The 144179-nt window shown below is 44.0% G+C and overlaps 1 pseudogene; it reads left to right on the top strand.

Annotated features, from left to right (window-relative positions):
- Positions 1-38539: 38539 nt before the first annotated feature.
- Positions 38540-105390, top strand: LOC136142286 (elongation factor 1-alpha 1 pseudogene; annotated as a pseudogene).
- Positions 105391-144179: the final 38789 nt, after the last annotated feature.

Below are 144179 nucleotides of genomic sequence, written 5' to 3'. Positions count from 1 at the left end.
GATAAAATATTGCCAAAGATTTTTTTTTTTTAATTGTGCAGTCACAAGCTGTTTGGGGGAGGTTCACCCTAGTAACTCTCGCGGGTCAGCAGGGAGTTTGCGGGTGGCGGACTTGTGGAGAGGGAAGGAGGGAAGGAGTTTAATAACAAAAAGGGAAGGAATTCTCCTGGAATTCCCAGGAATGGTCGTTGAGGGACATGTAAGGGTCTGTTCCACCACATGGTGGGGGGGGAAGGTGAATTGTCAACAAACATTTAATAAAGAAGCAGCTGCCACTTCTGAACGATTAATCAATACTGGTAAGCTGACATCCTAAGCACTGCTGAACTGAAGCTTTTCTTTCCCTCCCGCATTTACAAATAAAGTGCTCACTATTTGACTAAAGCCTGTCGACTTGACCGGAGAATATCAGAGTCCTATTTAAATGACATTTGCAGAGAATGAGATTTTCTCCTGGCCACTGCTCCTTATCGCTAATAATAACATCAGATTAGTGGATTTAGGCCAGCAGAAGAGCAGTGCCTTTTCTGATCCCTTCTTAAAGTAGCCCTTTCCATCTGGCTCATCAAGCCACCCTCCCACCGCCCCCGCCCCGCCTCCACTTAAACAAGTGGAGCCAATGAGCAATTGCTAAACGGCACTTCATTGATACCAGGCGGGCTATCTACCTAAAGACCCACTGTGCTTCTCAATTCCGCACAAGACTTTTTCTCAGGTCTGCTCAGTTAGCCTAGAAAGATCAAAACACCTGAGATGATTACAGGTGCAAAGGTTCCTCTAGATAATCTCCACCAAACGTTGATGAGTAGCAGGAATTAAAACCAAAAACTTAACTAATTCCAACGGATAGAGCTTCGCAAATGACCTTCATTCGGCTAAGTTTCGTCTGGCGTCATTTCAACTCATCAGATACTACGATGTTTCTCATTTTAGAGAAGGCTGAAGTTCTGACGGTTGATTGCTTTGGGGGAGAAAAACCCATGGCCAAACGCACACTTGCACACTTAGATGACTATAGGGGAAGCTGCCTTTATTATTATTTTTACACGAATCAGGCCACTTTGAAGAACGCACGCAATTTAAAATTGAAAATGCCAGGTCTCCCAAGAACAAACCGAAGTATTTCTAAAGCTCTATCAAAAATAACTACATTTCATTTCCTTTTTCAACTTTTGGCACTTTAAAAGCCCTCTTCCAATTCGCACCTATGCTACTTAAGTTAATAACTGACATTTCCTTTTCGTAATGCATATGTAAGTCTGAGGACCCCTGTGAGCCTGAGATAAGCCTGGAAACCAGGAGACTCAGTAGGAAGCCAATGTTTCAAGATCATACTGATCGCCGATCTTCTTCTTGTGCCTATTTTGTTTTTCAATAACGTCTTGTTCATTCTTAACCCTGACCAAAGAGTATTTCTACGTGGTAGAGAACCCCATGCCAAGCAGAGCCACATAGGGCCAAATGGTTTGACTTCATGAAGCCACACGGCCTGAATTAAATGTTAGCAAGGTTAAAGTGAGACGGTTCTTTTCAAAACAGCACTAACCGACACTTAAAGGGAAAACCCTGGGTCTAGTGTCCAACTGTTTTACCTACGTATTTTTCGATGCATTACACCGTTAACAAAGTTACACTAAAAACAGAACGTAAGCAACCTGAAGGATGCTTTTACAGAAGAGACGCACTCAACTGGCCACTTCTGCATGTCGCATGTCATAAAGTCAGTAATGTACCCTGCATATGACAAATGTATCTTCGTTTGACAGGGTCACAGTAAGTACACGGCTACATTTCCCTCAGGACGCCCACAGATGCTAAAGCAGGCGGCATCCTCATTTTGAAACAAGCCTGGGCCGATTTGGATGAACATCTTCGAGAAGCAACAACTATGTAAGTCCTGTGTTATTTTCCTAGAGTTAAAATGAAAACACACACACTTTTAAGACAGCCCTAATGATTTTAGTCAAGAGGGGGGAGGGATGTGAAATGAAATAAATCTGATCGTTTTAGGTACAACTCAGATAAATACAGTGATTTTTAATAATAAAAAGGGAAGTTTAGTTGGTCAAAATAAAGTTTATTACAAGGTTTATAAAAAGTTTACTATGAAGTTCATATCTTTACAGTCAACAAGAATGAAATTCTCCTGGACATTAAACGCAAACACCACACCGCCAGGCACCCCGTTAGCTGTTAGCCTCTCCTCTTTGTTGTTTAGAAGCTGCTGGTAAGAGTAGTTGGGGTTTTGTTTGTTTATTTTGCTTTTCTTTTGTGTGACCACTGCTCTAACCCCACTATGGTTCCTAAAGGAAGAAATAACTAGGCCTGGTGGTTGGGGAAACTAATGCCAAGGGAGCAGGACCTTCTACGCTACCAGTTGGCACTGGCACAGGAAGGATATTGGTCATTTTGCTTTGTGTGGGTTTGATTTTTTTCCATTCCTTTTTCCTTTGGAAGAACAGGAGAGGAACCATGTCCTAGAAAGAGCCAGAATATTCTCCCCTGCTTGAAGGGCCGTGTGTTGCCATTGTCACGGCCGGAGCTGGCTGTACAGCGCAGCAGAAGCTTCAGAGCTGGAAGCGACCTGAGAGATCACGGCTGAAGCCTAGCAGATGCATTTTTTTCCTCTTTCTTAGACTATATAAGTTACCCTACTATTCTTTTCTGATTTCGTTCCAAAAGAGTTTAGTACCTTCAACGCAAGAACTTTCCAAATTGGATGAAAAATTAATGATTAGACATCTGAGCGTCTGAAGATTACATTTCATACACCCAAACCACCAAATGTACGCACTCTCCAAGGCGCAAACAATAAACTGAAAGTAGCCCCCAACAGCCACAGAGGATGTGAAACAGTACGATGGATTATTTCACCTTCTAAAGCACGCATCAGTGTTGTCACTATTAATAGATGAAACCTTCATACTGTAGTGAACCATTTCCTATGATCAAAGTCGTTTTTCCTTAATTTATTTCTGCATAAAACGGAAAGTGTTTCCAATTAGCAACAAGGCACCGGCAGGGTGTATGGTTATCCGGAGGTAATCACAGACCTGTGGCAGCAGAGGTACTCAACTACACCTTTCGCTTTGTGACTCCTCAGGGGGGCGATTATCTCCTGATAAGCATACCCCCCCCACCCCATTGTGCCTTATTGCTTAATTAGCTACTGCATGAAATGGAGTTCTATTTGCACCAACTTTATGTCTACTATAATTGCCCTGAGTTGAAGTTCCAAGATGAAAAAAGTGGCTCAAATAGCTACATATATTTTGTTTGATTAATCGTGAAAAAATCACTAAGGGATTAAAGTGAAACCATTCCACAACTGCTGACCATATCCAGCAATTTGAAATTATTTTATGATCCTGATCAATGTAATTAATGAGGATGGCTGTTAATTAGTTACACTAGCAGGTGGGCCATGAAAATTGTATTCACTTAATAATACCAGAGAACAACCTGAGATCAAGGGTTCCTGTGTGGGTTTTACCTGGTGCACAGACAGAAAGTCCCTGGTCAGCTCCGTGCTCATTGAGATGACCGCGCCACCTTCTTTGCCCGCCTCTGCTTCCCCATCCCCTTCTAGGGCCTTTCCTAGGGCGACACACCAAAACAGCAGGGCTGGAGATTTTAAATGCTATTAAGCATTTTTTCAGCTTAAAAGTTCTCTATGTTGCAAGGCCCTGCCAGCAGAGGTCCCTGGTAAACTCCAACGAGGCACTCCCCATTTCAAACAAACCGGAGCTTCTCCCTAGAAAATATGGCCTCTCAGACACCCTCATCCTTATCTGCCCCATCTGATGTCGCTAACCAATCCTTTCTCTAGAGGCCAGCTTCAGTAACCGCTTGGTCGCCGCCTGGGGACAGGCAGGAAATGCTGACACAGCATTGTCACAGAGTCGTTCGTTACTAATGCTGAGAGTTTATCAGGGAGTGTTTACGGTCACAAGATATATCACGATCCCTGAGGAGCAATATAGAAGGAAATGAAAAAAGTAACAAATATCTCCAATGTTCTCCCGGTTAAACTACAGAGTCCCGCAATGATGTAAATGTCTACAAATATTGTTAGTGTAATTTGCCTGTGCGCTGAGCTCTTGGATTTCATTAAACCCTGCTAACTGGCGGTTAGGATCTGCCCCACTGTTCAGCAGGTCACTGTTTGGCCAAATCGAGAGAGCAGAAATGCTGACGAGCCACGCTCATGCGAAAGTCGGGGCAAATCCCGACTCCTAGACAGGAGGTGGGAGCATGGCTGTCCCACTTCATGCTCTTTTCAGAGACAACCTCTCAAGTGCCCATTGTATTTGGGTTGGTTCCATTGGATTTGCAAGCAATTAAAGGAGAGACCTGGTTAGATGAAGGGCTCTCTGTGCAGCTTTCCTGGCCCCTCGGCTACGCAGTCAAACCAAACCAAGTGCTCCTCGGATGCACTGTCGCCCATCTCCTTGGTGTTAGATGGCGTCTCCTTCAGAATTAACGTTTGAGGAAAGCTTTGCTTCTCTGCTGGTGGTCTCTCTGTCTCTCTGTTTCTCTGTCTCTCTGTCTCTCTCTCTCTGTCCCTTCCTCCCTTCCTGGCCATTACCTGCTTAGTAGGAGTTTCTGTTATTACTTGGTTAATTCTCTATCTCAGGGTATTTTCCACTGTTGTGTTTGCAAAAGGGAGCAGCGGATGCTTGGGATTTTATCAAATTTCTGAACGCACATGAAGACACAGAGTTAAGTCCCTCCAAAAGATTTAAGACGCACTGCAGTCTCCGGCTCTGCACTTCACCTCCGTCTCATCCCCCTTCTCAAGAGGCAACTGCTTGCAACTTTTCTTTAAGGTCATTCCTTGCGCACTTGCCCCCTTTCTCTAAATAACACAATTGTATTGCTATTTGTTGATTTTCCAGTTTCCGGTACTTTCTCCTTGACTTCCCTCTACGGAAGTGGAGCATTTAGCCTTTCTTCCTTTCCCCTACCACACACTGAAGTCCTTCCCATCCCTCCGTCTTTCCAACGTATTTGTAGTAAAAGTTCAGTTACCTGAACATTTATTTTTACATTCTTATATGTGCTCTTCTCCACTAAGCCTGTTTTATCCTCCCCATCCCCAAGAATAAACCTCCCGGGCTTCCCTGGCGGCGCAGTGGTTGAGAGCCTGCCTGCCGATGCAGGGGACACGGGTTCGCGCCCCGGTCCGGGAGGATCCCACATGCCGCGGAGCAGCTGGGCCCGTGAGCCATGGCCGCTGAGCCTGCGCGTCCGGAGCCTGTGCTCCGTAACGGGAGAGGCCACAACAGTGAGAGGCCTGCGTACCGCAAAAAAACAAAACAAAAAACTCCCATTTTCTGCAGGGGTCGGGGAATGGAAGGATGGAAGAGCAAGGGAGGGGAATTAGGGATTTAAGGTCTTCTGACGCTGCTTTCAACCAACCCTCTATATCTGAGACCCTATTCACTCCCACTTGCAGGGCTTTGGAGGGTTCTGTGATGTGAATCGATTCTCAACTTTCCCCACTGCCGGCTTAGGACTTGGATTCCTCGATCTGCTAAATCAGTTACTATTCGTCCAATGTTTTCAAACTTCCCAAATTTTGTTATTTCCTCTCCCATTTTCCCAGTCCTTTGGGGTTTATCCCTTTTAAAAGTCCCTTCATTGTAGTTTTAGTGTGGTTTTGAGAGAGGAGTGAAATTAGATGCGTGTGACCAATGCACCATTGAAAAAAGTCAAAGCAGTTAATTCACATATGACAATCACGAGCCTCTCCCGCTCCCTCCCTCCCTCTCTCTCTCTTAAACATCAATTCCGTGCCTGATGTTACACAGTTAGCTCTGTACACTGATAAAGGAGGTCCTGAAGAGGCTGTCCCACATGCACTTCTGAATTGATTCCAGACCTTATTTAAGCCTGCCCGGCTCAGGAATTTGAAGCGAGGCGCAGAGTCCATGCACGGTGAGCGCATCCAGCTCACGCTCACGCGTGCGTGTCCGCAGCTCCTCAGCTGAGGCTGACGTCTCATCAGCTGAAATCCCCAGCCTGGTCTTCTTCCTACTACGACCACCGCTAACAAACCACTTCACGTGCACATCCACGTACAGTTTACAGAGTACCGAAACACATATTGACTCATTTAATTCTTACCCCTGCAAAGAAACTGTCATGATGGTGAGATCGTCCTTACTTTCTAGAACGATGCTTAAGAGCTTCGACTCTGGACTCAGCGTCACCTGGGTTAGAGTCTGGCTTCCACACTCACTATTTGTATGACCCTGGACAAATTAGCCAAACTCTCTGAGGGTCTGGGAGAGATTAAAGAAGATCACACTTGTGATGCAGTCATCACGTGGCTGTTTACATCGGGAGCCCTTGATCAACAGTAGCTATGACCCTGATTCCCATTCTACGAATGAAGACCCTGAGATCCAGAGAGGTGAGATGATTTATTCAAGCTCACAGTGCCAATGAGGGACAGAGACGAGGCCAAGAACTCCCATCTTTGACTCAGAACTCACACTTCTTCTACCACACATGTGGTTCTCATCGCTGGCTGCATACTCAAATCTCCCGGGGAGGTGGGATGACATCCCCGTGCCAAGGCACCACCCACAGAGGTTCGGACTTAAGTGCTCCGGATGGATTCTGGACACAGGCATGTTTCCCAAGCTCCCTAGGCGAGCTGATGCTAAGTCCAGGCTGCAAACCTATGCTCCTTACCAAACTCCCTCTTTAGTCCCCCGGTTGGCCTTGAAGCGTGTATTTCATCTGCCATCAGACCCTTATTCACACCTGTGTTCTAGACCCCCGGTCAGTACACAGACATGCAATCCTGATACACTATTTAGAAAAAGTGTTCAACAAACCTAAAAGTGGCTGCCCCCGCCCACTGTTTGACCACCGCAGGAACTCGCTGGTTTAGACAATTCATAGCCGGTCAGAAATGACTAGAAATGAGCACGTCAAGTTCCAGCTACAGTCTGGCCAAGTTTTCCTGACTACACGGGGAGGTCGTTCTGTGTGGTCAGCCTGGGCCCCCCTACAGGGTCTGCAGAATGGTCTATTGCAAAGACTGTTAGGGCAACCCGAGGGTCTGAACTAAATTATCTAAAACAGGCTTCTGGTCTTCCAAGCCAGAAAGGACACCAAGGGAGGCTTTGTGGGGGGCAAAGGGGAAAATGCCACGTGGGCACTTTGGGGGAATATGAAGCCAGAGGAGGGAAAGCAACAGGCCACCTCCACAGCATAGCGGTCAGGGACAGGGGTAAGCCGGGGTCTCCTAAGAAAGCCCAGGGCCCGTCGCATGCAGTCAGGCTGGCCAGGAGCAGGTCCAGGATCACAGAACCTCACAGATCATTTTTATCTTCAGCAACAAAGGAAAGCTGTCATCACACATTCGGGGAAACTTCGTGAAGGTCCAGCTGGAATCTGATATGTTCTATAAACAAATGTTCCCCTTCCTTTTTAAAAAGTGCATTTAGGGAAAAAAAAAATAGATTGCCTATTAACGGGCCTTGGGCTTAACAAGCTTTCTTCCCATGGTCCCGAGAACAATGACCTTGTCCAGCACATGAAATCAAAATGAAAGGACCAAAGAATCTTCCATAATCAACCAACGTTAAGCTGCAGGGCCCTCACCTAGTTTCTCCGGCCTCGCGTGATTCTCACCTGCCCGTCTTGGAACAAAATCTGCCGTTCACAGAACTGCAAGCCCTAGGCAGCGTCTACTGGCCTCTTCAGATAAAAGACAATTGGCGTCGTCAGGCTCCTGAACACATTTTCATAATCAGCCCGATCATGGGTGCACGGCAGCTGCTCGATTGATGGTGTTAGACAGGGAATAAAGAGAGATGCCAGGAGTGCCCTCAGATCTGACATAACGAGGCAAACATCACTCATTTGGCTAAAAGGCTCATAAAGCCTCCATCAGCTGTGACACAGGCGTCTGTCTTAGGCAAAGCTAATGAGGAAATGTGGCGGGAAGCATTTTCCTTAGACAGGAACAAGTTGTGAGTGAGCCGCATTTTTAACGGGAAAGAAAAAAAAAAAAGAGTCCCGTTGAAAACGGTGCGTCGTCTTTTGCTCTGATCAGAAATGATAGGTCTGTGTTTTGAAACAATTGTCTGAATGGAAAGATGTTTGTTCAAAACTGTTCCACTTCATTGGCCAAATGCTCAAGAGCACGTAAAATTAGTACTTGAAAGTGGGCACGTCTGGGGAAGGCCACGTGACGCAGAACGTAATTCTGGCTCTCTCGGAAAAGGAAACTTCTTCGCTAATGATGCAATAAATCCAGTCCATGCCTCGAAGGAGCTGATCATGGCTGGAAGCCATTAAATAAGGGATTTAGATCATAATATACAAGCCATAAGAATAACCAGTATATGCATGACACTTTTTGGTATTTAAAGCACTTGTAACTGTATTTCGTCTGCTCCTTAGTGACAAAAGCAGGGTAGAAGTGACTCTCAAGCTCTGCCTATGAAGCTGGACATCAGCTAACTATGATGACCTATGTCCCCCCTACTCCCGGCGGCACACTTTTGGACAAGGATTGTTCACGTTTCAATGAACGTACAAGTTCATTTACACGGATATGTCTGTAACACCCACGCGGCAGCAAGAGTAATTCAAAGAGAAACAAAAGCAACCATCTCCTGCATCTGAGGGAATTGGAAACAGGAGTTTCCTCGCTGAGGTGCCACGCACAAGGACTCTCAGAAGGTGAAATCACAAGAGTAGACGTATGGCTTCCGGGGTGATGCTGTAGTCATCCTGCACACACGACCCTTCCCCTCTATCAAATCATAATGAAAAGGACCCATTTTACTGGGCCTTGGGGGTAGGAAACATTTCCTAAAGAAAAGCAACAAAATACATGTGAAAATTCCTCACTTTGGATACTAGTAGCCTTGGGGCTCCATTCTGCCTCGCCCTCACGGCCCTCTGATGCTTCTAGAAGGGTACATGAGTATTTCTTTGGAGTCACTAGGATGCTGTTGAGAGCGATCCCACACTCTGTGCCAGCCTGGGACCTTACGTGAGGCAATGTTAGGGTTTGCGCCCACTTCCTAGCAGAGAGTCTGGGGAGGAGACGAGGCATTCATGGAGGATCACCAACGTCTCCAGGGCTCCAGAGATAAAAGACAGAAAGAAAAGAGGGAGGGGGAAGAGAGAGAAGAGGGGGAGAGAGACAGAGAGAGTGAAACAGAGAGAGAGAGAGGGAGAATATGAGAGGAACAGAGAGAATATGAGAAAGAGAGAGAGAGAAAATGAGAGAGAGAGAGAGAGAGAGGGAAAGGGGTGGGGAGAGAAGGAGAACATGAGCCGGGGGGGGGGGGGGGGGGGGGGGGGGGGGCGCCGCCTAAAAGCGCACAGAGAGCTTGGCCACACAGAGCGCGCCTTGCAGCATCAGAAGCCAGGCCTGGGCAGGTGTCCTCTCACCAGGACGGGAGAGGCTTAGGGAGACACAGAGACAGAAAAACAGCAGTGTCTTGTCTAGGCCCCCTGAGCAATCTGATCTTTAGACAAAAGGGAAGGGCTAATTACATATTGATGGATTTGCTTCTTTCTTTTTTTCCCCGAATAGCCAATGGCTGTCTTTGCTCCTCAGACAGACAGCAAATCCAAGAACAGCTCTGTGTTCACACCGCCAGCTCTGCTCTCTGTGGAAGGTAGTATATTTTAATGTCTACCCAACTGTGTGTTTTGTGCTAACGATTAGCAGATGCCTTTACTAAGGGAGAACTACACTTGTGTTCTGGAACCGTCTTGACGTGGAGAGCTGCTCTGTGACCGGCCTCAGCGCCTAATCCACTGAACAATGGGGCTCTGGTTTTGCTGAAAGGTAAATGCTGTAGCGTTTTACTGTTTTACCTACTTCCATTTCTAGGTGGGTTTCCTCCATAATGTGGCCTTTTGAGGTTACAATAAAATAATTTAAGCATCTGCCTTACAGCTGCACTATCTATATTGGTATATTTTTTCACAGCTGACTTTCTATGATGTATCTGGGGTAACAAGATTGCTATTTAGTATAATACGTTAGGCTGGTGGAAGAGAGCCTAGTCTGTAAGGAGCTGGTGAAATTTTCCTGAGAGAGAAACGCATACCCTAGAGCCACTGGGTGACATACTAAACGTCGAACAATTCCAGGGCTTCTGCAAACCTACCTGTTAGCGGCTGTATGGATTACACAGCTGTCCCTAGACCCCGGATGCAGTGGCGTCTACACGGAACGCAGTACAAACCGTATTTCAAGTCTCATAACATGCCAACATGCAAATAAATAAATTCTCCTTTCCAAATGTCGCCAGCTGGGTGGTTTCCAGGCAGGCACTGCAGTATTTTCCTGAAAGGGCAGAAGAAGCAGTCACCCTCCTCTGAATCCGAGCTCCCTGGCTTCTCGCAGCACCCCTGCAAGTTCAGGATTCATATTCGGAACGCTGCGTGGAGTAGCCCTTTGGGGATGGGTATTAATGAAGAAATGTGCTCATGCCAGAGCCCACTCTTTCTCCGAGACCGAAGGGTACAGTCTGTTCGAAGTGGCTTTTCAATTTCTCATAATTAACCCTGCCAGAATTAACATCGGTGGCATCAGTGACAGCAAATTGAAAAGGCCACATCAGCACAGTGCAACGCCTCTCACTGCCTCTGTGTTTCCCCCTTCTGTTGAAAGAGGAAAGTTCTCGAAGCCTGCCACGCAGCTTGTCCTGTCACTGCACTGAGACCTGCCGGGCTAGGTAGGACCGGGGCACTTTTCCAACTCCCCTGCTGCGAATTCCAACCTGGTTCAGCTCTTAACTGGCCACGTGCCATGTACATCCATGGATGGTCGGGGTTCCCTCTCTTTTAGTCAATGACATACAGCGGCCCGTCTGATCTCCGTGGCAGGTGTGGAGAGCCGAACTCCGAGTGCATCGTTGCATTACTACAAGTCCTAGAGCTGACTCTCCATTGAAAGACAGACCAGGGGCTCTGGGACTCACTTCAGTCTAGCCTCGCGCCAGCTGTCTCGAACATTCCGGGGCAGATTATTAGAAAAAAAAGAAGACAGGGGCGTGCAGGTGACCAAACAAACACAACATTGCCCTGGTAAGCTAGACTCACGGTGAAAGGAAAGCTTACTCATCCGTTCACACTCAGGTTTTGATTTTTTCTTTAATGTGGACAGGAAATGATTGGTCTGGGGGAAGAAAGTTCACGTGATAATTTCTGAAACTTGAATCACTGAACAACTGCACGGCCTCACTGTGTTCTTTATTGGAATCCAGAAGTCGTAGGTCAGTCTCTCCTCTGGCCTACAGAATGTTCCTCCTGGTTTGATCTCTTGGTGCAAAGTGGCAAACTCAAAAGTCCGAAGGGGTAACAAAGGGGAGGCCTGATGAGGGGACAGCTGTGGGACTCGCGATGCCTGTTGCACACCCACGCCTCTGCCAGGGTCGTGACCGAAACCTTTAAAGTGTCAGCATTTACCAGCACTCCATCGTTTCAAAGAGTGACTGTGGCCGACTCCCGTAACTTCATTACACATGTCTACATTTGACACATATGAACCAATATTGCCACTTCTGTATTAACACTGACATTTCATGAACTTGGAAACCCACTCTATGTATATGCCCACGCGAGTACACGCGCTGCCTAAGAGCCCGTGCTAGAGAGAGTAACAGAGCAGGCTATTTTCCTGCTGCTAGAAGTCCACTGACGACATCCAAAGAACCAGTCCCAGGACTACTGAAGCCACCACAGCTTACACGCACTGCTGCTCCCTGAAGAGGACCTCGGCGGACTGCCTTTGGGGGAAAGCAGAAACCCACGAAAAATCGACGTAATCAACAAGCCTGCCTGGGATGCCTACTACCCGCCAAGTGCATGCAGGGTAATCGGGAGACTGTGGGACGTGAATACAGAGACTTGGACTAACACCTAAGAAAACACTGAGTGGATCTTTAAGCGTGCATGAAAAACAAATATATCTCTAAACCAATACATCTGCTTCTGCAGTAGGAGCGCAGAGAACTCTGGATTCTATCCGTCCCATCTGCAAAGGTGTTCTGGGTGAGCCAGGTGATTGCAGTCGAGTTCAGGCACTTTCCACCACACAGCCTCTTTCCCTCAGCAAAGAGCCAGAGGTAACTTGAGAGTGATGTTTCCTTCTAAGGACTCAACTCAAACTTTCACGACAGGCCTTTTTCAAGATCTAGCGCTGTAATGCTCCAGCAGTTATGCACTGGCGTGCTCTTTCTAGGAGTTATTAGCCCCCTTAAAGCCATACTTTTGTAATCACCTTTCTTGTTTCAATTATGAAATTTATTCTATATCTCATGCTGCTTATTACAAAAATTCGGAAGCTACTCACGGGCACTTTGCTCAATAAAATATTCATACACTAAAATGCATGCTTTTTCGTCATGAGTAATATGTTTAGAAGTAATTTCCCATTGGTCATCCACTCTTGGAGGGGTCGGTCTTTCTGGCTTTGAAAACACTGTTAGGATCGAGCTAAAACTAATAGCTCCTGCCTCTACCTACCTACCCCTTAAAATATGCAAAATGCTGGCTGCTAACGTTACAAGTGTTTTTGTTTAATACAGAAGTGATCTCTCCCTCTAGATTGTCTTAGTCAGTGAATCGCTAACAGAGTGACAGATGAATGTGTGAGCTCCAGTCTAGAAGACAGGCAGTAAGGGTCTCCAGCCGGAGTTGTGAGAGCAGAGGGCACTGCCACCTCATTTACTGCTGGGTCCCCAGCACCCAGAATAGCATCTGCCTCCTAGAAGGTGCCCAGTACACAAACGTTTGTTGGAAGAAACTCAGGAAGCAGGGAAGGAGAAGGGAGGGAGGGAGCAGAGGAAGAGGAAAGGCTGAACTTGATGTGTGACCTTGGGCAAGTCATTGACCCTCTAAGCCTCACCCCTCATTGGGTCAAATGAAGAGGGTGAACCAGATAATTTCTAATCCTGCCAGCTCTAAATGTCTATGATTCTGAGATTTAAACTGTCCACTGATGTCAATGGCAGTACTGATAATAAAACAGTCCTTTGCTCACCAGTGAAATATGTAAAAGTATGCAGAAGAGCACCCCTTATTAGTCCAGTTTCTGTCCCATTCTCCAAACACTGGAGAATCCTTCGTTTGAAATATTTAAACTGCACTGGGAAGATGAACTGGGCATATATTTGCTTCATCTGTAGACTGACAGAGCGCAGATTCATAAGTGTTTCCATAGGTTTACTAAAACACTTATCACCGCTCTAGTTCAACAGTTTGAGGACCATCCTCTTGAAATAATGTATACTTATAAGAAGAAAGAAAGCTAATGTCACCTAAAATGAACGCATGTGGAATATTAATCTCTTGAAATTCTAAAAGCTTAAAAAGTATTTCCGTCATGGTGTCGGCTGAGATTATCTTCTGCTAATTAAAGCACTGCCACCACTAATTCCCCCACTTCCAAAATGAACGTCTCCCGGAAGTGAGGTAATTCAAGTTTCTCCAAGTCTCCCAAAACCCCTATAATTCAAGGCTAGTTAACACTGTGTGCTTGCTGATCTAGCACTTATATTACAACATGCATATTTTCTCAAGTTTGAAAAATATTCTAAGGTCATACACTTCATCTGAATGCACGCCTACCAAAACTAAGTTCTTGGTGTGCTCACAGTTGTAACTGTATCCCAGCGAGATACTTTCTCCGTTATGCACCACTATACATGCTAAAGGAGGTGACCATGTGACTAATGAATGTCATTATTCATTCATCTGCTTTGCCCTGGAGCCACTGACCAATTGATATCTTTACCTCCCTCTCATTTTCTCTCTCTCTCTCTCTCTCTCTCTCTCTTTCTCTCCCTGTCTCCCCTTCTCTCTCCTTCTCTCTTTTCATGTAATAGCAGAGGCTGGTCGAGCAATTATTTAACTCAAGGCAGTTCATATAAATAACCCCCCTCACACCTATACATTAATTAAAAGCCACCAACAGCTCTCCGTTACCTACGGAATAAGTTCAAACTCCTTGATCTGACACCTAGGATCCTCCACAGAGAAGCTGTGTGACCTTGTGCAAATCACTTAACGTCTCTGTGGCTCAATTTGCCCTCATTTGTGAAGTGGGAAAACTAGTGATACTTACCTCACAGCGTTGGTGAGAGGAGTAAGTAGATTGATACATGTAAACCACATAGAACAGTGCCCAGCACACAGTCCCATATAAATACTGCGCTGCTCCCTCCACAGTGGAGTCTCGACATATATCTCGGGCTCTACTCCCCACTGCTCCCGTCTTGAACATTCTGGTTCATTCACTTTTCTTAAGGTATACCCTGCGCTTTCCTACCTTTGTGCTTTTGCACAATAAGTAGCAAATATTATGGAGAGCAGAGCATATTATGTGCCAGGCACTGTGCTACACGTGGCATGGATTACCTCGTTTAAGCTTCACAAGATCTCTATGTGAAAGACACCATTATCCTTCCCGTTTACAGATGAAGGTAACTGACACCTGGAAGGGTAACTGACTTGACCATAACAGCAGCGCTAATACATAGCAGAACCAATGGTGAAATTCACGCAGTCTGGCTCCAGCGCTCTCTCCTCAAAACCACTGGGATGTACTGCCTCTGTCCCTACCCACTCTCTGTCCCACCTCCTGCAACGGCTTCCCCTGCCCCTCACCTACCCGTGTGCTCTCCAAAAACACCTCAAATCTCATCCTTTGGACATCCCCCTCCCAGGCCAGTCCTCGGAGCTCTTCAGCTCTGAACTCTCAGAGCAGTCGCCACTGCCTTGGAAGCTGGGACAATCCATTTGTCGTATAATTATCTAACATCCTGGAACAGCGCCTCTATTTTCTTGAATTCTGAGAGGTCTGACTTGCTTTTTGTTCATGTTTGGCTTCTTTCTCCAATTAGATCTGATGCTCTTTAAGTTCAGGGTCTGCATCTCATGTTTCTTTTATGTCCTAAAGAGCACTTGGCACAAAGTAGAAACTCAGTAAAAAAAAAAAAAAAAGTGATGATTTGATTTAACCCCAGGGACACATAACTAGGTCAAGCTGACCTTGGCGCCTCACTTTTGCAGCTGGTAAGCAGACATAATAAAATTCAGGTTTTCAATCCCTTCCTTGATTATTCAATTATTACATCAGCCATTTTCCTAGTTTTCTCTCTTGGATTCTATTGTTTCCTCTGTATTATCCTGTCATCATTTTAAACAGTGTCTCAGATACTGGCATTTGAGAATAAGTTTCAAAATAAAAAAACAAACTGACTTATTTAGGCAAAGAAGCAATAAATTCTTTTACTAGGGCTTTGTTTAATTAAAATAAGCTTTAAACTGAGGACGAGCTCTATGAGCTGATGTGGAGTAAGATCCAGGATTATATTTTTAAGTGAAAAAGTTCTGACACTTGGAACCATGTTAATGTTTCACAATGATTTCAAAAGAAGAAAAATAAATTCAAAAACTCCAGAAGAAACAAATGAACTGCATTTCAAATAAATAACATAACTGCACTGGGCAAGGGGTGGCGGGGGCGGGGGGGAAGGCAATTTTTGAATACAGTCTTTCAAGAATATACCTTTAGGCTGAAGACAAAAAGAAATCTAAGCAAATACTGTATGTTACTTAGTAGGCTTCTTTTCATAGCGCCATGGATTAGCAATTCTGGAACTGCTCTCTGTGTATTCTAGAACTGAGCACATAAGTTAATGTACGGTAAGTAATGGGATCAAGGTTTCCTTAAATCAGAAAAGGGAGTTATAAATATGGAAAGGGAAAAGGATACAATGAACTGTGTGGTGTCAGATGGGAATTAGAGGAATGAGTGCAAACTCATGGTTTTTAACGTGTGTGTGCCTGTGCGTCGTGTATAATATATACATATATATTGAAGTCTATATGAATATGTATTGAAGTCTATACGAGCGATAGCTAAATATAGAAATACATGATAGACGCATGAATATATGCATGTATGTACGTAGTATATATCTGTACACATGTATGTTTTAGCTCTATCTCCTAAGAGGGCTTAGAATCAATTGCATCCCAGCAGCAACATGCACAGGGAATGCCCAGGTCTTGTTTTTTAAATGTCATTTTCCACTAAAAGTCTTCTTTGGAAAATAGCTGATTCCTGGGCTGGAACAGAGAAAGTACAAGATGAACCAGGGTATTTTATGCATAAAGTAAAGACAGACTTAAAGAATGATGGGGGCATGTCAAAAGGACACAGGAACCACCTTAGTGGGGCTCTCACGGGTCAAACAGGGAAAATTCGAGCATCAAAACACGTAATAATAAAGGATTACAATCCATTGAGAAACGTGAGAATCCACACTGAAAAACAGGAGAAAAAAAAAAAAAGGAAGGGAGGGAGGGAGGGTGGGAGGGAAGGAGGGAGGGAGGGAGGAAAGGGAAGAGAAGAAAATTTGTCTTCACTGTAGAAAGCCAACAGAAATATCAAAGGAATTATGGAATTTTAAAAATCACCATTTGGCATCTACCGTAATGACTGATTCCACGGAATCATCAATGAATCATCAACAAATGCTAAGTCTGTGGATCTTAATATATTCACAAGGTTGTGCAAACATCACCACCAATTGCGGCACATGTCTTATTACTCCAAGGAAAACCCTGTACCCATTAAGCAGTTGCCCCCCATTCCCCTCCCTCAGCTCCTGACAACCACAAATGTAATTTCTCTCTCGCTGGACTTGTGCATTCTGGACATTTCATATAAATGGAATCATACAATATGCTGTTGTTTATGACTGGCTCCTCTCACTTAGCATGACGTTTTCAAGGTTCATCCATGTTGTAGCATGTATTAGAATTCCATTTCTTTTTAAGGCTAAATCATATTCCATTTTATAGATAGAGCATATTTTGTTTATCCATTCATGAATTGATGGACATTTAGCTTGTTTCCACTTTTTGGCTATTATGAGTGATGCTTGTGTACAACTGTTTGTGTGGACGTATGTTTTCAATTCTCTTGGATATATTCCTAGGAGTACAATTTCTGGATCATATGGTAATTCTGCATTTAACTTTTTGAGGAACCACCAAACTTTTTCCCACAGCGGCTACAGCACTTTATATTCTCGCAAGCAATGTATGAGGATTCCAGTTTCTCTACTTCCTCATCAACACTTGTAATTGGATGTCTTTTGGGTTATAGTCATCCCAGTGGGTGTAAAGTGGGATCTCACTGTGGTTTTGATTTGCATTTCCCTGATGACTGATGATGTTGAGCACCTTTTCATGTATTTATTGGCCATTTATATATCTTCTTTGATGAAATGTCTATTCGCATGCTCTGCCCTTTTTTTTTTTTTTTTTTTTTTTTTTGCGGTACGCAGGCCTCTCACTGCTGTGGCCTCTCCCGTTGTGGAGCACAGGCTCCGGACGCGCAGGCCCAGCGGCCATGGCTCATGGGCCCAGCCGCTCCGCGGCACGTGGGATCTTCCCGGACCGGGGCACGAACCCGCGTCCCCTGCATCGGCAGGCGGACTCTCAACCACTGCGCCACCAGGGAAGCCCCGCTCTGCTCATTTTTCAATTGGGTAGTGGGTGAAGCTTTGATGAGGAGCAAGATAATTCACATAGACTGAAAGTATCTCCCCACAAGCTACTTATTAATTACAAAGGGGAAAGTACTCACTTTACAGGGCAGGCACCACCTTAACCTGGTGCTCAAAGTTAACATCACCAGTAATGGGACAGATCAACAGTATGTGTCTCCTGATACGATGCACTGAGAAGAAGAAAACCTCACTTCTCTGATACAACTGCCAATAGGACATAATCTGAATCTAATCACAGGAAAACAGACAAACCCAACATGAAGGCCACCCTGAAAACTAACCAACCTGTAATCTTCAAAAATATGAAGGTCATGAAATAACAAAGACAGACTAAGAAATGTTTCCAGATTAAAGAAGACTAAAGACTGCATGCAACACAGGATCCTGAAATATCTATTACTATAAAAGGACATTATTGGGAAAATTGATAAAACCTGACTATCTCTAGATGACAGAATATAGTATTATACCAACGTTAACCTCCTGACTGTAACGGCCTGTGCTTATGTAAGAGAATATGGCTTTCTTTTCAGGAAATATACATTCAACTATTTAGGGGTGAAGAGTACCATGTCTATAACTCACTCCCAATTCAGAAAAAAAAAGTGCATAGATAGAGAGACGACAGAGACAAAGACAGAGAGGGAAGGGGAAAGCAAATGTGGTAAAATGATAACATTGGGGGAAGCTGGGTGACAGGTACATGGGAATTCTTTGCACAATTCCTGCAACTCTTCTGTATGTCTGAAAGCATATAAAAATAAAAAGTTAAAAGAAAAAAATGAACTTTAATAGTAGTGTAAAGTTGCTCTTTGTTACTTACGTTAAGAATTAAAATTGTTTAATTTTAGCCCACTGATCTTAGTTGTTCTTCTTTTTAAAAAAAAAATATAGCCGTTAAAAGCTTATTCCTTCAACAAAGCGACTAACTTCAAATAATTTCCTTAAAAAAATTGTGTTGGCCTTTCCACAACTCGGTGAAAGCATGATTTTAAAGAACAAGAAAATTACATTTTCATTTTACTTGAACAATTTTTACCTTAAAAGAAATATCCAATGACCTGGATTTTTTTCTTTGGGGATTCTTTCACAAAAAGTGGATGGGCGTGTTCCAAGGATAAGCGCCCCCAGAAACTGAGACTCCTAGGAGCCGAGTTCAGTGTGATAAACACAGGCCTCACTGACTCGTAACCAGTAGCAGCCATCTGGCAATTAGGAGGCACTGGGAACAAAGACACTGGGTATAAATGGGCAAGTTCACCCCGGCCAACCTGGCCCTTTTTGGAGAAGTAACGTAAGTGTTGGTTCCATAGCAGTACCTTGGCTATAAGCAGCAAAGCATGTCTGACTCAGATTGCAGTCTCTGAGCAAACAACTACTTGGCAGGCGAGGAGATAGCAGTGGCCCAGCTTAGCACTGGAAAATTTTAAAAGCCACATGTTATCCCTAAAATACATGCTAGAGATGAAGGGCCCAAAGGAAAGTAGCTTAATGTAACTGCAAAAGAAACGCTGCCCATCTTCTCCTTGTCGCTCCCAGCGGACTAGAACCCCACGCCGAATCCTGTCCCTCCTGCTTGTCGTTCATAGCATCTCACAATATTTACTCGAAAGAAATATTCATATCTTATCATGGTTATTCGACTACCTTGCAGACTGAATGCAATAAAGCCCAGCTGGTAGTTTCACGACAAGCTTTCCAGGCACGGTCACAAAACATAAAACTATCTTTAACTTGGTTTCCACGCGCTGCATGCCGTGATTGCTCTTTAGTTTTATTTAGTCCAGTTTTCATGTAGGTCTCTGTGCATCGAAAGATTCCTGCTATACTATTAGAGTTAATAAAACAAACATGAAACAGCGTTTACATTGGGGGCATAAATGACTAACGGTATCATTTAAATAGATCACTACAGACAACTCTCTTTTTACGGTGGCAAATGACAACAATCACTTTCTTTTTCCAAACACGTGTGGCTGTGATATACATGTTGTTGATAAAAGCCTGTTATTCCTTGAACTAAATTGTGCTTGGCCTTGCACTGAACTCAGGGGAAACTGTGCACGTGCACCTCAGGTAAAATTTAGCTCCACACAGATTTGTGTACGACTCCAATGTTATTTACAGACAAAATACATTGGAGACAATCTGGTAACAAATACGGAGGCTATATCCAGCCATTTCAGCCATCAATAACAGACAAACTTGGGTTTTCACTTCAGCATATGGAGACTGACAGTGGTGCTTAATTGTCACAACAAAAACATTTTTATTTCAAATTACTCTTTGTGTCTGCAGCTGCATTCCTGATCAGAGACACATTTTCCATAAGTTTCCAAGGGCCCTGGTGTCTGATGCTTCAAAACAGCTCAGCTACCGCTCTGGCAAGGCATGGCTCCAGCCTAGAAACAAAGTCTGCAGCTCCGAAAGCGCTCAAGCACAGCTTCTGGGAAAAGGTGTCCTTTCGGGGGAGCCACTGGAGCCCCTCTCCAGGGGAGATCTTTTCATTTGTAATTAATTAAGGTGACAGTGGCCATTTTTGTGGGAGAGAGGTACCTTTCTAAAACGCTTGCCTAAGAGGTCAGATTCTAATAACACTTATGTCACCAGATACCTTTTATTCCCTTCAATGAACATGCATACTAAAGTGAGAAATTTCAAAATCGCTCCATTTTGAGCAGAGGCTGACACACCATTGTGAAGCAATTATACCCCAATAAAGATGTTAAAAAAATTTTTTTTAAAAATCGCTCCATTTTAAAAAACAGTATGTTTCACAGTCTGTATTCAAATATCTTTGTCTTACAGAGTGCTGCCTAGGTGACGAATATGGTGTCCCACGATGTGGTTTTCTTTTCCCCAAACAGACACATCTAGAGGTCGCAAAAATTATCCAAGGTCATAAAACAAAGCAGCTTGACAATCTTTACAGCATTCGAAATGGAACCAACAGTGCTAGAATATTTGTGGGGCACCTCCTCTGTGCTGGGCACTGCCCAAAGGGCCAGGGATAGAAAAGGAAAGAAGATAAGATCCTCGTCCTTAAGAACCTTGCAGTTTCAGGGTGGTGAGGGCAAGCATGAAAGCGGATGTGCGGAACACACCTACCGGTGCTGGGCACGGTCTGCTCAAGGGCATCTGGTTCTGTCTGGGAGGGGTGGGTACCACGAAAGGGAATAGATGACCCTCAAATGTCACCTGCCCAGATCAGTAGGAAGAAGCTAGAAAAAGTGATGGGGGAGAGGGAGGATGCTGGGAAGCCACTGTAAATGACAGCTGGGTCTTTAAGAAACAACGGAGGGGAAGGACAGCCCAGGGGGATGGAAAGAGATGGCCTTAGGGATACGGCAGAGGTATATGGGAATGTCAACAAGCCCTTGCAAGCAGGTAAACTTCGTAAACACAACTGCAAATTTCCAAATTCGAAAACCATGAACAAAATGAGACAAGAAAGGGCACTTGGAATTAGAGGTATTTAGAATTTTCTGACTGGATCAGTTCACAGAAAAGAATTAAAGGCCAAGAGCTACAGTAAGTGCAACACATGACTAAGTAAAAACAGTAAGATAAGGCACCGACCGAGGGACCAGAGAAAGGACTGGGGGCTTTTGCTGTAGCCTCCGCACAGCGTTTGTCTGATAATTCCAAAAAGAATCGCAGAGGAGCTGCAACTTATCAACAGATGGATGGAAGCTGGGCCAGCAATGCAGTCGGAATCCTAATTAAAGCCCAGGCACAGCCTGAGAGGTGCAAAGTAGGTGGGACCTAATACAAGTGAAACACTGTGGCATTGCTGTCGGGACATTTGGAGGAAAGACAATATGGCTGGGCGTATTCACCCGAGAGAAAGGATCACCGGAAGACAAGAGGAGAATCAGGGACTCCGAAGAGGACCCCACTCAGGGGTACTTGGCATGAGGGAGCACAGAACCAAATAGTCCACACGTGTGGGCTTCCATGCGATGGCACATTTCTGGGAGAAAGTCCATTTTAAATAGCAAGCAGAAAACTAGAAGTAGCAACAAAAATAGGTCTTTGCTTTCCTTAATCCTTTTTAATCTCCTAGTCTTGGTTAATGGTCTTGCTAATCACTTCCTTCATCAGTCGAGGAAAGCAGAGGCTTGGGAGTCTTAAGACACTGAAGCTGTTTGTGGAATAAACCTGAGGGTTTACACTCTATAAATAACTTCCATTTATTCTTATTCTTTACACGTACACTATTACTGAAAACTGGATGATAGCTTTTTGCTCTTGCCTGGTTGACTTCTTACACACACACACACACACACACACACACACACACACACACACAATTCAAGGTAATGACGATATTGATTCTGAAGAGACACTTTTTGAGACAAATAAAAGAGCCGTACAACTGATCTGACAGAACAGGTCTAGAAACTTCATGGGAAAACTGTAGTCTTTTTAGTGAATAGCAATTGTCTAATACTTGAAAATCCTACATCCTAATATCACCAGAGGTTTGGGGCAGCGTTAGAAAGTATGTGACACCTTAGAGATAATCAACACAGTGAGTGGTCTATGCTATTTTATTGTAAATTAAGTTCTACATTTTCTCTTTAATAAAAAAGTAATAACCTGTGATCATGAACAGAACTACAGAAAGTATGAAAACAGAAGCTTGCATGTGAAAACATCTCAACTAAACAGAGGATCCAAATATAGAGGGAAGGAAACCGATTAAGCAATTCAAACACAAAGATATAAAAATAATGTATTATGAAGCATGGATTAGTTTCACACGCTTCAAAACAAATACATAAACAGACCCATATTCATTTCATTGTGCTGGGGGAATTGGAGAAAATGCTTTTGTCTTTGGGGGTTAGCCACCTCTTTTGGTTAAATGTTATACTCAAAATGTGCCTAATTCTTATAATCCAAATATGTGACACTGCTTGGGTTTCCATGACTACTGCTCTGAAAACCATATTAATTATTCAAGAGGTCCATGCCATTCTCCCTGCATGCCCTAAGGAATGCTGGGAACCGCAACATGCCATTAGAAAGGGAATAGCTGTTAAACAGACTGCATGACCAAATCTAAATAGGAAAGTTATTCCCTTGAAGTCCTGACATCGTCCTGATAGCATTTAAGCAGTATTATTTAAACTCCTTGGAACAAAAATGAAATGAGCAAACGAAAGAGTTTTGCTCCACATTTAATATCTCAACAATCTCTGTAAGACCTGAAAATTGTAGCCCCTGCTCATTCCTCTCACAGGGTCTTATTTTCAACTAAGTTGGTTGCCTTGCATAGAACAGTGCTAATTCCTATGAAACTTTCCCCCCAAAGGCTGCCATTTCGACACTGCAGGACTCAGAGGAAATCAGATAATCAAGTTAATAAGACAAATTGTGACTAGGCATCTGGGTGCCATATCCGCCGATGCCTGAATACCACAATAACCATAATTTGTGCAGCCTGTGATCTTGCCTTCATTATAAATAACATTATCAAAGCAGAGGCAGGGAGGTCTGAGTGTATTCAAGCAACACGCACACCGCTACTGATTTCCTGTCAAAGCTAACTCACAGTGCCAATCCTGTAGCAGGGCAATGAGGGGTGTTATCAGCCCAATGACTCAAAGATGGGGGGCGGGGGGGCGAGGCTAGCAGCCATCTCTACAAGCTCTTGAGCTCCTTCAGGGGTCACAGATGCTCAGACACAACCTTTGCATTTATTTTCACTTGCATTTATTATAGCATCGTTGTATATTCCATTACATTATAGCACTGTGTAATGCTTATATGACATTGTATTATCATATATCATTTTATATTACTGTATATTATATTATTCTTTGTCTTCATTAGCAAAAGAGACTGATTTTCAAAGAGATGGCTATTGCAACGGGACACAAGACGAAGTTCCCAAGTTCAAGTTCCAAGGTCTACGATTTGGAGAGATATATATAATTATTCAGCTTCATTAATACTGAATTCTTTTCTATCATGCACATACAGGGAGGAAAAAAGAAGTGCAAATTTTCCAGAAGCAAAGAACATGAGAGAAATCAGGGTGATTTGAATACACTGAATTCTGTACTGCATAATCTTGCAATCAAATTTCAAAATAATGTGATAAAAAATTATACCCTGTGGAAATGTAATCACCTGTCACCAGTGATAAAGAAATAAAATCAAATGATATGTAACAATTATCTAAAACATAATGAACAGTCTATTTGCTAATTAAAGGGAAAACATATCATGTATTGTAATTACCATTCAATATTTAGTAATATAATTTCTCTACAGTTAACTTATGAGCCTTTTTGTGAATTAAATGCTGATGGAAAGGAGTGAAAACTGATAAATGCTTACCCCACAAATAAACAGCCTTTATTATTAATTATTCTTTCCATCAACCAATTACCACTCCAATTGTCAGAAAGCTAATTACAGAAGGAAAGCCAACTTGCAAAATCTACTTAGTGAGATTTTAATTCAATTCAACTACTATCTTTTGAACCTGTTAGGCAAAATACTCAGTGCTGTTCAAGACAAAAGAAGTATGGCTCTCATTTACCGAGGGTCCTCGTGTCCTTCTCGTGTCCCAGGCACGGTGTTCAGCTACCAGGCACACACACACACACACACACACACACACACACACACCAGTCCACGAGCGCTGTGAATGTATGCATTAATCGGCACAGTATCCCAGCAGAGGCAGGTAATGGTACTATCCATAAGGACTTCCGAGACCCTGTTTCATCATCTCTAAGGTGGAAATAATAATGGGTACTTCTTAGCTTTTTGCTGAGGCTTAAATAACAAGGTAAATAAAAAGCATGGTCCAGTACCAGTAAATCATAGTTATTATTAGATATTAACAGGAGAGTAAAGGCTAAGGCCAAAGCCACCTAGCACTGAACTGTTCGGTCAACTTCACGAAGCGCCACCAATTCAGCCCACTATCCCCTGCCCAAGACGCAACGTCCTCGGTCACATCCCCTTCCATGAACAGTTTGACCCAAACAAGAATAAACAAGTTGCCCGGCTACAGAACGAATCCCTGCGCTCCTATTATTAAGAGCGATTTCCAGGTCACTGACTAGGATCAAAGCGACCAAACCCAGAGCTGTGGTCCTGGCTCCGTCTGTTATGCCGCTGCCTAACTTTGGCTTTGTCAACACCGACACTTCTAGGGCTATTCAGTCAGCTCCATTCACAAAGCCCTAACACTCCCCTTTGTCACCAGGGTGGGAGGGCCGGAAGTAATCTACATATCAGAAAATCAGGTTCATGTATGGTGAGAATTAAAGATATACTGTGGAGAACGAACAAGCGGTTTCAGATCACTGAATATTTTCATGAGCCATCAGGACACTATAGACATAGGTTACCCATTTTCAGGACTCAGACAACGATAAAAATCCAGTTGTTGCTAAATCCTTACTGAACACAATTTATCCTTTCTTTGGGTGATTCAGGTCATCATAAATCCCGATGCTGCTGTGGGAAATATAGATTGGGCTAAATCTCCTCTATCCTTCTGATATAACCTCTATATTTACTCTCTTAAAAGACTGTTGGCTTATCCTTTGTCTCCTCCTTATCAAGGCAGAGTACGCGATGCCAAGAGGGAAAAATCCAGCTCTAAGCTTTTCAGTTTGGATTCTATGAAATGAAAATTTGCCAAATATTTTTAGTTTCAATTGTCAGATCAGAACGTGACAGCTAATACTGATTTTCTTGTTGAATTATGACTTTTATTTCCCCTCAAATACACAAAATATTCCAACGTTTGGCACCTTTTAGTTTCACTTTCCAGAGGATAAAATTGCAAATCTCGACATTATTGAATCTGAACTTGTTTCCAGGACTGCAAAAAACACTAACAGTCCCCATGTTTGGAAATATGAGAGATGGAAAGCTTCCTCCCCACATGCTTTTTTTTTTTTTAATGTAACTCATAATAACCCTGATGTTTAATTCAAACAGATTCTAATTTCCAGGTCGTTCTTGGGGACAAAAATTTTGCCTTTATCACCATTTTAAAGAGCACAAGGCTGCTATCGGCTTGCATTTCAGACACATGCATGAGAAGCTATAGGCTAGCCCAGAATTTCAAGTTCCTTTCCATTCCACAGTCTTTTCCCCCAGGCTCTTAACTCACTGCACTCACTGCAAGCCTCCTTTATCTCGCTTGCTCCCCCTCTAGTGGAGGTGCTGGGGATCAGGGTCCCAGAGGCCTGTAGGAGGCTAAATGGCTGATCATCCAACTGGAGAGCCAGCAAACCACTGAGTGTTGACTGCCACTACTCACTGGCACAACACTGAACCCCTTCTGTGTATCTTTCTTCCGGAAGCTCTGTGACTCTTACCTAACTAGACTGATCAATGTGTTCCATTGTGATTTCCCTAACAAATTTTTCAGTCTGTCTGCTATTTATTATCACTGTGCAACAGCAATTCTAAATGCCAGTGATAAAATACTCCTCCCTGGAAAAAAAAATTGCGTTGGGCTAAGTCGTAAACAATGGATCTAGCTACTGTTTCGATGAAACACCAATGAATGGTAAAGCTAGCGAGTGAAACTTTTCTTGGTAACAGCTTTACTGAGATATAGTTCATAAAAATACAACTCACCATTTTAAAGTATGGACCTCAGTGGTTCTTGTATAGTCACAGAGATGTGCAATCAACACCACTATCTAGTTCTAGAACATTCCACTACCGCCCCCCAAAAGAAATCCTGTACCTATTAGCAGTCACTCTCCACTCTGCCCTTCCCCCAACTCCTGGTAACCACTCTACGGATTTGCCTATTCTGGTTATTTTATATAAAGGAAACTATAATCTATGACCCTTTGGGTCTGTCTTCTCTAGCATAACGTTTTCAAGGTTCATCCACGGTGCAGTATGTATCAATACTTCATTCACTTTTGTGGCTGGATAATATCCCATTGTATGGATAAAACAATATTTTGTATAGCCTTTCATCCGTTGATGGACATCTGGGTTGTTCCCAGTTTGAGGCCATTGTGAATAATGCTGCTGTGAACGTTTGCATGCAAAGTTCTGCGTGCACGTGTGTTATCAATTCTCTTTGATATATACCTAGGAGTGGAATTGCTGGGTCATATGGTAACTCCATGTTTAACTTCCGGAGGAACTGCCTAACTGTCCCACAGTAGCTGCACCATTTACACTCCTATCAGCAATGGACGTGGACTCCAATATCTCCGCATCCTCAGCAACACTTTTTAGTGTCTATCTTTTACAGTACAGCCATCCTAGAGTGTGTGAAGTGGTATCTCGTTGTGCCTTTGATTTGCATTTCCCTGATGGCTAAGGATGTTGAACATCTTTCCATGTGTTTACCGGTCCTTTGTGTATCTTTTTTTGGAAAACACGTCTATTCAGAGGTTTTGCTCATTTTTACTTGGGTCTTTTTTCTTTTGATTATTGAGTTGTATCTGTTCTTTATATATTCTGGATACTAGTACCTTATCAGATACGTGATTTGCAAATATTCTCTCCCACCCTGCAAGATCTTTTCACTTTCTTGATGATGTTGTTTGAAGCTCCCTATCAATTTTTTAATTAAAATAATCGCTAATGCCTCAGGCTGAATAATATTTTTTCATAGTTTCTAAAAGTGCTTCCTATATGTAGATGGACCTAGAGATATTACTCCTACTACCACTGACCCTCTGACCCTGTGCTGATCCTTAGCTAGACTGGACCGTAAATACTTTATCAGGTGTCCATCTGTCCTTAGGACAATGGACCTCGTCAAACTTCCCAGAGAGCTTTTTAGTAGCTTTAAAACGATCATGCTGCATTGTGAATGCCTGCTTTTGAGCAAGTAAACTCAGTGCTTTTTAAAAAAAAATTGGTATTATTTGGCCAGGAGGATTTGGGTTAGCAGCTTTTCCCACGGGAATGCAGTATAGCTGTAAGACTTTTAGAAATCCTCTCTTTAATCAATACTACCTTTTACTTTACACTCCAAGACAGCTCTGCCATCTGGTTTCCCATTTAAATTAAATTTGTCCAAAAGTTTAAATTTTCTTGATATCATTCAGATCTAGTTAAGCTTAGACGTAACTGCAGTGGGGGGCAGGGTAGAGGGCAATCCAGGCTGAATCCGTGACAAATCTGAGTTCTAGCATATTCGGAGCGCAATGCTGCAGTAGCTACTCAGGCACGGTAATCATGACCATCTTTAAAGATCCACAGAAGCAAGGCCTCAGGTCAAGTGGCCTAACGGTAGGGCCTAGGCAACAATGAAGCAGCCCACAGGTTTGGAGTTGCTTTTATGATCTAAGGCTTCATCTGGACCACAAGTATCAGAGGCACAGCTGCAAATGAACTTTTGGGATGAAAGCTTATTATGGGCTGAATTGTGTCTCCCCCGCCCCTGAAAAAAAAAAAAAAAAAAAAAGATATGTCCAACTCCTAACTTCCAGTACCTCAGAATCTGACCATATCTGGAAACAGGATCTTTACAGAGGTGATCAAGTTAAGATGAGTTCATTAGGGTGGACCCTAATCCAATATGACCGGTGTCCTTAAAGAAATGGGAATTTGAACACAGAGACAGGCATGCACAGGGGGAAATCCATGTGAAGACACAGGAAGAAGGTGGTTATGTGAAAGACAGAGGATTGCCGTGATGCATCTACAAGCCAAGGAACGTGTGAGGCTACCAGAAGCTCCTACCCTCGAGCCTTCAGAGGAAGTGTGGCCATCCCAACACCTTGATTTCAAACTTCTAGCCTCCAGAACCAGGAGACAAAACATTTCTGTTGTTCTAAGCCACAAATACAGTTTGTGGTGTTTTGTCACGGCAGCCTTAGGAAACGAATACACAACTCTAGGCACCGTGCAGAAGGAGAACTTTTGGTATCTCAGGTGGAAGGGTTGTCACGTCCTACAGTGGCCAGCCAAGTCCCCTCGGCATCAGCGGAGTCAGCAGTAACATCTTTGAAATGGAAATGCGCATTTCTACTTTACTAAATGTTACGAAACCTCAAGTCTCATTCTGGCTGCGTGTATGGTGCGTAATAAAGGGAGAGTAATGGTTGTCTGGGTCAAATTGATGAGCTCGCGAACTAAATAAGTCAAGAAATCAGCGAAGAAATCATAACCACCTCCTCACCCTAACTCATTCTTCATAACTAATGAGGATGTCTTACTGGGTGATATGAAATTTCATCATAGCTTACTGACCATGTAGATATTGTGATGCTGTGTAACTAGTGGGGTTCAAAACAGGCTAAATGATGGTGATAATGAGCGTCTGGAGATTATAAATCGCCACAAATGTATGCTAGGCACTTCAGGTTGGTAGAAATTGTAAACAGTCTGCATCCTGATCCAATCAAACTTAAGTCAAATACCATCAATCAAGTCGGTATTGGTATAAATTAATGAGGCCAGTTAAATAGAGGCAAGGATTCTTTCCATTTTACCTACACTTATCCCTTTTTCATACACTGCCTGTGGGCTGATATTACACACGACGGTGTGGGAGAAAAAAAAATCACTGAAACAGATTTATTGAGACTTGTTTGGTAAGCATTACATGTTTAACTTTATTTCGTGATACTGTCATTTATTCATTAGACAAACATTTATTGAGCCCTTATTATGTGTGCTAGGCAACCAAGACCCATGCATGAATAAGAAGAGCTTCTGAACACTGGTGGCAGCCCCACACAGGTCAAACACACACACAGGTCTCCAGAAAAGCTTTGGGTCTGTCATAGCAAATCTAAGGATTTTAAATCTTAAATTCATAAAAGGACTCGAGAGATTTTGCACCCTCACTTTACTCCCAGGGGAAAAGAAGCTAAAGTAAAATGTGTCTAGAAAATACAGGGTATTTCTCATTCCATGTATATCTCCCATTTAGGAAAGTTCGTTTACTTTTCTGCCAAAGTATATTTTAGCAAAACCTGAGTTCTCATTTAACAGCAGAAAGATGATGGCTGAAAGCTTGGTAAGAAAGAAATGCTCAGTACTAATCTGGTTACTTTTGGGGAAGGGGGAAAGGAACATGACACATATTGTGTACCTCCTCTGTGCAGAGTTTTCTAGAATTCTCTTAAACCTTACAGAACCCTACGAGGGAGACACCCTTCTCCTCCCCCTCGTCATCATCACCATCACCATCACCATCATTTGTATCATTACCATTTCATAGGTGAGGAAACTGAAGTTCAGAGAGGGGAAGTGACTGACCTGAGGTCACACAGCCCGTAAGAGGCCACTTCATACCCTTCCACATTGCCAAATGCTGCTTCCAAAGTACAGCTTCAAGGAAGTTATCCAGCTTTCAACACCTGCTCACTGAACGTAGTCCTGTACATTTGTCCCAGTATTTTATTAGTGACCATCTATTATGTGTATGACCTATACACTCCTAAATACGTTCCTTTTATTTCGTAATCCACTCCCCCCTATGTCTTGTGTTTTCCAGTGATATATTTTAGATCTGAGGAAGTTTATATTTCAAAATGATTCATTCTGTTCTGCCAACTGCAAGGCAAGACTGCAATAAATGTTCTCTTGTTGATCAAGGGTGTGTATTTGTGAGCAGAAAGAAATACTATCTGAATTCACATCATGTTTTGGACCACCACCAACTAATACATTGACATGCCAATACACTGGATTGTTTACATACAAAGTAAACGTCAAACAAAAGGAAAATCCTTTTGTCAGTTACTAGATATTCCTCTTAGCTTCTGGGACATGTCAGATTGAAGCAAAATGCGCCTGCTTCATTCTGTCATTACATTTGAGCTAAACTTCATTTAAAAGACTGGAGAAATCATTTTAAAGCTGTAGTATTGATTAGGCTTTAGAAAAGTATTTGCCTTGGAATTCGATTTAAGTCTTCCTCAACATTCACTTGTCAAGAAGGTAACAGCTTTACAAATGAAACCAAAAAGGAGGCATTTCATCCTAATTTCATTTGAAAAAAAAAAGGTTTTATAGAAGCAGACAAATTGCAAGGGCAACAAATTATCCTACCACCCACAGCTCAAATACCTGCTTTGGCCAGTTTACCAGTAATCTGGTCAGGACACGACCAGGACATTTACTGCTCGATGGCAAGGAGCACACTGAAAGGCGTGTTGACAGCTGATATTAGAGCTTTCCTTATGTTTACCTTTTTCTTCCTCTTTCAACAAGAGATTCCTGTTCAGAGCCTTTCTGGCTCTATGATGCTCAGCGACTGTGGACCGCAGCCCTACTCAGCCCATGGGGAAGCCGGGATTTCCAGCAAGATGTCCCCCACTGCCAGTGAGATCAAAGGGACACAGACAGAGGCTCCCCCGCTGACAGTGGGTCTTTAACTAGCCCTCCAGTGTGTGCTGGGGACTGCTGAGCCGGCCTTACTACCATGTACACATGAAAGAACACCTCACTCCTCATAGCTACTGGTTTCTATAGAAACAAGAAAGAATCTGTTCTTTTGCTAAAATTTTCCCCTAAAGCTTTTTCTAGCACTGTATAAAACATTTATTTTTTGCTATCACAGTCCTCCATTTATAGCATCATTTAACCGATCAAAGAACAATGGGCTGAGTGAGGATGAGCGTGTGCTCCGTGTTCAGAAACCAAATCTGAACGCGCATTAAGCAGCCGTGGTCAGTTCTTCTCTCCTGGGTCACATTAGGACTCAGCTATTTTAGAGTAACTACTTGAAACAATGGTGAATCGGAGAGTGAAAAGGGGTCAACAAGGTATTTACTCCACCATGCGCTGACTTTTCCAACTCAGAATACTTCAGCAGTTACAGTATTTAAATGAACTCTGTCTCATCCGTGTCACCATAAATTATCCTTGAAAACTCCAGGGCTCCTGACCACAGGAACGTGAGTCACGGCCTTGACGCCTGTGTGGCTTTGCTTCGAGATAACGGCTGGGTTTCCCTGCTTCGTTATCATGTGCCCTTCTCCAGGGACCACATTTGCTCAGGAGTTGCTAAGGCTAGTAAATATTGTATCTGTCCTCTTGTAATCACCAAGCAAACAGATTTGCCCTCCGTCACAGAAAACCCCCAGAGCTGTTAGGTCATGAAAGAGGTATTGAACTAGGGCTGTGCTTAAAAACTAAGAATGGGAATCTCTGTGGCATAAATCAAGACTAAATCCGCTACACGGTTGCATGTGCCTAGTCTTCTGTCAGATTCCATTCATTTATTCCTGCCTCAATAGATATTGAGCGTCAACTATTTGCTAGTCACGGAGTTTCAAGCACTGCAGGTAAGGCGCAGCACTGAGCAGCAGACACCGTCCCTGTCCACCCAGAGTTCACAGTCTAGCATGGGAGACAGGCATTAAACAAATAATCACACAATGAACCACGATTGTAAGAAGTCCTATGAAGCAGAAATACCAAGTGCACCTTGCTTATAAAACGACTACAAAGTAGGGTTCCATTTCAGGTGAAATTTACTCAAAATTTGTGCGTGTTTTGCAAAATCGTGGAACTGTCAGCGATCTTGAGAGGTGAATGGCTTCAGGTGAAATTAACTTGAAACCTGTGCATGTTTTGCAAAATCACAGGACTGTCAGACATCTTAAGAGGTAAATGGCTCAGCTCTTCAGAACAAATAGATGGTTTTCTCAATCTGGAGATTCTTAAGAATGAAGCCTCACAGACATCCTTGGTGGCTCATCTGCTGTTTGAACATATTATAACTCTGGGAGTTCCTTCTTAGCTACCAAGATATCTAAAGGACCACACCATGAAGCAATTCATCCATAAGGTGGTCTTCAGCTGGGGAGGCGGGGACGGGGGGATGCAACTGCACTGAAATGCCGTATTTCATGCTCTGAATCCAATACAGGCTGAGCACCAGAGTCTGAGGACTAACTCTCTACTCCTAAAGCACATGTACAGTAAAATAAACCCTTGGTATTCATGATGACCCAGTTTTGCCATTCACACAACCATTACCATTTTCACACTCCTCATTCTTTTTTCTTTTATTCTGTATCTGAACTTCTGGGACAAAGTTGGTCTCTGGTTAAAAAAGAGACACTTACACATGTACATTGATAAAGAACATGAGCTTTAAAGTCACACACATTGGGTCTGAACCCTAACTGGACCACCTATTAGTGTATAAACTTGGGCAAATCATATAACATTTTTAAGTCTTGGTTTTTTTCTCTGTGAAATGGGGATGGTAGTAACTCACGAGGTTGTTGCAACACACCTGAAAATGCACTTTTAACTGACATGTACTTTCTTACATACTTTATAAATATGTATGTGTGTATACCTTCCTACCTTATTGCTACTGTGAAAAGAAATAAAGGAAACCTCATTTAAAATGGAGTCAGAAAGCTCTGAAGGGGGAGCTCTCACGCACTACCACTCTGCCACTGGCACACCTCAGTAGGACAAAGTGTACCCTGCATCCCCCAAGAGGAAGGAGCTTACTTTACACACCCGAGCAGGAGGAAGAAAGACTTTCTCTTCGCCTAGCAACAGCCCAGCCAATGAGAAACCACCACACTCAGCCAGTGAGCCGCCACCACCACCCTGAACTCCCGCTCTACTCCAAAGAACTTTCATTTAAAACAGCCCCTCCCAACTTCCTCCTTTCCTCTATAAAAGGACGGTCCTCTTTGTTCTCCAGGCTTGCCTATGGCTTGACACAGTTTGCTTGTCCTGATTGCAATTCCTCTGCTGTGCTCAAGTAAACTAATTTTGCTGGTAAAAATAACTAGCTTTTTTATTTTTTTAATAGGATTTGTTTTTTTAAATAAATTTATTTATTTATTTTATTTATTTGGCTGTGTTGGGTCTTCATTGCTGTGCGTGGGCATTCTCTAGTTGCGGCGAGCGGGGTTGGGGGGGGCTACTCTTCGTTGCGGTGCGTGAGCTTCTCATTGCGGTGGCTTGTCTTGTTGCAGAGCACGGGCTCTAGGCACGCGGGCTTCAGCAGTCGTGGCTCACGGGCTCTAGAGCGCAGGCTCAGTAGTTATGATGCACGGGCCTAGTCGCTCCGCGGCATGTGGGATCTTCCCAGACCAGGGCTCGAACCCGTGTCCCCTGCATTGACAGGCAGATTCTTAACCACTGTGCCACCAGGGAAGTCCTGCTATTTTATTTTTAAGGTTGACATTTCATGGTGTCAGAAGTGGGATCCGAAGGTGCCAACACCACTCCCCAACAACAAACTAATGACTCCCAGACCTGTGTGAGGTACGCACTTGAGCCGCTTGCACTCTCTCCTGTGAGTTATCTTTTTCTTTTGAGTTCAGTAAGCCTTCCCTTGGATCCAAACTCCCTTCCTTTGGTCAAGCTCTCTGACTTTATTTGGGAACTGTTTTTGTTTTTATGAAGGCATTGCCCTTTCTGGTGAGTATTCTTCTGTTTTCTAAACTTCTGAGTTTTGAGCAGTTGGATCCAACTTGGCTAAATTATCTCGGGAGTGTCCCACTTTCGGGACCCCAGCCGGTTTTCTGTTTAAAAACTATGGTCCCTCCTTATGTACATTTTAACTAAATGGATCAATGTGACCAAAAACAATTTAGAACTCCAGTGGCATTTATGGGGAACTTTTGACCTCCCTAAACTTGTTTTTCTCAGAACTAAATTAGAAGATCATGGCTCTAAAATTAAACAGACTGAATGGGATGCCTATTTTAATTGGCTCCTGGAGGCTTCCAAATTCATTCAAGACTCTAAAATCGCCTCTTTACAAAATACCATTTCTAAATTAACTGAGGCAAATAAACAATTGGAAAAAACCAAAAAGCTTCTGAGGTCTCTTTTTTCCCTCTCCCATCCTCTATGTCTCCAGGTACACTGCAGCCATCTTGTGCCAAGGTCCCACCTGGTGTCAGCTTCCTCTTTCCCTTCTGCACTGCCCCCATCTCCTCCTTTTAATCCTTTTGCTGAACTTCCCTTTTTCTCTGAACTTCTCCCCACTTTCTCCTCCCCTGAACCTATTAAAACCTGCCTCTTTAAATCAGGCCCTCTGAGGATCCAAATGCTAAACCCCTAATTTCTTATGTTCCCTGGACTAAAGCTGAACTACAAGCTATAGTCAGATTTTCCCAAAGTAACGGAGGACCCCCACAAACTTGCTGAGGAATTTAATATGGACATTCAAGCTTATCAGCCTGGTTTCTCTGACTTATATCAGCTAGTTCACATGCTTGTCAGCGAAGGTCAAGCCAAACACTGGATAAAAACTGCTAACTGGGAAAATCCAGAAGAGTCCCTAGAAGTACAACCAGGAGACCAACCCTATGTTTATTATATGATCAAACTCAGGGAATCGCCAGGCAACTCCAGTTGGCAACTTCTAGGGCTTTCCCAAAACCTAGTGATTGGAATAAGATTCAGACTTGCACTCAGAAACACAAATGAACCTCTGCACAATTATTACAGTCAACTCCAAACTATTTTTAAGGACAATTCTGGCCTCTCGATGTTGAATCCATTCAGGCAGCCTTTAACTCTATGTTCATCAACGGGCTGAACCAGGATCTTTCTCTTCTAGTTCAAAGAGGATGGAATGGGGAACTACATCCATCCAAATTTAGTTAATTTAGCAAACCGGCTCACCTGCACCCTGTACGATTCAACTAAAAGGAAGACAACTAAAATCCTCAATTTTAAACTCCAACAAATGGAGGTCTCTAAAGAAACAAAAACAAACCCTCCCGGTCTCTGCCATTATTGGAAAAAGCCGGGACGTTGGAAAGAAGACTGTTACAAGCTTAACGCCCCAGACACCTTCAGCCCTCTAACCAGCCTTTCCAATGCCCTCCTAACCCCCAATGATGGGGCTCTGAGGAACTACAGGGGCTCTTCCAAATCCTCCTTCTTAATCGGCTTGAAAAAAACCACTCTCCAGATTGGGAATGAATCTCTCTATGACCTTATTGACACCAGAGCCTCACTCTCAGTGCTCAACCCCACTGTTATTAAACAGCCCCTACCTCAGAATACTAAGAGGGTTCAAATGGTGGGGATCCCAAATAAAGCTCTTCAGGTTCCTGTTTCTAAACCTATCCCCTTTGATTTAGGCCCTCTAAGAGATACCCACCCTTTGCTCCTTAGTTCCTCCATCCCTATTCATTTACCGGGCTGAGATTTCTTAGAAAAATATCATGCTGGAATTTCTTTCTCCCAAAAAGGGAGAATAATTCTAGAATTTGATAGCAGCAACCAAAATAGCCACCTACCGAGCGAATCAAATGACCCTTCAACATCTTTTATTTGCTCCATCTCTGATGGCACTGGAGCTAATTCTAAGGAAACTAATCATTTGTCCCTATAAGATCAGCTGCCACCCTCCTTATGGGCAAAATCCTCAACTTATATTGGCAGAATCCTCCTATTAAGATGCAAATAGATCCCTCAAAGCCTCTCCCTGGAATTAACCAACACCCCATAAATAAAGAGGCCCTCCAGGGCACTAAGCCAATAATAGATGATTATAAGACCCAGGGTCTCATTATCTGGTGCACTACTCCCTGCAACATCCCTATTTTACCTGAAAAGAAACCCAATGACCAAGGATGGAGATTTGTCCAAGACCACCAAGCCATAAACTATACTGTCATCCCTTGTCACCCTATTGTTCCCAATTCCCATACTTTTTTAGCTTCATGCCCACCAAAAGCAAATTTCTCACTGCGAGTGATTTACGTAGCACCTTCTTTAGCATCCCTACAGATAATGCTAATCAATACCTATTTGCCTTTATTTGGGAAGGACAACAATATACCTGGACAGTAATGACCCAAGATTTTACCAAAAGTCCTTCTTACATCTCACAAATCTTAAAAGCTGATTTAGATGATATAAAATGTTCTGGAGGCTCTACTTTATTACAGTATGTAGATGGCTTGCTTCTCTGCTCCCCTTCCCAGGTCTTTTTTCAGGAAGACGGCACCCACCTATAGAAGCTTTTAGCCTCAAAGGGACATACAGTTTCTAAGGAGAAACGGCTGTTTGTTCAAACCCAAGTTCATTATTTTGGGCACCTGATCGTGGAAAAAGGGCTGGGCACCTAGACCCAGATAAGCTTCATAGCATCCTGAACTTCCCAAAGCCCAAAACCAAAGTCAATTATGAGGTTTTCTTGGGTCGGCTAGTGATTGTTAGAGCTGGATTCTGAACTTTTCTCTCATGGCCCAGCCTCTATATGCCTTACTAAAGAACAGCAAACCTGACCCTTACTACTTGGGAATACCTGGATGACCCGGCTTTTAATACCTTAAAGGAGAGCTTGATAAATCCTCCCGCCCTTGGACGTCCTAATTATCAACTTCCCCTTCTCCTCTTTACATTGGAGAAGGAGACAAGTACTCTCGGAGTAGTCACCCAAAAACATGGGGATCACCATCGCCCCATAAGGTACTACAGTCAGCAGATAGATACTATGGTATGAGGATAGCCCTCCTTACCTCAGAGCCACTCTCCTTTTACTTAAGGCCACCAAAGAGATAGTCATGGGATCCCCTCTCACCAATTTTGTACCCCATGCAGTAGAGCCCTCCTGGATTCTCATCTCACACAACACACTTCAGCCAGTCATCTCACTTCCTATGAAATCCTCATGGCAATCACGCCTCATATAACTCTTTCTCACGGTGATAACCTTAACCCTGCCGCCTTCTTCCCTTCTCTGGGGACAACACTCCCCATGACTGACTCTGAAAGATCACCTTTTGCCTCTTCACGATGATTTACAGGAAACTCCTGTCACCAATGCTGAGTTTTCATGGCTTACCAATGGTTCTTGAAGAAATAAAATGTTAAATATTGTGCTGGATATGCAGTTGCAACTCCTTTTAAAGTCATCAAGGTGGCACCTTTGCCTCTGGCCACCTTGGCCCAACAGGCTGAATTACATGATCTTACTTGGGCCTGCATTTCAGCAAAGGGCAAAACTGCAGACAACAGATCTGCCTTTGGAGTAGCTCATGACTTAATGCTATGGAAACAGCAAGGTCTCTCTATTTCTAACGGGACTCAAATTTAAAATGGCTCTTATGTCCAGGATTTATCAGATGCCACACTCTTGCCAGCAACTTTAGCTATTATTAAGGTCCCTGGGCATTCCAAACTTGACTCCCTGGAAGCTAAAGGAAACCACATTGCTGACATTTCCACCAAGAATGTTGCCCTCAAACGAACGAAAAATCAAACCTCTGTCATGTCCAAAGGGATGTTGCCCCAAATAATAACCTAGAGAAATTGGTTGGAGAAGCCCAAGTATTGGCTCCAGAAAAGGAAACACAAGATTGGAAATCTAGTAACTGTTCATTTGATAAAAAGGGAGAACTCTGGTTTGGGCCAAATAACAATCCAGCCTAGCCAGGGACTCTAAAATTCCCATTACTGACTACTGTATATGCATTAAACCATTGGTCTGCAGATAAAATGATAATGTTTATGAATCAGTACTGGTGAGGAGATACCAATAAGGCCACGAAAAGCGCCTACTCTGCTTGCCACACCTGCCCAAAATATAATTCAGGAAAACCTGTTTGCAGTGCTCTGGAACACTTTAAATTGCCCAATGGACCACTGGAGGTTTGGGAGATGGATTTTATTCAATTTGCCCCATCTCATGGATATAAATATGTTTTAGTCATGGTCTGTATGTTTTCCCACTGGGTCTAAGCCTTTCTGTGTAGACAACCTACTGCCTCTTCTGTGGCTAAAATTATTTTAGGAAAAATTATCCTTACCCTCAGGAACCCCTCTTGAGCTCCACAGCAACCAGGGAACCCAATTTACTGGTCAAATACTACAGCAGGTCTGTGTTGTTTGGCCAGTCCTAACGCATCTTCACTGTGCTTCCCACCCTCAATCCTCAGGGCTGGTCCAATGCACTAACAGCAATATTAAGACTCAATTTGCACTTTTTCGCAACGGGTTTGCCCCCAGGACACAGGTGTCGTGAAAACCACCGCTAAACCTAAGCAAAAATGGGAAAGGAGAAGACCCACATCAACACCGCTGTCATCGGACACGTAGATTCGGGGAAGGCTACCACTACTGGCCATCTGATCTACAAATGTGGTGGGATCGACAAGAGAACCACTGAAAAGTTCAAGGAGGAGGCTGCCGAGATGGGCAAGGGCTCCTTCAAGTATGCCTGGGTCCTGAACAAACTGAAAGCTGAACGCGAGCATGGCATCACCATTGATATCTCCCTCTGGAAGTCTGAGACCAGCAAGTACTATGTGACCATCACTGATGCCCCAGGACACAGAGACTTCATCAAAAACATGATTACAGGCACATCCCAGGCTGACTGGGCTGTCCTGATTGTTGCTGCTGGTGCTGGTGGATTTGAAGCAGGTATTTGAATGGGCAGACCCGTGAGCAGGCCCTCCTGGCCTACACTCTGGGTGTGAAACAACTAATTGTTGGAGTCAACAAAATGGATTCCACTGAGCCACCCTACAGCCGGAAGAGACACGAGGAAACTGTTAAGGAAGTCAGCACCTACATTAAGAAAATTGGCTACAACCCGACACAGTAGCACTTGTGCCAGTTTCTGGCTGGAATGGTGAAAACGTGCTGGAGCCAAGTGCTAACATGCCGTGGTTCAAGGGATGGAGAGTCACCCGAAAAGATGGCAATGCCACTGGAACCAACCACACTGTTTGAAGCTCTGGATTGCATCCTGCCACCAATTCGCCCAACTGACAAGCCCTTGCGTTTGCCCCTCCAGGACGTCTACAAAATTGGTGGTATTGGCGCTGTCCCTGTGGGTCGAGGGGAGACTGGTGTTCTCAAACCCGGCATGGTGGTCACCTTTGCTCCAGTCAACGTGACAACTGAAGTCTGCTGAAATGCACCATGAAGCTTTGAGTGAAGCCCTTCCTGGGGACAATGTGGGCTTCAAGGTCAAGAACGTGTCTGTCAAAGATGTTCGTCGTGGCAATGTGGCTGGTGACAGCAAAAATGACCCACCGATGGAAGCAGCTGGCTTCACAGCTCAGGTGATTATCTTGAACCATCCAGGCCAAAGCAGTGCTGGCTACGCACCTGTGCTGGATTGTCACACAGCTCACATTGCCTGCAAGTTCGCTGAGCTGAAGGAGAAGATTGATCGTCGTTCTGGGAAAAAGCTGGAAGATGGCCCCAAATTCTTGAAATCTGGTGATGCTGCCATCATTGATACGGTTCCTGGCAAACCCATGTGTGCTGAGAGCCTCTCTGACTATCTTCCTCTGGGCCGCTTTGCTGCTCGTGACATGAGACGGACGGTTGCTCTGGGTGTCATCAAAGCAGTGGACAAGAAGGCAGCTGGAGGTGGCAAGGTCACCAAGTCCGCCCAGAAAGCTCAGAAGGCTAAATGGATGTTATCCCCAATACCTGCAACCCCAGTCTTAATCATTGGTGGAAGAACGGTCTCAACTGGCCATTTAAGTTTAATAGCAAAAGACTGGTTAATGATGACAATGCATCGTAAAACCTTCAGAAGGAAAGGAGAATGTTTTGTGGACCATTTGTTTTGTGTGTGGCAGTTTTAAGTTATTAGTTTTTAAAATCAATACTTTTTTTTTTTTTTTTTTTTTTTTTTTTTTGCGGTACGCGGGCCTCTCACTGTTGTGGCCTCTCCCGTTGCAGAGCACAGGCTCCGGACGCGCAGGCTCACTGGCCGTGGCTCACGGGCCCAGCCGCTCCACGGCGTGTGGGATCCTCCCGGACCGGGGCACGAACCCGTGTCCCCTGCATCGGCAGGCGGACTCTCAACCACTGCACCACCAGGGAAGCCCTAAAATCAATATTTTTAATGGAAGCGACTTGACCAAAAATCGGTCACAGAATTTGAGACCCATGAAAAAAGTTTAATGAAAAAAAAAAAGACTCAATTTGCAAAATTTGTAGAAACCCTTCCATTTGTAGTATCCTGGCCAAAGGCACTGCCATTAGTCCTTCTAAATCTCATGTCTAAACCCTTTTAGAAGTGATAAACTCTCACTCTGAGATAATCACAGGATGCCCAGTACACCTGGCACCTGCTTCTTTTGATCCACAACTGATAAAAGGAGGTCATCCTTCAAAATTATAAAGGCTTAATTGCTTCTGTTGAAAATAACCACGCTCTAGCAGAGCAATCTTTTCTCAGTGTCTCCCATCTTCTCTGGACACGAAGACTTTAAACATCATTCCTTACCACCTGGAGGTTTCACCTATTGGACAAGACACCTCCAGAAAGAGTCCCTTCAAGCTCATTGGAAAGGCCCCTATCAGGTACCATTAACCAACCCTTGTGTTGCCAAACTCCAAGGAATAGACTCTTGGATTCATGTGTCACATCTCTGAAGGAGACAGCTTTCCCAACATAACCAGACCAGGCCTGTATACCTTTTCTCACTGTTGCTTCTCACCCTATATTCTCCTTCTCTTTATTGGAAAGACAATACTCCTATCTGCATTTCCCAATCTCCTGAGAAAGCAGGAAACCTTTCCGACTGTTGGATCCGTCACCAGAAACTCTGATCTGTTCATGGTGTTGGAGATCCCTTGGTTTTACCTGTAACCAATTTCTCTTTAGTCCCAAATGCCACTGTCAGCTATACGCATAAGCCTACTGGTGTTAACTATCTGGTTAGGCTATTACAGCCAGGTGTTCCCATACCTTGTTTCAAACGTTCTCCAACCATAACCGTACTAATTCAGCTGGGCACCTCAACCTTGGCACTCTTTTTCTTATTTAAATACGATCCATTACCCTGCACCCAAGGGAAATGCAAACAAGCTAACTCCTCTTTTCAAGGCTTTTAGAAAAGACTTCTCTAGGCTGGGATGGTACCTTACAGAATGTCATCCCAATTCCTCTGACCCCGGGCTTGGAAATGTCAATCGGGAAATTCCAGCCAACAAAGCTGCCAATAACCATACGTTAGCTGGAATCCTCTGCGCTACACCTGGCTTTATTTTTGCCTGTGGTGCCTGGCATTTCTCACGGGCATATGAATGTTTAGATAGCTGGTGAACTGGAGATCAATGCTTATGGGATATTTAACTGTCCCAGTCACCATTCATAACAAATCAGAAGCCTCTCATTGGTCCTCCGCATTAAAGCTCCATGGCCACTTTAAATGGGAACTTCTAGGAGGCGCACGTGACTCCAGGTTTGCCCCATAGGTGAAAGCCCTTCTCCCATGGGTCCAAGTAAATGCCAGCGAATGCCGGATCGGAAATCTCTCCCTAACATTAGGTTAGCTAGCCAACCCCACAGCCAAGGCAGTAGCAGCCCCCAAATGATCACTTGACTCGTTGGCTAAAGTAGTTTTGGACAACTGTACAGCCCTTTGATTATCTACTTGCTGAACAGGAGGTGTCTGTGTAATAGCAAATACCACCTGTTGCTCATGGATAAATGCTTCTGGTAAGGTAGACATTCAACCACACAAGATCAGGGAACAAGCACACTGGTTACAAAAAAATGTCACCTAACTCTCCACGGTCCTTTGATTTGTTCAGTTGGCTACCTTCAGGCCTAGGTAAATGGTGTAGAACAATCATACAGCTTGGATTTGTCACGTTAATTTTCGTTCTGTTTTGCATAATTATTTTTTAACTTTATACCTATTGCCTGTCAAATCTCTGCAGAAGTGATGCACCAGAGAGAGTGATATTACCTCAGTGCTTCAAAATGACCTCCAACACTTAGGACTCTGATAAGAGATAGACGTTAAGTGAGAGGTGCCTGAGAGTTCTCCCTCCTACCCTTTCTTGTTACTCAAATGTAGCCTCAGTGGTTTCCATTCTGTGTACTTTCTGTCAGACGTGGGACATGACAACCAGAAAAGGTCCTTCCTGGAACCAAGGGGTAAACCCACCAAAACCTGACCGATCCGCAATGCTTTACAGGAAAGATCTTGATCAAAAGGGGAAACGTAAACATAAATAAAGGAAACCTCATTCTGGGATCGACATGTACACACTCCTATATTTAAAATGCATAACCAACAAGGGCCTACTGTATAGCACAGGGAACTCTGCTCAATGTTGTGTGGCAGCCTGGATGGGAGGGGAGTCTGGGGGAGAATGGTTACGTGCATACGTATGGCTGAGTCCCTTTGCTGTGCACCTGAAACTATCACAACATTGTTAATCGGCTATACTCCAAAATAACAAATAAAAAGTTTTGAAAAATGCAGTTATAGGAGTAGAGCATGTAGCAGGGAGCCTAGTATATAGTAATAATAATAACTAATTAAAGTGAAAAAAAAATAAAGAAAATGGAGTCAGGAAGCCCCGAAGGGGGAGCTCTCATGCACCAACACTCTGCCACTTGCAGACCCCAGCAAGAAGTGTACCCTGCATTCCCCAACTGGAAGAAGCTTACTTTACACACCCCAGCAGGAGGAAGAAAGATTTTCTGCTTGCCTAGCAACAGCCCAGCCAATGAGAAACCACCACAGTCAGCCAATGAGAAGCTGCCACCACCCTGAACTCCTACTCTCCTCCAATGAATTTTGTTCAAAACAGCCCCTCCCAACTGCCTCCTTTCCTCTATAAAGAAGGCTCCTTTCCTTAGTTCTCTGGACTTGCTTATAGCTTGCCATAGTTTGCTTGTCCCAAATTGCAGTTCCTCTGTGATTCCTGAATAAATTCATTTTGCCGGTAAAATAACTGGCTATTTTATTTTTACGGTTGACACTACATACATACAACCTACCTTACTGATGTATAAACACATCTATCTATCTCTATATATATATACATATACACTTCTGACAGCCTTGCTGCTCTTTTTATCCCCAGGGTTGAGCTCTGAACCCAAAACATAGCTGTTATGCAACAAATGGTTATTGGAAGAAGAAGGGAGAATAGAAATAAAAGTACATTTTAGAGTTAAAAAATATGGAGGCTCTGTGTTAACATGCTATTTTCAAAGACATGTTAACTGGGTTGACAAGGGTTTCTAACTGTACTTTTCCAATAAGTTTGAGCCCGATTCTTCTGTTGACTCTGAGCAACATCAATGAAATAGAAAGAACTGCAATCAAATGCTCTCAGGGTCATAAACCTAGTTGCAAGCATATGGGTCACTTCATTATACTTGCACCCCTAAGGTTTGTTAAACACCTTAGAGTGGAAAAAGTTAACAAATGTGAGATTTATTTTTATCATTATTAAAATAAAATGGAAGAAGCTAAAGATAGCAGAGAACCTAAAAGCTAACTTATTCAAACAACTATGTACTTTAAATTATTATGGCCAATGACCTTAAATTTTTTCTAGCTCCATTTCCTAGGAATAAAACCCAAATCATCTCTAATAAAAATATGTTCATAAAAATTTTTTGCTGCTGATGCCTTTAGGGGAATAGTGAGTAAAGTGTTTGAAACAGTTTCCTACAACCAAGAAAATAAAATACAGGGGATACAGCATGTGTTTTTATCATATATGTGAACTACGTAATGCTCCTTCAAGCAGAGAAATATTCAACTATATACTATGGCAAAATCTTAGGCTGTAGTCACAAAGTCAAGCATTGACAGTTTCCTGGGTCGAGAATAACTGGCCAGTCATTGACATAATTCTGAACATAACATAAACCAGAGGAAACATAGAGGAACGTATAAAGTCACCCTGGAGAAATCCAAGAAGGCTGCTTAGAGAAGGTTGCACTTGAACTGAACTTGAAGAATAGTTAGGGTACTGGTGATGGAGAAGGTGAAGGAGATCTCTTCCTGACCACTGGAAGAGCAAGAGTAAAGGCACAGGTGAGGAAGGAAAGAATGAAGAATAAGTAATTACAAATGTTAAATGGTGTAAAATGGCAGAGCAGGGCTTCCCTGGTGGCGCAGTGGTTGAGAGTCCGCCTGCCGATGCAGGGGACGCAGGTTCGTGCCCCGGTCCGGGAAGATCCCACATGGCGCGGAGCGGCTGGGCCCGTGAGCCATGGCCGCTGAGCCTGCGCGTCCGGAGCCTGTGCTCCGCAATGGGAGAGGCCACAACAGCGAGAGGCCCGCGAACCGCAAAAAAATAAATAAATAAAAATAAATTAAAAAAAAAAAAAAAAGGCAGAGCAGAAGGTGTGCTGAGAAAAGGCAGATCAGGCCACATCAAGATGCCTCCAAAGTAGTACACTGAGTGATCCTGATGCTTTTTTCTCTAATCAGGAAGGAACTACCAAAGGCTTTGGAGGAAAATACCTTTCTTCCATACAGTTCATTGCCTCTCTTATATCAAATGAATGAGGCAGCTCCTCTATAGTTACATAGGCATTTTGGACTTCCCTTTCTTAATAATTTCTTTATTAGTTACTGAATACAGTCTAATGATAGTATATCTGTCATCCAAAGTGTCTTAGACATGAACAAAAGATATATTTAAAACGTATCTGGGATTGAATTCAAACGATCAAATAGAGTTGAAATTTAGTCCTAAACACTGTGACGTTGCCAGACGGGAAAGTGCCGCTGTAGATTTATTAAATCTTTCCACAGTGAGGGAGATGTTATTTACAGCATATTTGTTGTTCTATCGTATTTTTCCTTTCTGGGTATATTGAGGTTTCCTTCTCACGCTGCAGAGATTCCCTTACGTTATTTCCTTTTTTGTACCCCCTTCATTTTCCGGTTAACCTTTGAAAATAAAGGGTAGACAAGTTCTAAAGAGGGTCCGTTGTCTTCCCTTCCTTCCTTTCTCCGAGTATTTACCAAACACCTGTCATGTGCCAGACACTGACTTTGACACTAGATGCACCAGAAGGAATAAGAGAGAGTGCCCTGTCTACCTTCAAGGAGTTCACAGTCCCGCTGGGGAGACAGCCCAGGTTGAAATTCAGTCCCAAGACGTTTGCAGGCTTACAAATGAGTAATATGGAATGGGGAGTAAAAGGTTCCCAGTGGCATGCTGCAGTTGTATTTTGCTCTTGTCTCACCAAAGATAAAACTTCAATCATTCTTTGGCAAAGACTAGTCCTTTGTTTTAGAAAAACCATTTCAAGAGACTCTAGTTACATAGACATAAAGCGCCACGATCTGCCTGGCCACTCAAGACAAAAATTGAGAGGACACGCTCAATTCCTCCCTTTCACTCACCCTCTCCCCGCCACATACACACTCTGGCTCCATCAGCAACTAGTTTTGACTCCACCTCCGACATATCTCGTGCATCCACTCACTTCTCTCCATCCATGCACGTCATCGCTCGCCTGCCCCACTGCAACGGCCCCGAGAGCTGGCCTCCCTCGCCTCCTTCTTCACCTCCCTACGGTTTGTTCTCCGAAGGTGCCATTGTAACATGTAAATCAGATCATGATTTGCCCCACTTCAACTCCTCCAATGGCTTCCCACTGCAAGTGGAATACGATTCCACTTGCTCCTCTCAGCCTCTGAAGTACCCACTGATCTGGTCCTTGCGTACCTCCATGACCTCAGCCCCTGTAAGGTTACCCTCCTTAACAAGGCTCATTTTGTTCCTTGAACAAGCCAAGCATGCCCCTGCCTCAGGGCCTTTTGTATTCCGCTGCTATCTCCTTGAATAGCTTCCCCAAGATACTCGCTTCACCGGCTTCTTCACCAGCTTCTTCTCGTTGTTCCGGTCTCCGCTCAGCCAGCGCGTTCTCAGACCACCCAGGCTAAACTCGGCCTCTTCCACTTCTGTAACTGCATCACGTCATCCGATTTGACTTCCTTCAAATCACTTACCGCAGTCAAAAATGAGACTGCTGATTTTTTCACATCTGCCCACTCCAATTAGAATGTAAGCTCTGTGAAAACCGGCACCGAGTTCCCTACTGGCCCCTCAGCACCCAGCTCAGGGCCTAGCGTTTAGTGGATCCCTTGCAAGAAGTGGGGAAGGAAGGGAAAGGAGAGAGGGAGGGAAGGGGATGGGAGAGAGGAAAGGGAGGGAGGAAGTGTGGTATCTACTATTCTTGGGAATAGCAATGAAATCACCTTCGACCTGAGTGCAGTTGTTTTCAGGTTCGTTTTTCTTGAATGATTGAGTTGGCCTGTCTGTAGCTTTGGTTGCCTATATAGGGCTTGGGACAGGGAAGGGAGCATGGGAGACAGATTGTTCTTTTGACTCAAGTGAGAGGACAGGGCTCCAGCCCATTGGTGGCCTGTTACCTGTGAGGATGAGTGAGGCTTGGGCTCTTTCTGAGAGTTGCTTGCATGAGTCAAAGAGCCCAGGAGGGATACCCCGAAGGCGCTGCTTTCCTGAGGGACTTCGCAAGACTGTAAGCAGCTGACTCTCCGTTGTGTCCACGGGTTTGTATTCTAGCGTTGCATGTCTTGTACTCACCATTCAGCCAAGACTTCTGAACACTAAATCAATACACAGCCCCCAGGACAGCACTGGCTGTGTCTACATGACGCCAAAGCAACCTGCCAATTGATTAGATGCGGTTAAAAAAGAAATCAGTCAGGTAGACAGATTCAACATCATGTAGACAGCATGTAGACAGAGCCACGCTGTCATGAGCTGGCACGACCGTGTTGTCTTAAATTGCTAAAAAATTAACAATACTGGAGGCTGGGGAACTCACCACTTTCGTGAACATTTTCCCATAAGTAAGTTCAATAATTTCCCAGTGTCCACAACTAGGATTAAAACTCATGGACCCTGAATTTTAATCACATGAGCTCCACGTGCAAGGGGCCATTTCAATACTGACTTTTGCGTCTCTGATTTGAAGTGATCATGCGTATTGTATAGTTTGCTCCACCTTTTTTTTTTTTCTTTTAGTGGGTGCCCTAGGGTGAACCAGCTCAGTTAAGGGCAACTCGCCATTGAGCCACTGTCATGAAAATATGTTAAAGACCGTGGCTCTCTAAGAAAGTAAGGCAGCCCCCCAAAGCTTGGCCACACAGAACCGTCAGGCAAGATTCCCACGTGTTCTGGAGTATTCCGTGGCCCTTGAGGATCAGGGCATCACCCCCTGGAAGTTCTGGTTCAGCGGGGCGAGCCGGGGCACTGGCAGTGCCTGGCACGGTGGGGAAGCGCCCCCCACCCCAGGGTCCCGAGGCAGAGGCGAGGCAGGGCCCGGGCCGCAGGAGAAAGCCAGGAGGGCTTCTGGAAGTGCCCGCTGAACGCTGACCTTCGGCAAACCATCCTCTGCCCCGAGGCTTTGCTGAGCTGGGACTGAATCCTTCTGGGGTTCTGCACAGGCCATGAAGCAAAATGGGTGCGGGGACGGGGTCACCGAGGGCACGTCATCACCCACTTGGCGGACCTGACTCCCTGCGTGCCCTCAGGAGGGAGAGTCTCTAGAAGCAGTTCCCTCTGTGGCACTTGTGTTTCCCAACCAGGGTCCCTACGGACCCAGCGGTGTGGTTAGGAACGACTGGAAAACGTCAACCCGTGGATCAAGTTCTAAAAGACTCAGAGGTTAATTTCACTTATTCATTGAACTCCTTTATGCACTTGGTTGTTGTTTTTAACAACCAGCAAATATTTCTGAGTACGTACTGAATGTCTGGCTGGCATAGTGGATACAAAGAGCCTAAGATGTGGGCTTGCTCCTCAAGGAAGCCATAGCGCTCCGGAAGAGGTAGATACTGCAAACAAACAATGACAGACAAGCATGGCAAGCGCTGTCAGCAGAGCTGCAGAAAGCACCGGGGAAGCCCAGAGGTAAAATACATTCTGCCTAAGAAGCCTGTGGGGGGAGGGGGGGGGGAGAGGGAGGGAGGGAGGGAGGGAGAGAGGGAGGGAGAGGGAGAGAGAGAGGGAGAGAGGGAGAGAGAGGGAGAGAGAGAGAGCGAGAGCGAGAGCGAGAGGGAGAGGGAGAGCGAGGGAGAGGGAGAGAGAGGGAGAGAGAGAGAGTATTAGAGTTGGGCTTTCAGGGTGAGCAGAAGGTGCCCAAAAAACCCAGTCATCAAGTGAGTTGGAATTTTAAGGCAATTTTTTTTTAAATCAAAATTAATGGAACATTTTTTCCTTTTGCCTCAGGCTCCAATGTCCCTGAGAACAGTACCATTACTGATCCTGTCTGCATTTAAAAATTAGATTTTTTTTCATTGTGGATCTTTTTTTAATTTTGATTTTTTACGAAGACCCCATTAAAATATTATTTGTCTTGATGACTGGATTTTTGGTGCCACCTGAAATGATGGGCTGGGGTGTCCGACCTGCCTCACCCTAGTCGTAGCCCTTCCCTAAGCCAAGCAATCTACGTGATGAGGGGGTAGGCAATCAGTCCATTTTTCCACCCAGTCGACTAGAACAGACCAACTCGAACTGCCAGACCAACTTCCCCGGCATTACCTAAAACATTCAGAGTCATACCTGTTTTCTTCAAGTGGAAACCTCACCGGTCACTCCCATTTTCCCTCTATTACCTAGCACACAGAAGGCACCAAGAACTGAGCACACAGAATTCGACAGGCAGCCCCCTGGCCTACCAGCTCCCGGGATTTCTGGTGTCTGTCAGTGGCTCTCCTCTAAGTGAAGTCAGTACTTCAGAAAAAATGGCCATCCCCACTCACCAGAGCGCTATTTGCCTCCCTTTTACTAAAGTAATGCATTTGGCACCGGTAAATAAGTTCCCCTTAGCTGAGTAAAGCTAAAGAGCTGGTGCCAGTCTCTCCGAGAAGGCGGGTGGGGGGACGGAGCCATTTCCAAGAATCCCAGGCTATAATTTTTACTTTACAGTGTTATTACCAAGAGGTGCTTTTGTTTAGCACATCCTTTTCCGCTTCTTTTCTTACACGTCTGGAGACAGACACGAGAGCATACGTGCTCTCTATTATTTCTTCTAAATATTCCTCTTGTTTAAAAGGGAAAGGCGGCATTGGGAACCCAGCTTGGTGACAGAGCCGATATATATATATATATATATATGTCTCTGAATGAGCCTCTATGGCTTCTGGCTTCAAAGATACAGCATGGTGAGCAGGGAAAACACTGAGGCCCACAAAACTGCCTCTCACTCTTAGGGCTCGTAACCTCATTGATTCCAGTCCAGATTTATGGCATCATTTGTTCCTGACAAGAACTACTCACCTGCACACAACTCTACCAGGAAAAGGTGAACTAGAACCTAGCAGGGCAAATAGAAAGGGAAAGGAAAAATCAAAGCAGTGAGGGCTTGACAGAATCACTGCTCTTGCACGGATTCTTTTGTTCATTTACTACAACTTGCTCTGTAAAACTTGCTTGAACAGCCCTGATTTTTCCCTTCATCCTCCAAGAGAACAGCTAGAATGCTGGGGACCAGGAATCTACAACTCTACCCCAGACCCATGTGTTTGTCAAAGGCAGTGAAGCATAGGATGGGGTGAAATATCAGATCAGCCTGAGTTCCAATCTCACCTCATCCCTTTACGAGCTCTGAACCTTGGGCGAGTTACTTAATCTCGGCACCTTTTGAAAAGATGGGTGCCTAAGGTTCTCAAAAAATCATGGGTGAATGAGTGAAAGCATAGCAAACACACTGCCTGACGCATGGTAAATATTCAACAAAATGCTAGCTATTACTATCAACAGATATTTTTGAGAATATTTACATTCATTTATATTAAGATACGTTTTAGGGACTGTTCTTAACATATACAACAGGTCAGAATGAGTTTTAGTGTCATTACAGTCAACAGCTTAGAATTTTTAAGAAACCTCATTTTATTTAAATGGAGTAGAACCATAAAATAATGAGACTCTTCAGATAACAAACTAGCAGACATTTGACATTCAAATGAATGCCGGCACCTTCGAAGCAGCGCCATGAGGAAACTGTACCCTGTTTTCAAGGAGACAGACATTGCTCAACCGAGTTTGGAATTCCTCTGAGGGAATTACCTTCAGCTATAGTTATGAACCAGGCATGAAAATGAGGCTCATTATTTTCCAGGCACAGCTATTTCATCCTTCAGTAAAATGTGTATTCGACCTTATCAGCCTCCCTACTCACCAAATCTGGCTCCAAATGACTTTTGGTTGTTTCAGGAAAAAGAAAACAAACAAACAGACAAACAAACGCCATTGCTCTCAAGAGATAAAAACCTGAGGCCTAGAAGGATATTCAGAAAGAATGACGCACAGATTCCAAAAGCCACTCACAAAGACACGTTGGATGGGTACTGCTGTTCTGGACACGGTTGTTAAATTGCAGCCACTTAATGGCCAACGGTAGGAAGCCTACAGCCATTTATAGCAAGTCTATTTCCTAATGAAACGCTGTGACCATTTCCACTTTTTGAAAATGATTCTCTGCCTATTTTGAGCGTTTATACAAAAACAGCAATCTTAGCGATAATAATCCCTCTGAAATCATATCTTTTTAAAGTTACCCTAAAAGTGGAAAGGCCATTCAATTTTGATCCAGCCAGCTATAGAACGCAAATATTTTTAAGAGGAAACTTCTTCCACGCAGGGTTAATAGCGAAAATGCTGATATGACCTTAAGTATGGTGGCGCCCAGAACCAGCGCTGTAATTAATCTAAATGTACTGTAATTACGCTAAATGTTACTTCTGTAGAATAGTTCCAAATCATGTGGCTTTTTTATGCTTAGATAACATGCAGTTTATTTCCAATCATGGATGTAGGCATGATTTGCTAAGGGAACATTAGGTCTGCAAGCAATATCTTAATCAAATCAGAATTTCTTCTGGAAAACAAATCTTTGGCTTTTGAAGAACTAGCAGTATCGAATGCCTTAGGGTAGAGATGTGAAACTGAGCTGAAATCCCCACCCCCTGGATCTCTCCCTCTGCCCTCTGGCTTCCAGTCACTCACGGGTACATCCGTGTAGCCTCCTACACTTTCTATGCTCATAAACCACCACAGCTATGTCTAAATTACACCCTGGAAACTCCACGTAGAAAATCAGTTGTAGGAAAGTTCACCTTGTGTGGTTTATTCATTTTTTCAGAACAGAAGCTGGTTCCTTTTGGAAGGAACTCATTTAAACAAAACCTAACAGCAAGCAGCCATAAATTAGAAGGTTATTGGTATGTGCATAATTTGATGCATAAAAACTGAATGAATATTCCAGGGATGAAAATGCAGCCTCTTACATATGCAGAAAGATTTTTATTTTTATTTTGGTGATGTTACTTTTGTATGGGAGGACTGACTGGGATGGGACACCAAAGTCATTGGCTGCTGTCATCTTTATGTTTGGCGGTTCTTTCTCCATGCTCATCTCCCCAGTGCTGGGGGATTAAACAGTCACTGTCCCCCAAAAGAAATGCCAATCTTGCTGAAGGGCATATCTCGACAAATCCAAGTCTGGTGCTCCAATCAGGAAGCAGAACACGTCATAGATGGAAAAGGTGGTCGAAACTGCCTTATCAGGGCAGAACTTAGACTCAGTCTAGGTCTAGGACAATATGAATATGTATTTTTAAATACAGGTCAGATGAGGATTAATTCTTCCTCTTCATCACGCACAGCAATGATCAAGTACTCAGTGGGTGGATGATGAGAAGACAAAGAACCAAACGCAGGTTCCAAAAGAGACTGGAATCCTCTCGCTGCCCTTTCACTACCTTTTGTAGCAACAATGGAATCAGACATCTCCACCAAAACTCTTGTTAATGTGCCCTGTTTTTAACTGGTGTGAGTTCAGTTCCCCAAACCGCAGGGTAGTGAGCAGCTCACACAATGTGTGGGGGACAGAGGCTGGAACAGTGAAAGAAATGAACCCTAGAAGCCAGGTGATCATGGAATGTGAAACGAGATCCCAGAGGTCATGGAGGCGAACCCATTAACTTGCAGGTTGGGCAACAGGCACAGAGGCGTTAAGTGACCTGCCCAAGGTCATGAAGCAAATGAAGGGCAGAAAAAGGGCTAGAATCCAGATATCTTAACTTCTGGGTCAAGGCTCCTTTCGTTGGGCAGCAAGATGCCTCGTCTCTGCAGGGGTTGACTCAGGGGAGCGCCCTGGAAGAGCTGCACTCATTCTGCCGATGCTCGCAGGCACCAGTCCACCCATTTGCCCATCTAGCCACTCAACACACATCTGTGGAGCAAAAATCGTGTGCCAGGCCTGGTGCCAGGGGTTACGCCTTCAGTGAAGTCAATAAAAAAACTGAAGCCTGAGCAGAACTGCAAAAGGACTCGGTACAGAAATGGGGTGAAAGACTGAGATACGGCGTGGCCCCTAACCTCACAGAGTCTGAAATCAGGACGGTAAAATGTGGTAAATGCAAATTCAACCCAACAAGCGACCGGTCTGTTCCGGTTTTATTTAAATACTTGAATGATCCCAAATATTGGTAAATACTGAAGAGGATTTTCAAAATGTTTTCAGTAGGAGTGAGACTGCGAGGGGGTCCCCATTCTACCCCTCCAATCTTATCTCCCTCCACTCATCCCCAGCCCACACACACACTAGGCACATGTAAACTTGACTTACACCTCTCACTCTTCCCCAACAGCCCATGGCATGTCTCAGGTCTGCCTCTCCTCCTAAGAAAACAGCTACTGCTCACTAAACCCCTCATACAGATATGGAGCTTTGGGAGCCCGCAGACCACACTGCAGTATCCCTAGCAACTAGACTAGCACCTGGCACAGGGTGGGTGTTTTAAAGTGTCTGCTGAACAAACGAATGAATGAATGAGCCATCACTGCGATACACTTTTTTTTGACACCTCTGGTAGGTAAGTATCATTAGCACTGTTTTGTAGATGATGGAAAAGAGGCCCAGAGATGTGAAGCAATTGGCCCAAGGTGACACAGCCGGTAAATGGTGGAGCTGGCCATCAGCCTGACTATTAACTCGTGCTCTATTCATTCTTAGTCCCTGTTCTTTCTGCTGGTCCCTTTGCCTCGTCAACTGCTAACCACGCTTTAAAGGTTAGGCCTCATCTTCCAGAAGTTTCCTCTAACCCAAGGGCTGTGTCATATTTCTCTGAAATGGTGCTTGGAAGTATCCTCTTCCACTGGGCTGTGAGCTGCTCCAGGGCCAGGACAATGTCATTGTTTTTCTCTTGCCAGTTTTCTGTAGATGCCCTGCGCTTACGAAGCACTCAGGAATATCAGTGGAAGGAAACTGAGGGGTGAGGACGGACAACAACAGTTTGAAGCTCAGGTACAGTTTGGGTCTTCAGATCACGTCACAGAAGGGACCTGTCTGCCTCTCGTCCACAGGATTCCAAATTCAGTGTCACTGGAAAATGGAAATCCAGGGAGAGCATTCTGTCTGAGCAGCCCCTATTCACTCAGCACCAGAACTTGATTATACCCCTTTCAGAGAAGGTCACAACAAATTTTATGCTATGTGTATTTTAATACAATTTTTAAAAAATTAGCATCCTAATTGAGATGTGTTATAAGCATGAAGTTTCAAAGACTTGTCACCAAAAAAGTGTAAAATTTCTTATTATAATTTCTACATTAATTTTCTGTTGGAATAATAATGTTTTAAATACACTGGGTTCAAAATAGAGTATCAAACTTAATTTCACCTATATCTTACTTTTTCTCACGTGGCTACTAGAAAATTCTAAATGACACATGTGGCTTGCTTTGATTGCTGTTGGGCAGAACAGGTCTGTATCTTGTTTGAACTGAACACCTAAGACCTGTGAATTTTATTGTGCTATAGTTCAATTTAAAAAATCACACACACACACACACACACACACACACACACACAGGAAAGAGAAAGAAGGCTACAGAAGAGTCTTCATCCTTTTTCATCCTCAAAGACTATTCTGACATAAAGGGGAAAAGCGGTACACGGGCCTCTCACTGCTGTGAGCCTCTCCCGTTGCGGAGCACAGGCTCCAGACGCGCAGGCTCAGCGGCCACGGCTCACGGGCCCAGCCGCTCCGCGGCACGTGGGATCTTCCCGGACCGGGGCCCGAACCCGTGTCCCCTGCATCGGCAGGTGGACTCCCAACCACTGCACCACCAGGGAAGGCCACACGTTTAAAAATTCCTACTAGATGTCAGGTCTTCGGTGCAATTCCCTGCCTCACCACCAAGCTCAAACTATTGCGGGAAAACCCTCTCATTTCCTATTGTTTTGCTTTACCTGACACAAAGCAACAAATAACTCAGAATGGAGCCAGGACCCTGACTGACTTAGCAGTTGTCCCTACAAAGGTCATGAGTAAGGGATGTCCTGATTTCCACATCTAGAGGCAAACAGGCTTTGAGCAAAACATATTAGAGAAAACTCGAAAACCAGCAAGTCTTCCATTCTCCCACATATGACTTCTTCATTCATGCAAAAAGCATCTGCGCTGTGAAGCCGGGACTCGCTTTGTGATATTATACTCGGTCCCTCCACTCAAAGACGAAACAGCCAAGTGAGCAGAACCAACGAGTCGTTCAGGAACACCGCCCAGAGCACACTGAGAACCGAAGGCAGTCAGAGGCCCCACTTTTGCTCTGCTTGCCTGGCAAAGGCTATTTGGCTGACGCGCCCTCGTGTCTGACTCCACGGGAAAGAAAGGGGCACCGGCCAGGAGCCCGCTCCCATCCGGGGCATGGGTTCCACCTTTCCTCTGGCCTGGGAAGAGCCTGACTCCAAAAGGGCCAAATGGCCAGTTCCAGCCGGCCATCGAATCAGAGCTGGCACACATCGGGCAAGGCCACAGATTTGGGGTCTTCATACCACAATTCAACGCCCACCTTCCCCCTCACTGTCTGTGAGTTAGAGGACATGTGGCTGGATGCGAGGTCCCTGAGACCAGCCTCAGGTACAATGATTCATTCACTAGAATGTACTCATTTATTATATGAGTATGTAAAGAAGTAACACACAGTTGTTGTCAAGTAACGCTGGAAATTTCAAAAAAAGTCCAAAGAAGAAAAATTAATGCCCAGTATGTGGATGTACCAAATTTGATGCATTTCTTCTCTTGCTGCTGAAACTTTGGACTGTTTCCCATTTTAGGTCTGTTTTATGACTTAACCTGTTTAAACGTAGCCATGGAAATCAATTCCCTACCTCCGCAAGGAGACTTGGGCATTTAAATAATTATCTTCTACAAATGCACACCACAAAGGTCCTGATTCCTGATATAACTTCTGGGGGCTAAACAACAGCGAATCAATATCTTCAAGCTGAAGGACCATCTTGGAGCCACAGAATTATATGGGAGAGGGAAAATCTTCCTCCAGTCCTTAGAGGAAGCGATTTGAAGATGCTTAATAAACTATGAAGCATATCGGTTTCAATAACCAAGAGGGAGATGCAGTAGCCTCCTTTTCTGAGGCTGCCTAATCGCGATCCTGAGTTCTAGAAATAGCAACTGGGGGAAGGAAGAGCCGAGAGTGGTCAAACCAGATTTTTAAAAAACTCATCACAAAACCTCCATTGTCATCATCCAGGTTTAGATACAAAATGCTTGCTAATCCTCTGTAAATCTCACTTCGGCATATCCAGGCCTGGGATCCACAACAGAGACAGGATTACAATGCACCCGGGGATCAGACAGCCCCAGACACTCTTACAGGCCTGGAAAGATGAGCCTATGAGGAAAGGGAAATGAGGCTGTGATTATTCAGCCACAAGGAGAGTAGACCGAGAAAAGAATTTTATCTGCAACACGGGGAAATTACCTTAGCTACAGTGGCAAATGTCCTAGTGGCTGTCTGTCCATTCTTTCATCTGGGCACCCACTCCACAAACATGTGCTCGGAACTTACTTGCTAGCCAATTCAATGTGGTTCCAATAAAGGCTCGTTCACGTATTTGACGAGTGTCCGTTAAGCCTCTGCTATTTTCAGCTAAGGAAGGACATACAGAAGTCATTGACACCGCCCCGCCCTCAAGGTTGTGAAAACGAATTCTCAGGACACCTTTGGAAGCAAACGACACCTCCATCTGCCTAGAATGCTTAATCCCTATATCGTGAGGACAAATCAGATAACCTCTAAAAGTTTCTTTCAGCTGTATGATCCTTACTTTTGAACAAAGTAAAACCGAAAAATCAGAAAAACCAAGTATTTTATACCAATCAGTTTTTAATGACAGATTATATTTGGAGTCTTTTTAGAAAAATGGTAAAAGGTCTATCTAGCCAGTGTATATGAAGGCACACATATGTAAAAAGATTACATCTTGAGGCTTCTCTTGAGTCTGTGAGCTAATTGGTCAGAATCCATTCCATTAAAGGTATCCCCGTCTTATGGTGATGCTGACCGGAACAACTAGACCACGTTTTAAAGGAAGTGGGAAACGGCTGCTTTATACGGTCACCTCCTTAGACGTGGATGAACACTGCAGATGCAGACAGAGACAAAATGCAAACGCTGAGAACTCTGTGTGTGGCCAATCATTGGGAAGTAGCGGCTGGACATCAAACATTTTCTCCCATCTCCCCAGCACAGAACGTCTGCTGGTGAAACCCACTGGGCAGAGGGCACGGCTCGATGGCCACGGGCAGTGGGAGCACAGGAGTTGATCTCGGCCCTCCCACTGAGGAGTGTCCAACAGCATGACATGCTGAGCTATTTCAGGCAACCACAATGGACTTGCAGTGGCGAGACGGCTGAGTCATACTGGCCATACAGCACCACCATGTCCTGCTTAGCTAGCACGTGGCCTGGCCTCTGTCGAATCGTGAGTAAATTGTCCAGGGACAAGAGCTCGGCGGTGAGAGCAGACGAGAGTGATAGATGGAGGATGAAGAGGAGACGGGACTCTTTCCTCAGGACACGCCTAGCCAGACGGGTAGCGCCAAAGAGAAGGTGATACCTCCGGCTAAAACCCTTGTCTCCAAGGAAGGGCTCTTTCCTTGTTTGAATATGATTAAACCTGGACACTTGGAAAGTCAACACTTCTGTCTTCACAGCTTCTGACTTAATAGAGGAGCCTGGGGACCAGACCCAAATCATGGAAACTCAGTTTCCTGGGCCATTCATTGCCTCATTCCCCCACATCCTTCTTGGAAGCATGTTGGAAGCTCTGCTCCTGAAAAGTATTCGCAGGCCTTCCTGAAAGGTGAGAATAAAAGAATTCCCTTCCTCAGATCCATTGCGGGGCTGAAATGAGAGAAGGTACAGAAGACGCCTGCCGCGGTCAGGGGCCCATAGCAGGGGCTCTGGTCCCTTCCACGTGTCCTGGTCTCTCCGGCCTCTGTGGTAGGCAGGTCACTGATGGGCAGAGACACATGCCTTTTTACCTTCACAGCGGCCAGTCACAGTATTTCTCAAAGTGCCAGGGCCTGAGCAGCTGCATCAGAATAAGCCTGAGCACTTAGCAGACGTGCAGATTTCTGGGCCACATCCCAGACCTACAGAATCTAAAATTCTACTGAGGGTTCCAAGGGCAATCCTTAGGCCCACTAGGGTTTGAGACCCATTCGATCAGGATGGATCCTAAGCACACACACAGTTCCCTGCTCCGGATCATTTATCTTACATTTTCAGACGACTATATTCAAATGAAAATACCCAGTGAAGAGGAATGGCTCATTCCAAAACGACAAGGAGGGTCCAAATGCCTGTGCTTAGAAGTACATTGGTTGCTAAAACCATCACCTTCTGTTTTCCAACTGGTCACCAAACTGGACTTCCTGGCCCCAATCCCTCCGGCCCAGGACACCAACGAAACGGCCCTAGCTCTAATGCCACTCCCTGCTCACTTGCACTGGCTCCCAGAGTCCGCATTCCCTGCCCGAATAGCCAAGGCTGCCAGCAGTGTGGCCACAACAGTGTGCCACCCTCACCTTCCGCTACAGCCTGCCCTGCAGCCAGCCAAATGAACATGCAAACGGTTCCCTGGACATACTTTTTTGTTTTTGCCTTTTCTCCCTGTATCCTCCACTTAGACTGTCCTTCCTTATCTCCTCATGGACAAAGCCAGTCTCAAGGCCACTCTCACCGTGGGAAGGGAGCTGCCCTTCCTTTGCATTCCCAGCAGGCTCCCCCCCGCCCTCACAGCTCTTAACCCTGTCTACTTTTTATGTGTTTGTGGGCTGTATTACATCCCCAACCAGACTGTAAATTCCTTGAGGGCAAAGTCAACGTCTTAGTCACGAGTTTATTTTTCACAGCCCCTCGTGCTTACTAGCTGCTCAATAAATATACGTCTGGTAGCACACAAACAACGAGCGAGACCCAATCAGCGCTAAAGTGTTAACATCTTCTGGCAAACTGAACAGTGTCGTACGTCTCAACGATGCTCCCACCAAGACTCTACGCACACCTGGCCTGCAGAGAAGGAAAACAAGGGCACAGATCCTCAGGACTTGTCATATGACCGATGAACTGATTAGAACTATCCCACCCAAGGGATTCTCCCCCTCAGAGGCAAAGAGGAAAACCTTTTATGTTTAGAATGCTGTTGAAGCAGTCAAACATGGAGGAAATGTCAGGGAAACAACAACATGGAAACACAGCATGATACAACAGACACTGGATGTCAGAATCAGGTCTGGCATTATTTTCTTCCTGTACATTCCTCTCCTACATGGGGAGCAATGCAGACCACGTACGGCAGCCACCTAAAAGCTGGAGATGCCATGTAGAACACTGGCTTCTATCAAGAAAAAGCAAAACGAAAGATGGCTCCTAAGTGTGCGGTCATTATCATAGTTGGTGGTGTGTGTGCATACACATCCACCTTTTGTGTCTCCTTTACATGAAGAAACAGGGCACAAGAGCGATTTATGCCTTTAGCAAACCGAATAGAACAGCCATTTACCTGGACCATCTAGGAGGGCAGGTGCCCACTGTGACCCCAAAGCCACTGCTATAAACGGGGGGTAGGCTGACTCTTCTAAGTGGTTCTGTTTCCCTTTAAATAAAAACTATAGAACCAAAGCAAACTTGAAAGCCTGCGGGGGAGAAAAAGGTTTAGCAAGATTTACAAGCTATATTCAAAGCAAAGGTTGCGTATCTGACACCATTTAGGACTACTTTTTAAAAATTTTATCTTATTATTTTTTAAAAATGGCAGGTTCTTATTAGCTATCTATTTTATACACATTAGTGTACATATGTCAATCCCAATCTCCCAATTCATCACACCACCACCACCCACACCCCTGCTTTCCCCCCTTGGTGTCCATACGTCTGTTCTCTACGTCTGCGTCTCTATTTCTGCTTTGTAAATAAGATCTTCAATACCAGTTTTTTTCAGATTCCACATATGTGCATTAACATACGATATTTGTTTTCCTCTTTCTGACTTACTTCACTCTGTACGACAGTCTCTAGGTCCAACCACGTCTCTACAAATGACCCAATTTCGTTCCTTTTGATGGCTGAGGAATATTCCACTGCATATACGTGCCACATCTTCTTTATCCATTCGTCTGTCCGATGGGCGTTTAGGCTGCTTCCACGAGCTGGCTATCGTAAACAGTGCTGCAGTGAACATTGGGGTGCGTGTGTCTTTTTGAATTATGGTTTTCTCTGGGTCTATGCCCAGCATTTAGGACTATTAATGGTACTTCATAATACTGATGTCACTTTTTATGTACAGTAATATAATTAGCAGTGCTGTTACTACTATCTTGCCTGTGCCACTAATTACATCTCTATAAACATAATTTACAAGATGGGAAAAGTGAAGAATTTTTTGAAATAAATCTATCCCATGGCATCACGCCAAGGTAGAAAAGATTACATTCTAGTAACAAACATTAATAATACCTACAAGTGAAAAGCTTCATGATGTTAACCAACATATCGATCACACAGTATGTCCCGAGCTCTGGAGGTGATGAGTCCCAACATTTCTGTTTGCATCTTACCTGTAAAAATAGGCCCAGTGCAGAGAGAATCTGTTGGTAATTGTGGCTCAACATGACATGGATGGAGCTCATGCCAAACACTCAGCCCTGAAAAAGTGGGGCAATATCCCTAACCCCACGCAAGAGCCTAGATACCCAACAACTATGCCGTCGGCTTGAAGTCTTATCGTTGCATCTACAAACCAGGTGATATGAGGATAAACCATGTTCACTGACAGATTCCAAAGCAAACATAAACTCCGTTGAGAATAAAGCCTGAAGGTTAGACTCTTACTGGCAAGTGCACACGACTAGAGTGACTGGCCTGTGGAATACTCTTCCTGATGGTATGATGAAAAACAAACACCCCGGGCTTCCCTGGTGGCGCAGCGGTTGAGAGTCCGCCTGCCGATGCAGGGGACGCGGGTTCGTGCCCCGGTCCGGGAGGATCCCACGTGCCGCGGAGCGGCTGGGCCCCTGAGCCATGGCCGCTGAGCCTGCGCGTCCGGAGCCTGTGCTCCGCAGCGGGAGGGGCCACAACGGTGAGAGGCCCACGCACCGCAAAAAAAAAACAAAAAAAACAAAAAAACAAAAAAAACCACCCCCTTCACTATATACAAGCTATGAAGCCCCAAGGAAACTTAATTTTACTACAGTGTTTGAAGGATAGGTTGTTCTAAGTGCACTCTCTGGTTAAGTGAAGGGTTCATTGAAAATTTTTTATTTCATCTGTTACTGCTAAAATTCCTTTGAAAATGTGTCATGTCCCTTCCACTTTCCTGCCTTAATAAGTACAGTAATAAGGTACTTACCATTCTGTATATGGAGATGGGTAGCAGAATGGAAGGAATCTAGCCTCATTTCATGACATAACTGAGAAATTTAATCCAATTCAGCCTAGCAGGTACCTATGTATTCATTTGTTGTGCTTAGAACAGAGATGACTACTGCATGGCTATGCTGCGGGTAGGGAGACACCGACAGCAATTGTTTCCTCACCTCTTGAATTTAAAGAAAAGAGTAGAAAAATGCTGATGTAGATTCTTCGTTGGTTGGTGTCCGATTAACTGGATCATTACTATGCTTGTAGAATGGACTAGAAAAAAAAACGATTTAATAAGGTACAAAAACCTTAATACCACCTTGCCCTCAGAGTCCAGGCACAGAGGCCCCAGGTCTACGTCAGGTGCCTCTGGCGTCCACTCACAGGGCACCTTGCACTTGCCCTTGTCACTGTTCGCCGGCCTAACTGCCTGTCTGCCCCCCTCCAGCCAGGACAGTTCCCGTTGCATAGCGGGCACCCTTCATCCGTCCATTCGTCCACTGCCCTGTGAGTGTGTGTCCAACGCTTAGGGCAATCGTTCTCCAAGTGGAGTCCCCAAAAGGCAGAACTGGCATCACCTCAGAGCTTGTTATAAGTGCCCATTCCCAGGCCCCACCCCAAACCTAATGAGAGAGAGCCCGAGGGGGTGGGGCCCAGCAGTCTGTGGTTTAACAAGCCCTCCAGGTGATCCTGACGATCATCCCAACCTGCATACTTCCTAGGGGGAAAGGGGACACCCTTGACAATTACACCTGGAAAACAGGTACGAACCGGGACAATCCCAGGCCAACCAGGATGCACGGTCACCTTACCTATGCTGCCTTATTATGGGGTTTCCACTTCAAAGGGATACAAGGTACATCCGTCTTATTTTCAATTCCACTCTACAATGGCTCACGCTAGTGGAGTCCTGCGTATTTGACAAAGACTTTTAAACACAGTAGGGACACCAACAGCCCTCCCGTACCCAACTATGAAGTACAATCAAGACTGTGTTATTCAAAAGATAAACAAAAAGCACAGCAGGGTGAGAGAATGCACCTAGATACTTTGCAGAGTGCTTCACACAGTGGCACAGTATAACGGAGAGGCCTGAACCGGGAGTTCAAGGAGATGGTGTTCTAATGCCGGCGCTGGCCCCAAGGTCACGGCGTGATCTGGGGCAGGGCATTCCCCCTCTCCAGCCTGTTTCCCGGGCTGAAATGAACGGGCTGCAATGACTAAAGCTGGATCGATTCGAGCAACGAAATAAATAAAAACTGTATTAGATGATAGCCATTGAATACAATAAACACCCACAAGTTCCTACTAATAAAAATGAAAACGACTGAACAAATCAAGGGGAAGAAAGGATAACCCTTATTTACAAAAGAATTCCAATTACTAAAGGTAGAAGGAAGGAGGGAAATAGAAATTCTTCATTAGAACACCACAGTAATATTTTCTGCTGGCAACATCCACCAAGGAACGCTGAAGTTAGTGGGTGCACCTTTAAGGAGCAATGGGGTATTTCCATAGTGTCAAAGCATCTCCTCCCTAATTTACTCTTGACTGTGTAGATTGTCCCATGGGACCATCCACTCTGCCAACGGCCATACGAACTGAGCTCAGTGGACTCCCAGTCTCACGTCTTTCTCACTAAAGGCTTTGTGAGAAGAAGCCTTCTTAGAAACTCCTACGCCTGATGGCATGGCAGTTGGCAAAGCCTCAAAGTACGAAAGAAAAAAAACAATAGCTGGTTCATACAGAATTGCCCTGCATCGGGCAGGAGAAAATACTAAGCTCACGAGCAATAAACACGTAGCGAAACTTGGCCACTGCAGTCTGCTCTGCAGCAGCCCCAAAGCCCCAAACAGAGATGAACCGAGATGTAGACACGCACACACAGGCACCCACACACAGACGCACCCATCGTGAGACTCTCACTCGGTCCCAGAGGAAGAAACCCTCCCCCGCAAAAAAGAGAGGAGAGAAGCACACCTATTTTCTTAGGGCATCAAGTCATTTCCCACCTGAGATGCTTTTAAGAAATAGTCAGAAGTACAAGAAAGAAGTCATGTGGGTAATGCAAACACGGAATCCCAAAATTATTTGAACTTGGAAAGGGTTAGTTTATATTTAAACCAATAAGTATTTTGTTCAGGAAAAATGTAACCACAGAATGAGTTTGGGCAGGTAGGACATGGAATAAAACACAATGCCTGATGCAGAGGGTGGCCCTGGGAGGCTCCCTGCTTAGTGACCATTCACTCCAATTTCGAAAGTGACAACCTCACCTCAGACTGTGGCAAATCATCAGCTTAAACAGACTTGACCTTTTCGATTTCTTTTGTCTTTCCAGTTCCCTCCCAGGGGAGGTAATTAGATGTTGTGGCTTAAAAGACTTCTACCTTCGTGGAACATGGAGGGACAAAAACAAATAAGTGATAGAGATGGTGGCAGCAAAGGGTTTGATCACCTACTTTAACCTTGTTACTTTAACCCTGTTCATAAAGAGTGGAAAGTAAGACAAGCAGATAATTGAGCACTCAGCCAAAGCATCTAACCTTAAAACACCTTTAGAGCCCGATGCGATATTTCACAATACCACCAAATAACAATTCTTGCACGTTTATCAGCAGATCTGAAAGCGGCTATAAAAAATATCACTCGAATCATTAGGGCTAGTAAACAACAATAATGACATCATTCCTCCAGAGATGTCCCCTGAAGAGCTAGGTGATTCCATCTTTTCCGGATCACCTCTCTCTGCTCCCTCCTACGGCGTGCTGTCCTGGGAAGGCTCTGGAACCTTATCTCACCAAACTGGGTTCAAACTCCAGCTTTGCCAGTTGCCCTGGGACCATGGGCATGCTGCTTTGTGCCTCGGTTCCCTGTCTATAAAATGAGAAAGGCACTGCTTATCCTGCAGGGTAGTTGGAAGGTTGGCAAGCGCATCTCTAACACACCAAGCTAAACGTCCAACGACAGATGAATGGATAAAGAAGGTGTGGTACATATATACAGTGGAATATTACTCAGCCATGAAAAAGAACGAGATAATGCCATTTGCAGCAACATGGATGGACCCAGAGATTCTCATGCTGAGTGCAGTAAGTCCAACAGAGAAAGACAAATATCGTATGATATCGCTTACCTGTGGGATCTAAAAAAAAAGATACAAATGAACTTATTTACCAAACCGAAACAGACTCACAGACACAGAAAACAAACTCATGGTTATCAAAGTGGAAATGTGGGGGAAAAGGATAAATTAGGAGTTTGGGATTAACATCTACACGCTGCTATATATAAAATAGACAACCAACAGGGTCCTACTGTATAGCACAGGGAACGATATTCAATATTCTGTAATAACCTATATTGGAAAAGAATGGATATATGTAGATACATGTATAAGTGAATCACTTTCTTGTACACCTGAAACTAACACAACATTGTTAATCAACTAGACTCTAATACAAAATAAAATTTTTTAAAAGATCAGCTCCCTTTCTCTTCCTTTGTAAAAAGTAAAGCAAAAGGACATAATCTTCGCTCATTTGATATAAGATTTATGTTTCAATGGACGTCAAGCTTTATCACCAATGTGCACTAAAGCACCGAGCATCTGCGTCACCTGTGGATCTCGTGCACTGCCGGCAGCTCGAGGGGTCTGGCCGGGACCCGTGCTGGGCATCTCTAACAAGCTACACCAAACGAGGCTGGTGCCACTGGTCCACAGACCTCGCTTTGAATAATCAGGGTCTAGAATTCAGGAAGCCTGCGTTCCAGCCCCGGCTCTGCCACGCATAGTATGAAGACTTGCCAGGAAGGTGTCAGGAAAGCATTCGCTAACTCACACAGAAATGCCAAGGCCAGGTGGCCGGGTTCACACCTGAGAGGAATGGGAGATTTCATTACAGCTCTACCCCACGTGATCCACCTTGTGATGTGGGGACCAAGCTCCATTTCCATGTGTGGACTCACTGGTGAAGGTGGGAATGGCCCCCAAGACCACCGACAGCTGAATGAACTCTCACCAGTGTCCCTTTCCTTTTCAGGCATTCCTTTAACAAATACGTACCAAGTTTCTACTCAGGGCTAGGCTCTCGCCTCCCCGCCCCCTCCCACCCAGGGAAACTCATAAAAATAAGATGAGAAATATTCTGAGTTTCAGTTCTCATCCCACTTCCTTCCGTCCTATGAGGCCCTTCAGCCCGCGGGCACGTGTGTGCACGGATGGATGCCAACCGAAGGGGGGCGCTGCAGATCTGCCTCCCTTTTAGGAGATCTAAAGAACAATGCCCCAGGGTAGAGGAGCTTAAGTCATACCTTAAAGTGTGTAATCACTATATGTGCAACACACCTTCACTAATGGGTTTGAAGATGCATCCATCTGGGGGCATGCTATGGTCAGTGACCTGAGACTGCACCATCCCCCTAAAGGAGAAAGTGTTCTAAATGCGGCTTGGGAAATGGTGACTTACTAAGGGCTTAGGACCCAGGCCTGTGTCTTTAAGGACACTCTGCTTTGCCAAGAAGTAGACTTCACTCAATTTGACTGAGAAAAAAAAAAAACGTTTTTGGAGGCAACTGAAAACAACCCACAGGCCATGCTTCCTGGTGCTGCATATATGACTCGCACACACAGCAACGCCTCTTCTCAAAATAAACGCAGAAGTAGCAGACTATGCCCCACGGAGCCGGGACTAGCACGCGACCATTGTTTAACAAAATATGCCAAGCCCTGGTTAGCTCCAGCTACAGAGAGGTCTAAAGACTGGTGGCATACGCTTAGCACAGAATACGACACAAGTCATTCATTTTCCAAAGAGCTGTGCTCACTGGAGGTTAGTTTCACTTTTCCGGTAAAGAATATACACGGGGAAAGCCCAAGTCATAAGGCACGAGTTCCACGAGAATGGACGTGTGCAACCCACTTCCGCCCAGCTGGCCGCCACTCCTCAGGTGGTTCAGGCACACTGAGCCTCGGTTCACTTGTCTGTGAAAGAGGGGACCACAGTGCCTGTCCTGTGGTCAGGTCATGTCCTGAGCATGAAGCAGCTCCGTGAAATCCTCTACAAATGGCAGCTCTTTCTGCTACCCACGGAACTGAACGACATCTGCCGTACTGCGGTTTGTTTAAAATTAACCTGATGTGGTCCAGCAATGAACACAGACACCGGCATAATGGTAATATGATCTGCCGGACTGCTTAAAATGTTAACTCTGGCATCCACCCCCATCTCCTTGGAAAGTTAATGAATTAATGAATCTTTAAAGGACAGTCAGGAAGGCCTTAAAAAGAAGATGCCTTTTTCAGTAAGGAGAGAAAGTGGTGGATTACAACTTAATGGCTTCAGAATAATGGTAATTTCCCTATTTTCTTCACTTCCCTTAGCTCAGCTAATGGCTTCATTAACGGCCACGCTCCCCAGCGAATAATAGAGGCCCTTGTCACATCCATCATAGCCACGTCACAATAAAACCAGTTAAATACAGTCCAGCTTCCTGCCTCATGCCAGTCAGCGCGAGGAGTCGGAATCAGGAGAACCACCCATACGAAAGCTTGTATGTTAAATTCCTTTTAACAATAAGCACGCAACAGGCTACTGGTGATGCCACGTTAACTGTATTGTACATGCCATGTTGAAGAGATAACTATGGCAACAATCAAAAAGCTGTGAGGATGAGCTGCTCTTTATTACAAGTTGAACCACAATGTCTTTTTATTTCCTTCCTTCTACTCTGATCAAAGTAGCATATTTTCTCACAATTAGCACAATCATGTCAAATCTGCAATGTCATATCATAATCTAAAATGTCACTTCATAAAATCAGGCTGTTTGAATGACTGAGTGTTCTTTCTTTTCAAAAGCATCTGGTGTAGCTGAAAGATCTTAAATTTTCAGACCTTTTTTTTTTTGATATTTAACATATAGTATATGTCACATTTTGCGGTTTTTCAAAGTCACATTCCTTGCAAATATTTCCTCATTTTATCTGTCTCTAATTTCAGTTACATAGAAGGACCTACATTTTATGTAGTCAAATCCCCAGGCTCTTTCTTTGGGTGTTTCCCCCCCGCCCCGGCTTTTTTTCCCTGCACATCTTGGCTACGGAGAGGGAAACTAGCAGTGAGAAGGCAGTGTGGCTTTTGTCAGGGATGTCAGTGATTCCTACTAACCAACGTACCAAGTATGGCTGCTTCCCAGCTCTACATTGCAAGTAACAAGATTCTGGAAGGTTCCAAAGCATCTCTTGGCATGCGTTTGGCACGGCTTAGGATGAAGCCGATTTTCCTGGTGCACAAGCTACTCCTGGAAGTTAGGATGTTTTAGAAGCTGCATTCATTTACTAGGGCACCCCTAAGTGTCCTGAAGCAATAACTAACTGAACGGGCCCCTAGTGGCCTGAGACCAACGGGGAAAGCAGCTACCCAAAATGCTTCCTTAAACTCCCAGGAAGTGGTGTCTACTCCGGGACAGGGGCTTGGTTGATGTGAATTATACTCAAGGACGATCTCCGTTGTGGGGAGTATAAACTTAGCATCTGTGACTGGAGCGGCTTTTCTTTGTTATATTTTGGTCCTGTTTTATAATGCAATTTAATGGGATTCGTTTTTTAAATTCAGAGAAAGTGAAAAAAAAAGTCTTCAGCTGGTCAGTGACGGTCTTTGTTCCTGCTGATACTGTCAGCGTTTCCCCCTCTGGCACACAGCTCGTGGCAGATAACGATTTGTCCCTTTAATTTTAAGAATTCAGAAGGTGTTGTGCGTTTGCAGCGCTTCCCTAATCCCTCCTTCTGGCAATGTAAATATGAACCAGCTGGACCTGGTAAGGTTTTAGGTATTTCATTTTCGTCCTCATCTTGAAATACTGTTTATATTTAACATTTCTCTTTATTAGCAAATGTAATATATAAACCCCTTTGCCATTCTCTTGAGTAACCCCAGATTAACGAAAGTGCACATATTTTTGGCAGATGCCTTACAGTTATTTCTAATTGAAACAAGCTGGTGTGGAGGGCTATGAGAGAAGGAAAGAAACGATGTCTTATATCTAGTGACTCAGATCCTGTCCTTCTAAACTGTGAGTACAGACAGAATCTAACACTGAAACTTTCAAAGTGACATGTGGCATTTGCCCTTCATTAATGGGAAGCAAATGGTACTCTTTGAAATTGTGAGGGCAAGAGTGAGAGCTACTAACCTGAAGACACATATGTCCAAACTGTAGGCTAGGCAGGGTATATTTCAATCTTAAGAGAATCTTGGGTGGGGGAAGGAGTGGGGGCTGTGGTGGAGAATTTCTGTGGATCTATTTTGCTTCCCGTCCACGCTGAGTCTCATCAAAATAATAAAAACAATACGTAGCTACCAGTATTGACCACCTCATGAATGCCAGGTATTATGGGTTGCCTGTGTAATGGCTCTTATTCTACCCATTTCACAGATGAGGAAACTGAGAGGCAGCAGGACATAATGGAATGAGCACGGCCTTGGAATCCCACAGAGCTGGCTTCCGATCGCACCTCAGTCTCTCTCTAGCTGTATGATGCTGAGCGGGTCAGTAACGTCTCTAGTTGTCATTTGTAAAATGGGGAGGATAATTCCTACCTTCGGGGTGGTAAAGAGAGTTATAAAAGAAAACAGATAGGAAAGCACAAGGTACATAATAAGGCTTAATAAATGATACCCTTTCGTCTGCCCATAACTTTCCTAAGACAAACTAAATTTAAAGATTGCCCAGAGTTTAAGAAAAACTACAGCTCTATAATCTACCACATGCTTATTGGAGGATTAAACAGGCAGAGGCTGTCTGTTTATCTGTGTGGAGCCATAAAGATTCTGCTTAGCAGAGAACATGTCAAAGAGGGACCAGAAAGGGACATGACTGACAGAGGGCAGACAGTTTGAATATCAAATGAATGTCTTCAGAGTGAATACTGAGTAGCTATTAAAGGAAACAGTATGGTATCAGAGAGCAGTCACGGGACTTCACAGTCAGCCACACCTGGGTTCAGATCTGAAGCCGACAATTTCCTTAGCTATGTGACCTGAGTGATCGCTCTGAGGCTCAGTTGTTGCATCTGTAAAATGGGGATTGTCTTCATCTCGTAAGTTCTCGTCAGGACGAAATGGGATAAGGCATGCAGGGCAGTTAGCACAAGACCTTGCCCATGTAAGGATTCACGAGTGGTAGCGATCTGGGGATCGGGGGTTGGTTTTCTCTTTCAGTGCTCTTCTTGACGGATCAGATTGTTCTAGCGAGCACATCAATAGCCTTTGCTTAAACAGTTCTCAGGATCTACTGAGTCGTAACCTGCGTTTTTTTAACACAGAGTTTGAGAGGCACATCGGTGCTACTCAGGGGCTCCTCAGCCTTGCTATTCCAAGTGCATCCAGGGACCAGCAGCATGGGCTTCACCTAGAAGCTTGTTAGAAATGCAGCTTCCAGGGTCCCAGCCCAGACCCAGTGAATCAAGAGAGTCTGGGGCTGGGCCCGGCAATCTGCATGTTTCTAGCTGTCCGAGGACTGGGTGAGGTCCAGTGCCTTCCACACGGTAAGCATTCAATACATGCTCCATAACATCTGCTTGATTTCAATCCTTGGTAAACAGGTCCTATATTATTAGGAAGGGTAGATTTTTCTTGGGTTGGGTCAAATGTCCATCACTGTCTCTGTCTAAGAGACTCTGATAGTAGGTGGGAGGTTGGTCTAATCACAATGCAGGCCACCTTTTTGGGGAGGAGAAAGATGGTCCACGTCTGGGTCTATTTCTTAACTTACTTCATTACAAACCACCTACACCCCGACACGTCCTGTGAGGCACCACAAGGACACAGCTATCAAGAGCTTGCCTCGCTGAAAACGCCTCGTTTCCTACCATTAGGTGAGAGAATTGTTTAAGCCTGATGCTACTGATGGGGCCATTTCTGCTCCTTACTAAGCCGCTGCCTCTTCCCCCTCTGCTCTCAGCGCTTCATTTCAGGAGGACAGGACAAAGGGGCACCCTCATTATCCCCACGTCTCCAAATGAACGGACCTCAGTAAAAGCTCCTGGAAATAAACAAGAACCGCCGCTGCGTGTTATTTTCCCTGGAGCGCCATGGCAGGAACCAAGGGGGTCCAGTTACGTAAGCACTCGCTAGAAAGAACACGTTGGACAAATCAAAATTGAGAAATCTCCTTCTCCTCCTTTCCCGTCGATTCCCCACAGCTACCATCGCAGGCCAGGCTCTCAGCGGCTTACGCCTGGACCGTGTAAATCATCTCGGAAAGCCTTATCTTTGATCTCTTGTAACCTAGGGTCCAGGTGCTCGGAAAACGTTTGTGCCGTGTTTATACGTACCTCTCTCCTAAGCACTGTCCATCCCCAGTTCACCAAACCTCTTCTTTGACATCTGTTGCCATTTCTACTGAATTTGCCTGCAGGATATTCACAAGCCTTTTCAGTTCCATGACTACCTTTAGAAACAAAATCAACTTCTCCCTGACGTTTGACTAATTCACTGTTTTTGTACTTTACGTTAAATTTGCTCAGACATCTTACCAAAATATTTTTTTAAGTGGTAGCGCACCTTACCCATGCTTGTGTATGCATGGTTCTCCAGACACGTGATATCCTTTGAGCATTATACAAGCTCTGTGGGGTGGACAGGGCAAAGGTTATCATTTGCATTTCACAGCTCGGGATACTGAGGTCCAGAGAGATGCGAGCTCTGCCATCGTTATTCTAGGGCCCGTCCAAGGTCACACAGCTTTTCAGGGGCAGAACCTTGGCCCGAATGTAGCCTTCTCACTCTTAGAGGTCCTGGGCTACTTCCACGCCTCCAGGTCCCAGGGAGTAATCGCCGATGAGGTGCTATAGTAAGAGGCTAGTTAGCAAAAACATTTAATTTCAGGACTATTAAATTTATTTCTCATGGTCAGGGTGGATGTAAATGTATTAAAATATTTCTATGAAGACAGCTTCCCTTTTCACTATGTGAAAAACCTCCCCCACACAAAGGATATTCTGATCTGTCATTTCCACGTCCGTCTTTCTAAAACATCTCAGCCCCCAGCCAGTCTGCAGCCCTTCAGGGGCCAGCCTCCCTCGGCTGAGGGTCCCCAAAGGCGGAGATGTTTTCACCCAAGTTAGCAAGACAGACACATATGCCATTTTACTATTTAAATGACACCAAACAGAGAATTCCCGAAGTATTCGTCGTCTCTGAAGAGGTGTCTTAGCATGCAAGGGCGCTAGCTGCCCAAACTCGTCTTTTCTGAGCAAAGTTTCGAGCTTAAATTTTTCTTTCATTAAAATGCAAATATTCCAAGACTTTAACGATAAATTGTTTACGCCAGACTAAGAGCCCTCAAAGGCTTTGGGGAAAAAAAGTAGGTTCAACTGCAAGCTATAGATTCAGATTTCACTGCGCACTGAGATGGGTAAAGATCCTTTTATTTTCTATTGGCTTAGTCTGTATTAAACAGAAGTGCAGATATCATAGTGGGTATCTAGGAGTCACATACAGAGACTACAATTCCCAAAGTTCACAGAAGGGAAGCAAATGATTAGGCCAGGTCAATGTCTTCTCTTCTGGTTTCGAAACAGCTTTTATAGGACCTGGGGTAACAAGGTAAAATGAAAAACCAAAGCCTGATATGACTTAATGGTGTCTATGAAGATGTTTATTGTTCTCTTTATAATAAAGTTAATACAGGTTGTTAAAAATTCTTTTAGTTTGAGATAAAAGGATTAGTAAACATCTGCAGTAGTTTCTTCATGAAAAAATACTGAGAGAAGTTGTACCGGGTTTCTGTCTCTAGTAGCTTCTTGGTGGGTTGGGGCCTCAGTGATGCCAACAGCACCGTGCTAGGGGCATCCACTGGGGGGAGGGACAGTGGATCCCAGCTGGCACCCTTGGACCTCCAGGCTTCCCCATGGAAGGCAGGTGGCGATGAGGGTCTCTGGGAGATGATTTAGGGTCTTCAGGGATGGAAGAAAAAACGTGGGAACGGGAATGAGGGGGACCCTCCAGGCAGAAGGAACAGCTGGCAGCAGGGGCCTAGCAATTCCTTGCCACCCTGCTGCACATGGGCATCACACAGGAGAGCTTTTCTGACATGCCGATGCTGGCCACACCACCAGAAAAGCGCATGCGCTGGCGGTAGGGGGTCGGGGAGCACGGAGAGAGTTCCAGGGCTGTGGGGCAGGGCAGGGCAGTGAGCGGGCTGGAGGCTGAGGCTGGCAGCCGGGGAAACTGGGTGGGGGGCCTCTGATCTTCTATAGACTGCACTTTCGAGAAGCAAGAAGAAAGAAATGTTCAGCGAGAGAAATAAAGGAAAAGAATAGAAAATATTTCTGCCACAATGGTGCAATGGGGAGCCTGAGAAGCTCCTTAAGTAGAGACTGGGGAGGTGGGGAAGCTCTGCCTTCCCAGAGGTCCTTCCACCCCCTGGACGGAGGTGAGGAAGTGGGGGAAGGGCACGCGTACGAGTCAGGGAGCCAGATTTGGCAAATGAAAGTACAGCATGCCAGGTTCAACGTGAATTTCAGATGAACAATAAATTATTGTTTAGCAGTATAAGTATGTTCCATGCGATACCTGGGACATAATTATACTTAAAAATGTCGATGTATAGAGAAAGAAAGGATGGAGCTAGACCATATTATGAAGGGCTTTTAAATGCCAGTCTCCAGAGTATGGGTGTCATTCTTAATCAAAATAACATTACCTTTAGAAGAACAACCAGTGATGACGGTAGCAGCCATCACGATGAAGTCAGTATTATGGCAAGTCCCTGTGTCAATTACCTCACAATCAAGAGCCCCATGACTTGGGTACCATGAGTTACCTCCATTCTATGGATGAGGAAACTGAGGCTCGAAGAAATGAAGCAGCTTTTCCAAGGCCACCTGGCCAGCATGTGGAAGAGTAGGCGTCTGCATCCATGTCTCTTTGACCACAAAGCCATGCTTTTTATCATTTCTCTACACAACCTCTCAGGATGTCACTGGCGGGGCCGTCCTATTCCACTGAGTGAGCAGGTCACGAGATGGGATCCCTGATTTACAAACGAAACAGAACTATACTGGCCAATCTAGGATGGCCGAGAGAATTCGATAAAGTTGTGAGGACCTAAACTTCTGGTAAGTAGACAATGAATACAAAAGAAGTAAAACTTTATCAGACATCTGGCACCTACCAAACGAGAAGTATTTTTATTCCGTCATCATTAATGCCATGTGTCCCAGTAGTAACAGCTAACCTCTCTTAAGTGCCTTCTACATGCCAGACAACATTCGGTTCAATCCTTACAACAATCTTATGAGGTGGATACTCTGTTATTTCACAGATGCGGGAAGTGAGGCCAAAAGAACGGACACATCGGGCTTCCCTGGTGGCGCAGTGGTTGGGAGTCCACCTGCCGGCGCAGCGGACACAGGTTCGAGCCCTGGTCCGGGAGGATCCCGCGTGCCGCGGAGCAGCTAGGCCCGTGCGCCACAACTGCTGAGCCTGTGCTCTACAGCCCACGAGCCACAACTACGGAGCCCACGTGCCGCAGCTGCTGAGGCCTGCGTGCCTGGAGCCCGTGCTCCACGACAAGAGAAGCCCCCTGCTTGCTGCAACTAGAGAAGGCCCGTGCGCAAAGACCCAAGGCAGCCAAAAATGAATTAATTAAACAAATAAATTTAAAAAAAAAAAAAAAAAGAACTGACACATCCATGGCTGCACATCTCAACGGGGGGAGTGCCGACTGGCACTAGAGTTTGACCTTGAACCAACACGTGATGCCAGCTTTTCAATACCTTGCTCTGTTAACGAAGTCATAATTTGTGCCATTTACACATCCTTTTCAGGTTTCCCGAGAGCTTTTCCCGTATGCGTATCACATGATCATCATGGTAGCCACAGATGAGGATACGCAGGCACAGAGAGTTTGAACAACTTGCCTAAACCCAGGAAGCTGGTCCTGGACAGAGGTCTTTGGTCTCTTGGCTCAGGGCTGGCCCACCATTGCACCCAGCCATCCTATCTGAGGGATGCAACAAAGCCCTGACCCATATCCCGATTTGCACCTCTTTCACTGGAGGTAAAATTCTTTTCGAATCCTTTGGCTCGTCATGATCTAGTTAGTTAGTGTGAACGAAATTTTCAAAGTCCAGACCTACCTTGCTCTAAAACCTCATTTTCCCCCACTGGATTTAGCCGGGACAAAGGAAAATCTGGCAAAAGCAACAACAGGGATTACAATTAAGTGCGGTTTGTAAAAGAAAACCGAAGGACTTACTGAGCTGTATGTCAAACCACAAAATTTTAACTGAAAAAGTCCTTAGATTTATCGTTCATTATGAAGATATTAAGTAACAAATACTGAAGGTAATGATTTACTCTTCAAATTTTTCAGGGCGCTGATATATTTTAAGCCAAGGCAAATGAAAATCGGTTTGGAGATTCTGGAAAATAAATTTACGAAGGCAGTAAAACTAATCAACTTGTAGATTTGTCTTACTAAAGTTCTTATTAGAATACTGGCATAAATATGACCTTAGTGGAAAATCCATAACTTATTCTCTTTATTTTGGTTAAACTCTCAGGAAGATCACTTGCTGTGAATCTAGATTCCCCAAATTCATTGCCGATTAGAGAAACTAAAATGAAATACATTACCAAAGGCTGACATGATCTACTCATCACCACAATGCCACCTTTCAACATTACAGCCATTACCACACTTGCAAATCATAACTTACACACTCCTTCACGCAATAATTTTTGGCAAAAGGAAGGATTTATTTTCCTCTCATAATTATCGCGCCAACGTGTTTAACCTTTGCATCTGAAAGACGCGATCTGAATTTCGGAGACAGAAAGATGGCTGGCCTTGAGTTCTGTTCAGCAGTAACAGAACATGACTGCAGATTCCTGTTTTCCAGAGAAATGGGTTGAGATGAGGTTTTCCAGAGTAAGCCTTCTGGGAACCACCACTGAAAATTGGCTAAGCTGCTCCCAAGACACCGACACTTAATTTAACTCATGTTTGATGGAGTACGATGATGGTGTGCCATTCACTGCTACACACACACACACACACACACACACACACACACACACACACACACGTGAGCACGTCCAGGCACGCTATCGGGTTAAATTATTTCTAAGTGATTTGGGAAAAACCATTGTGTACCAGAGCAAAAGCACACACAACTGGTTTGACCAAATCAGGGCTGAATTTCTCATCCACATACCTAGGAGGCATCCAAAATTACAATTACTTCCTAATATTCTACTCGAAAGACTGAATGAGATGCCTTGACCTCTTGCTACATTCTACTTCTCTCAAATATTCTTAACGACATCTCTCTAAGTACTCTCCATTTATCTTTATTTGTTTTCATCTTTGTAAAATAACTTCCATAAAGAATGCCTCTGTTAATGGACAGGAGCTCTATTTTTTTCTGAATGAACCGCCATAAATCCATCCTTGACCGTTCTTCCTGTATGTGTGTTGGTTGTGGTACATATGGTGAAATAAGTCTTACTGAGAATGCACAATAGTGTGTCATCTATAGCCAATTACCATCAGCAATTGCTTTGTAAACACTCAACAATGAAACAATTTATTAAGTTAAAAAATAGCATGGAATCCACCTCAACCACAGTAGTGTTTAATTGCTACTCAATTTGCATAATTTATACAAATTAATGTAGACTCAATAATTAGCATTTTCATATGGTTTATTGGAATCTAAAAGGCATAACAGTATGGTCTGTTAGTAATCTGAACATGTTTAAACAATATGTTTTGTGAGTCACTGGCATCTTAACTTAGCTTTGTAGAAAACGGGAATTAAAAAAACGTACAAATGTCAATAATTTGTATGTCCTGCCTTGCTGTGTTACGAAATCGAGATTTCAATGATGTACTTTTTGGTGATGATGATGGACTGATTAAAAACCACCTTCGAAGAGTGTTGACAACACTTGAACAAATAAGACAGGCAGACGCCAGTCCAATATTTTATGTTTTTTAAAAGGGCAATTCGTGATCTCTTGTAAATACTTCTTCTTCCCACATGGGTACACAGGCATTATAAAAAATAAATAAAACTAAAAGTTGAGGAAATCTAGCTGAGTTGTGTAGCTCTTAAAGCAACCAAACGTCTGATCCCTGGTAATAAAAATACAAATGTTTCCAACTTATACAGATGGACAGATGCCGTATGGCCATAATATTTCCAAATATAAAACCAATACTTGGAAAAGCACACTACCCCTTAACCACCCCTCTATATTTGTGTGCTACTTCAGAGTCTACAAGTGCTCTTTCCACCTACACTCCTAGGGCCTTCAGAACAACCCCATCACAGAGATGAAAAGATGCAGGCTCACTGAGGTCCCACGCTCCTCCCTCTATGTCACGCTTTCCCTATAGAAAGTGGTCATGCACAAATGAATGCATATTTACATTCCTCTTGGCCCAGTGGAATTCATGGGAGCGTTCCTGGTGAGGCTGATGAGTACTATATTTTCTATTTAAGGTACAAGGTAACGGACAGGTTAGAAAAATGAGACGTATATCACTGCTACGTGGAAGATACAGTAGGAAAATATTCAGATCGTTCATTTTATTTGGTCATTTTATTTCTGCCTTCTTTTGTGAAGTTGAATATTCAGTCCTCCTAGAAAAATCAGTGCTTTGTGAAGACTGTTTCACATGGGGGATGGGAGGACATTGTGTGCCATCTGGGTTCACTGCCACCTCGTCATCCCAAGGTCCATTTGAGTGTTATGTTCAGACTTTTACTATCTTTGCTTTAATCTTTCTGATACACCTTTAATAAAGAAAGTCTGTTTTAATAGACAGAAGTTCTATTTTTCTGAACGAACTACCGTGAAAACCATTTTTCCTGTGTGTGTGTCTATAGTAAAGGAAAAACAGGCACTCAAACATCTGCTAAGTGATCGGACAAACAAGAGCAGGAGACTTTAAGCTTTAAATACTCTCACAAAAATAGGCAGGGTACCACACCTACAGGCATTCCTTGCCGTGGGCCAATTCATTTTACACAAGTTCCATCATCGGCTAAGTATGGCAGTCATTTGTTCCCCTGAATTCCAAGCTTCTAATCTTAAAAACGTTGAGGCTGAAAGCCGAGTGTCAGTCGTCAGCCCCTGCTGGCGACAGAGGGAAATGCAGCTAGACATTGCAAGCAGGCTAAAAGGGGAGCTAATTTCCAAGAAGGGCAACCAGAGCCAGGAGACCTCAAGGCAGACAGTGACTTCTCATGAAAGGAGGAAGACGTGGGAGGGGAATAAATATACTGGCGACACTTGCCCGGTCATCTACGTTGGAAAATGTTTTCAGCCCAACCAAATGGGAGATTCCTTGCTATTTCCATAGTGCAGTAACAGTAATGATGCTAGCATGTATTGAAGACATTAGGTGCTAAACATAAGATTATAGAATAATTATAGCTACCGTTTATCGAGCATCTACTCGTTTCCGTTGAAACGAGCAGCAAACCTGCCCGCAGATGACCTGAGAACAGTCACAGTACGACCCAGGAACTGTTCTAGATACTTTACATGTATGAACTCATCGAATGTTCCCCAAAGCCCTGTGAGGAAGGCCCGGCTACTGCCACCTGCTGGGCACGTTTCTTGGCGCTTTTACGTATCAACAGCCCCACGCACCCCACGAGCCAGGAATGAAAGTGATGGGGAAGCAGCGAGCTGTTCCAAGCGAGCCACTTACGTCGCTTCATTTCTCACAACGCGGGTGAAGGAAAACGTTCCGATTTTGTTTTAACAATCTCTGAGGCCACCTGGTAATGCTTAGGAAAATCTCGGTGGGTTTCCAAGATGCTTCATTCTTCGGTTTGGAAACCTGGTCGTGAGGGTGCCCCAAACTTCAAAGCACGTTGCCATGTGGTGGGACCCCTCCTACTCGGGGCATAATTCATTTCCACCTCGCACCCCGTAGGAGGATCTTTGCGCGTCAAAAGGTGGATGTTCAAAAATCAGTTCGCATCAGAGACAACGGAATAAACACGCACCCGATTTATCACTTTCTCAAGCTCCGTTCTGATATGTTAACAGCCCCATCAGTTAAACAAACAAATGATTAGGTTTGAAAACAGAAATGTCAACACAGCCATAGTCTACTCCTTTCCTCATCAGCCAGTTGCCATGGCTGTGTTTATCTGTACCTTGTGTTTGTGTATAAAGGCCCCATTTCACAGAAACAGAAAAGGTGCCTGAGAAATTCTCTGAGCCTCCACGAGACGCTGAGGCCCAAGGCCGGCGGGTGTCAGAGCTTCATCACTACGATCCATCGAAGCCTCATGACTCCTAGTCGACGCGGCCACCTGTCATCGGTGAAGGATGAAGGGAGACTGAAGGAAAGCTTCGGTGAGATGGCGAGAGTCTGGGGGCTGGCCGTGGCCCTCACTCCCCCAGCCCTGGGCTAGCGAGGATTTTCTGACACCCTTGGAGCCGGTCGGCTGCTTTTCAGTGGCTTGTGCGGAAATCTTGATATTGAGTGGGATTTCAGATGTGGAATCTCGGACAAAATTTGTATCCATGTAACTCGAGGTTATGGATTTCTACTTTACGAGCAGAGAAAGAAAACTGAAGAAGCTGCAGAAGGAAAGTCTTTAAAAGAATTTATCCGCATGTGGTATTTTCCACTTCAATCATTTGAATGGAATCTGTATGGATGTGCTAGATATCTACCCAAAAGGCAATGCTCTTCTAAAAAAAATCGGGGCCACTTGCATTCAATGTGCTGAGGCTGAAGCAGATTCCATAGCCAGCTGTGTACTTTTCTGAATGAAAATAACATCCATGTGGCTTTTTAAATACACTGCTTTAAGTGAGTTGAGAACCAATGGTTTCTTCTCTAAATATTCATTATTTTAAACAATTATAGCTACTTAGAAAAAAAAATGAACTGAAAGGAATCCAAAACGTTATTGGGAAGGCTCTGCCCTCCCCCCACCGCCCAGTTCTAGAAGCCTCCCTGATCCAGATGATTCCCATAACATCAGGCCCAGCACCAATTTCTCCACTCTCTACATTTCAAGACCTGTGACCAGGAGTTTGTCTAAGGTCTCGGGCTGGACACCAAGAACTCCATGAGGATTTCTTTTGTCAAAAGTAGGAAGGGATGACTAATTTTACAAAAGTATTTATCTCAGTTCCACGTTAAATGGGAAGCCCAACACGATAACTTAAACATAGTATACAATTTACTAATGCGCTAAAGATTTCCCAAAGTTGAGAGAATACATAAAGTGAGATATGCCTGTGAGGGCAAATACCTAATAAACAAATTAACAAATCTCTCCAGTTTTTATTGGCCCCTTTGTTCTTCCTTTCCTAGAGGTGAACTTAAGAAGCAAAGCGAATTACCACGGTCTTTGCTCTCTCCCCTGGCAAAACTGTTACTTGCATATTGAGGAAGGTGAAATCTGCAATTGCAGGACTACCTATGGTTTGCAGCATCATCACTTTTGGGCCAGCGAGAGGCAAGTGGTCACTGAAAAGCTGGTAGAGAGGTAGGCACAGGGTCGATGTGTACACTGTCCCTCAATTGTTTTTCCGCAGTCAGGAGAGGCATGAAATCAACAAGAGAAATGGGATCTAGAGGCCAACTCGTCTGAGCCAAGAGGCAAGCAGTCAAGACGGCCTCAGATAGGTTTAGAAAGGACCCTATTAACGTTCCAGAAAACAACAGAGGCAAATGTATGGACCAGGAGGGAGGGAGAACAACACTTCTCATCTCTTTTGTAAAACATTTTTATTTTGAAAAAAATTCAAGCTTCCAGAAAATTTGCAAGAATATTCAACAAAAGCCCATACCTACGCATCCTCCACCCAGTAGAAGTTGCAGACGTGATGGCCCTCTACCTCTAAGTGCTTCAGTGTCTATTTCCAGAAAATGTGAACGTTCTCCTACATGACCACAATACAATCATCGAACAATCAGGAAGTAGACGTTGATACCCTGTTAGATCGAATCTACTAACTTTATTTAAATTTTGCCAATTGGCTCCACAGTATCCTTTATAGGAAAAAAAAAAAAAAAAGATCCAGGAGCCCATATAGGTTTATGCCTTACATTTAGCTGTCATATCTCTTTAGTCTCCTTCAACCTGGGCCAGTTCTTCTGTTCTCTGTTTTTCATGACCATGACATTTTTTAAGAATGTAGGTCACTTATTTTGTAGAATGCTCTTCGATTTGGGTTTGCTGTCTGAGGTTTCTTCAGGATTAGATCCCAGTTACGCACGTTTAGCAGAAGTGATGCTGTGTCCTTTTCAATACCTCACATCAGGAGGCAGACGAAGTCAACTTGTCTTAATACAAGGCACGGTACGGTACGTTTGATCATTTGGGTAAGGTGGTTATCTCCCAGGTTTCTGTACTGTCAGTTACCATTTCTTTCTCTTGCAATTAATCAACGTTTTATGGGGAAGTACTTAGAAATGATGTAAATATCTCATTACTCCTACTTTCATCCACTGTCTTTAGACTCCATCAATGACTCTTGCCTGAATCAATTTTTCACAGTGGTCTTGGTTACCACATCTGGACTGAACAAATAAGCAAGTGTATTGTGGATAATGAGAGCTAAGTTTCCCACTTTCAGGGAAGGGAGCTACCAGTAAGAAAAGGGGGAAGACTGCAATGCGGTGGTGTTTGATTGAAATAGGTGGTATCCCTATGACCTCATGGTATTTTAGTATATATACAGATGGACATATATAGAAAGAGATATAGATGTGTGAGTATGTATGTATGTGTGTGGATATGCATACGTAAATATCTCCTAGCTCTGTTTGCAGAGTGCCTTAGAAATAATGACACTCTGGTAGCAGAAAGCACACCTGGTCCCCCCATCTTGTTCTGTAAATACCATTTTCCAATAAAAGGAATCAGGGGTTCTAAGAGAAATGGCCGATTCCAGGGCTGTAGCCGAGAAGCACACGAGGAGCCTGAAGCTATTTTGTTATGCCAGAAATTAAGTGCTCAAAGATCAAAAGGACACAGGAGCCAACCTGAAGGTGCCCCCATGGGTGAAGTCTGAGAAAACTTACACATCAAACTAAAACATAAGGTTGTGACATTCTACTATAGTTTTGTAAGATATTACTGGGTTGGCCAAAAGGTTCATTCGGGTTTTTCCGTAACTTCTCACATCTTCCGTAAGACGTTACGGAAAAACCCAAACGAACTTTTTGGCCAACCCAGTATTACCATGTGGAAAGCTGGATAAGGGTACGCAGAATCTCTGTGCATTATTTCTTGCAACTGCATATGAATCTACAATTATCTCAAATTTTAAAATAAATAAATATAACTCATGATAGTAATGTATTATAACTCACTGAAGAAAATAAGAATCCATTCCTGCCAACGTTTTCTTGCTTACTGAAGATCATCTCATTTAATCACAACGATTACCGTGATTGCTCTCAGCAACATCTGCAGATGTCCCTAGATCTAAGGGTTTGTCTCTGTGAGTTGTGACTGGTGTGTCTTGGCAATTTCAGAGTCATGGAAATCCTGAACTTGGCAACCAAGATCTGGCGCTCTGCGGAGGTTCTGAGCATTCAGAGCAGTCAGGACTTCCAGACCCTCGTGCCATCTTAAGAAGCCCACTAATTCTGGGTCCTCATACACGCATACGGAATAAACTGCTGTTGCCTCCTTAATTCACCTCCAAACTGGATGAACTGTTCGGAATGGTCTTCCCGTCTTTGGCTGTGGAGTTCACAATTCACTTGTTTTTCTAACATTTAAAATCTTTACAATTATGGCTCGGATGTGATCCCTTTCAGTGACACTAAAAAACATTTAAGTGTTAACATACTACATCCATCTCTTTATAGTTATATATCTATAGGTAGATGGTGTTGAAATCTATAGCCAAAAACCTAACGTATGTTTATGAAGTCTTCCATTTTGATTACTTAAATATAAACTATTTATATATAATATAGATAAGGTGAATGCCCCAATCTGACTAATGTCACTGCTATCTCTGAAAGTCAGCTCATTCACTGAGCTGAGATTATCACCCACATACTTGTATGGTGGTAGTTTGGTGATAAGTGTCACAATTTTGTTTGTTCTTTATAAGCTTTAACATTAGCCAGACCTTTTTGATTAAAGTCAATATTAGCTCTACAATATTGACATTGGCTGTAGTTTAGATTTTAAATCAAAGCTCTTTTAATGTCTTATGTTTGGTTCTAGAAAGAAAGAAAAAGAAACCAGTGATGCTAACCTGTCTCTCTCTCTCTCTCTCTCTCTCTCTCTCGCTCTTTTCTCTGTCTCTCTCTCTCTCTCTCTCTCTCTCTCGCTCTCTCTCTCTCTCTCTCTCTCTCTCTCGCTCTTTTCTCTGTCTCTCTCTCACACACACAAATGACATTTTTGTACTCACTTGCCTTTATACAATTAGCATGGCCAATATAGCAGGAAAATATTACCCAAACTATTTCTTCCTAACAGAATTCTGACATCTCTGTTTTTCACTTTTAACAAGCTACAATTACAACTGCAGTTGAAGCTTTCTGTACGGGTAATTTGCATTCCAAAAATACTAGAAAATTCGACTGACCTAATTTCTCAAAACTCGTTACTTTAGAACAACACTTAAAAGGGAGAGGTGCCCACAACAGTTGTCAACAAGTAGACTGAGTACTTCATAAGTCGTGGCTCCAAATGGTGATGTGGCAGCCACAGCCCGGAGTCAAGAAGACACACACGCTGCCTGCTGCCTGGGCATAAAATGTCTCTGAGTTTCCGTATGAAAACAGCCCTGAGAATGAGAAAGAACTCTGTACACCTGGCTTCTCATGTAGTCGTAAGTTTATCAGTTCAGACTTTGTCTCTACATTCCCTTTATGGTGGAAATATTCTGGAAAACTCTACGTGACTGAATGTGCATGAAACTCAAGTATCCGGGGATCCTTTTTTAGTCCCTCTGTATCTTTATTTATGAAAATGTTTTAAATTGGGGAGGGGGGTTGTGCTAGGAAAAGAACTCAATTCTACAGCCAAATTCATGAGTGAGACTGACACTTTAAAAATAATTTCCTTTGGGAATTCCATATGGTACATTTGGAAAGGCAAATTTTAATACTAAGTTCCTGGGGAAGTACTTATCTGAAAGGCAATGAAGAAATGAGAAGTAAACTGAACCATTAGCCTCCAAAAATAGAATATTTCTGGAAAGTATAAAGTCATACAAACCCTTCTGGAACAATATTTATAAAATGGGCAAATTAAAAATGGAAAGGCAAAAATACATGACTCCTCTTCTCTCTGGGGGGCATTTATGTACTTTTTTACCCTCCTCCCCACCTTGAATTGAAAGGCTAGGTTAGAGTCTACAGGAGGGAGACAGACAATTCTCAAACCATCACCACCACCAAGACCTCACACACACACACACACACACACACACACACACACACACACACACACACACAGACTTTAGGCCAAGTTGTAGATCAGTACTGAAATGCTAACAGTAAGTTTAAGTGGCAAGAGAGAAGGGTTTTCTTCTGTGGTGTCCCACGCTTTGAATGAGAATCACACTGCCTGACAGCTAAGAGCCACTTTGAAAATCGAAGCGTTCGGTACACAGAGGAGAATTCTGTGTGTGTGTGTGTGTGTGTGTGAGGTCTTGGTGGTGGTGATGGTTTGAGAATTGTCTTCTGCCCAGATGATGACCCTGAGAAGTTTGTCACTTCTTTCTCAATCTGGAGGAACTGGATCCAAGGATTTTTCTGAAGCAGTGACAGAGCTGAAATATCTGCTATGAACTACACGAAAGAAAAGCAAAGCAGTTACAATTCACTCTTAAACTTGCACAATTTTAAAGCCGCCAAGGAACAGAGATTAATATTGGGGGATTATTTTAGAAACAGGCGATCCAATTTGTTTTTCTTTGCATGAAATCAAACCAAGTAGGCTTCAACTTTGATCCGAATTTCAGAACCTTTCTTATAAATGGTTGCTAACATCTCTATCTGTGCTGCAAGAGAGCTATTTTCACTAGAACTACACGGTATATAATTGAAGTCAGAGTTGTAAATCACTGGGCCATCTGTCCTTACGCTGTCACAAATCATACATGGAGGAGCATATATTGTATAATGAAAATAGACTGACAAACTTTTCGAGTTTACACGCTTCTGAGTTAATTAATCCTCTGTCCCACACGTTTCTGAGATTCTCCAACAATATGTTTGATGAATCGGTTTAATTACATGAATGGGGTACGTGTGCACGTGTATGTTTTACAATGTCACTATCACAAATCCAAAGGAATCCATGCAGTTGACCTAACATTTTCACTTAAAATGAATATAAATCATTTTAAGCACATACAGAACCTAGATCTATTGGCCTCATTTTGCTCATTTGGTTATTAATGTTGAAAATATATATAAACATTAACAGAATAATATCTCACTTCCATCTTAATGAAGATTTATATGCATATACATCACCCTTGCATTCCACAAGGATGCTGCCGGGAGCGAGTGTTTTAGTGGCTGGAGTTGAACTCCAATTTCAGGGATGTTTTCTCAGTGCTCTCACCGACACAAAATTTGATCTCAGGAAAGTTCCATGATCTCTCTGTGCCTCAGTTTCTCTTTTCATTAGGGGGTGTGCCTCCGTGTGTGTGTGTGTGTGTGTGTGTGAGAGATCATACAGCCCGGTTCTTTACACTAAGGTATTGGAATGGTTTATAAATGAGTATGTACCAGCAGGCTTAAGTTGCAATAAATGAAGATATAAACATGATCATATCAACAAGATAGGAACGTCTTAATAAAATAGGGTTGCTGAGGGTTTTTTTGCTAGCCTGAGTCACTCGAAATACACATGAATCGTAAGAAACTGTGTAATTTTATAATGTAAAGGAACTGCACCAGCCACTGTACATTAAAAGTCTTTTGAAAGACCTGATGTGCACTTAAAATTGAACCCCCCTCGCTGTAGCCCTAAAACAAATAGTAAAACAGTGAATACGAAACTGACAAGGTCCCTGCAGCATGCAGCATGGTCCCCCAGCAGTAAGGAACTGAAATTTTCCCTCAAAGCCTTTTTTTTTTTTTTTTTTTGCGGTACGCGGGCCTCTCACTGCTGTGGCCTCTCCCGTTGCGGAGCACAGGCTCCGGACGCACAGGCTCAGCGGCCATGGTTCACGGGCCCAGCCGCTCCGCGGCACGTGGGATCCTCCCGGACCGGGGCACGAACCCGTGTCTCCTGCATCGGCAGGCGGACTCTCAACCGCTGTGCCACCAGGGAAGCCCCCTCAAAGCCTTTTTTTCCAGTCTTTTGTAGATATGATGTACGCCTGTTTCCATAAACAAGAGAGTGCATGCCCACCTCCTCATACAAAATGCCCAAGAAAACACACAGAATGTGAAACTGTCCCCATCAGCAGATGGGCCGGAGACGAGCTGGTCGTCCTGCCCCACACAAATGTGAGCGGCGCCTTGTCAAGTGCCCCTGTGACAGCCCATGGGGTTAAAGATAGAGCACCATGCACCTGCAACTTTTGAAGAAGAAGTGAAGACTTGAGGTCCAGCGGGGGTAACCCGATTTCCTCTTGTCATCAGGACGCAGGTGGCCAGCAAACAGCAGCCACAGTTTGACTCTTTTGCATTAGATTTTTTTCAGGGCACACCTAGGAAAAGAACAGCGCGGGGAGGCTTTAGGCGCCCAAAGGAAACCAGCTGCGCGGCCTGGGCAGCCCTCAGCACCGAGGGCAAGATGCCCTGGCAGAAGCTGCGTGGGACGCTCCCTGCCCCTGTTTACTGCCCTGACCTGGTAATGACATGAACTCCGCAGCAAACGGATGCAACGGGGGAGACTGGAGTGCGGTCATGGAGGGAGCGAGGCCTGGTCCAGGGACGCCATTCTCAACCTCTGCGCAAGGGAGGCCTGGACACAACTCATTTCACTGCTCTCTTCCTTTTTTACACTGAATCCACATCCTCAAAAGTAGAAAAATGAGAATTTACGATCAGGTCCAACCTGATCTGAAATATTCACGTGCAATTCCACGTGGCCCCAACTGAGAACCTCGGTGGTCGTGCAGCCCTTGCTTTCACATCAGGACAAATCCAAGCATTGGCATTAGCAGGGGTGGAAATCCCTGAAGATCACTCACTCACACACACACACACACTCACACACACACACACACAGGAATATATAATTTGGTTCTAAGAACTTCTTAATGTTTATGATAGAGAGTTAACACGTCTTGATAACAAAAACGATCTCATATGAAATATGGTTCAGTGTTAATTTCTGAAAGCAGACATGCTCTTTTTTAAGGGAACTTTTTAGCAAGAGGAAGGCTAAAGTGTTCCCTCCCCACTGCCTCCGGGCTGCAGAACTTTAGTGAGTTACACCTGAATGTACCTTAAGTTGGAGTGATTGCTAGAGGCTGCGCTGGGTTTGCAATTAGGCGTCCTGTGCGTTGTAAGAGGGGGCAGGGATGGTGACAGTGGCACCATCGGAAGGCCCCCTGGGATGGTACCTGGTCTGGTGATCTGCCTCCAGGCTCCTAGGCCTGCTTCTCTCAAACCACGGCCCGTGAGGAGGAAGCAGGTTAGGGCCTCGTCTATTCCAAGTTCATCTCCAGTGCGTAGTAGAGGCCACACACAGATCAATGACTGCAGCGGCCTTAGCCAACGTGATGCCTTTATGCTTCACTCAGCTGTTTGACTTCCACACAAAGACTCCTTCTCAGGGGCACTGTTTGGGTCATTACAGAATGGGCTTGTCAGAGGGCTTTGTAATTGTAACCATAAACAAATTACCTTAGGAAAAAGGCCAGAGCCACCGGCAGCAATCAAAGAGATTTGTCAAGACTGTTTCCGATTATTTTATATCAGATTCCTTATTAAATAGAAAAAAAAAAAAAAACGAAGTGACTGCAGGTGAAGCGATAATCATTTCTGCAAAAGCTGTAATGTCTAAAGTAACAGACATAATATAACTGAGGCATGGAAGTTGCTTCCACTTTAAGACATTTAATTTCAGATGACGAACTAGGATAAATGCCTGCCCTCTGTGAAGAGCTGAATGAAAGTTCTGCTTAAGGGGAGTCAATTCCCTGCTCAGTTTAAATTTACTCAGAAAGTCATTTTATCGCGTCCAAAACAGAGGCAGCCGAGCCAGTGTCAAGAAGGACCGAAAGAGTCCTGTGACCTAGCAAGTCCAGTCAACCCAGCACAGAAACATGGCAGCCCAGTGCCTGCCACCTGGAGGCCCCTGGCACACTAAGGAATTCAGAACTGAACTCGACCTGGTCGGACCTTTATGCCTCATAGTTTACCCCTCGGCCAAATATGCCTTTCTCGCGGCAAGTGGGAGTGGGGCTGCTGGGAGGGTTCTAAAAAGCTTACTTTTTAAAATGCATAGACGCTGCTAGAACATCAAATGGCTCTTACAAACAACGTTTTGATGAGTTAAGTGTAAATGAATCAGAAACATATGGATTACGTTTCCCTCCAAACACACAGGGGTCTCAAAATTAAAGAGGGAAAAAGGGCTGAATCCAAAAGCGATTGAAAATACTTCTAGACAGGCAGCAGGCCCAGAATGCATCCTGGACGCTAATGGATTTTATAAGTTTGAAAAATGTTGGAGAGTTAAAGTTCCCTCTTTGAAGCATCTCAGATGTAAGCTTGTTTTATATGATTTTTTTTTTTTTCCTTTCAATGCACAAGTGTTCAGGGCATCTGGCATTGATTATTTTCTTCTTTAAAAAAAAGAGTGTTTAAAATAAAATAATGGCATAATTTGTTTAGCCAAAACAGCCCTCAACCAGACAAAAAGGCGAACAGAGGGTGGTGGGATAGGGTATCAGGAGCACACATCTTAAGAGTTCAAGTTTCACGAAAGCCTAGAATCTACAGCTAGCTTATGTACGCTTGCATGTATGTGGTGTACCTATATGTGTATCTATACACGCGGATATAAGTACCTACGTATATACCCACACAGGTAAACATTATCATTAACTTATTTCCTCAGGTCTTGAACGGCCCATTTTACTGCCACACGCGGAGTATGTGCCCATGGACGCGAGGAACGGTTCAAATTCCTCTTTGAATTTTCGGGCTCTCTTTTTCCCATTTGTAAAAAGAATTTGTAGTTTCTTCCGCTTTGTATTATTCCGTCTACGTGAGTGGAGGACAGACATTCACTACCAGCCAAACTGAACCAGAAATTGCTATGAGTGATTTCACCTAAAGATGTGTTTAAAGACTGCAATACTTAGTCCATGATGTTACGAACAAAGATGAAAAAGATGCTCAGGTTTTATTTCAGAAACACACAGCAAGGGAGTGGAGAAGAGGGAGGTACATACCCATTCCCCATTGTGAGAGATGCTGACACCTCACTCCTGACCTGGAGAATAGTCAACCGCGTTCTGTAACAAGCCCGTCAATAGCCAAAGGGAGTCAGGTGCCCGCACGAAGACACTGGCTGCACAGCCTCTATTTAGATAAGGTTCCGTTAAAATGCCAATAGGCTCCATGTGTCGAGCTCGCAAATCGGCCAAGAAAAATTCTTAAAGCCTATATATGTCAGTGATTCCCAATCCTTTCAATTAAAACAATTTTTTAAAAAAATTTGGACTGTTGATGCTATTTTCATTGTTTTTTGCATTTTATGCGGCAGTAATCTTCCTGTTCTCCCCTTCACACCCCACGCCCCAAAAGTCAGGTAAAACATTGTGAGCTCTATACTTATAAAATTTAAAGTGAATTTAATGTGATTTGACTTGAGCGTTATTTTCCAACAATTGCAAGCTTGAGATTCACAGCCAATGCCCTCTACTGCAGGTTTTCTCCCGAGGAATTTTAAAGTGTCATAAAAACTCAGCAGTTGAAACAACCTCAAAGGTCATCTAGTTCAACCTTTATCTAATGCTGGAATCCCCTCTACAACATTCCTGATAAGGGTCATACAGTCTTGGCTTAAACGCCAGACATACATACTCCTCCACCTAAAACTCCACGAGGTAACGTCCACTCAAGTGGAAAGTGACCCAACACCACAGGCCACCCCTTCCCCTCCCCATCAAAGCTCAGTCATATGTGGGGTCATTGCTCAGGGCAGTCATGTATTAACTTCTCTTGGAGGATGAACGGGCCACGCCGACAAAGCACTGAAAATACAACAGACCACTGCCCAATTACGTACAATCAACTTCTTGAAGCAAAGGCTGTCATCTGTCACCCATGCTGATACTCAAGGTGGCTCTCTGGAAGAACACAGCTGGCTCTGTTTGATCTTATTAGCAAAATCCATACTCCAGGGCCAAGACTCGCCCAGGACAAAATGGAATCTAAAGTCTCTTTAATAGACTATTTGCCCAAGTCAAGATGAGTGAGTCTCTAGTCTGGAATCTAAACTAAATATTCCTAAAAAGCATTTGGTAGCAAGAAACTATTCATCTTCGGATGCCTATGAAGAGCTACGGGCATGCCCTGTGACAAAGATGTGTGAAAACATTCTTTTCCAATTTAGAGTCCCTTTAGCAAAAAGACTTCATACTGTACAGCTGAATTCAGGGGTTTACAATAACTCATCAATAGTACAGTACAGGAAGTGGTTTGCTGAATACTGACGGAAAGGTTGCAGTAATCAACAATGCGGTGCAATGTCACAGGGGCTATATTTTGACTTAAGATCCCTCTCGCACAGCAGGTGGAAATAATGAGTACTAGACACTGAAGAAATTATTCAAGGCAGTGCTGGGTCAGTCTAGCTTCCTGGCAGCCACAAAGAAAGCCAGATGCCCTGTGCCATGCGTTTCACCTATGATTGATGACTCAAGCCCTTTCAGAACAGTGTCTTTGGAAATGGTTTGCTGTGGCTCCGGCCAATCCTCTTTGTCATGTCGATCTCCTTCCCATAAATCTCCCGCAGGAATCAACCAGGGCAGGGGTCCTCAAGGGTGGGCGAGGAGTATCTGTTTTTGTCATCTTAAAGAGGGCCACAATCCCTGCGACTGGAAGGACCTCTGCCCAACTCCTCTCATCCTACTTTAAGCATTTAAGGATCCGGCTCCAGTGGCCACGTATGCAATGGCCACCATGAGATCCCCAGTGCCTGGCCCATGTAGACACCTACCACATATGTGATGAATGAAGGAACGGATGAATGCCCATTCCCCTCTTCAGGAGACAGATGCAACACTTAGAATTTCACCCATCACAAAGATGGCTTTCGTACACATTGCAAGGAGAGTGTTGTGTCAGAGTGGAATGCTATTCGGATCCAATCTCCATCGTGCGAGATGAAGCCGTGGTCACAGCCAGAGGAAGAGGGGCTTTTCACGCCATCCAAGTAGTAGTTCGTGCAGAGGTGGCCAGCGTGGAGCAACAATTCAAGCCTTGCCTCCGAGGAGCTGTATTACAGGGCAGTGCTATGGCGCCAGGGTTTTGAACCCCAGCTCTGCTGCTACCTACGCTACCTACCTGTGTGATTTGAGCAAGTGACTTAACCTCTCTTAGGCCTTAATTCCCCCATCATAAAAATGGCAATCATGAACATGACTACTACCTCACAGGGTTATGGAAGGTTGAAGAGTTTACATGTGGAAGGCGTTCGGAGGATTGTATGACGTGCAGCGGCCACTCCATACACGGGATCCATGGTCATCTCCCAAGGGTAGGCCAACATGGCCACAGGGAGAGAGATGCAGTTTCCCAGGAGGCACCGGGGTTCAACATTAGTTATCTGATTCCTTCTGGAAAAGCTCCTGTTAGCCTTTCGATCCTCTGGGGTTCCCATATTGTGGCAATTAAAGGGAAAGATACCCAGAGGGAGGTTTCCCTGGGCAAAGGCTGGTAAGGATCTGCTCTTGCACCGAACTTCTGAAAAAGTGTGTGTGGACCAGGCGGCGAGGCCTCGCTTGGTTCCATCTACCCTAAAAATAGAGCTCGAGCCTTCCAGGCCTGGCCACCTCCCACACGCGTATCTAGACAGGGTCTCCGTGAGTCTCTGCAGGCCATTATCCCAGTGCTGGGACGTCCTGCCCTGAGAAATGAGAACACAGTGAACACGGCAGGGCTGCCCTCAGACCCGGGGAGGGCTGACGAGAGCAGAAGACATTATACTTCCTCTGTGTGGCCCTTTCTCACAGATGATGGAATGCGTAGCAGAACTGCCCAGACAGGAAGGAATTGGCTGCCTTGAGAGGGAGTTTTATTCTCCTCCCATTTTGGTTTTGGTGTTGTTTTTTTCTTTTGGACCAGCAGAAGCTGGGTAAGCACTGCTAGGGAGAGTGAGGGAAGGCGATGACCAAGGAGCTGACGTAGCTCCGATCCCCGTTAAGGTCTGAAGCTCTAAGGCTCTCCACAAGCGCCGGGACGTGTATCTGGGAGGAGGCGCTCCGGAGAAGCAGCCAGCACCTCTCCTCTCCCCTCCACCTTCATGAGAACTACTCTGAGTAGTTCACGTTGATTCATGAAAATTGCTCCTATTTCTCCTTAGATTTTTAGAGCTTTTCTGATCCTTAAAGTTCAGGTTTTAAATGGGAGATGATCGTTGTGGGAAAAAAAGACTGTAGCTCACAGAGAGCCTCAATTCTCCTCTTAATGGTTCCAGAGGGATACAGAGTATCCGTACTGACTCTAGGAAGGCCTCCTCACCCATTGTCTATTTATGAAAATTCAGCCTTATTATTAAACGCCGGCCACGTAAACAAGTGTGGCTTAATTTGCCAAAGCAAAACGGCTAGGATTTCCAGTGTCTTTCCATTCTGTTGAACATGAAGGTCTAATAACTTGACAGTTTAAATTCAAGATGCCACAACAGTTTGGGACCAGAAACTTGGAATTCAATGAAACAGCTTGCAAGATATTAAAGGCTTCTGTCCCCAGAATATGTTTTCTTTTTTTCCAGTGTAGGCTGCTTCATTCACTACCACCTTTTAAACATTGCTCTCATAAAATGCACAAGCAGTCTTTAGGAGAAATTGGTTAAACGGCTCCCAGAAAGCAGTGTTGTTTTTCCCCTTTCGAAACACTGCCGCAAGTATCCCAGCTCGCTAATAAAGGGTAAACAAGTCTGAAAATTTATCACGTGTAACAGGTATGATTAAAAGGAGGACTGAGGAGGTCAGTGATGCTCATGCGAGGGGCAGTCCTGTTGTCAATGCATTAGACCTACCCAAGGAAGTGAATAAAACTGCAACTACTGTGTCGTTTACAGGAATAAACGTCAGGAACCCAAAGACAGAGATGGGAGGGGGGGGTGGTGACAGAGCGCGGAGCGCTGCGGAGTTGGAAGTAGCGTCAGGCTTCTTCCTCATGGCTGCTGAGGTCTGGCTGGGCTCCAGGCACACTGACAGAGGAGCCCGAAGTCACAGGAGAGGCGAAGTGAGTTCAAGGATCCACATTACACAAGCCCATTCAACGTGGGGTTGTCCCGCCCCCGATCACCACCACTAAAATAGCTGGAACTCCTTTTCAGAAAAAAGTAGCATCAGAACTTCATTCAGGAAATCCAGGTGCTGGCACACGTTTGAACAAACACGAATTCACAAATCCCCATTTCATGACCTAGCAGCCATACCACCCCGCACAGCCCACAAGGTGAGGCCCAAGTTCCCAAGTGAGACCGTGATGGATTCCAAACTTTCCCAGCCTGTGGGGAATAAAAGGAAAGAGAAGGAAAGAGGAGACACAAGAAAACTGCCAAAGTAGCCCTAACACTGGCACTGCACCTTTTGCTTCTGTTTCTGGCTCTGTAGGTTCAACTTTTCCCTACCAGTATTTACACCCCTGCGGGTTTCTGCTTAGTGTGTCACACGAACCCAAGACCCTGGACCATTTCCGTGGAGTCATATAGGCACATTCATTCAGTTACTTTCCCCCTTTCTAATTCCTATGAACGACAGCCAAAAAGATAATTAATTAATTAAAGCTCAATGAAGATTTATGAGGGGACTCATTTCCCAACTTCTGCCCCTGTGGCTGGGTGAGGCAGCTTAACTAAAACATCTCTGAGAAATGCCATGAGCCATGAAGTTTCTGACTCGCATATCATTTATGATACCCCTGGGGAGCGGGCCTGCCTAAGAAAACCGAGGCCCAGCACCCCATAAGGTTCTCATTACAAACAGGAATGTGCCAGGCCAGATGCACTGGGGGTTGTCAAGCTCTGCAAACTCTCCCCACCAAAAAACTCATAAATTTTGCAGAATATATTGCTTTCCCTTGAATTTTTATGATTATGTTCAATTTCAGGAAACTTACCCCATACTTCATCATTTGCCTTCGTTTTTAAGAGTTATCTGACGTCCATGAAGTCCTATGGACTTTCTACTAATCGTGTTTTTTAAATCTTAAAAATATAAGCCTACGTATTTCCAGCCTGCCATGAATTTAAAATCTCCCCCCTTCTTCCAATTTTGGTATGCAATTGCAGGCCGAACAGATTTCGAAGGTTCTCTGCTGGACAAACTCACCTTTCCATCTTCCATTGAGGCAAGGAACCCAAAGAAAGATGGCAATAATGGTGATCAGGGTGTACAAGGTGGTCAAGACTTGGCACTGAAACTGGATGGGTGACACTGTAAGACTCAGAGGCAGGTACTTGCCTGGAGCGGTCACGGTAGCATTCACAGCCCAAGGAAAAGACTCCCCAACCCCAGGGTCAAGGGCATTGGAAATGGTGGACTACAGTTGGGTACCTAGGCAAAGTTTGCTGTCCTCCCACATCTTAACTTGGTAGAGTGTATTTTATTGATTCTAGTGCTATTTTGCTAAATTAACTTTTCATAACACATATTACAGGCTTGAATACTTAACCAATCTCAAATTCGTTGCCAACCCCATCTTTCAGCTAATCGTGTAGTAAGAGGGGCAATGTCTATAAACCGTTTTGCCGCCTAGCCGTAGCTATGGCAGTTCTTACTGCTACACCCAAACCAGAAGGCATTCTTTACACACCCCAGAAACCCAGAGGCCAGCCAGATGTAATCCTGTGCTAAATCAGATTAGGTGAAGCAGACAAAATCACAACTTCATTCAACGTGTCATTTATCCCGGGTGACTAATGCGTTATTTGTATGAAGTTAAAATTGAGCTTTGAGAAACTATGAAATAAATCAAATGCCCTACTTTATGTAATTTTAACAGACAGATCCCATTAGGATTCTACTATGCCTAGCTGTTGGTTAAAATCACTGACCAGTATCCTTATAAATTAATCAACTGAGGTAATACTGGCTCTGCTGTCATCATTTGCTACTAATCTACAGTTAGAATTCACTTTAACTTTTCAAGCCTCTTGAAACAGGTTCATCAAAGTTCCATTTTTTTGTTCAAAATATGTGAGTAACTGTGATTGTTTACAAAAGCCTGTGGTAGAAGTCTGCCACTGGTGTCATTTTTCAATGACATTAGAGTGTGCATTGGCATTTCATTGTAATTTCAGGGTAAAATGCTAATCAGAATCCAGCCATAATCATCTTCATCATTCTTGATAGGAACTTCTATCACTCGCGGTCTGAATACATGTGAACTGTTTAAAGTTTACACTGTTACAGAACTGCAAAAAAAAAACGAATTGGCCAAAATGTCTAATTGTAGCAAAAGGGATATGGTTAATATTTAGTAGTTAACTTTTGAAAAAAGATCATCATGGCTCTTGCATTCCTCCTGGATCTTTAATACTTGGATATGTTTCATTTCTGATTATGAGACCTAATTTATTAAAAACCCATAAGTATCTACAGTTCCTCCTCCAAATATGTACCTTAATGCCTGGTTAATTTAGCTAACTGGGTGCTTTACCTCCACTAAAATGTCCTAGATTTCTTCAACACCTTTTATCTTTCTGTCTTCCTTGACCTGCATCTCATGACCTTTAACTGTGTACTGTAAAAACAAAAAAATAATATTTAGAGAGTTTTTCTCCCAAGGCTAATTTTAATGAATCTTGAAGTTTTAAGTTACCCATCAACTCTGATACAGCTGATGTCCAACTCTGTGAAGGCGGTGGGAAAAACACCTATCTTCTGGGGTGCTTGTTCAATATGGTGGTGTGTGTAAAGCATGGAACATGGTGCTTGGCAAATGCGAGTTCTCTTACGCTGGCTCTCAAACCATCTTACAGAATGCTGCAAAATGAACACATAGGGGAACTTTTCTGCACATCCTTGAGATGAAACTGCAATCTGAATCCTCCAGAGGCATAAATAGAAAATGTGTTCTGTCTAAAAATACGTTAGGAAAACCCAAATCCTAGGTTAGCCTCCAAAGCAGGAGCTATTTTTAAAACAAAGAAAGAAGGGAGGAAGGAGGGAGGGAGGGAGGGAGGGATGGAAGGACAAGTAAGAAACACGAACAAGGCAGCAGGCTCAGAGGAAAAAATGCTATAAAAGTATGGAGACGAATATTCAGCAAATGTTGAAGGCATGCTCTCCCCTCCACCTTTGTACTACGTGAAAGCCTCATTCTGATGACGGTAACAATTTAAGACGCCTTTTTGAAAAAAAGCCTGCAAAATTACCCTTACAGCATTGTTATAGATACTAAATGTAGGTGCACCTCGCAAAAAGAAACTGCTATATGCGTAACAATCTAAAATCACAAATTTGATGAGTTTAGGGCTGCTTAGGAGAGATTACGCTCAACAACAAAGAATTCCCCACAGGATTCCTAGCAAGCAGATGCACATAGAGAGACTTACTTTATAAAACTTTAATAAGCAGGCTATTTCAGGAGCCTATCTGTTGAACACGTCTACCTGTACCTACCTGTCTGACCATCGTGATTTTAGATCTTCTCTTAGACCTCATTCTTGCACCTCTGAACTATCTCTTCACAAATTTGATCACACAAAGCATTAAGCAGGTTACTGTATATCAACCCATTGATTTATTCAACAAAAGGTAACTGAGCACCTACTGTGTGCCACTCTTCTACGCACTGCAGATGCAGTGGTAAATAATGCCGCCCCCCAAAAAACCCCACCCTCATTGAGCCCACGTTCAATGCGTCTTCCTCCCAAGCTCCGAATCTTGTGCTTACACCACAGAGGAGCAGAATCGAGCATCTCTTGTTGGAGTAGATATCAGGTCAGTTACACCTCATATACGGTTATGGACTCCAACCCAATGCTGGCTTGTAAATACTAAAGATGAGTGCCAAAGGCCTCATCAGCCCAGTCCGCTGCCAAGCCCCGAAGCACACAGGGCTTGCCGCTATTCTAGCATCTCTCCCAGGGCATCATCGTGGGCTAGCAGCTCAGCTAAGTATTCACAGCCTGTGCGCTAACTGCAGCTCTGCAGCATACTATCCGTGTGACCCTGGGCAAGTCGCTGAACCCCTCTGTCCCAGTTTCCCTGCCCTGTAAAATAGGGAACTCGGATAACACAAATCAGAGCCGTCACATAGGAAATGTAAGCTCTAATTATTATTTTCACTCATTATTATTAATGTGATTCATTATGGCTTCCCACCTAGACGTAATATTTTGAAGACCCAGCACGGCGCCTGAATGAATTGGACAAGCCAACGATGCTGCACTCTGAATTGGCTGCATTAGGCTGTTACTCTGGGCCAGACACTAGGATTACACCAATGAAAGACATGTTCTCATCCCTCAAAACAACTCAGATGCATTGGACGCCTGTTCAGGGCAGTACGGCAGCTCAGAGGAAGGGTGTCTAACCCGACGGGGCAAGAGTATGTGAGTTTGGGGACGCAGGAGGTATAGGAGGATTGTAGCTAGCGGCTTCCCAGAGACAGAGCTGAGATTCGAAGGATGAGACAGCCAGACAAAGAATTATTTGGTGGCCGAAACAATTCATTATAAACACAGATGTAAACACCTATCAGATGGTACCAAGGCATCAACTTACGCTTTGGGAAAAAGAAAGACTAAAGGAAAAACATCAATACACACCTTCCACAAAAATGAGCTAATAATTTTTTTTAAAAAGGAGAAAGGACAAAAGAACAGATATATCTGGGTACATCTCAAGAGCCGCGATATACGCTTCTTTCGAAAATCGCTACTTTGCCAGCAATTGTGCCAACTTACAAACATTTGTTTCAACTGATTCAGGAAAACAAACTCTCATTTGGTATTTCTTTGAAGAATGCTTGCCTCGATATTTACATAATTCAGACAGTCAAATAATTGTCCAGAATTCTGTGGCTATTCCCCAGCAAATGGTGGTCAGTGGTAATGAGAACACTCCACGCACACAGCAAAACAAAACTTCAGCAACTATGTGATGAACGTGAGCTACTATTCACGCAGTAGACTCCGGGTCCAAAGGCAACTGTTTAACAGCAAGTGTCGGCTGCTCCTGGTCTGCTAAACAGCCCCCATTTCTGGCTTTCCAGTTCACTCTGGCCATTGCGGAGGACTGCTTCTCCTCCTCTAGCTCACGTTCCCTCTCTCTCCCTGAATTCCTATTTTACTCACATCCATGCCACACCATTTCCCCCAATCCAGGTCTACATTCCACTGTCAAGTCAGTGGGGCCAGAGGTCATCTTCTACATTCCTTTATCTCCCCCTAAAAGTGACTGCCGAGCAAAGCGTTGGGCACAGAGCAGGTACACAGTGCAGACAGTTCTGGAGAGGGTGACAAATACTGAACCGGGACACGAGAGCTCCGGACCTGACCTAGCGTTGTCACGTATGGACTGTACGTCCTTGGGCAAGCTATTTTCCCATCCTGGGCCTTGGTCTCCACATCTGTATGAAGAGGAGGCTGGACCAGATGATGGTGAAGGGCCCTCCAGTCTTGAAACACCGGGTTTGAGGAACTGATGAATATCTACACACCTGAGCCAAAGCCTTTTGCCAGCAAATAAATAATGGCTAATTGATGAGACCTCTCCGGGATTCCATGACACTTCATCGGAAACATCCATCACGCTGGAATTTAATTTAGTTACTGTGGCTGTGCCGACCTGGCGTGGAACCACCAGTCCCTTTGGAGTATTAATTTATTTAAAAAAATTAGTTGACTGACATCCTGGAGGGAGAAATAAAGCCTCTGCAATTGCATTTCTCGGTGTTCACCAGACAGTTAGGTCGTCGTGTACATATTGCCACAGTCAGAAGGTTAAAGTGTCCTCATAACACGCTCCTTCTGGTGGGTTGGTTTGATCAAATCACACTAGAGACCCAAAGACCAAGGAGACATCAGACTCCTAAGAAACTTGTCCCAGTGACTGTTAAAGCCCAGGTTACAATGCAGCACCACTACAAGACGAGTAGGGTTTTATTTTTTATTTATATAAAAAGAAACCATTTCAATGCTATTGCCAGGAGATATGTGGCCTACAAAACACAAAATCTGGACTCCAGGAATATGGTTTAATCAAGGCCACCGGTATCTGCTCCTGAGACCTGGTTTTCACTGAAGCCGGTCGATGATGCAAAGAACTATTATTTGGAAATCCAAGCCCAAAAAAAACCCCATTCTTTATAAGATGGAAGTGATGGGTTTCTTCTTTTCCTTTTCTCCAGCAAAATGAACATTGAAAAAACTAAACAGATGAGTGATTTTAAGTTTGCAATGAAAACACAACCTGTTTCCTTAGCTTATTTCCCAATGTGTGGCCTTTATACCTTCCTAGACCAGCACAAGCCTATTGAACAACCAAATCCAAGATTCCTTTCAATCACCGGCTGATTTTCTTTTCAAAATGAAGCAAAATGCACAGGTATATGAAGAATAGCATTCCATAAACTAAGCAATCCATAATCAAAATCAGATTCTAGCTGGAGGGCTATTGTCAGCCCTGCTTAAATCAGGCCATTTTATTTAAGCACTCAGACCATTTTTCTCAGCTCAGTAAGTAGGTGGATGTTAGCAGCTAAGGTCATCGAAAAGATTTACTTTAAAATAAATTCAACAATTCCGAGCACCGCCCTCTCCATGGTATAAAGCGTGCCTCGCTTTGAACATGCATATAAAATTTCATTAAAGTGCAACATAAAAGTTTTACATTAGAGGAACCCAGTGCTGGACCTTTGTTTAACAGTCATGATAATTTATGGCGTGGATCTGCTACAGTTAAGTAGAAAAACAGGCTTCTCACGATGAAATACAAGTCATAAAGGCTGAAACGCAAGGAAAGCTGGAGGAATCCCAACCCTCCGACCACTCAATTCTTCTTCAGATTTTTGTCACACATACTTCTTCAACGTTCTCCGCACAGATTGAGACACAATACCAGTCCTGTACCCCTCTACCTTCAAAGCTGGTTTTTTCAGTTCTAAGCATATCTTAGGATTCATAGAAATCTATTTTTTTAAGCACACTGATAAATAACAGGGGTTCGAGTTTTGCCTTTCCCTATTAAGCTTTTCTTGGTTACCATCCTTCTTTCTCGTTACTTTCTGCGCAAGAGACCAGACTGGCTAGGAGACCTTCAAAAAGTTACAATTAAAACACTATCGGGCAGGCAGAGGGGAGGTATTACCACCAGGATCTAAGCAACTGTCTTTGGAAGACAGAAGCATTTGCGTAGAGCCCTCTTGGAGCTGACGGGGCTCTCATATCAATCAACACATGTTTCTTGAGCACCTGTAATGGGAAAGGCGCTGTGCTGTGACTTAACCTCTCTGAACTTCAGTTTTCGTGTCTACAAAATGCAGCCAGTAAGACCAGTCCTGACAAACCCACATGGTTATTGTGAGGATCAAATCAAATGACAGACGTGGTAAATTATAAAGCTTTGGAAAGAAATGTTATTAACCTCCTATGCCCAGCTTTGAGGCTCCCAATTAACTAGACAATATACCATGGTCTTCTTTAAGTTCAGGTACCAAATCTTCAAAATTAGGGCATTCGAATTTAAATGAACAGTTCTCAAGGACTTGAGTTTTGCCATATATATATACACACACACACACATATATATAATACATACAATATATATGAATGGCAAATTACAATACACATATTGTAATTTGCCATTCATACGTTTTCATTAAAGGGGCATCCATAAAAGAAGTGCTAAGAGATTGTACCATTACATAAATTGTTCCCTATTCAATTAAAAGAAAAAAGCAGAGTTCCATGGCTAGTCGATTACATGGTAATTCCACAGATTTTTTTTTTTACACAAGCATCATATACACAGTCCAATCCGTTTGTTTCAGTGAGAGCTAAATGCTCAAACCCACACAGGAACAATAAATAATAGGCAATGAGGTTTTGCAGAAAGGCACTTGAGCTGGAAATTGGGAGATGCGGATTCCTGACCCAGCCCTACTACTAACCAGGCTGTGTGAACTTAGGTGAGTCCATCAACCTCTCCAGGGCTGTTTGCTCATCTGTAAAATGGGAATAACACGTGTACGTTCTGATTCACAATGACCGAATGAGATGATGTATGGAGAAGGATCCCACCTGTTGGAAAGGCTCAGACAATATGTCAGTTGTTGCTGGTGCAGGCTCTGGGATCAGCTCCATCTAGGCTGGAACCTGAATTGCATCACTGAGTAGCTACTGCCTCCATTTCTTCATCCAAAAATGGAAATCATAATAGGTCCCATCTCATAAAGTTGTCTGAAGGATTAAGTGAGTATTTAAGCACTGAGTATTTAAAGCACTAGCTACTTCGTCATGTTTGGGGCACAGAGTAAACACCCAAATAACAGTAGCAACAACGATGATGCGTCCTACTACAGACACAGGTGAAACACACACACACGCACACACACACACGCACGCACGCACGCGCGCACACACACACACACACACACACACACACTCCTCAGAAAGGTTTCTCCAGGTTGTGGTCTTGAGTTCTTAAATCAGCAACACATTTCTTTCCATTATCAGTAAACAAGTTTTTAAAATCTCTTTCTTTATCCCACAGCAATCAGAAAAAGACAAAATTAAAAGTGAAAAATGTAGTCACTGTACCAGTTGTTTTGTCTACATGACAGGCTAATCAAGTATGTGGTAGTTTCCCTTTCTGAGGTATGAGCTATAAGCTCATAGGACTATAGCTTCTAGATTGTTCCAGAGATGGCCATTTTATTGGGCTTTTACGATTCTGAAATTGTTAAATATGTGCAGATTTTTCATGCAAGAAATAGTCTCAGCTAAGAATAATGGGCATGAAATAAAGGTTCAGCACATTAAAACCATTCCTATTCAACAATAATTAGCATGTTTAAATACAATATAATTTGTATCCATCTACAAAACGCTTAAATGTTTGGAATCTCGTTTATGTCTATCATGACAGATTCATATTTGAGGCAGTCGTTTTCAATCTTGATTTGTATATTTTAAAGTTGTTAAATGCTTGACTGAATCATTAGCAAAACAATTCATGTATCATTAAACTGATTTCTAACATGAGATAATTTTCTTCCTTGCCCAATAGACCTGCCTTTTAAGATTTACGGGGACAGCATTTATCTTTGGGGGTTTCAGTGGGTGTGGAGGAGACCTCATCACTAGCTAATTTCACCACCTTGGGTCTCGCCCTCCCATATACTCCCTTAAGAAACTCAAGCCCAAGTGGTTTGCTGAATGAATGCTCAAACAAGCCGGAGAATGCATATTGTACCAGCAAAAAAAAGACCACTGACTGTCTCCCTTGCAGTGGAAAACAAACAGAGGGGGAGGGGGAAAGATAAATGGCTGGAGGTAGAGAAAGAGAAATCCTGGCAACCTGGAGGCGCCGCCCCGCCCCCTCCACATTCCTGCCACCCCCAGGTAGACCAAGGTTGCGTTCCCTGTCTCTCCCCGACCTTCCCATCCATAAACAGGCCTCTTCCACTCTTCCGGAGGATTGCTGCGCAGGAGGCCTCCAAGATCTGTGTGCGCAGAGCAAGGGGAAGCAGCCGGGCTGCTGCAGTGCATGGGCCATGCCCAGCTGGAGCTGAAACAGTTCACTTTTGTCTGGAGAGCAGGGTCCCCGCCCCCCATGGCTGAGGGAAACTGGGGAAAGCGGGGCTGCTGGGGCAGCCCCGGGGGAGGAGAAGCCTGGCCCGCACATGGCCCCTTCCCAGCCTGGACGGCCCCACACAGACCTTTGAACTTTCTATTTATATAACAGTTTAGTGAGTTTAAGTCTCTTCCTGTATAACTGCCCGTTTGCAAGCTCGCCTCTAATTAGGCTACTTGTGAGACACCACATAAAAACTACAAACCATGGATGCCGGCCTCCGTCCTTCGCAGTGAGAAGTCGGCCACTGTCACAATGGCTTAACTACAATTTTCACCAGGCTTTTGAACATTGTGATTTTGCTATCACAGTGGTTTCCTTTTCCCTTTTTATTTTTTAGAATGAGCCCTTTGCTGTATCTGTCTTCCCTTCTTTCCTTCTTTCTTTTTCAATAATAAAAAGAAGATAAGTAAGCATCTCTACAAAAAAACCTCGGCCTGTCACGAAGCAACACCTAATCAATACGGGAGGGGTGCTTGCAGGGTGGAAAGGCTGTGCGCTTGGTAGGCCCTCGGATTTTGCTGGTAAACAGGTCCAAATCTAGCCACGTGATCTCCAGACACCTCAAGAATTCATTTACTGGGTTACCACAGCCACAAGTCTACGGAGTGATTTCAACGATGAAATTTGATTTTTTTTCCCTTTATCTTTTTTTCTTTTTTTTTAAGAGCAAGTGCTGTCTTTGGTGCACACAGCCATCTGCGCCTTCCTCTTCTTTCACAGAATGGTTCATATTAAACTCAGACACAGGTGAACATTGCTCACTCACCCAGGAATCTTGAAGAACGAGAGCTCTGGCCCTTTAATCGACTCCAGAGCATGACCCATTAAGAGATTCTGGCGGTGTGTGAAGTCCAGGGCTCTGTTCCGTTAGGCACCGAGCACTCCCAGACTCGGCACATCCACACTGCAGTCACCCGTGCCCCATCCTTTCCATTCGCATTCCTCCTGACAAATGTGTACGTCTCTAAATGGGCACACACTTTTTGCTTACTGCAGTCTAGTGTTTGCAAATGACACAGATGCCTGTGTCTGTGAAGTCTTTCTTCATTAAGTCTCGGAAGATGAGTTTGTTTTTTAGCTGGCCTGATCCAGTTATTGTCAGACATCTAGGGTTGCGGTAGAGATGGCTCAGAGCTCTCTGTTCCACAAGTGACTGCTGAGAAGAGATCCTTAACTTGGCTGGCGCCCTTTTCTTCCTAGGACCTCCTGGGGACTTAGGGGTGGGGAGCAATGGATGCCATCAGTCTAAGCAACTACTTGCTCCCCAGGAGGGGAAGTAAACATATAATGAACATGTAATTGGCATGCTCTGAATGTCCAAAGAGAGTTTGGAAAGGTACACACTTCCATTCAAGGCAATAGCAAGCTTTTTAAGTTCATCCACTATTCACATTGATGTTCCTTTTCTCTGTCGGGGTGTACAACACACAGGCGCACAACCGCATTACAAATGTTTACAAACACAGATGCATAAGGAAGCTTGCCCCTCACGATCAAACAGTAAGAAGGAGAAATTTTCCTGGAACGTGTGCACAGAGGGAAAAGGCCAGCTTATTTATGCAGACGCGTTATACTAATTCATCGGTATTTCACATAATATCCACGGAGTGTCCAAGTCTGCATGTTTCTTAACTGACGTGGCATAGTCAGGGATAGTTTCCAAAAAGGGCCAAAAAGAAATCGCAACTAAAAGAGCCCACCTCCTTTAAATGTGCAGCTGCATGTGCCTAAGAGTAAACTGAAATGAAAACAATATAATAAACATGTCTTTAAAAGCCTAATACCTTGTATATATGTTTAACATTTGAACTACACCCACACAATCACTTATAACGTCTGTTAAATTAATGATGTTACCCACACCATATATTAGGCAAATTGCATGCAAATAGTAATGCTGTGGTTATCAGTGGTGTGCAAAATAAACTAGCAAAGCAGGGTAAGGGCTGTATACAGGAGCGTAATATTTAGCTGAGCAGTAATTTTACCGTGATCTTTACTTTTAAATAACAACAGCATGGTTGTTAAAAACTGTAACCTGTTTTTCTGCAGAGCTGATAAAACCCTGCATGGTATCAAAAATGCCTGACAGATTAATACTGATACAGTGTAATTTGTGGCTTCAAGGATTTACCCGGAATCGCTGTAAAATAAAATGTATTTAACTTCTGATTATCTTGGATTTGCAACTAAAGGAGTCATGATTGACATGATGAAGCTATTGGCTAAGAGTATGACCCTTTTCGAAAGAAGGAGATTGCCTAAAATATCACATCAGCAAAGGGAAATCCTTGTAAAAATACACAGCATTCATCGTCAACGGCTGCCAGTAGTTTAACATTGCAAAAGATTTCGCACTGTCGGTCGCTACTATAGATTATTCCAACTACATTTGAAAAGGCAATAGCCAAGAGTGCAATTCGAAGTCGCTGCCGCCGCGCCTTCCCCCCGTCTAATTCCATAGGCTGTGGGGGGGAAATCGATACGTTAGAATGTTATTACAAATTAACAGTGATAACGTTGGTGCAGGAGGTGAAGCTTCTGTAAAAGTTAATAGATACGCATATCTGTTTATACACACGCGCGCGCGCATCACGCAGACTAACAACTTTCCGGCTCCCCAGTCACCTCTGCACCATCTTTCACAAACCTCTCGGGGACAAGCTGACGGTATTTGGGGAAGAGCCGACTAAACCTGTGAATCCGAGCTGGGTGCCCATTAAACCCACAAACCTGCGGCTGCCTCCCAGTGGGGGGCGGACGGGGGCTCGGCCGCTAATTAAATGTGCGTTGACGTCGGAGCGGCCAACTTTAGGGGCCAACTTCAAAAACCCTCAGTCTGGAAAGCCAGACGCCGCGGTCGGCCCGGACCGGGTGTCCCCCGCGCGGTGGTCCCCGAAGCCGCCGCTCGGCGCCCGAGTGCGGGGAACTTGGGCCGAGCGGGTGGCAGGGAAGGTGTGCGCGCCGCGCCGCGCCGTGCGGGGACCGGGGTGGCGGCGGGGGCGGTGGCCGCCGAGGAAGCGGAGGGCCGCCGGTGGCACCTCGCCGCTGCCTGCCCCCCGCGGCCGGCCGCCGGCGTCGGGCACCTGGAAAGTTGGGGGCATTTCGGGCGGGCAGCATCCGGTGCGCTGGGAAGGCCACCCGGCCAGCCGTTCGGGGAGAAAATCCCGGCGGAGGTCGCGCGCCTCAGCCCCCGGGCAGTACCGGATCCGATTTGGGCCAGACGCAACTCTTTGGACTTGGAGTGTCAAACGACGCCCTCGGGACCTGCATCCCTCCCTCGGTCCCCACCTCCCCCCACCCGGGCACCCGACCGAGGAGTCGCGGCGGCCGGGGCCAGAGGTGGCCAAGAGCAAGTGGGAAGGCGTCCCGGGCGCCCCACCAAACCCCGGCTCCTCTTAACAAAGGCGAAAAGCCCAGCCCCGGCCCAGGGACCCGCGCAGCCAAGGAGAAGGCAAAAATCAACACCTACCACTGCTGCTCCAAGTCCCAGTCCCTGAAAAAGTCGAATAGATCCATAGCGGCCGGGCGGCTGCGGCGGCCGGGCGTCCGTCCCTGCTGGCGACGGGTCTGCGCGGCTCTCGGCGCGGCTCGCTCGCTGCTCTCCGGCCCTCCCGCCCGGCTAAAAGTGCCCGGGCCGCATCGGCGGCGGCGGCGGGCGCCGGAGGTGCCGGGTCCTGCGCTCTGGGGCGGCGACGGCGGCGGCGACACCGGGCGGGCAAGTGCCTGGCCGCCCGCTCGGCTCCGCTCGGTCCGCGGCTGCCCGCGCGCCCAGCGCCCCGACGCTGCGGCGGCAGCCGCTGCGGGCTCGAGCCGGCGAGGCCGCCCGCCTGGCGGGCTGCGGGCCGGCGGCGGCGGCGGCGGCGGCGGCGGGGGCGGCCGGGGCAGCGGCAGCGGCGCGGCGCGGCGCGGCAGCCGGGGCGGCAGCGGCGGCGGCGGCGGCGGCGGCGGCGGCGGCTGCACAGGCGGCGGCGGCGGCCGCGGCAGCATCACACATTTACACACTCACAGGGGGCGGAGCCTGGACAGCCCGAAGCCGCGACATGGAGCCGGCACATTATCATCCCCGGATCTGGCAGGGGCTCGCTCCGCCCGCGCGCGCCGCCCGGGACCCCCCCTCTGTCAAAATCAGCTGGTGGGAGCGGCCGCAGAACTGGGGAGCCGGGCCCGGGTCCCGCCCGGAGGGGCAGTTGCAGGGATGCGGGAGGGTGGCCGGCGGGGCCAGGAGGCAGGCTTCGGGAAGGAGACCCTCTCTCGGAACCCCTACCTCCTCCCACAACTGGGAGTTACGCTTCGGAACCAGAAAAGAGCGCACAAACTGCCTCGGGGATGGGGGTCGACCCCCGCTGCGGCGCGCGCAGTCCCTGCCCGGGGACGCTCCTCGGGCCCCCGAGTACTGGAGCAAACTTTGGTGGGCCCGAGCATCCCTCGGCCCCGCAGCGCAGAGCACTCGGGGCCAGGAAGGAGAAGGCGGTCACCTTCACCGTCCCCGCGGCGCCGAGCGTCCGCACCCGGGCCGGCCAGGCATGCCGCAGTGCCTTGCCGGGCTGCAGGGCGCGTTGCGCACCTAGTAGGTCCGCAAGCTCTGGGCCCTGGATTCTGTAGGCTGCAAGCGTAGGCACGAGGACCACCCTGTGTGGTCCTTGGGTTCCGGATTAGGACGCTGGGCAACTGGGTTGCACTACCACCTTCTCCGCACAACCACCGCGTGCCTTGGGCAGAGGGCTTCTGCACTTTCCTCCTCTGAGAAATCCGCGGAGTGTGTCCCACTATCCCACCCTCTGGCTGCCTGTCTCCCTTCTGGCCGGAGAATCTCTCTCCACGTGCAGCTTCCTCCCTCCCTTCAGCCTCCACGGGTGGTCCAGGATCGGGTGGGTCCCTTTAGCCAATGCCCTTGGGGAAAGGCTTCCTGGCCTCTGACGCCAGAAAGCGGTGTTGGAAGGGGCGGGGCCGGGGTCTGACACTTCAGGAACAGGAATACCCTGGAGTCCCCGACCTCTTCTTTGCCTTCTTCATGTCATCGTGCAAGCAAAATAGTATTGGTGCATTGTTGAGAGCCTAAGGCGAGGACCCTCTTAGAAAGAGCAGTAGACTGAGCACTGACAGAGCTGGGTTCTGACTGTGTCCGATTCTGTCATCGGTTCTGTGGGACTGAGCGAGTAAGTCTCTTCTCTGAGGCTCATTTTGTAAAAGACAGAGGCTTGATCGCGGTGCCATGTGGCTCTTGCTACTCTGGTGTTGTCCTTTCTGTTTGAATCTGCTTCTCTAATATTATCTCATATTCTCAAAATCACCCGAATAGATTTTCTTTACTTTGTTTTTCCAGAAGAAAGTGAGGCACTGAGACCAGGTAATTTGCCCAGGAGCTCACATTTCTCCTAACGGGGGAACTGACATTGGAACTGAGAATCTGGGAAGCCCATTTAGGTAGAGCTGAACCCAGTAGAAGGTGCTGCAGCTCCAAGAGGTGGAGGGCTTCAGAATCTGAGCTTGAAGGGGCCCAGAGTTTGGTCTCTTTCATATTCTTTATATGGGAAAAAAAGCATGTCACTAACATACAGAAACAAGACACTAAGATTCTGCAACTTTGGCATCCGATGAGGCTTTGCTTTGTTTATTTATTTTGCAGAGGGCCAAGTTCTTAAATACTAAGCTAACTGACTGCAGATCAACCAATGGGCAGACAAGGGAAGACTACATTTCAAATTGCCTTGTCTATTTGGCTACTTGTAAACTCCTCTGGTCAAAGACTCCAGGGCAAAAGAGCTATTGGCAAAAATGGTGCCAGGGATCTTCAAATTATCTCTGTGCCCTTTTTACTCGTGAGCTTCCAAGTCTTCAGCCTTAGACTCTGAGCCCTTGAGGCGGCAGGGACTGCCCTGCTCAAATCTGTGGCCCCCAACATTAATTTCCCTCAGTAAACGATCCTCAAATTGGGTTTGATTGCTAATAATGATTGTCGCCTGGGCTAGTGCTTGACCTGCTTGAAAACCTTTAGAGGAAAACCAGAACATCTACAATTAATATTTAAATGGTGATTATGGTCACTTTGTATCGGATTCACTTTTCTCCCCAGATTATATTGATTGGGGGAAGACAGAAAAAAAATCTGTGCTAGGTAAATACATTTCCAATAGAAAGAAAGCTGTTCCTTTAAGAGTTCCAGACCCCCCATCACCCCACTGGTGCACTTTCTTCCCGATCAGCAGGAGGACCAAGCCGAAGCAGAAGGAGCCAGCGAGAGGCAGCACTGTGAACAGAAATGCCTGCGGGAAGGAGAGAAGAGACGAGTGGTGCCGGCTGCTGCTTCAAAAGAGGGGCTGGGGCTTTCCCTTCCCGAGATCAAAACCGAGACGGGAGGCTGGGCTGGGTGGAAGGAGCTCCTACTCTCAGCCACCCTCCTGGAACAGGGATGAAGCTGAGAGAGGCCGCACTGAAGGGACCACGGTGGTCCCAAAGGCCAGCCGGCCAGCCCAGGCCCAGCCAGCACTCGCTCTACCTGAGCATCTGCTCCTGGGCAGCGTAGAAGCTTCACCTTCTCCCTTCCTTCTCCTCCTGCCATCCCCAGCTCTGGCCTCTTTAGTGAACCCCCAGATAGGCATCCAAGCCACGCATCCTCCACCACACAGGCAGGGAAGGGAGGGCAGGTTGCAGGGAGAGCAATGGCAACGCGAAGTAAAAAGGCGATAGTATGGTACTGGCACAAAAACAGAAATATAGATCAATGGAACAGGATAGAAAGCCCAGAGATAAACCCACACACCTATGGCCAACTAATCTATGACAAAGGAGGCAAGATATACAATGGAGAAAGGACAGTCTCTTCAATAAGTGGTGCTGGGAAAACTGGACAGGTACATGTAAAAGTATGCGATTAGAACACTCCCTAACACCATACAAAAATAAGCTCAAAATGGATTAAAGACCTAAATGTAAGGCCAGAAACTATAAAACTCTTAGAGGAACACATAGGCAGAACACTCTATGACATAAATCACAGCAAGATCCTTTTTGACCCACCTCCCAGAGAAATGGAAATAAAAACAAAAATAAACAAATGGGACCTAATGAAACTTCAAAGCTTTTGCACAGCAAAGGAAACCATAAACAAGACCAAAAGACAACCCTCAGAATGGGAGAAAATATTTGCAGATGAAGCCACTGACAAAGGATTAATCTCCAAAATTTACAAGCAGCTCATGCAGCTCAATAACAAAAAAACAAACAACCCAATCCAAAAATGGGCAGAAGACCTAAACAGACATTTCTCCAAAGAAGATATACAGACTGCCAACAAACACATGAAAGGATGCTCAGCATCACTAATCATTAGAGAAATGCAAATCAAAACTACAATGAGATATCACCTCACATCAGTCAGAATGGCCATCATCAAAAAATCTAGAAACAATAAATGCTGGAGGGGGTGGGGAGAAAAGGGAACACTGTTGCACTGTTGGTGGGAATGTAAATTGGTACAGCCACTATGGAGAACAGTATGGAGGTTCCTTAAAAAACTACAAATAGAACTACCATATGACCCAGCAATCCCACTACTGGGCATATACCCTGAGAAAACCATAATTCAAAAAGAGTCATGTACCAAAATGTTCATTGCAGCTCTATTTACAATAGCCAGGAGATGGAAACAACCTAAGCGCCCATCATCGGATGAATGGATAAAGAAGATGTGGCACATATACACAATGGAATATTACTCAGCCTTAAAAAGAAACGAAATTGAGCTATTTGTAATGAGGTGGATGGACCTAGAGTCTGTCATACAGAGTGAAGTAAGTCAGAAAGAGACAGACAAATACTGTATGCTAACACATACATATGGAATTTAAGAAAAAAAATATCATGAAGAACCTAGGGGTAAGACAGGAATAAAGACACAGACCTACTAGAGAATGGACTTGAGGATATGGGGAGGGGGAAAGGTAAGCTGTGACGAAATGAGAGAGTGGCATGGACATATATACACTACCAAACGTAAGGTAGATAGCTAGTGGGAAGCAGCCGCATAGCACAGGGAGATCAGCTCGGTGCCTTGTGACCACCTAGAGGCGCGGGATAGCGAGGGTGGGAGGGAGGGAGACGCAAGAGGGAAGAGATATGGGAACATATGTATATGTATAACTGATTCACTTTGTTATAAAGCAGAAACTAACACACCATTGTAAAGCAATTGTACTCCAATAAAGATGAAAAAAATTGTAAAATAAATATAAAAATAAAATATTACCATGGTAAAAAAAAAAAAAGGCGATCTGGAATCAAAGCCAACTGCCGCTGTCAGACTGGCGGCTCTGCCAACTAGTCCCTGAGGTTCAGGTTGCTTCGCTCCCATTCCACCTCCTGGGGCACCTTAGCAAAGGTGGAAGATTCCTGTCGGCCAGCCTGCTGTCCTGGCTTTGCCTGGAAAAGCCCCTCTCTGATCTCACAACACAAGCCTCAGCTCGACCCAGTATTTCAGAAGTTGGAACCTCTCCCCTTTGACCTTCCTCCCTCTGTTGGCTTCTCCCATGCTCTCTGTTGGGGCCCCCTTCACATCTCACCAATCTCCCCCATTCAGAAGCCTACTGGAGGGGCACTGGGACAAGAGCTGCCATCTTTTCAGAGAGGACACAGTCAAAACTAAGACTTCATGGCCTAATCTCTTAAGGTGTGAAACCAGGAATCATTCTGAAAGGCCTGACTGTATAGAAATGATGGCTCTCAGACTTTCTAAAGTGGGATTTTTGACTTGAATTACCTTTAAAGGAGTTTAATTTGGAGTCTCCAGGTACTGAGCTTCATTTCAAAGAACTGGAAATCCTCCATTCTTATAGTTGGAGTAAAAACAGTGTCATGCAGGGTCTGGTAGATAGTGTCTAAAAATTAAGATTAATTTAAGAAAGTTCCACTGTGCATGTCAGTTCCATGAAATGAACAAACTGACAGCATGTGATACATGTGTCATCCTGTCATACCTCAGATTTCGACTTAAAATATTAAGTATTTGTTTCTGACCTGATGTGCAGTCAGGCTGAGTTACTTTCTGGGAGGAAACTGTCGTGACCAAGGTTACAGCTCATCTGAGGAAGACTGTTTGAAGGAATTCCACGGGCTCCCTTGAGAAGCATCAACTTCCATTACTGTGGATCTTCCTCTCACAGAGCAGCCTGGTACCGTCGTGAGTTTGCAGTGAACCAGCGTGACTCTGAACTTGGGGCGGTTTCCACACACGGTCCACAATATCAAGAACGATCCTCGTGGAAGGAGGATTTCAATCTTTTCTGACTTCAGAGAATGTCCGTACTTACTTGTTTCATGTCAATGCTCCCGGAACCTGTAAGCCTCATGAGGGTAGGGCCTGAGTCTTTGTAATCATAGCCTCGTGCAAGATCTGACATGGAGCAGGCCCTTTCGGGGTCTATCCAGCCAGCCTCCATGAAGGTGGCAATCCCAGGAGCTGATTTCACATTGAATCAGGACAATTCTCTGAACCGAGGAATGAATCTCATGAATATCCACATGTGATTTTTTTTTCACAACTTCTGGTTCTACCACTTTGTCCTTTGGATCTCAATCATGTATCACAACTGAAAGTCTCTACTCTTGGGTTTTCTGATCACTGCCTGGAAAAGCCCCTCTCTGATCTCACAACACAAGCCTCAGCTCGACCCAGTATTTCAGAACTTGTAACCTCTCCCCTTTGACCTTCCTCTCTCTGTTGGCTTCTCCCGTGTTCTCTGTTGGGGCCCCCTTCACATCTCACCAATCTCCCTTGGTGAGAGATTCAAAATAATCAGATCTCCATTTCGGAGATCTTCCAAAGTTCCTGGGTTCCTATTGGGTCCTAAATATCAAACGCCATATAATTTAGATCGTTTTTTAAATTGAAGTACAGTTGATTTACAATGTTGTGTTAGTTCCTGGTGTACAGCAAAGTGATTCAGAATATATATATTCTTTTTCATATTCTTTCCATTACAGTTTATTATAGGATATTGAATATAGTTCCCTGTGCCATACAGTAGGACCTTGTTGTTCATCTATTTTATATATAGTATTGATAGCTTGTATCTGCTAATCCCAAACTTCCACCAATTTATCTCTCCCCCTCCCCCTTTCCCCTTTGGTAACCATAAATTCGTTTTCTATGTCTGTGAGTCTGTTTCTGTTTTGTAAATAAGTTCATTTGTATGATTTCTTTAGCTTCTACATATAAGTGATATCATATGATATTTGTCTTTCTCTGTCTGACTTACTTCACTTGGTATGATAATCTCTAGATCCATCCACGTTGCTGCAAATGGCATTATTTCATTCTTTTTATGGCTGAGTAGTATTCCATTGTTTATATATACAACATCTTCTTTATCCATTCATCTGTCGGTGGACATTTAGGTTGCTTCCATGTCTTGGTTATTGTAAATAGTGCTGCTATGAACATTGGGGCGCATGTGTCTTTTTGTATAATGTTTTTCTCTGGGTATATGCCCAGGAGTGGGATTGCTGGGTCATATGGTAGTTCTGTTTTTAGATTCTTGAGGAACCTCCATACTATTCTACATAGTAGCTTCACCAGTTTACAGTGTAGGAAGGTTCCCTTTTCTCCACACTCTCTCCAGCATTTATTTGTAGACTTTTTGATGATGGCTATTCTGACTGATGTGAGGTGATACCTCACTGTGGTTTTGATTTGCGTTTCTCTAATAATTAGTGATGTTGAGCATCTTTTCGTGTGCCTGTTGGCCGTCTGCATGTCTTCTTTGGAGAAATGCCTATTTAGGTCTTCTGCTCATTTTTTGATTGGCTTGTTTGGTTTGTTTTGTCTTGTTTTGTTTTTGTCATTGAGCTGTATGAGCTGTTTGTATATTTTGGAAATTAATCCCTTGTCGGTTGCATCCTTTGCAAATATTTTCTCCCAGTCAGTAGGTTGTCTTTTCGTTTTGTTTATGGTTTCCTTTGCCGTGCAGAAGCTTGTAAGTTTGATTAGGTCCCATTTGTTTATTTTTGCTTTTATTTCTATCGCCTTGGGAGACTGACCTAAGAAAACATTGGTAAGATCTATGTCACAGAATGTTTTTCCTATGTTCTCTTCTAGGAGTTTTATGGTGTCATGTCTTATATTTAAGTCTTTAAGCCATTTTGAGTTTATCTTGTGTATGGTGTGAGGGAGAAAGACCACATAATTTTATGTCAGTCACTGCTCAACTACGTTTACAGTGCTTGAAGGTGATGCTGTTCTGATTTTAAATGCTGCATTGCTATGACTCCTTGTCCATATTTAGCATAACAATAAACAGAGACAACACCGACTGAGGATTTTACATGTCAGACGCGGTACTCAGTATCTCACAGACGTTATCTCACCCTCACCATGACTCTCTGGGGTAGGTACTAGTATTATACCTATTTTGCAACTGGAAACTGGGGCTCTAAGAGGCCGGGCACTTGCCCAGAGTCACAGAGCTCGCCAGTGGCATAGCCAGGTGTTGCCCCCACGTTTGTTTGCTGCCAAAGTGCATGTACTAATCCGAGCTGCCCCAGAGCCTCCATTCTGTCTTCACAAATGGTTTCAACTCACTGTAGCTCAGGGAAAGTAAGCAAGGAAGGGACCATTATCTCAGTTTGACAGTTGAGGAAACAGGTTAAGTGACTTTGCCAAGATCACAAGGTCGCAGAGCTGAGTAGCTGAGGTCGGGCCACGGTCATCTAGACACCAAGCGCAGGGCTCGCTCTGTTTATGCTCCTGAGGCCACTCCAGTGACGATAACACCCTGGGAGTCTGGGACTGCAGTGGCATGAGTTTACTGTTGGATTGAAAAAAAAAAAAAAAAAAAAAACTGTCATGGTGCAATTTCCCTGATCTCAACTGTGGCTGAACTGGGGGAAGGCAGTTGGCTGACCCTTGCCCTCATGTTAAAGAAAGTCAGTCAGATAGGGAACAGGAAGCAAGAAGATGGTGGAGTAATTCTTGCTTCATCGTTTAAGGAGACTCAGATGGGTCTTTTTCCTGGAGATTAGAAATCTAGGGCTGAGATACCTCCTTAGTCGACCTTGTGGGTGTGCATGGTGGTGGGCTGGGAGGCGTCGATGGGGAATTCTCTCCTGTGCAAGGCTGTGCAGCTGGAGGACTGCGAATCTGTGGCTCTCTCCTAACTTCTCAAGGGCTCCGTTCCCTTGTCTATAAATTCACGGGGCTGGAAACACTCCAACTCTGATATTGCGTGGCTCCTTGATTTGAAGTCCCTTTACACAACCCCGCAGTCCACGGCCAAATGCAGACTATGCATTGATAATGATGAGGGAGGTAAAGTGAAGAGTCACCACGACTACCCAGATCCATCATCTCCATCCCTGATGAAGTGATTGACAAATCTGCTTCTTGGAGCTCAGAGCCCTGTCCGTGGGCTGCCCTCATAAACCCATTGCGAAGCGTGGCTGAAAAGAGTCTCTTCCCGGAGCCCACTCTGCAGGTTCGAAGGGCTGGATTCCAGAGGGAAGTCAAGCATTTTCCCAGCGGCCAGAGACGGAACCTAATGTATATGAAAGTGCTTTGTAAATGGTAAAAAGCCCTATATAAGTGCGCGCTCTCATCATCCCTAGGGCTGCTGTCTCAGAGCCTTCTCCATCAGCTGAGATCAGCAGCGCTAAGTGCACTGGCTGTGCTTGTAGGGTTTTCCTTCCTTTTTAGTTTTTTGTTTTTGTTTGTCTGGCAAATGGGCACACATGCCATGGGTCCCAGAGCCTGGTTAATAGATTGTAAGTTTTGATGCTGTCAAAATAACATTAAGAAGTTTAAACTGGGAGTTCCCTGGCGGTCCAGTGGTTAGGACTCCGAGCTTTCACTGCTGAGGGCGTGGGTTCAATCCCTGGTCGGGGAACTGAGATCCCACAAGGCACACCGCACAGCCAAAAGAACAACAGAACAAAACAAAACAAAAAACTTTAAACTTCTTTTTATGCAGTAATCATTTTTTTGGAGGGGGTTCAGGTCACTGATTTTCATACTGAAACTTTTAAAAGCGTTTTAAGTCAGTGTCTTTGTTTAAAGCTTCTCGGTTCTTAGTATCATGTGAACCTGTATTTTTCTATAAAGTCGCTAACAATCAAACCATGAGCAATGGTGTTAGAAGAAATGAAAAGACTGCCTAAGGTAAACTTTTAGCTGCTCCTGCCTTTCTATTTTCAGAAAGTAAAATGCACTGATAAGCCCCTCAAGCTCTGAATTATTCTTTTTTTCAGCTTTATTGAGGTGTAATTGACAAAATTTGTATATATTCAAGGTGTGATGGTCTGATAGGCATATGTATCGTGAAATGATTACCACAATCAAGCTAATTAGCACAGCCATAACCTCCCATAGTTGCCATTTTGTGCGTGCGTGTGTGTGTGTGTGTGTGTGTGTGTGTGTGTGTGTGGTGAGAACACTTAAGATATACTTTCTTAGCAAATTTCAAGTATACAATATGATATTATTAACTATGGTTACCATTAGATCTGCATATTAGATACTGTACATTCCCTGTACACTAGATCCCCAGAACGTATTCATCTTATAACCGTAAGTTTCAGGGATGGACATGAGAGGTACAGGTAGGCCAGTTGTTCCACCAGGGAAGAGACAGCAGAGGCCTTGACCTGGGGAACTTTTGCCTGATCACCTGACCTCCTGGGGATTGCTGCTCCAAAGAGGCCATGCTGATCCCCCTCCTGGGCATATACTCACAGAAAACCGTAATTCAAAAAGACACATGCACCCCAATGTTCATTGCAGCACTATTTACAATAGCCAGGTCATGGAAGCAACCTGAATGCCCATCGACAGACAAATGGATAAAGAAGATGTGGTACATATATACAATGGAATATTACTCTGTCTCATTTTTATTCACTAAAGTGTATAATGCAGTGAATTATTCTCTGATCACTACTTTGAATGCATTGCATAGATTCTGATATGTAGTGTTTTCAATGTAGTTTTTTTTAATTTTAGTTCTGTAATGTCAGCTTACATTGTCTATTTCACTCAAGAGTTGTTTAATAGGAGGTTTTCTTTTTTTTTTTTTTTTGCTGTACGTGGGCCTGTCACCGTTGTGGCCTCTCCCGTTGTGGAGCACAGGCTCCGGACACACAGGCTCAGCGGCCATGGCTCACGGGCCCAGCTGCTCCACGGCATGTGGGATCCTCCCAGACTGGGGCACGAACCCGTGTCCCCTGCATCGGCAGGTGGACTCTCAACCACTGCGCCACCAGGGAAGCCCCAATAGGAGGTTTTCTTAATTTCAGATTGAAAAGCATTTTCTGTTTTTTGTTTTGTAAACAATGTCTACTTTAATTACATTATGATTAGAGAGTGTTGCTTGTAATATTTTTATTTTATAGAAGTTACTGATATTTTCCTTATTTTCCAGTATTGATCAATATAGTACCTGTGTCATGGTTTATTGAGAACGTGTATTTGCCATTATAATGGAATTCAATGTAAAATCCACCCAATTGATTATGTTATTTAGATCTTCTTTTACCTACTCATTTTTTTCCACTTCATCTTTTTCTGTACTGGGAGTAGTTTATCAATCTCTCCCATTATTAGTGTCATCTCCTGTAGTTTTTGCTTCATGAAGGTGGTTGATGTGTTACTTGGTGCATAAATATTCATAAATGACATATCTTTATTGTGAATTATGACTTTTAGCATTAATATGTATCCTTATGTCTATAAGAAACCCACTTTAAATATAAATAAATGAATAGGTTAAAATATGGAGAAAGATATAACATGAAACTACTAACTAAAAGGAAGCTATATTAATTTCAGACAAAGTAGACTTCAGAATATTATAAAAGGAGACATTAGATAATGATAAAAAGTCAACTCTTCAAGAAGACATAACGATCTTAAATGTTTATGCACCTAAAAACAAAACTTCAAAATACATGAGGCAAATATACTAATCAATTTGAAAGGATAAGTAGACGAACCCATACTTAGAGTTGGGGACTTCAGTATTCCTCTCTCAGTAATGGATAAAACAAGTAGGCAGACAAACAGAAAGTATAGAGCTGGCCTGAACAACACTATCAACCAACTTTGCCTAATTGATACTAATAGAATGTTCCGCCCAGCAGAAGCAGAATATCCATTCTCTTTAAGTGCACATGGACTATTCATCATGATGGACCATATTCTGAGCCATAAGACAAAACAACATATTTAAAAGAACAGAAATAATCAAAGTATGTTCTTAGACTATAACAGTTTTTATATAGAAATCAGTAACAAAAAATATCTGGAAAATACCCAATATTTGGAAATACAACAACACATTTCTAAATATCCCGTAGGTCAATGACGCATTCTCAGGGGAAAATAAAAAGGTATTTTGAACTGAATAAAAATAAGAATACAGCATATCAAAATCTGTGGGACAGGGCTTCCCTGGTGGCGCAGTGGTTGAGAGTCCGCCTGCCGATGCAGGGGACACGGGTTCGTGCCCCGGTCCCAGAAGATCCCACATGCCACAGAGCGGCTAGGCCTGTGAGCCATGGCCGCTGAGCCTGCGCGTCCGGAGCCTGTGCTCCGCAACGGGAGAGGCCACAACAGTGAGAGGCCCGCGTACCACAAAAAAAAAAAAAAAATCTGTGGGACACAGTTCATGCAGTGCCAGAGGGAAATTTATAACATTAAACAAATAAAGTAGAAAACAAGATCTAAAATTGGTAGCCTGAGATTTCACCTTCAATAACTAGATAAAGAAGAGCAAATGAGACCCAAAGCAAAGGAAGTAAATAACAAAGATTAGAACAAAGATCAGTTACACTGAAAACAGAAACACAGTAGAAAAAATCAATGAAACCAAAAGATGGTTCTTTGAAAAGAGTAGTAAAATTGATAAAACTCTAGCCAATAAAAAACTAACAAGAATAAAAGTTTTGGACTTCCCTGGTGGCGCAGAGGTTAAGAATCTGCCTGCCAGTGCAGGGAACACGGGTTAGAACCCTGGTCCTGGAAGATCCCACACGCCACAGAGCTACTAAGCCCGTGCACCACAACTACTGAGCCTGCACTCTAGAGCCCGTGAGCCACAACTACTGAAGCCCGCACGCCTAGAGCCCGTGCCCTGCAACAAGAGAAGCCACCGCAATGAGAAGCCCGCGCACTGCAACGAAGAGTAGCCCCCGCTCGCCGCAACTAGAGAAAGCCCGCGCACAGCAATGAAGACCCAATGCAGCCAAAAATAAAATAAATAGATTTATTTTAAAAAGAATAAAAGTTTTCTACTATTTTACATTTAATGCTTTGTGGCCTAAAATCTACTTTGTCTGATAATCAGTATGACTATTTTTTTTTTTTTTTTTTTTTTTTGCGGTACGCAGGCCTCTCACTGTTGTGGCCTCTCCCGTTGTGGAGCACAGCCTCCGGACACGCAGGCTCAGCGGCCACGGCTCACGGGCCCAGCCGCTCTGCGGCATGTGGGATCTTCCCGGACCGGGGCACGAACCCGTGTCCCCTGCATCAGCAGGCGGACTTTCAACCACTGTGCCGCCAGGGAAGCCCTGACTATCTCTTTTGATTTCCATTTGTCTGCAATTCTTTCATCCATCCTTTTATTTTTAGCCTTTCCAAATAGGGTTGTTTTCAGTCCAGCTTTGTATGTGGCTTATAGTCGGATCTTCTCTTGTGAGCCAATTAAAGTGTTAAGTGAAATTAATTGGGGAATTCCCTGGCGGTCCAGTGGTTAGGACACGGCACTTTCACTGCTGGAACCTGGGTTCAGTCCCTGGTCAGGGAACTAAGATCCTGCAAGCTGCGTGGCATGGGCAAAAAAAAAAAAAAAAAAAAAAAAAAGAATTAATTGAGTTACTTATTTTCATTTACTAATATTATTGATGTTTTTTTCTCAAATCTGCTTTAATATTGTATCATTATTTATTTTGCTATATTTTCTGTGCCTTTCTCTACAAGACGTAAATTCTTTTCTTTTTTTTATAATTTTCTTCTATTACGTAAGAAGGTTTGTATTTTTATTCTAGTATATATCATTGCTGTTACACTTCTTTTAAAAAATTCATACCTGAATTTCTTATTTAACCTTTTAACTATTTGGTTTACCTGTTTGTTAGTTTGTTTTCCAATTCCTTTAACACATACCTAGTACCTATATAGCACTGACTTTTCCTATTTTCTTTTTCATTCACATTCCTCCTCCCAACGTTAGTTGCATTATTTCTACTTTGTCACAGCACATAATTTCGTGCATTAATAGTCTACGATCATTCTTCCTTTTTTGTCTTAGATATATTTTAATATGCTCACCATTAGTCCTTTTGCAGAAGTTTCCCAGTCATAACTTATTGGATGAAGTTCATCCCCTAGTATATTCCTCAAAGTAAGCTGATGAATTCAGAATTCCCTGAGTTCTTGTATATTGAAAACTGTTTGTCTACAGTCTTGAAATTTAAAGGACAGTCTGGTTGGATGTATCTTCCTTGGTTCATGCTTTCTTTCATTTTTTTTTCTAAATGCTGCTCCATTGTTGCCCTGCTTTGCATGTTGGTTTTGAAGAGTCCATGTCAGTCTAATTGTTTTATCAGTTAATTGATCTTTTTGCCTGGAGGCCTTGAAGATTTTATTTTTGTTTTTGAAACCTAATAGTTTTATCGGATCATGTTGTGGAGCTGATCATTCTCTGTTAATTTCCCATAGGTTGATTCAGGTCTTTTTCTATTTCTGGGAAGTTTTCTTGCTTTATAGTTTTAAATCTTAAGCTCTGGATCAGTTTTGCTTTTTCTTCACCAGGGACTCCAATAAAACAGATATTATTCCTTCTTTGCCTCTCTTCCCATTCCACTGTCTTCTCTCTGACCATTTTTACTTATTTCTTTGTGGCATTTTTATCTTCTTGGTTTTTTCCCCTGCATTTTTCAATGCCTCTTTGAAAATTTTCATTTCAACCTATTCTCCTATCCTTGGACCCCTTGTAATTTATTTTCCTTTTATGAGATAATTCTGTTTTTTTTCCTTTCATTTATTTCCAAAGTCCATTCAAGTCTTTTTATTTCTCCTTGGTTTTCAGTCCTTTGCTACTTTTAGTTTTTGAATTTCTGATTCAATGTAGTTTTTTAAAGCATTAAGAGCTTGTTAGAGTATATTTAGTTATGGCTGATGGCTGACATACAGTTGTTTTTATGCTTCATGATTTCTCTTGTTTTGTTTGGAGGGGTATATTACCCTCAGTTCATGTATATATTTTATTTCCTGATATTCTGCCATAGCTTTCTTTATTTCTTTGTTCATTTTTATGGTATTAGGGTGTTTTACAAGACTTCTAATTTAATGGTGCTGCTATGGACTGAATTATTTATAATTCAAAATTTATGTGCTAAAGCCCTAACCCCCAGTGTAACTGTATTTGAAGATAGGGCCTTTAAAGAGGTGATCAGGTTAGTTGAGGTCATGGGTAGAGCCCTAATCCTTTAGGATCGGTAGTCTTACAAAAAGAGGAAGATCTCTCTCTCTCTCTCTCTCTCTCTCTCTCGCTCGCTCGCTCTCTCTCTCTCCATGCATGCCCAGAGGAATGGCCATGTGAGGACACAGTGAGAAGGCAGCTGTCTGCAAGCCAGGAAGAGAGCCCTCACAAGAAGCTGAATCCTGCCAGACTTGGATCTTGGACTTTGCAGCCTCTAGTACTGTGAGAAAATAAATGCCTGTTGTTTAGAAGCCACTTGGTCTATGGCATTTGTTATGGTAGCCCAAGCTGACTTAATACAGGCACCTTCTTCTGTCAGTATGGCAAAGTCCAGGTACTTCTGTAGTCGTGGTGGGGTTTGGAAGTTTTTACATTTTGTCATTCTCTTTTGTCTCGCAGGACCCTAAATTCCCCATTTTTCCTTTGTATTCCTTTTGACGACCCAATTTCCACATTATTCTTTTCCCTTCCTTCTTGTGTTTTTTCTTTTCCCCAAAGCTATGTGTTTTGAAAGCTGTTCCTTCATATCATGCCTGTCTTTTTACTTCATGCCTGCTTCTTTAAATAGGGCTTGACCACTTTAAACCATGTGTACCCCTTGAAATCATGTATAATTTGAAGTTCCCTCCTTGTAGTTCAAGCTCTGATCTTCCTAGAAACTTTTTTTCTAGTATTTTCAGACTTAGTGTGGACTTTGGCAGTAGATTTACAATAAACATAGGACCTTTTGCTAACTTCTCTGTTCTGTCTCCCTTTAAGTTTTTCTTGGTCTGTCTTTCTTTGCCATAGAGCCTTACAGTAGGCCACGCATGGGCCAGAAGTGTCAGAGATCACACTTTGAGAATTGGTGAATCTTCTTTTTTCACTTAATGGTTATTTGAAGTTTGGGCACATTCTCTGTCTTCAAGTTATGCTAAGGGCATGGTTTCCACGTAGATTCCCTTTTAGCCTTCTGTTTTTTTAAAAAATCATTTTGGTAGCATATATTAGGAGGCAGGTATTTATGCTGTAACCATTGTTGTCATCTACCTGATGTCTGTTTGTGCTTACTTTTCAAAAAGCAATTTAAGGATGCTTTTTATTCCAACTTGGAAAAAAAGAACTTTGCTCCCTTTTGTGGATGGGAGTGATAAGAACAGCAATGTTGCTACAATTTAACAGAGAATAAAGTATAAGGATTTAGGGCTTCCCTGGTAGCGCAGCGGTTGCGAGTCCGCCTGCCGATGCAGGGGACGCGGGTTCGTGCCCCGGTCCGGGAGGATCCCACGTGCCGCGGAGCGGCTGGGCCCGTGAGCCGTGGCCGCTGAGCCTGTGCGTCCGGAGCCTGTGCTCCGCAGCGGGAGAGGCCATGACAGTGAGAGGTCCGCGTACCGCAAAAAAAAAAAAAAAAAAAAAAAAAAAAAAGTATAAGGATTTAATATTGGGGTGGGCGGACTTCCCATTAGCATTGAACAACTTAAATTTTAGATATAAAAGTGATGTCTGGACTTCCCTCGTGGAACAGTGGTTAAGAATCACCTGCGGGCTTCCCTGGTGGCGCAGTGGTTGGGAGTCCGCCTGCTGATGCGGGGGACACGGGTTCGTGCCCCGGTCCGGGAGGATCCCACATGCCGCGGAGTGACTGGGCCCGTGGGCCATGGCCGCTGGGCCTGCGCGTCTGGAGCCTGTTCTCCGCGGCGGGAGAGGCCACAGCTGCGAGAGGCCCAAGTACCGCAAAAAAAAAAAAAAGAGTAAAAGAATCACCTGCTAGTGCAGGGGACACGGGTTCTATCCCTCATGCGGGAAGATCCCACGTGCCGCGGAGCAACAAAGCCCGTGCACCACAACTACAGAGCCTGCGCTCTAGAGCCTGTGAGCCACAACTACTGAAGCCCGCGCACCTAGAGTGCATGTTCTGCAACAAGAGAAGCCACAGCAATAAGAAGCCCGCACACCACAGTGAAGAGTTGCCCCCGCTCGCCGCAACTAGAGAGAGCCTGTGTGCAGCAACAAAGACCCAAATGTAGATAAATAAAAAATAAATAAATTATTAAAAAATGATGTTTAATGAGAAAATTTGTCAGACTCATCCTTAAAGTATAATTTGTATAGCTTCTTTGGCAAACCAAGGGAGAGAAGTCATGGATAATTATAAGCAAAAGTGTCTCCACCTTTCTGAAGCTGTCATGCAGGCTTGTGTTATATACTCATCAGGAACGCTTTTGGCTGAAAGTAACAAATACCTGATGAATATTAGCTGAAACCACAAGGATATTTACCGTTAATTTAAAAGAAGGTATGAAGTAAGGCAGCCTCATAATTGGGCAGATAGCTCAACGATGTCCTCATGGACAGGCTCTTTCCATCTCTCTGCTACACTCAAAGTTTTGACGTGTGTGTGTGTGTTTGTATGCACACGCGCGTGTGGCGGTGATGAGGTCTTATCACCTCATGGTCACGAGAAGGCTGCTGTAGCTTCAGACATTTTATCGGGAAGAATGAAAAGGGGAAGTCATATGTACGCTGCTATCAGGAAACTACAAGCATTCCTCAAGTTCTACAACAGATTTCCTCTATGTCTCATTGTCCAGAACTGAATCACGTGGCCAAACCTAGCTTTCCAGTATCTACAGGCAGCAATGGAAAAGGGGGTTGAAAATGGCTGCTGAATTTGCCAACAATGTCTGCTAATGATTCCAGAATAGTTGCCACTAGCAGTTCTAGAAAACACATCCAAGAATATCTTCAGTTCAGGTGCTTCCAAAATAACCACAATTGTCACTAACCCTTTAAGACTACTTACTATAACCAAGACATGGAGTTTCAAAGTTTTTCTCATTCTGACCGGTCTGTGGTATTTAGGCCTAAAGCGAATTAAGGAAATGGGTGTTTGGAAAGATGACATGGGGTGTTCAGTGGAAGTGCGGAGAGTTTGCATGCAAGGCACAGTGTGTAGAGACAGTGACATTGTCCGACTTGAGTGATTAAGAGGCTGAGAATGTCACGGTGACATTGTGTCACTGAAAAAAAAAGATGAGTACAAAAATGACTTGGTTCCTTCTTGAGTGTTACCAATTGATAATACCTAGAATTTGCACTGAATTGTAAAGGCTGTTAATGGCTTATAGGCTTTCAAAACGAGGGAACTTGGATTGGGGAACAACAGTGCATCCAAATAAAATTTGGAAGGTCAAAGAAACCAAGTCACTTTTCATAAATTATTAACTAAACAATTGGGTATGGAAACTGATTTAGGCATAACTATTAACACTTAAGAATCCTCGTACTCTTCCTTCTAATAAGATCCATCTCCTTATTTATCTGTTTTGACTTCAGTGTAAACTCCACCAGCTGGCATCCTAGTGGAATATAAACATTCTATAGTTATTAAACAACAAGTCATATATTACATATGACATAAAAACAAACAATGAACAGTTTCTTTGTTCTCTTAGGAGAATAGCAATACCCTTTCTCAAAAATAAGAATCCAGTACAAGTCTCTGGTATTTTATGGTTTGCAAAACTCTTTCATTTTATCCTCACAAGAAAACAGGAGGTGTATCATTGTTCCTACTTTGCAGATGAGAAACGTGAGCTCAGACAGGGGAAGTGACTTCTCCAAAGTCCCCTGGCTTCTTAGTGAAAGCAACAGGGCTTGGCCTCAGGTTTCCTGAGTCCTCATCCACTGCTCTTTCCACCCTTTCAGGCTGTTTCCTGGACCACCTCATGGGTCAGGCTTTTGAAATGATGTGCTTCTGACTTGTTTACTTCCTCTCTTGTGCTAAAAAAACTTCAAGTCTCAACCCTGTGGTCTACTTGAGACCAATATTTCAAAGGAATTAATCCAACATCAAATGTTTTGGCCCACTGTTCCTGTCAGTAAAGAAAACATCTTGTCATTATTGTGCTAGCTCTCATTCTTCTCCAGTTGCACCTAAACTAGGCAGTTTAGCTTGATCAAAAGCAAGAGCTGATTGCCAACAGCACAATCATAACTATTTACCTATAAATGCAAGGTCAACAGATAATGCAAAAAAAGACAACCCTGATATTTCTGTCATAGCCATGTAAGGTCGGATGAAATCAAGATAGATAGAAAAAACAGACCCCACTGTTAGACTTTCTTCTTCAGTCTCCTTAATAATAGCAAGGTGAAACCAAAAGCATCAAGAAAACCCATAAAATTAGTATTAGGCAATGAAATCATTCAACTGAGATACTGCTTAAAGGTACTGACTAAGAATGTTCTTTATGAAATTCTAAAACAGATCCAGAGTAAAGAACTAAGAATGAATTTAACCAAAGTTTACAAGCAACACCAGTTTCCAAGTTTCTCTTGAATGAACATGACCTTATTTTAAGCCTGTATAATTTTTCCAAACATGACGACTAGTCTCCAGGAAAAATCCTATTAAAAGGCTTAACAAGATACTTGGACAATACATAACATCTCCCTAGGTATTTTTCTCAAATACGCAAATTCACTTTTCTATTTAAGAAAGACTCTGAGGAAAGGCCTTTGAACTTTTCACAGATATCTGAAGAACGGATTGCTAAGATAATCATGGCACAAACACAGTGTGCTTAGCTCGCCGTGACCAACTATTTAGAGAGATGCCAACATGTGTACACGGGCTGAAATGCTCTGTCTTGCTTTGCTCTCTAGGATGCAACTGTTTTCTGAAGTATAGTTGATTTACAATATTGTGTTAGTTTCGGATGTACAGCATAGTGATTGATTCTTTCTCTGCAGATTATATTCCATTATAGGTTATTACAAGAAATGGCGTACAATTCCCAGTGCTTGTTGCTTATCTATTTTATGTGTAGTAGTTTGTATCTGTTAATCCCATACTTCTAATTTGTCCTTCCCCCCACCTCCCTGTCCCCTTTGGTAACCACTACTTTGTTTTCTGTGTCTGTGAGTCTGTTTCTGTTTTGTGCGTGGATTCATTTGTATCATTTTTTAGATTCCACATGCAGGTGATATCATATAATATCTGTCTTCTCTGTCTGACATTTCTTTTTTTCTGACTTTTTTAAAATTTCTTTCGCTAAGCATAATATTCTCCAGGTCCATCCATGTTGCTGCAAATGGCAATATTTCATTCTTTTTTTTGTGGCTGAGGAACTAGAATGCAACTTTTAGTTGCAAATCTCCATATCCAACAAGCATTTTTTATTTCAAAAATAGGACAAAAATGAGTAACAGGAAAAATAAGGAAATGGAGGTTAACTTTTCTATCCTCTGGTCTTTTAACTTTACATTATTTCTACCATTCCAGCAAGACTGGCCTCTTATTTTCACTGTTTCGACATCAGCTAGGGAATTTTTGTAGCAGCTCCATAGTTGTACATGCTGCTTGGCTTAAGTCTGTTCGTATGTGCATGATTCAACACCAAATGGCAATTCCAGCCAATGCCTGATAACCCAGAAAGGGGAAAAGAATGATAGTACAGATAACTCAAGATGTCTGAAGAGCCCAAAGTCATTTCTATTTGGCTTTGGAAGTGTACTATCTTAGCTTCGAACATTTTGTCTTTTAATTTATCCTACTTTCCTAATTCCACTTTACTTTGTTAACTTTAGTAGGTATCCCCACTAAATGAGACTGTAAATAATTCCAGTCAGTGGGGAGAGATGGTCTGGGAGAAGAGTGAATGGGGTTGTGGGAAGCTGATATAGGCATTAAAAAATTAATGCAGGGAGGTGGGGCAGATGGCGGTGTGGGAAGACACTGAGTTAGCATTGCCCCACAACTAGGGCACCTGCCAGCCGCTGGTGGGGGGTCCTGACACCCAAGGAGATGGGAGGAACCCAGAAGTGAACCAGTAGGACGTGTGGGGACTGAGGGGGGAGGAGAAGTGGAGGCCAGACAGGGTCAGCACCCCTGAGGCCAGGGAGATCAGGAGAGGTAGGCAGGAGGGACCCTCCGCGAAAGCAGGGGAGGAACAGATGGCAATCGCCTAGCCCACTCGGGCCCTGGAGGCTGCTGAGCTCCCACGCCAGTCCCCTGCCCTCTAATGCCCACCCCTCCCCCGGCCACATTGGTCCTGGGGGCATGGGGGGAGGCCAGGAGATCAGGAGAGGCAGGTGGGAGGGGCCCTCCGGGAGGCGTGGGAGAGGAGCAGAGGGTGATTGCCCCGCCCATTTGAGCCCAGGAAGCCTGCTGGGCTCCCAGGTGAGGTCCCCTGCCCTCTGAGACCAGGGGTGGGGGGCACACCTGGGCCCCTTCTGTTCCTTGAGCCTAAGCCCCACCCCCCACAGCCCCCAGGGCCTTTTCCAGCCCTGTGGGTCCTGACCATAGGCCCAGCCCACTGCCCAAACGCTGCACTTGCTTAGTCCCTGCCCTCCACAGCCAAGGCCTTTACCCCCACCCCCGCTTTCTTTTTCTTTTTCGTTTTTTTTATTGCCCTCCAACTCTTTTTTACTACTGTGGTACTGTTGTGCCTTCTGGTTGTTGATTCATTTATAGTCTTATTTTTATATTCTTTCTAACATATCTATTAGTTTCCTAGTCTAATTTTATTTTTTACTTTGTTACTGTTCTCACTTTTTTTTTTTCTTTGTCACCCCATGTGGCTTGCAGGATCTTGGTTCATGAGCTGGGGGTTGGGCCGAAGCTCCTGTGGTGGGAGCTCTGAGTCCGAACCACTGGACTAACAGAGAACCTCAGACCCCAGGGAATATTCACTGGAGTGAGGTCTCACAGAGGTCCTCATCTGAGCACCAAGACCCAGCTCTACTGAATAGCCTACAAACTCCAGTGTTGGAAGCCTCAGGGCAAACAACCAGTAAAACAGGAACACAATCCCACTCATAAAAAAAAAAAAAAAAAAAGAGATGGCAAAAAAGTATGTCATAGATGAAGGAGCAAGGTAAAAACCTACAAAACCAAAGAACTGAAGAGGAAATAGGCAATCCTCCTGAAAAAGATTCAGAGTAGGGCTTCCCTAGTGGCGCAGTGGTTGAGAGTCTGCCTGCCGATGCAGGGGACACGGGTTCATGCCCTGGTCCGGGAAGATCCCACATACCGCAGAGCGGCTGGGCCCGTGAGCCATGGCTGCTGAGCCTGCACGTCCGAAGCCTGTGCTCCGCAACAGGAGAGGCCACAACAGTGAGAGGCCCGAGTACCGCAAAAAAAAAAAAAAAATTCAGAGTAATGATAGTAAAGATGATCCAGAATCTCGGAAACAGAATGCAGGCACGGATTGAGAAAATACAAGAAATGTTTAACAAAGAACGAAAGAACAAACAAACAGAGATGAACAACACAACAACTAAAATGAAAAATTCACTAGAAGGAATCAGTAACAGGCTAACTGAGGCAGAATAATGAGTAAGTGAGCTAGAAGACAAAATGGTGGAAATAACTGCCGAGGAACAAGATAAAGAAAAAACAATGAAAAGAATTGAAGACAATCTCAGAGACCCCTGGGACAACACTAAATGCACCAACATTTGAATTATAGGGGTCCCAGGAGAAGAAGAGACAAAGAAAGGGTCTAAAAAAATATTTGAAAAGATTATAGTGGAAAACTTCCCTAACATGGGAAAGGAAATAGACACCCAAGTCCAGGAAGCACAGAGAGTCCCATACAGGATAAACCCTAGGGAAAATCACACTAAGACACATATAAATCAAACTAACAAAAATTAAATTCAAAGAAAAAATATTAAAAGCAGGAAGAGAAAAACGAAAAATAACATACAAAGGAAGCCCCATAAGGTTATCAGCTGATTTTTCAGCAGATACTCTGCAGGCCAGAAGGGAGTGGTTGGATATACTTAAAGTGATGAAAGAGAAAAACCTACAACCAAGATTAGTCTACCCAGCAAGGATCTTATTCAGCTTTGATGGAGAAATCAAAAGCTTTTCAGACAAGCAAAAGCTAAGAGAATTCAGCAGCACCAAACCAGCTTTACAACAAATGCTAAAGAAACTTCTCTAGGCAGGAAACACAGGAGAAGAAAAAGAACCAAAAAAACAAACCCAAAACAACTAAGAAAATGGTAATAGGAACATACATCTTGATAATAACCTTGAATGCAAATGGATTAAATGCCCCAACCAAAAGGCACAGACTGGCTGAGTGGATACAAAAACAAGACCCATATATATGCTGTCTACAAGAGACCCACTTCAGACCTAGGGCCACATATAGATTGAAAGTGAAGGGATGGAAAAAGATATTCCATGCAAATGGAAATCAAAAGAAAGCTGGAGTAGCAAAACTTGTATCAGATAAAATAGACATTAAAATAAAGACTGTTAAAAGAGATAAGGAGGGACACTACATAATGATCAAGGGATCAATCCAAGAAGAAGATACAACAATTATAAATGTTCATGCTCCCAACATAGGAGCACCTCAATACATAAGGCAAATGCTAACAACCTTGAAAGGAGAAATCAACAGTAACACAATCATAGTAGGGGACTTTAACACCCCACTTACACCAATGGACACATCATCCAAACAGAAAATAAATAAGGAAACACAAGCTTTAAATGACACAATAGACCAGATAGATTTAACTGATATTTATAGAACATTCCACCCAAAAGTGGCAGAATACACCTTCTTCTCAAGTGCACACAGAACATTCTCTAGGATAGAGCACATCTTGGGTCACAAATCAAGGCTTGGAAAATTTATGAAAATTGAAATTGTATCAAACATCTTTTCTGACCACAATGCTATGAGATTGGAAATCAATTACAGGAAAAAAACTGTAAAAAACATAAATACATGGAGGCTAAACAGTGTGCTACTAAATAACCAAGAGATCACTAAAGAAATCAAAGAAGAAATTAAAAATACATAGCGAAAATGACAACAAAAACACGACGACCCAAAACATATGGGACACAGCAAAAGCAGTTCTAAGAGGGAAGTTGATAGCAATTCAATCTCACCTCAAGAAACAAGAAAAATCCCAAATAAAACAACCTAATCCTACACTTAAAACAACTAGAGAAAGAAGAACAAAGAAAACTCAAAGTCAGGAGAAGGAAAGAAATCATAAACATCAGAGCAGAAATAAATGAAATAGAAATGAAGAAAACAATAGCAAAGATCAATAAAACTAAAAGCTGGTTCTTTGAGAAGGTAAACAAAATTGGTAAACCCTTAGCAAGATTCATGAAGAAAAGGAGAGGATGCAAATCAATAAAATTAGAAATGAAAAGGAGAAATCACAACTGACACTGCAGAAATACAAAGGATTATAAGAGACTACTTCAAACAACTTTATGCCAATAAAATGGACAACCACAAACAAATAAACAAATTCTTGGAAAGGTACAATTTTCCAAGACTGAACCAGGAAGAAATAGAAAATATAAACAGACCTATCACAAGTAATGAAATTGAAACCGTAATTAAAAATCTTCCAACAAACAAAAGTCCAGGACCAGATGGCTTCACAGGTGAATTCTATCAAACATTTAGAAAAGAGCTAACACCTATCCTTCTCAAACTCTTCCAAAAATATTGCAGAGGGAGAAACACTCCCAAATTCATTCTACAAAGCCACCATCACCCTGATACCAAAACTAGAAAAAGATATCACAAAAAAAGAAAATTATAGACCAACAACAGTGATGAACATAGATGCAAAAATCCTGAACAAAATACTAGCAAACAGAATCCAGCAACACATTAAAAGGATCATATACCATGATCAAGTGGGATTTATCCCAGGGATGCAAAGACTCTTCAGTATATGCAAATCAATCAATGTGGTACACCACATTAACAAATTAAGGAATAAAAACCATATGATCATCTCAATAGATGCAGGAAAAGTTTTTGACAAAATTGAACACCGATTTATGATAAAAACTCTCCATAAAATGGGCATAGAGGGAACCTATCTCAACATAATAAAGGCCATATATGACAAACCCACAGCAAACATCATACTCAATGGTGAAAAACTGAAAGCATTTCCACTAGGATCAGGAACAAGACAAGGTACGTCCACTCTCACCACTCTTATTCAACATAGTTTTGGAAGGCCTAGCCATGGCAGTCAGAAAAGAAAAAGAAATAAAATTAATCCAAACTGGAAAAGCAGTAAAACTGTCACTGTTTGCAGATGACATGATACTATACATAGAAAATCCTAAAGATGCCACCAGAAAACTACTAGAGCTAATCAGTGAATTTGGTAAGGTTGCAGGATACAAAGTTAATGCACAGAAATCTCTGGCATTCCTATACACAAACAATGAAAAATCAGAAAGAGAAATTAAGGAAACAATCCCATTTACCATTGCAATGAAAAGAATAAAATACCTAGGAATAAACCTGCCTAAGGAGGCGAAAGACTTGTACACAGAAAACTAGAAAACACTAGTGAAAGAAATCAAAGATGACAAACAGATGGAGAAATATACCATGTTCTTGGATTTGAAGAATCAATATTGTGAAAATGACTATGCTACCCAAAGCAATCTACAGATGCAATGCAATCCCTATCAAACTACTAATGGCATTCTCACAGAATTGGAACAAAAAATTTTACAATTCGTATGGAAACACAAAAGACCCCAAATAGCCAAAGCAATCTTGAGAAAGAAAAACAGAGTTGGAGGAATCAGGATCCCCAACTTCAAACTATACCACAAAGCTACAGTAATCAAGACAGTGTGGTACTGGCACAAAAAATATATATAGAGATCAATGGTACAGGATAGAATGCCCAGAGATAAACCCATGCACATATAGTCACCTAATTTACAACAAAGGAGGCAAGAACACACGATGGAGAAAAGACAGCCTCTTCAATAAGTGGTGCTGGGAAAACCGGACAGTTACATGTAAAAGAATGACATTAGAACACTACGTAACACCATACACAAAAATAAACTCCAAATGGATTAAAGACCTAAATGTAAGACAAGACACTATAAAACTCTTAGAGGAAAACACAGGAAAAACACTCTTTGACATAAACTACAGCAAGATCTTTTTTAACCCACCTCCTAGAGTAATGGAAATAAAAACAAAAATAAACAAATGGGACTTAATTAAACTTAAAAGCTTTTGCACAGCAAAGGAAACCATAAAGAAGACAAAAAAAAATCCTCAGAATGGGAGAAAATATTTGCAAATGAAACAACAGACAAAGGATTAATCTCCAAAATATAGAAACAGCTTATGGAGCTCAGTATGAAAAAAACAATCTAATTAAAAAATGGGTGGAAGACCTAAATAGACATTTCACCAAGGAAGACATACAGATGGCCAAGAGGCACATGAAAAGATGCTCAACATCACTAATCATTAGAGAAATGCAAATCAAAACTACAATGAGGTATCACCTCACACCAGTCAGAATGGCCATTATCAAAAAAATCTAGAAACAATAAATGCTGGAGAGGGTGTGGAGAAAAGGGAACCCTCTTGCACTGTTGGCGGGAATGTAAATTGATGCAACCACTATGGAGAACAGTATGGAGGTTCCTTAAAAAACTAAAAATAGAACTACCATACGACCCAGCAATCCCACTACTGGGCATATACCCTGAGAAAACCATAATTCAAAAAGAGACATGGACCACAATGTTCATTGCAGCTCTATTTACAATAGTCAGGAGATGGTAGCAACCTAACCGTCCATCATCGGATGAATGGATAAAGAAGATGTGGCACATGTATACAATGGAATATTACTGAGCCATAAAAAGAAACGAAATTGAGTTATTTGTAGTGAGGTGGATGGACCTAGAGTCTGTGGTACAGAGTGAAGTAAGTCATAAAGAGAAAAACAAATACCATATGCTAACGCACATATACGGAATCTAAAAACAACAAAAAAAAGGTACTGATCAACCTAGTTGCAGGGCAGGAATAAAGATGCAGACACAGAGAATGGACTTATGTGCATGGGGCGGGAGCGGGAAGCTGGGGAGAGGTGAGAGTAGCATCAACATATATACACTACTGAATGTAAAATAGTTAGCTAGTGGGAAACCAACATAGCACAGGGAGATCAGCTCGGTGCTTTGCGATGACCTAGAGGGGTGGGATAGGGAGGGTGGAAGGGAGAGGCAAGGGGGAGGGGATATGGGGACATGTGTATGCATATGGCTGATTCACTTTGGTGTACAACAGAAACTACCACAGTACTGTGAAGCAATTATGCTCCAATAAAGATCTATTTTAAAAAGTTAGTGCAAACAATTCACACAAGGGATAAGGTCCATGTGGATTGCCAGGAGTTGACTCTATTTTATATTCCATAAAATGTTATGGAATACCTGAACGAACTTTTTGGCCAACCCAATACTATATGCAGAAGGCAAGAGTTATGCCCGGTCACTCCTGTGCCTTCATATCTGTGGGGAGAGTCTTACCATCTACAGAAAGCACAAAATATTTCTCTGTGTATCTAAATCCCTCATTGCATTATTTTGCCTATAATCATTTACACCTAAAAATGACATAATCCTGCTAAGGAGCAAAGTGAAACTAAAAACATGAAGAAAAATTGTACTATTGGGCGGGAGACACTGCTTTGGTGTCCTCCTTACTTGTTGCAACTAACAAATCCTTCCTTCTCCCCCCTCTCCCCACCCCCAGAAAAAAACCTGTACTATTAGCGTTAGACAATGAAAGCATTCAAATGAGATTCTGCTTAAAGGTAGGTCAGTGAAGATTTAAATGAGCTCAGCCAGAATTCCAAACACAGAAGGGAAATAAGATTCAATACTGTTTGCATAAGTAGGGGAGATCTTTACAAATAAAAGCACATCGTGTATTATGTGTTTAAATTCTGTGCCTCAGATAGCTGTGTAAAGCCTGATGAGAATAAGGTAAACTCGACTCAGGTAATGACTGTCTACCAGGGGCCTTTTCAATGACAGACAACCGAAACCCAATGCAGCCACGCCTTCCAATGCTTGCACTGCATCTCTTGGGTTCTGTTCTAGCATGGTCTTGAATTATCAGGGTGGATGCTGGAACTGCGATTTCCTTTGTTACCAGATCATTGTATTAGCTTGAAATGTCTCCTGTCCAGTTTTCAAGGTCTTTTAATCAAGGTTTTGAGCTATGATTCATAGGTACTTCAATATGTAAAATTATCAGAAGCCATATTCAAGAACGCACAACATTAAAGGTAAGACAGAGGCATTGGTAAAATTGCCTACAGAGATATAAAACAATTAGAGGAACTGTCTGTTTGAATCAGAAGGCGGCACAGAGCTCAGCGGCCAAAACAATTCGAGGCTTAAGGGTTTAAGGTATCTTTGTTCCAATGACACACCGATCTTTGGATTAAACCTTTTTTCAAAAACTCTATCCAAGATGTTCTTGGAGATTTCTTGTCACTGAGGGTCTGATGCCTGACATATTTATTCCATAAAGTAAGAAATAACGCCATGTGAAAATAGCTGGAATGAGTGTTATCTAGCTCCTTTCCCAGCGGTGAAATGACCCTGCCTCGTTTTGTTCTGGGAAACCTGCCAGGTGAGCTTTGAAAGGCAAGCAGGGCTGAGGTGACTGCCCTGGCTGGGAGGTTCATTCTGACACATAAAGTGGATCTGCTCCTGGGCAGAGAAGGAGGCCCCGCAGAAGGCATGCTGTGTGCTTCCTGTCATTTGGGGGAGACCAACTTAGTCCTTCTTTATTGAGATCTTGACTTACACAGTCCCTCGAGGCCTTCAGACGCAGAGACCCGGCTGGAATTCTAGCTCCATCACTTGCTAGCCTCGTGACCTTGGGTAAATGACTACACCTTCCTCAGCTTCACATTCCTCATCTATGAAGTGAGGATAACAGTAACTAGTGCCTAGCATGGTTGTGATTACTAAAAGAACTAAACATGTGTCCCAGGTGTGAATCTCAAACCTTAAACACAGGTGTGCAAGATTCATGACTTCTTTTTCTATAAATCAAATTAATTCATTTTTCCGAACCCCATTTTGCTCTGTGGCAGACACATTGTCTCAGTTCAGGGCCTCTCTCTCCTCACTTCCTGCCAGGGTTCCAGGGTGAAATGCATCCAGTCGTCAGCAGGCACCGTCCTCCCCTGCTGGCACCCACACAAGCTGCCACTGCTCCAGCCCTCATGCCCTCTCCACACCCTGGCTCTTCCTCAGCTCCGATCTCCGCCTCAACTGCTTTGTCGTGCCATTCTTTAGCTGAGGGAGACTGTGAGGCTGCCTCCATATCTTCAGCCTAGGGACCTCCCCCCCCCCCCCCACCCAGGGGTTTCTAATCTTTTTCTCCTGAGCCTTGCTGGGCTTGGAGGGAAATCACCCTGAGGCTTGCTATTCCCCAGTGCACCATCTGCAAAGTGCAGCACAAGTCACGTCTCTTCTTGGAATCCCAGAACCTGCCCCCAGTTCCCAGAATCCTATGCTCTCCGCATCCCCAACCTCAGAGCTGGGGATCGGGGTCTACATCTCAGGGATAGACCCTCTTGCTTCCCGTCACCCCCTCTCCTTTCCCCCCACTTAAGAACAACCAGCACTTATACAATGATGGCTATTACTATACGCCAAGTACTGTTTTAAATGCTTTATAAACTGAATCCTCAAAATAACCCAGAGAAGTAGATACTACTGTTATCACCATTTTGCCGACAGGGAAATTGAGGCACAGAGAGGTTAAGGGCCTTGCCCAACCTCACGCAGCTAGTATGTGGTGGGGTTGGGATTCGAACTCATGCGGCCTGTTTCCGACAGTCATGCTCTACCTCTCAGAGAATATGTATCCAGGGAGTGGGTGATGGGGAACTGACCTGGAAATTCTGAGGCTAAGAATTTGGCTCTCATGTCCTTTTCATTTCTGCGGTAGCATCCTTTCACTGACCAATGAAGAGAACGGGATGTGAGCGCGGTATAACATATGTATATATGTATGCCTTGGGGATGGGGTAGGTAGATAATACTTCACAATGAGTACTCTGCCATACTCTGCACGCACGGATACAGAGCTCATTAAATGTTAGTTCCCATCTCCTCTTTCAAATGCTCTATCATGGAGCTCATTCTCAGAACAGAACCTCACCCCACACAAAGCTAACTCAATTCTACACGAAATGTCTTGACATTAATATTCAGTATTTTAATGACAAGATTCTGTTTGCCTGATATATTTCTTTCAATTAAAGAAAACATTGAGCTCATGCCCCCATCACCCCTCCTTATCATTTTCTCAGAAGCTTAGAAAATTCTCAAGAGGGCAGGTTGTAACAAAGGCCACTGTGTTGTCTTATCTGAGTCCAGTCAGCTGGGGAGATCACCACAGATACAAACATGGCACCCAGCACACAGCAGGCCCTCAAAAGTAGTCATTAACTGATTGTGAGAAACCAAAGAGGAGGGAAGATGTCAAATGAGGAAATGCTATATGCCACGTGCCCGAGTGGACGGTCACACGTGGCCAAGCGCATTTCCTGTGCCCTCTGTCAGTGTGCTCCACTGGCCCTGGGGCATGTGTGATCTCCAAGGGCTCAGGGCCCATGTCCTCCTCTTGAAAAGTTTGGGTTTTATGCCCTTGTCTTCCTAGAATCACCCCAGAATGGCAATTAGGTTTTTAGCAAATGTTTTTTGATGGAGACAGTGTTGTGTTTATGTTACACATAACAGCTGAGTGGTCAACACGCTTCGGCCCCAAATTTTCCAGCTCTCTGTTTTGGTTATTTTGTTAGAATGCCGAATAGCATGTTCTCAGGTCCTGGATGAATGGATGGTGGTAAAATATTGCCATCTTGGAGAGTCCAGCCGTCTTCTCACAGTGATGACTTTTCGAGCTTCGAAGAGGAACAGAATGCTACCACCAGCTCGAAATGCAGATACACACCTCTGCCAACTCCCCATTACAAGTCTCTGTCTCCCAAATGGAGATTAAATGCAGTGCCAAAATGTGTCATCTGGCGTTGTGTTTTCGTAATGTGGACAAATGTCGACAAAATTCGTGTGGAGGCTCAAAACTCTAACCATTTATGAATTAGAATTCAATTGCAGTTTTACCAGGGGTAGAAGCCTTAATTGCTAAAGCTGGATTCACTGCGCCGTTATCAACACGGCAGCACCTCCTTCCTGCAACCAGCGATTAAAAGGGAGAAAGAAGCAGGTGCCCTCCTTAAGAATCCGCCGTGCATCCCAAGCCCGAGCTAGGTGCCTTCTGCATGCCAGCTTGGTGGGTGCTGCACATCAAAGCTGATAACAGCAGAATGGGGTGATTTCAGACTGTCTACACTAGAGGAAATTGCTACCTTTCAATCAATCTTACAAATCCAGTTCCAATTTCGGCAGGCACAAACAACTTATATTCTGTTTGCAAAATGTGTGTGTGTGCCTCCCCATGTTAGCCGGGATCAGCCTCTACCCTCAGGACTTTCAGACCCTTAGCCAGGAAGCAGAGGAAACCGAAATCTGCCTGTATCCAGTCTTCTCCAAATTGGACTGTTATCACTACACTGGGTAGTATGCCAATAACCACGATACATTCCAAATTCCTGCTGATGGGCTATCTGATTCTCATGATTTACATTCACATTTTCATACGAAAGTGTACCCCATATGCATGTGTATACAGTCGTTTCAAACAAAAATTTAGTCAATTAGCTACAATAGGTACAGTATTTAATTTATTTCACTGACGCCTCTCCAATGGGTCAGTTATACAGATAACACTGCCTCTCCATGGGGAGAATTTGGCTAGATGGGTGAAATAACCACTCTTGGAAAGTTGTTTACAGAAAACAGGCTCACAGTAACATGACAAGATTATAGCTTGGAGCAGGTATGTCCAGAATTTTGTCCCAAGAATTTAGCCCTGCAATTGGCCATGTCAGGTATATGCGGTCAGTCCCTTGGGGAGCACTTGACACGGAGAAATAGCGCAAACTCAAATGCACCAGACCTTTCATCATTAGTATTAAATCAAATGTTGACTGCAAATCTTCATTCCATCTCTGTGGACTCCCTGGGTTCACAACAGCCAATTCCAACATTTTCTCAAGCTGCCAATTCTATACACCCTCCTCAGGTGACAACTTCACACTCTAATTGACTGACATGAGCTTCTTAACTTTCTTCCTATTCATCCTAGAATTCTTCTCTGCCTTATCCATCTTTTCCAGTATCTTTCTCTCTCTTTTTAAATCCTGCTTTCCAATTCCACTCCCTCATTACTTACTCCTTAACTCTCTTAGTAGGGTTTTATGTTCTCGACGTGTTACTGAAATTTCTTTTGCCCATCAACCTTAACTTGACCTAATCCAATGTGCTGTTCCTTACTGCCCATGATAATGTTGACATACCCTATTCCCTTCTAGAAACTCTTCTTTTCTCTTGGCTCTGGCGATCCTATACTGAAGTATTTAGATTCTCCTCTTACTCTTTGAGGGCTCCTTGTTTTTCTTTACTGCTTCCTCTTCCAAGGCTTTGTACTTCCACCTCTCTTCTTTTCCTCTTTAGGAGCAAGAGTTTCCAAACTTAGAAGTAGATGGACAAGCTTCAGAGAGTTCCAGGAAACCTTGGTGTGTTTACGCCAGATTGTGTTTGCATGTGCACCTGTGCGTTCACAGGGGCGAAAGGGTCCATAACTTTCATCAGATTTCAAAAGAGTCCATGATCCTGCAGAGAATATTAAGAACTCCTGATCTCAACTTCCTTCTGGGCAACTTCATCATCCTACAAGGCTGAAATGATTGCCTTCCAAATATTCATCTTCCACCTGACCTTCCTCCTAATCGTCAGTCGTTTAAGCCGAGCTGACCCTTAACGTTTCCTCCTGGTATGCAGTAGTACTAAGCATTAGCAAATATACCCAAACCAACGAGCATCACTTGACTAGCCTTCCTTGCCAGGTGCACACTGGCAGCTCTGTCCAAGATAGAAAAAGCGCCCCCTTCAGGCAGGCCCAGCACTGTGGGTCCGTGGCTTAGTAATCTGATGGTACTTTTGTGCGTTTTTTTTTTTACTTTTTGATGAGTACTCTCATCATGCCAAGCCTGCATGCAAGCTGATATCCAAGCATCTTAGTCTGACTATCAAGACCGTCCATGATCTGGTCTAACCTTATGCTTTTAGCATTATAACCCACTAATCGCCTCCACTATGCCTCCACTGCAGCCAGACTGGTCTGCTTGTCATTGCCTGGGTACGTATTATGCGTTCCTTCCTCTGTACACTTGTTCGCCATATTTTACCGACCTAGAATCTCTGCCTCCTCAAACATGTCTGACTGAGTCCTCTACTCTTTCACACCCTCGTTCTAGCTCTGCTTCTCTGAAGCATTCTTTAACCACTTCAGAGTTCATTAACTTCACCTTCTTATACAATCCGATAGCCCCTATTGTCTATCTCATACCATTGACCATTAGGGCACCCTGGTCGCTGACTCCTGCTGCAGTGCCCTAGGACCCTGCTACTCAAAATGTGGTCCATGGATATCGCTTGGGAGCTGGTTAGAAATGCAGATTCATATACTGCACTCTGGACCTACCAGAAAAGAATCTGCATAAACTGTTAAAACACAAAAAGGTTAAAAACAAGATCTTTAGATGATTCTTACAAATGATAGAGTTTGAAAGGCACTGCCCTACACTATGCGTTTATAGTTGTTGAAATATCTTCGTTTCAGTCCCTGAATGTTCCTTATCTTTCACAACTTTTTGATTTCTGGTCATGCCTTCTCTACTACTGCATCTCAGAATCCAAGATATTCTATGAAGGTTCTCCTATTTCTCCCCCTCCCCCCAAAAGTAAGATATCTCTGAATTACCTTGGTGCTTTACTGTAGTTGGTCGTTTTCTACATGTATCTTGTATTAAAGGGTGTTTTGTGTGAGAGGCATTAAGTCTCCTGCTAGATAATAAGCTCTTTGAGGACAACAAAGGAGTTTGTTCGTCTCTGTGTCCTTGACAGTTTCTGGCACAGTTCCTAACACCTAGTAATTAATAATAAATGCTTGTCGAATGAATGAATGAATGACTAATTTCATCATAACTCCATTTGAACTGTGGAGTTCACTTGCACAAATGTGACAGATAATTGACCATGGGTCATGCTGCTCATAATTGCAATGTTTTTATTTTTCAAGCCAAATATTAATTATCTAAGCTAGTCATGCTGTTTCTTAATGACTTTTAAACCTGTACCACCACAAATACAAGACTGCATGAATTTTTAACAATCTCCAAGTAGTTCATAATTAAACACCAAGTGATTCAACTCACCGAGTCGATCAATGCCTTTGTTTACGGATTGATTTTCAGCGCTGAAGAGCCAACCAAGGAATTTTAAAAAGCTAACCAAACCTAAGCAAAGTCTGAGGATCAAAAACTACAAAATAGTATCTCACCACCAGTTCTGGGTCTGGATGACTAGTAAGTGAAAGGTAAAAGTTCAATAGCCACTCAAGTTAATCAATACACTGACTCATCTATTCAACAAATTCTAGATGAATCAGACGCCTTTTAAGTTTCAAAGCTTATGACTCATGTCTCTTGATCTCTGTGGACCTAATCACAGAAACTAAACGTAGAGGGGGAACTAAATGATCCAAATCCAATCTTTTAGCAGTGAAAGAGAGTTTTTGAATTAGAAGAAGTCACCTTCTTTTAGAGGCCTAGCAATTTAAAACTTCTCTCTCCAGTCACAAATGACCAAAACCATCCGCAGAAGAGAGGTCAGTTTGTCACCAGTTTCTGCTTCTGTCATAAACCTCACTGCAGTTTCTTTTGGACATCCAAATGATGTTGCCTTAAATTAGAAAGAGATTCTATTCATAAAAGGTATTTTGAAAGTATTTTGTTTGCTGACTATCACCATTTTGGAAGATGATGTATCTATAAGACTGACTTTTGAGAAGAAAACTAGAATACTTGGTTACGAAAACAGGCAAGTCCTCTATAACCCATAGGTCTACTGCTCCAGACTCTGCATTGCTAATCCACACAGATTCCACTAATTCGGCTAGTAAAGAGAAAAGCCAAAGAAGCAGGAAGTATCTTTGGTAAGAACTGGATTTTACGAACTATGGGAGGGGGGAGGGCAGTAGAGCATAGTGACCAAGAACCTGGTGTGGAAATTAGACCGATATGGGTGCAAGTCCTGACGTGCTCTCTTACTGTTTGGGTGACACTGGCTAAGTTCCTGGTCTGTGAAGTGAGGCTACGAATAGTGCCTTTATACACTTCACCACTTAATCCTAAAGGCACTAATTTCCTAATTGTTAGAGTAGCTATTTGTAAGGCTACATCTCTGACCCTGCCTTTCCCATGCCCACTGCCTCATCCACAGATTCTTCCACCAACAGAGTCTTTTGGAGGATCATCTGACTGGTCAGCACCTGTACGTTTCTCTAGGCTGCTGCCCTCCTCTCTTTTCTTTTGCGGTACGCGGGCATCTCACTGCAGGGGCCCCTCCCGCTGCAGAGCACAGGCTCCGGACGCACAGGCTCAGCGGCCGTGGCTCACGGGCCCAGCCGCTCCGCGGCATGTGGGATCTTCCCGGACCGGGGCACGAACCCGCGTCCCCTGCATCGGCAGGCGGACTCTCAACCACTGCGCCACCAGGGAAGCCCCACCTCCCCTCCCTCTTCATCTTCACACCGACAGCTTGTCTTGGTCTCTTGCTCCTTTAGATATTCTCCCTGGCCACCACCCTCCCCAGCTCGAGGTGATCTTGCTGGTAAGTGATCTTCAGTCTAACCCTACTCTCCCTCTAGACCTGCACCTAACTTCCCTAACCACATGTCTAACCAAAGCCCTTAACCCCAGGAAGATGAAGCAAGGTGCATGAAGACTAGCACAGGGCGTGTAGGGCAATGCATCCCAAAGTATGTTCTGCAGAAGCTCATCCTGCAAGTTTTTATGCAAGAAAAGATAGGTTTTTCTGGTCAAGTAATTTTGGAAAGTTTTGTGTACTATTTACCTCTTAGGAATTCACAGTGCATCTTTATATTTAGAGAATCAGACAAACCAAGTTAAGCAGAGCACTGTTTAACTCTGTTAACTAGAAGACACTTCTGTCTTCTGGAAACACCAGTGTAGTGGAAAGTGGGATGGGTAAGGAGACTTCTATTATGGTCCAGTTTATATCTCTTACTGAGTGTAGCAGCCAAGATGCCTACAATAACTTACAACTTCCAAATCCCAATAGCTCATGCTATTATTAGGAGCCACCGCTGCAAACATTGCCAGTCACTGTGGCAAAGGGAAAAGAGCGTTCTAGAGGGTATGACGTTGAAACTAAGCGCTCAGCCCAGAAGTGGTGTGTGTCACTTCCACTAACTACTTACTGGTGAGTACCGGTCCTCTAGCTTCACACGACCATAAAGAAGCCAGGAAGTGCCATCGTGAGGGGGAGAAGGGGAAACATTTGGTGAGCAGTATGAATGACTGCCACACTGAACTTCAATGTTGACCTCTGTAAAATGGGGAGGAAAAGAACCTCTTGTGAAGATCAAATGAAATAAAAATTTAAAGTCTTTGCAAAGTGGAAAGTACTCTACACCTCTAAAGGAGCATTATCAAGGTGGCTCACGGGGTCTTTGCTTTGAGTCAAGATGAGAACACGAGCCACAAATGAACTGTGTGGAAGGTTAGGCAGCTAGAATGCTGACAAACAGAACAGGATTAATAAGATAAAGTTATGGATAACGACCAAACAAATGGCGGTGACAAGAATTATCTAAAACATCACGAAGAAGAGATTTGCTAGACAAAAATAAGCTTCAGTCCACTGTGTCCAAAAGACCACATTTTGAAAATGATGAATGAATAATGTTTTGAATTAATAATGTTTTACCATAATTGCTCATTGAACTAAACCACAAAGGAAATCCTGTTTTTATTCAGAAATATAATCTTCACAGACAATTCTTCCTCAGGCAGACATTAGATGCTGTTTCCATTTACAAAAAGTATTAACTGTCATCTACCCTTCTTTTTTCCCCACACAGAAATCATACAACAAAAGCCTTTCAAGAGGGAATACATTTGTGACATCTATTGTTTTTACACGTTAGAGCAGATTTCAACAGTCTGGATCCGGAAATGCGATGGTTCCATTCCATTTGTCACCATTCATTTCTCCCCTAACAAACACGACCGGCATCTGCTTAAAAATGATGTATATTTAATGTACAAACCTTACTAAAGTAATGACTATGATAGATGCATCAGAAACAGAGTAGATTTTCTTTAGAAATTTGGAAAATCCTGCTTATAATCATGTTCTTTGTATTAACATATCCATGTCTAGGTTTTTTTTCTTTTTTTTTCAGTGATGCCTTAGATGTTGCAACTAAAAAGGATACGCCCGATGTTCTTGGGCCATTCAGGGACTATTGAATGCACACACGCATAGCGTCACAGAGTTTGAATCCGGACAGGCCCTTTAGCCCTGTTCATTTAACACTCACAGGCCAGGACTACAAACAGCTGCACGGGCCATGAGGGGATAAATGCACAGGGAAGAGGCAAAGGTGGAAAGGAGATGAACAGAGCAGTGCCAACACCAGTATAAAATCCCCACAAGATGTGAAAAGTAATAAAGGAGCACTCTAAGTCAGAATTTTAGTTCAAAGGAGAACTTGACGAGATAATTTGTAGATAGTCGTCTCTGTCAAAGCACCAAACTCCACAGTAATACTAGTTATCTAGTGGAAAAGGTTAAGGGTACCACGGAGAAGCCTACAAATTTAGTTCCCCCACCAAAAGCTGGAACGCGGTCAGTACAAAGCTCAAGAATATCTATAGGAAAACAAAAATATACAGCACCTTACAAAGTAAAAAATTATGAAGTCTGACATCCCATTAAGAATGATCAGGGCTTCCCTGGTGGCGCAGTGGTTGAGAGTCCGCCTGCCGATGCAGGGGACGCGGGTTCGTGCCCCGGTCCGGGAAGATCCCACGTGCCGCGGAGCGGCTGGGCCCGTGGGCCATGGCCGCTGAGCCTGCGCGTCCGGAGCCTGTGCTCCGCAACGGGAGAGGCCACGACAGTGAGAGGCCCGCGTACCGCAGAAAAAAAAAAAAAAAAAAAAAAATGATCGGACACGCAAAGAAGGAGAAAAATACTACTGATAATGAGGAGGAAAGTCAACCAACTGACACTGACCCAGAATTAACACAGATGACAGAATCAGTAGATCAGGACATTAAAACTGTACTCCATATGCTCAAGAAGCCAGAGGAAAGACTGAACATGTTAAACAGAGACATGGAGCACTTAAAACAGATCTAAATTGAAGCTCTAGAGATGAAAATAATGATGTCTGAAGTGAAGTATACCTTGGATTAGGATTAACAGCAGATTAGACATTGAATGAGAAAAGACTAACAAATCTGTTAGACATAGAAAAAAGAATCATCCAAGACGAAACAGAGAGAAGACGGAAGCACCCCCAAAGTAAGCGGAGCATTGATGAGCTGTGAGACAACTTTAAGCTCCCTAGTATCTGTGTAATTGGAGTCCCCAAAGGAGAAGAGCGAGAGGGCAGAAGAGATTCTGATGAATTAATCATCAAAAAATTTCCAATTGTGATGAAAAGTATAAACCCACATATCCAAGAAAGGGGCTACTGAGTAATCCAGGTGAGAGTCGACTGTAGCTCAGAGTAGTAGCAGTACAGGTGGTTACAACTGGTTAGATTCTGGACACGTTTTGAGGGTAACGCCAATAGGATTCCTCGAGGCTTTGGATTTGGATTGTGTGAATGGATTCAAGGATCACTACAAAATTTTTGGCCAGAGGAACTGGAAGGCTGA

The sequence above is a fragment of the Phocoena phocoena genome, chromosome X, assembly GCF_963924675.1.
Source record: "Phocoena phocoena chromosome X, mPhoPho1.1, whole genome shotgun sequence".
Lineage (NCBI taxonomy): Eukaryota > Metazoa > Chordata > Mammalia > Artiodactyla > Phocoenidae > Phocoena > Phocoena phocoena.
This window is presented reverse-complemented; position numbering and strand designations above follow the sequence as displayed.